The 144179-nt window shown below is 38.0% G+C and overlaps 1 long non-coding RNA gene across 1 annotated transcript; it reads right to left on the reverse strand.

Annotated features, from left to right (window-relative positions):
- Positions 1-23166: 23166 nt before the first annotated feature.
- On the reverse strand, positions 23167-99292 carry LOC104006356 (uncharacterized). Its single transcript, XR_680043.3, has 3 exons — positions 99146-99292; positions 75827-75945; positions 23167-23972 (listed from the first exon to the last, which is right to left on the reverse strand). It is a non-coding gene; the product is annotated as an uncharacterized LOC104006356 (long non-coding RNA).
- Positions 99293-144179: the final 44887 nt, after the last annotated feature.

Consider the following 144179-nt stretch of genomic DNA (forward strand, 5'->3'; position numbering starts at 1 on the left):
GTTCTGCATGTCCTAATTGGAACATGAAAATCACCACTCCAGTTCCCACTTTGGCAAATGCCCTCAGGCCAAAAGGACTAAAGCACATGGCTTCCTATTACAGCTTTCAGCTTTGCTTAGATTTTGGCCGCAGACAGTCTTATTATCTTGCAGCTCATCAATGCTTTTAAGAAGATGTGTTTTTTTGTTTGTTTTCACCAGAACTTTTAGTCATTTTTCATGGGAAAATCAAGCCTAATACCTCCCCACCGTATTACTAGAAATGCTTCTCTCCCTGTGTGGCATAGTCAGGCCTTCTAAGTGCTTCTCGGGTCCTTTGGGCCTTGTTCCATGTGGATTTTACAAACGTGAATTTAAGCCAATGGCCAGATATGGAATATAGACTAAAGATTCCCGAAGCCCATTAGAGAGCACAGATGAGACTTGCTTCCGTCACTGCCCCACAATGGAAAGAAAGAATTTTGGAAATAGAGGGAGTTCCTAGCAGAGTAACCAACATTATGTTGCCTTCTTTTACACCCATGGCATATTTAATCAGAAAACGGAATTTAAATGCCACATGCATGGCCTTCAATAGTCTTTGGCTTTTGATTAGGGATTGAAAAGAGCCCCCAGCTGTGGCTATTTGTTTATTTGCTAGCATAGAGTTTCTAAATGATATTTAGGGCAACTGTTCACTTGTGGTGGGAAGGTCCATTAAAAATACAGATGGCTGTTAGATGGGCTTTATTAAGTTTAAGCCTAGAAGCAGTTTTCAGTAGATAAGAAAATGAGATGATAATGTAAAATAGCATAAAGAAAATGAGATTTGCTTTAAAATATCACTGTTCAGAGTATTTGAAGAAATATCCAGGCACAATTTTACCTTAATTTCCCCCTCCATTTTTCTCCAAATCTTGCATCTCACTCTGGAGTAAGTATTCCTGATTTTGAGAAACGCTTATGTATGTTTTGCAGTCTTAAGAAATACACAGCAGTTCCCAAGGGTATAATTTCACAAGAAAAAATACTACCCACAAAATTAGGATTTACTAATAGATAAAAGGAATCCTATAATGACATTTGAGAAGAACTGTCAATTACCATGAACATAATTGTAGATGCTTAGGGCTAGGGACAGAAAGGACTAACACCAGCTCTCACTGCATAGTTTATTCTTTTCCAAGTGCCTGCCACATCCATTTTCCCCTTCTTAGCAAAATAATCATAATAATAATAATAAAATAAAAAATAGGCTTTTTGCATCTAGATTTCTAAGAGATGGATCATAAAACCCTGTAGATTTAGCTACTACTGATGGGTCTGGGGATGATGTGTGGACACAAGGAAGCTGAATGACTTAGGATGTTATCCTGCATAAGGAGCTCTGTATAATAGGGGCGGTCTGTTCTTGTTGGTGCTAACTTTAACAAACCAATTAGATCTTCTTTTTTGGGACGTTTAAATGTAATATAAGAAAGACCAAAATAGATAGTAGAATAAAACAGGGAGAGGAGGCTATCAGCAGAAAGCAATGATGCAGTAGAAGCTATGAGTTGGCAGAACCCATGAGGTAGGGCAGCAAGCAGACAGAGGCAATTTTGAGTGGCTACAGAAAATGGGAAGGAGGAAGCTGAGAAGAAAGCTGTTGGATGACAGTGTTATCACTGGGATGCTAATCTTGCTATAGCTTCAGGAACAGCATCCAGCTCTCCAGGAAGACTATTTGATTACTACATCTGTTTTTTATCTTAAAGTACTCATGTATCATTCCAATAAACTCTCATTACTTTAAGAAATGTGCTTCTCCCTTTCTTCCTTCCTTCCTTCCTTCCTTTCTCTTTCTTTCTTTCTCTTTCTTTCTTTCTTTTTCTTCTTTCTCTTCTTTCTTTCTCTTTTTCTTTCTTCTTTCGCTTCTTTCTCTCTCTTCTTTCTTTCTTTCTCTCTCCTTCCTTCCTTCCTCCCTCCCTCCCTCCCTTCTCTCTCTCTCTCTCTGTCTATCTGTCTCTCTCTCTCTGTCTGTCTGTCTCTCTCTCTCTCTCTTTCCTTTTGACATGGTCTGGTTATATTGCCCAGGCTGGTCTCTAACTCCTAGGCTTAAGTGATCTTTCCACATAAGACTCCCAAGTGGCTAGGACTATAGGCATGTGCCACTGCATCTGGCTTCTGTTTCTTAATAACTGGAAGATATTAATCAAACCAACCTGATGGAAAATAGACAATGACAAAATGGGCATTTTAATAAATTTTTCATGAGCTAATTGGTCCAAGTGGTGCAGTGGGTATATATTTTGAGGCCCTTTCCTCTTCTTCAAACCAAAGCAATGATAAATTTTAAAAAATTATATATATATGCATATATATATATATGCATATATATATAATTTATAAAGAGAAAAAAGTTAAAGTCATGACCATAATGAAAATCAAGTTGTATTTGGGAGGCAGAAGTGGGCAGATCACTTGAAGTCAGGAGTTCGAGACTAGCCTGGCCAACATGGAAAAACCCCTTTCTATTACAAATACAAAAATTAGCCAGGCATGGTGGCACACACCTGTGGTCCCAGCTACTCAGGAGGCTGAAGCATGAGAGTCGCTTGAACCTGGGAGGCAGAGGTTGCAATGAGCTGACATCGCGCCACTCGACTGCAGCCTGGGTGGCAGAGTAAGACCTTGTCTCAGAAAGAAAAAAGAAAAAAAAAAGGAAATCAAATTGGAGATGTCTTGAACTGAAGCTGAGCTAAGTGTAACTGACACAGGAGCATCGAACCAACAAGGCAGAGGTCCAGATGAAGAAATGGGCAAGGAGACTGTGTGTTCCATTCCTGTATGTTCACAGAAAAACAAAGGTGCTCTGTGTGAGCTGGATGGCTATGACCAGCCTTGTGGCTTTACAGCATATGAAAGGGAGGTGAAGAAAGCTGTGCCCATTTTCTGCCTGAGGCCCACATCTTAGGGAATGAGGAAGAGGCAGACTCTGCCTCATCAGCAGGATGTGGCCAACCTTCACTGGCTCAGGGTCAGGAGCAATAATGGCCTAATGTCACCTTGGGACACAGCCTTTGGTAACTGGATGGAGGCAAATGGAAAACTGCTGGATAGAGAGGGGTGAGCTCAGAGCCAGAGAGAAAAAAAGACAAAGGAGCAAACAAGCACCAACTCAAACTGAACAGAAGATGCAATTTGGAATCAAGACTGCAACATCAATTCTTACCTGAGCTTCCAGACTCCTGACCTGACTTATAGATTTCAGACTTGCTAGCTCCATAATCCTGTCAGCCAGTCTTTTAAAGTATACCAATATACGCCCCCCACCCTATATACTATTGGTTTTGTTTCTCTGCAGAATCCTGATTAATACAACAACTATTGAGGGTCCAACTGGAGTTTCAATACACACACACACACACACACGAACAAGAGAGAAAGACAGGAAAAAGGAGAGAGAGAAGAAACTTTTAGTTTGTTATGATGGCAAAGAACTCTAGTAACTTGGTATATTTAGCACTTTCTTTTCTGAAAAATCATACTTCCCATGGAAAAGCATTCTCAGGGTCAGCTCACTTACTGGGGCTTCTCTAACTCAGATTTCAGTTTGCCTTCAAAGCAGCAACTCTAGTGCTCCTGTCTGTGGTGAGCAGCAGAATATTTCAGAAGACTCTGGTCTTGGGAAGAAAAGACCTTGTGGCATCTTTAAGGCCAAAAGGATCATCGGTCGGAGTCAGCATTAAATGCAAGTTCGGGAGGTCTTAAAAGTCATTGCTCTTCATGTTGTTTACTCTGACCTTTGTTTTCATTTTTCTTTTTCTCCAATCTTCACTTTTGCCATTTCGTCCTCTCCAAGTGGAGAAGGATTGTGAAAGCCTTTGGTGTGCACCATTGAGCCTTTTTATTCATTTCAAAGAGTGCTCTACTATGGTTACCTGGATGTCAGGTCCAGTCAAGGGAGTTTAGGAGGTGCATAAGTTTAGGAGGTGCATAAAAAGCACACTTGTAGGAAAGACACAGTGATACTGGGTTAGGCATGAGGGATGTAAACATGTGGACTCATCCATTCCTTGAAAGTTGAAGAGCTTTAGGAAAGACAGACCAAAGAACAGAACATTTCAATACACAACATGATGAGCATGGTGGGTAGGTAACCCTTATGGGAGACCCAAACTCATCCCTGGGAGGGAATGAGCTGAGGTCAATAAGGCTTCTAGAAGAGGAGTCACACTTGAGTTGATGGAAGTGTAAGAGTTCACAGGCTAAGTTATGCTGGTTCATTTTAGGTCACAGGTCAATTTAAAGCCACTGAAAACTTGTTCTGACCACAATTTAGCCTGATTTATTCTATCCTTATATTTAACAACTGTATCATAATAGTAAATTGTGTGGTTGGAACATTGAACAATTTGCTTCCAACCCATTATGTTAGTCACGAAACTTCCCAAATAGATCTAATATATTAGGTAGATTTATTTAACATCTTTATTTTAGGGAAGCCTAAGCTGTATAGACAGTTTCATTTATCCTGATATCAAATATCATTGAAAGGTTAAACTTGGTGTTCAGTGACATTGTGCAGCCAAAACTTCCAAAGCTAAAGTGGAAAATAATGGCTGTGGCATCCTTTCCAAGAAATCTCTATGACCCTAATCTCAAAACTTTAGAGGACTCAGCTGTTTTAAACTGGAGCTCTGAATATTTCAACTGGACAAACTGTCTTGGGACTTGTATTCCTCTAGCAGGCAAGAACTGGAAGGAAGGAAAGAGCAAGAAAGGGAAATAGAAAAAGAGGAAGGAAGAGAAGGAGGGAGGAAGGGAGAAAGGAGGCAGGAAAAGAGAGAGAGAGTAAAAGTGTAAGAAAGAGAGAGAGAGAGAAAGTGGTTGATCATTAAAAGAGGTCGCATCTCCACTACTGATGAAAAGTGATTAAAGGAGATACCCTTAGAGGAGAGAAGTGGAGCAAATGGTGGGATAGAAGGCCCTACCAATCATCCACTCTATGGGAACACGAAATTCAACAACTATCTACACAAAAAAAGCATCTTCATAAGAACCAAAAATCAGGCGAACACTCACAGTAGCTGGTTTTACTTCATATCACTGAAAGAAGCACTGAAGGGACTAGGAAAGATAGTCTTGAATCACTGATGCCACTCTTCCTCGTTCCCATACAGCAGGAGAAAGATAATATGTGCTTTCGAGAGAGGGAGAGAATAGTGATTGTGAGGCTTTGCATTGAACTCAGTGCTGCCCTGTTACAGCAGAAAGCAAAACTGGGCTGAACTCAGTGGATGCCTACTCATGGAGGGAGCATTCTGACCAACCTAGCCAGAGGGGAATCACGCATCCCAGTGGTTCTGGCAAGCCTCACCACTGCAGGATAAAGTGCTCTGGGGCTCTAAATAAACTCGAAAGGCACTCTAGGCCACAAGGGCTACCAGTCCTAGTGCTGAGCTGGGTTCAGAGCTAGCGGATTTGGGGAGAATGAGATTTACTGACACACCAGCCGAAACAGCTAAGGAAGTGCTGGTACCACCCTTCCCCCAACCCAAGGCAACAAAGCTCACAGCTCCAAAAAAGACCCCTTCCTTCCATTTGAGGAGGGGAGAGGAAAGAGTAAAGAGTTGTTAGGCCCCTATTCCAGGTCCTAGTTCCTGGACCAACATTTCTAGACACACCCTGGGCCAGAAGGGAACCCATGGCCTTGAAGGGAAGACCCAGTCTTGGCAGGATCCATCACCTGCTGACTGAAGAGCCCTTGGGCCCTGAATAACCAATGGTAATTACCAGGTAGTACATGGTTGTTCTTGAGTGGGGCTCAGAGATGTGCTGTTTTCAGGTTCCAGCTTGACCACAGAGGGGTAGAACACTAGGCAGGCTTTTAGGGTCCCCAATCCCAGGCCTTGGATATTGAATGGCATTTCTGGACCTTCCCTGGGGCCAAAGGAGAGCCCACTGTACTGAAGGGTATGTCTCAGGCCTGGCAGCATTCACCACGAGCTGACTGAAGAGCCCTTGTGCCTTAAATGAATATCAGTGGTAGCCTGGCAGTACTCCTGGTAGGCCTGTGGTGGAGGTGGTCATAGAGTGAGGCTCCTCTTCCTGTGGAAATGGGAGGGAAGAGTGGGAAGAACTGTATCTCATGGTTTGAGGGCCAGCTCAGCCACAGTAGACTAGAATGCCAGGTACACTTCTAAGGTTTTGACTCCATTCTGTAGCTCCAAGACATCTCTGGACTTACCTAGGGCTTGGGGGAACTCACCACTCTGTAGGGAAGGACATAAGCCTGGCTGGCTTTGCCACCTGCTGATGTAGAGTGCCAGGACCTTCAGCGAACATAGGCAGTAATCAGCTAGTGGGGTAGTGGTTACAGCAGGCCTTGGGTGAGACCCAGTGCTATTCTGGCTTCAGTTCTGATGCAGCACAGTCTCAGTGGTGGCCACAAGGTTATTGTGTCACCCCATCCCAAGCTTAAAGAGGCTCAACACAGACCGACCCCATTTCTTTGGGAGAAAGCTAGGGAAAGGAACTTTCTTTGTTCTTTTCCCAGTCTCTGAAAAGAATCAGCCTCTGCCTGGAAATACAGATGGTTATTCTAGATCTTATGCCAGACCACCAAGGTGGTACCTCTATAAGTCTGCAAGAACCACAGCATTACTTGGTGTGGGATACCCCCTAATGCAGAGACAACTTATATCACAATAGCCAGTTCCTGTCAAATATCTAAAAAGCCTTCCCAAGAAAGAAGAGTACAAACAAGTCCAGACTGTGAAGACTACAATACATACCCAACTCTTCAATGCCCAGACACTGATAAACATCAAACATCACTGCCATCCAGAAAAAACATGATCTCACAAAACAAACTAAATAAGGCACCAGGGACCAGTCCTGGAGAAACAGAGATATGTGAACTTTCAGACAGAGAATTCAAAATAACTGTGTTAAGGAAACACAGAGAAATTCAAGATAACACAGGGAAGGAATTCAGAATTCTACCTGATAAATTTAACAGATTGAAATAATTAAAAAGAATCAACCAGAAATTCTGGAGTTGAAAAATGCAACTGAAATATTGAAGAATGCATCAGAATCTCCTACTTGCAGAACTGATCAAGCAGAAGAATTAGTGAACTTGAAGATGAGCTACTCAAACATACACAGTCAGAGGAGACAAAGGAAAAAAAATCAATGAAGCATGCCTACAGGATTTAGCAAATAGCTTCTAAAGGGCAAATCTAAGAGGCATTGGCCTTAAAGAGAAGGCAGAGAAAGAAATAGGGATAGAAAGTTTATTCAAAGGGATAATAATAGACAACTTCCCAAACTTAGAAAAGGTATTAATTTCCAAGTATGAGAAGGTATAGAACACCAAGCAGATTTAACACAAAGAAGACAACCTCCAAGGCATTTAATAATCAAACTCCCAAAGGTCAAGGATAAAGAAAGGATCCTAAAAGCAGCGAAAGAGAAGAAACAATGTATAATGAAGCTCCAACATTTCTGGCAGCAGACTTTTCAGTGGAAACCTTATAGGCCAAGAGAGACCGACATGACATATTTAAAGAGCTGAAGGAAAAAAACTTTTACCCTAGAATAATATAGCCAGTGAAAATATCCTTTGAACATGAAGAAGAAATAAAGACTTTCCCAGACAAACAAAAGCCGAGGGATATCACCAACACCAGACCTGTCCTACAAGAAATGCAAAGTGAGTACTTCAATCAGAAAAAAAGAACATGAATAGGCAATAAGACATAATCTGTAGGTAAAAAACTCACTGGCAATAGTAAGTACACAGAAAAACACAGAATATTATAACACTATAACTGTGATGCATAAAATACTTTTATTTTAAGTAGAAAAACTAAATAATGAACCAATCAAAAATAGTAACTACAACAACTTTTCAAGACATAGACAGTCCAAGAAGACATAAATAGAAACAACAAAAAGTTAAAAAGCAGGGGTATAAAGTGTAGAATTTTTATTAGTTTTATTTTTTCTTGTTAGTTTGCTTATGCAAGCAGTGTTGTTATCAGCTTAAAATAATGGGTTATAAGATAGTATTTGAAAGCCTCATGGTAACCTCAAATCAAAAAACATACAACAGGTACACAAAATTTAAAAAGCAAGAAATTAAATCATGCCAGCAGAGAAAATCACCTTCCCTAAAAGGAAAATAGGAAGAAATAAAGGAAGAGAAGACCACAAAACAACCAGAAAACAGATAACAAAATGGCAGAAGTAAATACTTATCAAGAATAACATTGAATGTAAATGGACTAAACTCTCCAATCGAAAGACATAGATTGGCTGAATGGATGAAAAAGAAACAAGACCCAATGACCTGTCACTTACAAGAAACACACTTCATCTAAAAGACACACATAGATGGAAAATTAAAGGGAAGGAAAAGGATATTTCATGCCAATGGAAAGCAAAAAACAGCTGGAGCAGCTATACTTACATCAGACAGAATAGATTTCAAGACAAAAACTATAAGAAGGGACAAAGAGTGTCACTATAGAAAAATAAGAGCACCCTAATATGAAGCAAATATTATTAGAGCTAAAGAGAGTGATAGACTCCAAACAATAATAGCTGGAGATTCCACCACCCTACTTTCAGCATTGGACAGATTTTCCAGTTAGAAAATCAACAAAGAAATATTGAACTTAATGTGCACTATAGACCAAATGGACCCAATAGATATTTATAGAACATTTCATTCAATGGATGTAGAATATACATTCTTCTCCTCAGCATGTGGATCATTCTCAAGGATAAACCATATGTTATGTCAAAAAACCAATCTTAAAACATTCAAAAAATTTGAAGTAATATCAAGCATCTTCTCTGACCACAATGGAATAAAACTAGAAATCAATAACAAGAGAAATTGTGAAAACTATACAAACATTTGTCAATTAAGAACTAAGAAAGTGAGTGCAAACCAAACCCAAAATTAGTAGAAGAAAATAAATAATAAAGATTAGAGCAGAGATAAGTGAAATTGAAATGAAGAAAACAATGCAAAGATCAATGAAACAAAAAGTTGGTTTTTTGAAAAGATAAAGAAAATCGGCAAACCTTTTGTCAGACTAAGGAAAAAAGAGAGACCTAAATAAATGAAATCAGAGATGAAAAAAAAGACATGACAACTGATACTGCAGAAATTCAAAGCATCATTAGTTGCTACTATGAGCAACTATATGTCAATAAATTGGAAACTCTAGAAGAAATGGATATCCTAGACACAACCTACCAATATTTAACCATGAAAAAATTCAAAACCTAAACAGATCAATAACAAGTCGCAAAATTGAAGCTATAATAAAAAGTCTTTTAGCAAGGAAAAGCCCAAGGAAAAGTCCAGTATTTGATGGCTTCACTGCTGAATCCTACCAACAATTTAAAGAAAAACTAATGTCAATTCTACTCAAACTATTCCAAAAAAAATAGAGGAAGCAGGAATACTTTCAAACTCATTCTCCAAAGACAATATTACCCTGATACCAAAACCAGACAAAGACACATCAAAAAAGAAAACTACAGACTAATATCACTGATGAATATTGATGCAAAAATCCTCAACAAAATACTAACAACCCAAATCTGACAATACATTAAAAAGGTCATTCATCATCACCAAGTGGGATTTATCCCTGGTATGTAAGGATGGTTCAACATATGCAAATCAACCAATGTAATACATCATGCCAACAGAATGAAGGACAAAATTTATATGCATATTTCAATTGATGCTGAAAAAGAATGATAAAATTTAACCTCCCTTCATGATAAAAACCCTAAAAAAATGAATATAAAAGGAACATACCTCAACATAATCAAAGCTATATATGGCAGATCCATAGCTAGTATCATACTAAATTGGAAAATGCTGAAAGCCTTTTCTCTAATATTTGATACATGCAAGGATGCCTACTTTCACCACTGTTATTCAACATAGTACTGGGAGTCCTAGTTAGAGCAATCAGATAAGAGAAGAAATAAAGTGCATCCAAATTGGAAAAGAAGAAGTCAAATTATCCTTGTTTGCAATGATACAATCTTATATTTGCAAAAACTTTAAGATTCCACCAAAAACTGTTAGAACTGATAAATTTAGTGAAGTTTCAGCGTACAAAATCAACATACAAAAATCAGTAGCATTTCTATATGACAACAGTAAACAATCTGAAAAAGAAATCAAAATAGTAACCACATTTACAATAGCTGAAAACAAAATAAAATACTTAGAAATTAACTTGACCAAAGAAGTGAAAGATCTTTATAATGAAAACTAGAAAACACTGATGCAAGAAATCAAAGAAAACACAAAAACATGGAAAGATATTCCACGTCTATGGATTGGAAGAATCAATATTGTTAAAATGTCCATACTACCCAAAGCAATCTACATACAATCCCTATCAAAATACCAATGGGAGGCCGAGGCAGGTGTATCATCTGAGGTCAGGAATTCAAGACCAGCCTGGCCAATATGGTGAAACCCTGTCTCTACTAAAAATACAAAAAATTAGCCGGGCGTGGTGGTGGGTACCTGTAATCCCAGCTACTGGGGAGGCTGAAGCAGGAGAATCACTTGAACCTGGGAGGTGGAGGTTGCAGTGAGTCGAGATTGCACCATTGCACTCCAGCCTGGGCAACAAGAGCAAATCTCTGTCTCAAAAAAATAAACAGAAAAACATAAAAACAAAAAAGACTAACAAGGCACATTCCTTGCCAATCATGACCCATGGTCATAAGATGTTTACAGTTGAGGAAACAGCCTAAGATACCTACAAAAACACACCCCTACAAAAGCAAAAAGTCCAGATGTCCCAATACCCGTAACAATATATGCTTTCAAGATAATTGTAGTTATGCTTTGATGTATTCAAAGAGTAGAATGCCAAGGATCATTTTCTTTAAATCAATAGAATAATAAATTTTGACATGCTGTCAACCCACATGCATGTAAGGACAGCTTGGTTTAGTCTTTATAAGAAAAACTTAAAATGGTGCACTCCTTTTGCTTTCTGAGGGCACCCTACTCTGTAATGGAGTAGCTTTCAGTAAACTATCTCTTTTCATGGCACTTTGTAACTTGCCTTAAATTCCTTCCTGCATGAGATCCAAGAAACCTCTCTTGAGGCCTGGATTGAGACTTCTCTTTTTTTGTTTTTTTGGTTTTTTTTTTTTCAGTAACAAAACCAGCATTAGAAATGAAGTTGGTGAGAAGTGGTCAGATTTCATATATATTTTGAAGGTAGAACCAAAAAGATTTGCTAATGGATTTGAGGTGTGAGAAGACAGGAGTCAAGGATGATTCAAAGGTTTTTGGCCTGAGCAACTGGAGTTAATATTTACTAAAAATAAGGAATGTTCCAGGAAAGGCAAAGGGTTTGATTTGGAAATTTGTTTTTAAGTCTGACATGTCCAGTAGATATCAAAATGGAGATGTCGACCACAGAATCAGCTATACGTATTTGGAAGACAGGGAGAAGAATAGCTGGGAAATAAAGCTTCAAGTTAGTGTATAGATGACATTTAAAAGCACGATACTCAGAAAGATCTCTCAGTTGCTAAATACATAAAGAAAATAAAAGTGAGCCAAGATTGAACTCTGTGAGGTAGATAGGACAGGTATTGCATATTACAAACAAGAAAACAGATTTAGAAAATTTAAAGAACTTGCTCAAAGGAGAGCAATTAGGAAGATGCCAGGATTTCAAATTAGTTCTTTAGCTTCTAATTTCTTTTTTGTTTTTAATAATGCAGTGTCTTTTCCATAAACCTTTCTATAATAGGGAAAGTTTGATCAGTACAAATGGATTCTAACCTGTTCTCTTTCTTACTGTTCCTGATTAAAAGATGTAATAACTAAAAATAAATTGAAATTTTAGTTATTTTATGGACACATGATTTTTTTCTCTGACCTAGTATAATAGCCTAAATTGTCACATTTATCCATAAGTTTAACATCAGAAATGAGTTTGCACTTGAGACAATTTAAGTAAGCTTCATCACTTCCAAACCTAATTCTGGATTTCATTAAAATGAAGTTATGCTTTGAAAATCTTATCTGATGGTATCTTATTGATGTTCTTCTCATTCCCATTTTGGGAATGGATAACATGGTTGGTTTATTGTATATTGTCTTATGCAGCTGTGATTCTAAAACTGTTTTGGGTATGTTCTCTATGAAGTTTTGTTGAATCAAATACATTTCACATTCCTGCTTAGTACAGTAATTGTGTAATTTAAAAGTTGTACACCACCACAGCATTGATTAAGTTAACAGCAACAACAAAAACACCTTTCTTCCAAAAAGGAAGAAATAAACTCCAAAAGCATAACTCCTAGAACATTAGAATGGAAAGAGACTTTATAAATCACTGATTTTAACTGCTTCAGTTTAGAGCTAAGTAGAGCTTTACACTGGAGGAAACTGAGGCCTAGAGGAGTTGGTATAGGCCAGCTGGGACTGGAATTCCAGCCTGCTGATGTCCAGTGCTGGGGCTCCATCCCCATATGAGAGAATGAAGAAAAGAGGAAGGTAAATCAATGCACTTGGCTGGTACCCTCAAACATTTCATTTTAGTATAGATTTAGAGGAAAACAGAAAATCAGGAAATAAATGAAAAAGGCAAATTTTCTGCAGTGTTTGGGACTAAAAGTGTTTCAAGGAGCACCATAGCCAAAGCATAGGAAGCAAACCCTATCTTCATCATTCACTTACTAGGACATCTCCATTCCTTATGCCTCCATTTCCTCTTCTGTAAGATGGACATAAAGATACCTGGGCTGTTTTGAAGACTGAATGTAATGAGACCCACAAAACTTTTAAATGATGCTTGGCACACAGTAGGAGCTTAGTTAATGCTAGTTATTATTAGTAGTATTTTCAAATAACAGAGAACCTAGGCTGATGCCCTAGCTCTTCCACTAGTCCTGTTATTTTCAGATGCATAACTGAATGTTTCTGAGCTTCTGTTTCCTGCTGTACAATGGCATCATAGTACTTTGCCTGCTGATCTTATGGTGATGTTAAGCACAAGGACAAAAATGACAATGGTAAGGACAAGGGTCCTGAAAGAGAGAATATCATTTTAATAATTCTTATTTCCATGCCCTGTCTGTAGTATTCTGTTTGTAAATACCTTGTCTGAATACATTTTTAGTTATAGTGTTGACATGATTATTACTATATTAGTCGGAAGAAGAGAGCAACTTGTTTTGATATTGAAGGAAAAGATACAGGATGCTATTAAAGACCAAATATTAGAAGTTTAAAGAATGTAATCTAATAAATTATTTTATATCAAATGAGACCTTCCTAAAGTAATTAGCAAAAAGTACTCATTAATCTAGTTTTCCCGGCACAGTGACAAGTCTAATCGGCTTGCTTTTTAAAGCAGTTGGATGGGATTTATAAAATGCTAAAATTACTGAAAGAGTATGGTAATTGTGAAACTTTTCCATATGAATACATTTTGGAATATGAAAATGGGACAGGAAATAATTTTTATTAACCAGTGGATAATTAAGAATCAGAAACCGTGATGCTTGTTTATGAATTCCATTTGATTTTTCTCTAGGCACTTTCTTCATTTATGCTTCATTTATTTCTTCTTTTAAGGTACTGTTGATTTTTAGCTCTTCTGCTCATGACACTGAATTATGAGGTTTGCATTAGAATAGCTCCCCTGAGTTAGTAATAGAATAGTAACTATTTTGGGATTGTTACCCTTGTGAAAATACTATTTTAATTGAACAAAGGAAACATGATTAAAATTACAAAACACAGAGTGGTGGAGTATGGCATACTTTTATATATTTATAGTCTTACTTTTTAGTGACATATTCATTACATTTTTATGTGTAATTTTCTTCACAGTTTTAAAAATTAATCACTTTATAAATCAGGTTACTGGTGGCTAATGAAAAATTTCACATAAAAGTTTGAGTTAAGAGGAGTAAATACTAGTTTTTTCTATCATGTCAAAAATCAGACATATCAGATTTCCATATTGATTTCCAATGAAATATCTCCTCCTAAAATGAGGCCTGTAATGAATGAGAGATAAAGCAGGCTTGGTAGGTTGTTCCCAAGGCAAACTGTGATATAAGTAGGTCTTGGCATCTGCCTGTTTCTATTTCTGGGCTTGTTTCCCATTTTCTTGGTCTCTGCCTCAATTCTCCTTTGGCAGGTAGGAACTTCTTTCCTCTCAGCCTGTCCTCCCTCTCAGTTTTATCAAAACATGGACTAAAGAAGGGCTTTGATTTCAGTCCATTTTACTCTGTGTGAATTGAAGCCATGAATTATTTCTCCCATGGTTACTTACATTTGAAGTCTTAGCAACAAATATTGAAGAAAATACTTTCTTCTTTGTAATCTACCTTTACATCCTTAATAGGTAAAGAAAGCATATTCTTAAGCAGAAAATCAAGTCTCCCTTAGTGCCTCCATGATCATGCATTTAACGCTTAAAATGGGTAACGATGACCAGGATCATAGCGAACACTCCTATTCAAAATGCTGGTGGGATAAAAAGAGGAGATACGTGAAGAATTTTGCCTTTGAGAAACAGAGGTATATTTGAGAAATCTTTGGGATTTTTTGAGAAATCAGCATATTTAGTTCTGAGTGAAACTCTCAAGCTTACTTTCAGATCTTGTTCTCTTGAATTTTATCTTTTTTTTAAAGATGATAAGCAAAAATTTTTATTTTATTTATTACTTTCTAAACTTTTATTTTCGGTTCAGGGGTACATGTGCAGGTTTGTTATATAGGTAAACTTGTGTCTTGAGGGTTTGTTGTACAGATGATTTTGTAACCCAGGTACTGAAATAGAAGAGAACCAAGATCTGTATACTCTTTAGTTACTTATTTTATTGAATATGTCATTAAGTTTTACTTATATGCTCACTCTTCTCAGAGACAAAGAATGGTGAGTTAGAGTTATATAATATTCAAATAAGAAACATTTAAGAAGAATGACCATGTAAATATGGACCATTTGTTTCTGACGTACAGCTGTCATCTCATGAACTAGACTGCCTCTGATAGGCAAATACATTTCATTGGAAAGGTAAAACACTCTACCTAGAAAATGATTGTTGGAAAATCAAATATGAAATCTGAATTATTTGCAAACCAGAAAGCTCAAGATCTGGCTCTCACCACTAGTTTAACTCTGCCCCCTTGTGTGTACAGGATGCATTGAGATGGGGCCAGTAAGCTTCCTAGAAAACAAGGCAAGTCCAGTGTCTCTCCTTAAAGGATTTGATTAAAATCTCCTGGAAAAATCATTTACAATTTCTATATCTTATAGAATAATTTTATAAGGTATTCATTAAATAATTTGATAACATTCTATGGAAAAATAATAAACTACATTAAAATTATATTTAGGAATAGAACATCTCTCAAAATTTGTATGAACTTTATACTCTACACTGAAAGTGATATCCTCAGGAACAACTTGTGCAACAGACCAATGAGTGAAAAGATAAGGCATATGAATCTATACCCAGGTGATTTTTGGTATAATTCCCTGTCTTACCGCTATAACATTCTCAAGTATGACTGTACTTGCTAAAAGATAAAACATTTTGACTTAAAATTCTAACTTAACAAAAGAATATTTGTTTTATTCTAATACGTTTACTACAGTACTTTAAATATCAAACAACTTTTAAGTACTCATTAAAGTGAACTCTAAAGTACTCAGTTAACTTTTAAAGCGAATTGACTTTTTATAGCAAAAACCTTAACAGTGTACTGAAGGGTTTGTGATATATGTAGAAAGAAAACAACAATAGTAGCCAAAGATGGAAGAGACTGCAAATGGAATTAGACTGTTGTAAGACTCTTATGTTATAGGGAAGTGATATAACGTTAATTTAAGACTTACTGTGATAAGTTAAAGATGTATAATGTGATCCCTTAATATATATATAGCCAATAAAAAACCAACAGAGGAGATAGAATAGAATACTAAAATAGTATTTGATTAATCCAAAAGAAAGTAGTGGTGAGGACTAAAAGAATTAAAGAAAAACCCAGAAGGAATAACAAGAAAACATAGCAAGCTGATAGAATTAAACAAGATTCCATTAATAATTGTGTTCAATTTAAATAGGCTAGAAACTCTATGTAGAAGGCAGATCGTCAGACTAGGTAAGAAAAGCAACACATAATTATATGCTGTTTATAAGAGAGTCCCAATAGATATAAAACAAAGCCAATGGAAAAGTATAAAATACAATACACCATGCAAATTCACACATTATTGCACAAACTAGACTTCAAGGAAATGTGCTTTACTAGAGGTAATGAGGGTCATTTCAGAGTGATAAAAGGATCAATTCATCAGGAACATAAAAACATGAAATGTACACACATAACAGAGATACTATGATATAAAAATGGCAGAACTTAAAGAGAAACAGAAAAGTTCACAGTAATAGTTGGAGATTTTAGCACTCCACTGTCAATAATAATTAGAAGATATATACAAAAATAAAAGCATTCAGATTGATGAACACCTATACTGACCAACAAGAAAACCATCTAGAACATTGTACTCAATAACTATAGAATACACATTCTTTTCTAATACATGTGGAACATTCATCAAGATAGAACGCATGACAGATCATAATACGTTTTGATAAATATGTAAGAATTGAAATACACAATATACTATTCTGAACATAAGAAAATTAAGTTAGCAATTAATAATAAAATAAATCTAGAAAATAACAAAATATTGGGAAATAAGCAACCACTCTTAAGCAGCTAATAGGTTTAAGAAGGAATCACAGATGAATTAGAAAATATTATGAATTAAATAATATGAAGACACAATATATCAAAATTTATAAGATGCAGCCAAAGCACTACTTAAAGGCAAAATTATGGTTATAAATATGTAGAGTAAGAAGCTATAAAAATAAGCCATAAAAAAGAAAAAAATTCAAAATAAAAAATTAAACCCAGAGTTACAAAAGTAAGAATATGAGTAGAGATAAAAAAAGAGTAAACCATGAATCAAGTCAACAAATTTGATATAAAAATAATAAAAGTAAGAACACCCTATCTAAATTTATTCTCCCCTGCAAGGAAAAAAAAAAAAAGAAAACAAAACACAGAGAAAAAACACAAACTACTAATATAAGGAATGAAAGATAATACTTCACTACCAATCCTGCAAGCAATATAGATAATAGAGGAGTATCAAGAATAATTTTGTGCAAATAAATTCAACAATTTAGATGTGATGGAAAAATTTCCAAAACAAGTACAAAAAGAAATTAAAAATCTATATACCTGTGTCTATTTATAAATTTGAATTTTTAGTTAAAAATTATCCTTCAAAAAATTGCTCAGCCCATATGGCTTCACAGATTAATTCCTTCAAACAAAACACTCCTCAATTCCTTTCATCAGGACATATATCCTTGATAACAAAACCTAGAAAGGGAATTACAGGGAAAGGAACTTTCAGGCCATTATCTCTCTTGAACTTAGATTCAACAATTCTCAAAAATTTACAATTTAAATCCAAGAATACAAATAAATGAATAATTCATCATGACCAACTGGGGTTTATCCCAGGAATGCAAGGTTGGCTTAATATGTCAAAAATCATTCAATGGAATTTACCACACTAACAATAAAAGGAAAGGAAAACATAACCATGTTTATATGTGCAACGAAAGTATGACAAAACTCAGCACACATTCATGATTGAAAAGAATTCTTTTGACTTTTCTGTATATTTTAAATATTTTTATTTTTACTTTTATTTTTTACTTTTTGAGATGGATTTATTTATTTTTTCACTCTGTCACCCAGGTTGGAGTGCAGTGATGGAATCTCAGCTCACTGAAATCTCTGCCTCCCAGGCTCAAGCAATACTCCCACCTCAGCCTCCCAAGTACCTGGGACCACAGTCGTGTAACACCACAACCAGCTAATTTTTTGTATCTTTTTGGTAGAAATGGGGTTTTACCATGTTGCCCGGGCTAGTCTTGAATTCCTGAGCTCAGGCAATCCATCTGCCTTGGCCTGCCAAAGTGCTGGGAAAACAGGCATGAGCCATTGTGCCTGGCCTATTTTAAATATTTTTAAATATACTGTTGGGAAAAAAACTGTAGGGACATGATTATGTACAATATTATAAAAATATAGTTATCCTTAACTGACCTATAGATGCAATGTAATTCTATTAAAAATCCCAGCAGGGTGTCTGTCTTTTTAAAGAAACTGTTTCTAAAGTTTATTTAGAAACACATCTACACACACAAAAGAACAAGAAGAATGAAAACAAAGGACAAATTTGGAGGACTTACCCTACCTGATTTAACACTTACTATGAGGATATAATAATCAAGACAGTGTGATATTGGTCTAAAGATAGGCATGTAGATTAATGAAACATAATAGAGACTTCAGAAATAGATTGATCCATATATAAATTTCTTTTTTGATAAAGACACCAAATTAATTCAATGTGGAAAAGGAACCTTTCAACAAAAAGCTCTGGAGCAGTGGGTATCTGTAAGGAAAAATAATAAGCTTCATTTCCTGCCTCATGTAACATATAAAATTAATTAAAATTAATTACAAAGTAAAACAAAAATTGTCTAGAAGAAAACACAGCAGAATATCATTTTGACTTTAGAGTAGGCAAAGTATTCCTAAACAGGGTAAAAAGAGACAGACATGTCTTTTTTCCTATCTTTGTAACAAACTGTAAGTGCTTTTATCCATTTTAATGGCTTGCCTGTTCCCAGCATTATGTGGATCTTTAGCACAACTTCTCACTGATATAACAAAATGCAATTTTACTGCTACCAGACTTATTACACTGGAGATGTAATGGTAACACTCAAATAGATATTCAAGGTAATTTTTAAGGAAAAGCAGAGTGAGTTAGAGTGCTTTTGTCAAACTTCCAAGGAAGTGAGACTTGAACCTCCTATTGCTGCTGTAACAAATTACCAAAAACTTAGTGGTTTAAAACACAGATTTATTCTTAAAGTTCTGGGGTCAGAAGTCCAAAATCAGCTAACATCAAGGTGTCAGCAGGGCTGCATTTCTTCTGAGGCTGTAGGGGGGAATCTGGTTTCTTCTGGAGGCTGCAGTATTCCTGGCTCATCTTCCCAACCTCAAAGTCAGCAATCACATAGCTTTGTCCTCTGCTTCCATCTGTAAATGTCCTTCTCTGACTGCTTCTCCTGCTTCCTTCTTTCACTAATAGGGATCACTGTGATTACATGGGGCCCACCCAGTTAATCCAGGATAACCTCCCCATCTCAAGATTGTTAACAACCATATCTGAAAAGGCCCTTTTGTTGTGTCAGGTGACATAGTCACAGGCTCCAGAAATTGGGGTCTTTATTCTGCTGATCATATCTGGGTAGAATTAGGATAGCTAGAGAGGAAGCACCTTTTAGATCATAAAAGAATGAGTATGGTTTCATTGCAATGCAGAAGCTTTCTGCTGGTTTAGAGTCTCACACTGGGAGATAATGAGAGAATGAATCAGCTGAGGGGTGGTTCGGTGGGCAGCCAGGTAATCAGGAATATTGCTTTCCAGGCACAGCAGTTTTTTTGACTTTTCTGGTCAATGGGAGTATTTTGAAATTTTTAAAGTGTGGAAGCAAAGGTCCTGGATCTTTATAGCATCTTAGGGGAAGTCCTGACCCCATCCTGTGCCTTCAGGAATATGAAGTATGATGAAGAAGTTCATTTTGAAGATAAGACCACAAAAGTCTAGCTGTTGCCTTATCTGAGGCATAAATATGGAGTATTAGCTAGCCTTGTTACTGCATGAAGAGTGATTCAGGTTTGGAATTGGTGATACAAATCCTCTACACATTACTTTCCAGGGTCATTCATTTGTTAACTTTTCCTTTGGCCAAATAAAGAAGAGATGAAATGTGTCTGGGCTTTTCTGCCAATCAAAACTTCTTGGAGTCACAGATGCCAATTTTAATGACAGTCAATTAGTGTGTAATATTTTTATATTCCATGGGAAATAACACTGAACCTTTGAAATCCATCTGAATTCAAGGGGAATTTTTTAGACAACCTGAAAAGAATGCTTGCTTGGTTGTCAAACTCTGAAAAGAATTTAATGCTTGTGAATATTTCCAGCCTTCAACTTTATCTAACAAATTTCTTCTTAATATTGTTACTCTTTGGAGTTCTGTCCCTTTCTTATACCTATTTAAATGCCACCTCATATTTTTAGAATTCTCTATACTAGTATGGCTAACTATGAAGTCTTGAATATTCATGGCTATATATAAGATTTCATTTGATTAAAAATGGAATTGGAAATACAGGGTTAAAGGAACTTACCACTTAAAAGAATTTAGGAATTAATGTCTTTAAGAAAACAGTAAGAAGATTTCATGTTTTTACATAGTTATCCCTTTTGATGCCTTTTTTGGTATGATGTTATTTCAGAGTTGGTTCTGAAATATACACTTTATGATTTTTACATCTTTTTTTTCTAAATACACATTCATATTTTGTTTACCATCTTATGAGAGGTATCTGCAATTTTTAATAGGTATAAGTTTAATATCACTTATCCACATTGCTCTTATATCCAACAAGTTTTTTATTCTCAGTATTAGCACAGTACCTTAAGTAACGTATGTCTCTTGGTTTAACAGCAGGTACCATACCTATCAAAACTTTTTTTGTACAGCTACATTTTCCTTTTTCCTGAACACCTTGCAAATGTCACTTTTTAAGTACAACCCAAGACACAATTAGTTTCTAAGATACCAGTATCATTGTTGGCAAAACATAACAATCTAGGGAGTTGCTTATTGAAGGATGGATACCTCTATGTGTTTCCCACGGTGGTGTGGGAAAATAATAGTGCATTAGGTAAGGTTATTGCAATATTGCAGAACTACCAGGGAGATTTTTACCCCTTGATGCTTAATTTTTATTCATTTCAATTCAGGTGAAATAGTATCCCTTCAGCATTGGTTGGCACATGAAAGAAGATTAGCATGTAGAAACCTATATATCACTCTGTATCATGAGATAAGGAATGAAGGACTATGTCATTCTTAGGTTCTTCAGCTCTAATGGACAAAATGTGGCAGCAGAAAAAATATGGGCCCCTAATTTTCAGCAGGAATCATTTTTAATAAGTCCATGGCAGTGGATCTTCTTCACCCTGCAGTTGAGACTTTGGACCACTACAGAGAGATGAGGAGGAATGGAGGATTGTTTTTCTTCTGCTGGGGCATTTGCTCACAGCTCCACACCTTGTGAACAATCAACTTTCTTTAATGGATGAAAGACAACTAGCAAGGGCCCTGTGACAAAGGATAGCAATGGGCGATGTGGCAGGCCAGGAGTAGTGATGGATTATCCATTAAGAAAAGTGATCAGATCAGCTCCTTTAGAGAATAGATTATTGGTACATTCATTCTGTTTCCAAATTTGTTGTTTCTTGAATTTCTTTAAAGGTGGCTAAAACTGAAAATCACTTTTTTTTTCTTTGAGTCGGAGTTTTTGCTCTGTTGCCCAGGCTGGAGTGCAATGGCACAATCTTGGCTCACTGCAACCTCCACCTCCTGGTGGAGAATCAAGAGATTCTCGTGCCTCAGCCTCTCGAGTAGCTGGAATTACAGGCGCCCCCAACCACACCTGGCTAATTTTTGCATTTTTAGTAGAGATGAGGTTTCATCATGTTGGCCAGGCTGGTCTCAAACTTTTGACATCATGTGATCCACCCGCCTTGGCCTCCGAAAATGCTGAGATTCCAGGCGTGAGTCACTATGCCTGGCCAACTGAAAATTACTTTAAGAGAACAATGATCAGCCCAAGACAAATTCAAATCTAGATGCGAACAAAACAAAGATATACAGTTTTCTCACTAACATAAGCCAGGTGGAGGACTGATCCTTTGGAAATTATTTTCTGTATCACCTGAGTGGCAAAAGTCCCCTTAGAATAGTCTAGGATGTTGATGGATAGCTCTTGAACTTGGGCTTAGAGTTGACGGTCTACAAACTCTAGGTGAAGTTCAAGGTATTTCAGCTAGGTTTGTGTAGTTTGGGGTCTGTAAGGAGTTTCTGAAAACTGGCACAACAGTGGATTATTATCTATTGGATCTGAAAGCTAAGATCTTGTTAAATGGCCATGGATGATGTCATTCCACAGTAGGGAGCCTGGACTCAGAGTGGACGGCCTTGACAATTGAGGGCAGTTGTGCTATAGATTGGTGGATTTTGGTAAGGTCTCTGGCAGTGGGGTTCAAGTGACATCTTTCTCTGACAAACTCCATAAATGATTATCTCACAGACATCCACATGACTGTCTTAACTCCTTCAAGTTTTTGCTTGCCACCTTGTAATCGTTCTTTATTTAAAATTGTAGCATATCTCCACCCCTTTCACACTCCAGAGGCCTCCAATGCTGCATTCCTTTTTCTCTTTTCCATAGTTCTTATTACCATCTAATGTATTATATCATTTAATTATATATTTTGAGTTTTTTAAATTGTGTCTTGATTTTAAGCTCCAAAAGGGCAAGGATCATTGTTTTTTTTTACAGTGCTGAAACTCAAGGAACTTTTATGTAGTTGGTGTGCAACAAATATCTTTTAAATGAATGAATTAATGGAAGGAGTGAACGTGATCCTTGATACACTTCAATAATGCTTAAAATAATCGTAAACCAACATTAGGCAACACACAAGTGTCCTGCCACTGGAGGGCCCTAGGTAATAACAAAAGTCTCAACAATCTAGCCATTAATATTTTATGTGGGGAGAAACCCAAACATTTATTTGCTGAAGATTTCCAGCTCATCAAAACTACAGTTAGTATATTTGGCAACTTCATGCCTTTGCAATATTTACTTTTTAAATAAGTATTTTATCCTTCAATTGACTTCTTTAATTTTTCCATTTGGAAGGCACAGTTTCCAAGTAGAAAATCATTTTTGCATTGGGTAATTTGATTACTAATGTAATGAATATATTTATACCAATTTATAAGTTTAAATAACAACCTTCTTTGGAGCAAATTCCTTATCTGTAAGATCCATTAAGATCACCACAGTTTTGCTATGAGAGGAGATAGGGTTAATGAAAATTTAACTTTTCCAGAAATTCTGAGAGTTTATATTGGCATCTTTTAGGTTGTTAAAGATTTTCTTTATTTAGTTATAACATGTCAATAATTTCCACCTGTATCTTATAAATTCATACATATTTTAATATATGACATATGAACATATATATACCTATACATATATGATACATGAATACATACTACATGTCTATGGGCAATATATACATATATATGAGTATTTAGTATTAGGGATTTTATTGAGATTTATATTTCCAATGACTTTAGATTCAATATGAACCTCAGAATTTGCATGGTCAATGTAGTAAGATCATATTTTCCCTTTCTAAGAGTCCCCTAAAAGAAGAAATTAAATTCAAAGATTTAGAAGTGCCACCAATACTTTGCTCAAAAGTTTGACAAATCCACTATTTTTTAATGAAAGTTTTTAGAGCTCCCAACTCAGGAAGTCTTACTTAGGAAGTAAATCAAAAGTTACACATTTCAAACAGAAAAAAATGAGAAATTTTATGGCAGCCTGTTGTGAACCAACCTAGTTTGCATCAGTGGAGACTGGAATTGGGACGGTCTAAGTCTCAGGTAAGCGAGGCAAAAATTCACCTAGTGCAAGAGAAACACCACCAACAGAAAATACTTGGTTCCCAGGACACTAAAGCGAAAGAAATTCTTTACCTGCAAATGTACCTGCTGGGGTGGCAGGGGCACATCTGAGGACAGGGCACAGGGCCAGATGGCTGGTTTCACCACTTGCCGACGCCAGGGCACCATTTTGGGTCCCCCATCTTGCTCTCATTGTCTAGGTGTTTTATGGCACCTCTTTCCACTATGGGGAGCTTTTTATCCATGTCACACATCTGCAAGGGAAGATACAAAATCTTTTTTTTTTTTTTCCTTTTTTTTTTTTTTTATTATACTTTAAGTTTTAGGGTACATGTGCACATCGTGCAGGTTAGTTACATATGTATACATGTGCCATGCTGGTGCGCTGCACCCACTAACTCGTCATCTAGCATTAGGTATATCTCCCAATGCTATCCCTCCCCCCTCCCCCCACCCCACCACAGTCCCCAGAGTGTGATATTCCCCTTCCTGTGTCCACGTGATCTCATTGTTCAATTCCCACCTATGAGTGAGAATATGCGGTGTTTGGTTTTTTGTTCTTGCGATAGTTTACTGAGAATGATGGTTTCCAGTTTCATCCATGTCCCTACAAATGACATGAACTCATCATTTTTTATGGCTGCATAGTATTCCATGGTGTATATGTGCCACATTTTCTTAATCCAGTCTATCATCGTTGGACATTTGGGTTGGTTCCAAGTCTTTGCTATTGTGAATAATGCCGCAATAAACATACGTGTGCATGTGTCTTTATAGCAGCATGATTTATAGTCATTTGGGTATATACCCAGTAATGGGATGGCTGGGTCAAATGGTATTTCTAGCTCTAGATCCCTGAGGAATTGCCACACTGACTTCCACAATGGTTGAACTAGTTTACAGTCCCACCAACAGCGTCAAAGTGTTCCTATTTCTCCGCATCCTCTCCAGCACCTGTTGTTTCCTGACTTTTTAATGATTGCCATTCTAACTGGTGTGAGATGATATCTCATAGTGGTTTTGATTTGCATTTCTCTGATGGCCAGTGATGATGAGCATTTTTTCATGTGTTTTTTGGCTGCATAAATGTCTTCTTTTGAGAAGTGTCTGTTCATGTCCCTCGCCCACTTTTTGATGGGGTTGTTTGTTTTTTTCTTGTAGAAATTTTCTTGCGAAAATTTTCTCCCATGTTGTAGGTTGCCTGTTCACTCTGATGGTAGTTTCTTTTGCTGTGCAGAAGCTCTTTAGTTTAATTAGATCCCATTTGTCAATTTTGGCTTTTGTTGCCATTGCTTTTGGTGTTTTGGACATGAAGTCCTTGCCCACGCCTATGTCCTGAATGGTAATGCCTAGGTTTTCTTCTAGGGTTTTTATGGTTTTAGGTCTAACGTTTAAATCTTTAATCCATCTTGAATTGATTTTTGTATAAGGTGTAAGGAAGGAATCCAGTTTCAGCTTTCTACATATGGCTATCCAGTTTTCCCAGCACCATTTATTAAATAGGGAATCCTTTCCCCATTGCTTGTTTTTCTCAGGTTTGTCAAAGATCAGAGAGTTGTAGGTAAGTGGCGTTATTTCTGAGGGCTCTGTTCTGTTCCATTGATCTATATCTCTGTTTTGGTACCAGTACCATGCTGTTTTGGTTACTGTAGCCTTGTAGTATAGTTTGAAGTCAGGTAGTGTGATGCCTCCAGCTTTGTTCTTTTGGCTTAGGATTGACTTGGCGATGCGGGCTCTTTTTTGGTTCCATATGAACTTTAAAGTAGTTTTTTCCAATTCTGTGAAGAAAGTCATTGGTAGCTTGATGGGGATGGCATTGAATCTGTAAATTACCTTGGGCAGTATGGCCATTTTCACGATATTGATTCTTCCTACCCATGAGCATGGAATGTTCTTCCATTTGTTTGTATCCTCTTTTATTTCCTTGAGCAGTGGTTTGTAGTTCTCCTTGAAGAGGTCCTTCACATCCCTTGTAAGTTGGATTCCTAGGTATTTTATTCTCTTTGAAGCAATTGTGAATGGGAGTTCACTCATGATTTGGCTCTCTGTTTGTCTGTTGTTGGTGTATAGGAATGCTTGTGATTTTTGTACATTGATTTTGTATCCTGAGACTTTGCTGAAGTTGCTTATCAGCTTAAGGAGATTTTGGGCTGAGACAATGGGGTTTTCTAGATAAACAATCATGTCGTCTGCAAACAGGGACAATTTGACTTCCTCTTTTCCTAATTGAATACCCTTTATTTCCTTCTCCTGCCTGATTGCCCTGGCCAGAACTTCCAACACTATGTTGAATAAGAGCGGTGAGAGAGGGCATCCCTGTCTTGTGCCAGTTTTCAAAGGGAATGCTTCCAGTTTTTGCCCATTCAGTATGATATTGGCTGTGGGTTTGTCATAGATAGCTCTTATTATTTTGAAATACGTCCCATCAATACCTAATTTATTGAGAGTTTTTAGCATGAAGGGTTGTTGAATTTTGTCAAAGGCTTTTTCTGCATCTATTGAGATAATCATGTGGTTTTTGTCTTTGTCTGTGTTTATATGCTGGATTACATTTATTGATTTGTGTATATTGAACCAGCCTTGCATCCCAGGGATGAAGCCCACTTGATCATGGTGGATAAGCTTTTTGATGTGCTGCTGGATTCGATTTGCCAGTATTTTATTGAGGATTTTTGCGTCAATGTTCATCAAGGATATTGGTCTAAAATTCTCTTTTTTGGTTGTGTCTCTGCCCGGCTTTGGTATCAGAATGATGCTGGCCTCATAAAATGAGTTAGGGAGGATTCCTTCTTTTTCTATTGATTGGAATAGTTTCAGAAGGAATGGTACCAGTTCCTCCTTGTACCTCTGGTAGAATTCGGCTGTGAATCCATCTGGTCCTGGACTCTTTTTGGTTGGTAAACTATTGATTATTGCCACAATTTCAGCTCCTGTTATTGGTCTATTCAGAGATGCAACTTATTCCTGGTTTAGTCTTGCAAGAGTGTATGTGTCGAGGAATTTATCCATTTCTTCTAGATTTTCCAGTTTATTTGCGTAGAGGTGTTTGTAGTATTCTCTGATGGTAGAATGTATTTCTGTGGGATCGGTGGTGATATCCCCTTTATCATTTTTTATTGTGTCTATTTGATTCTTCTCTCTTTTTTTCTTTATTAGTCTTGCTAGCGGTCTATCAATTTTGTTGATCCTTTCAAAAAACCAGCTCCTGGATTCATTGATTTTTTGAAGGGTTTTTTATGTCTCTATTTCCTTCAGTTCTGCTCTGATTTTAGTTATTTGTTGCCTTCTGCTAGCTTTTGAATGTGTTTGCTCTTGCTTTTCTAGTTCTTTTAATTGTGATGTTAGGGTGTCAATTTTGGATCTTTCCTGCTTTCTCTTGTGGGCATTTGGTGCTATAAATTTCCCTCTACACACTGCTTTGAATGCGTCCCAGAGATTCTGGTATGTTGTGTCTTTGTTCTCGTTGGTTTCAAAGAACATCTTTATTTCTGCCTTCATTTCGTTATGTACCCAGTAGTCATTCAGGAGCAGGTTGTTCAGTTTCCATGTAGTTGAGCGGCTTTGAGTGAGATTCTTAATCCTGAGTTCTAGTTTGATTGCACTGTGGTCTGAGAGATAGGTTGTTATAATTTCTGTTCTTTTACATTTGCTGAGGAGAGCTTTACTTCCAAGTATGTGGTCAATTTTGGAATAGGTGTGGTGTGGTGCTGAAAAAAATGTATATTCTGTTGATTTGGGGTGGAGAGTTCTGTAGATGTCTATTAGGTCCGCTTGGTGCAGAGCTGAGTTCAATTCCAGGGTATCCTTGTTGACTTTCTGTCTCGTTGATCTGTCTAATGTTGACAGTGGGGTGTTAAAGTCTCCCATTATTAATGTGTGGGAGTCTAAGTCTCTTTGTAGGTCACTCAGGACTTGCTTTATGAATCTGGGTGCTCCTGTATTGGGTGCATATATATTTAGGATAGTTAGCTCCTCTTGTTGAATTGATCCCTTTACCATTATGTAATGGCCTTCTTTGTCTCTTTTGATCTTTGTTGGTTTAAAGTCTGTTTTATCAGAGACTAGGATTGCAACCCCTGCCTTTTTTTGTTTTCCATTTGCTTGGTAGATCTTCCTCCATCCTTTTATTTTGAGCCTATGTGTGTCTCTGCACGTGAGATGGGTTTCCTGAATACAGCACACTGATGGGTCTTGACTCTTTATCCAACTTGCCAGTCTGTGTCTTTTAATTGGAGAATTTAGTCCATTTACATTTAAAGTTAATATTGTTATGTGTGAATTTGATCCTGTCATTATGATGTTAGCTGGTGATTTTGCTCGTTAGTTGATGCAGTTTCTTCCTAGTCTCGATGGTCTTTACATTTTGGCATGATTTTGCAGCAGCTGGTACCGGTTGTTCCTTTCCATGTTTAGTGCTTCCTTCAGGAGCTCTTTTAGGGCAGGCCTGGTGGTGACAAAATCTCTCAGCATTTGCTTTTCTGTAAAGTATTTTATTTCTCCTTCACTTATGAAGCTTAGTTTGGCTGGATATGAAATTCTGGGTTGAAAATTCTTTTCTTTAAGAATGTTGAATATTGGCCCCCACTCTCTTCTGGCTTGTAGGGTTTCTGCCGAGAGATCCGCTGTTAGTCTGATGGGCTTCCCTTGGAGAGTAACCCGGCCTTTCTCTCTGGCTGCCCTTAACATTTTTTCCTTCATTTCAACTTTGGTGAATCTGACAATTATGTGTCTTGGAGTTGCTCTTCTCGAGGAGTATCTTTGTGGCGTTCTCTGTATTTCCTGAATCTGAACGTTGGCCTGCCTTGCTAGATTGGGGAAGTTCTCCTGGATAATATCCTGCAGAGTGTTTTCCAACTTGGTTCCATTCTCCCCATCACTTTCAGGTACACCAATCAGACGTAGATTTGGTCTTTTCACATAGTCCCATATTTCTTGGAGGCTTTGCTCATTTGTTTTTATTCTTTTTTCTCTAAACTTCCCTTCTCACTTCATTTCATTCATTTCATCTTCCATTGCTGATACCCTTTCTTCCAGTTGATCACATCAGCTCCTGAGGCTTCTGCATTCTTCACATAGTTCTCGAGCCTTGGTTTTCAGCTCCATCAGCTCCTTTAAGCACTTCTCTGTATTGGTTATTCTAGTTATACATTCTTCTAAATTTTTTTCAAAGTTTTCAACTTCTTTGCCTTTGGTTTGAATGTCCTCCCGTAGCTCAGAGTAATTTGATCATCTGAAGCCTTCTTCTCTCAGCTCGTCAAAGTCATTCTCCATCCAGCTTTGTTCCGTTGCTGGTGAGGAACTGCGTTCCTTTGGAGGAGGAGAGGCGCTCTGTGTTTTAGAGTTTCCAGTTTTTCTGTTCCGTTTTTTCCCCATCTTTGTGGTTTTATCTACTTTTGGTCTTTGATGATGGTGATGTACAGATGGGTTTTCGGTGTGGATGTCCTTTCTGTTTGTTAGTTTTCCTTCTAAGAGACAGGACCCTCAGCTGCAGGTCTGTTGGAATACCCTGCCTTGTGAGGTGTCAGTGTGCCCCTGCTGCGGGGTGCCTCCCAGTTAGGCTGCTCGGTGGTCAGGGGTCAGGGACCCACTTGAAGAGGCAGTCTGCTGGTTCTCAGATCTCCAGCTGCGTGCTGGGAGAACCACTGCTCTCTTCAAAGCTGTCAGACAGGGACATTTAAGTCTGCAGAGGTTACTGCTCTCTTTTTGTTTGTCTGTGCCCTGCCCCCAGAGGTGGAGCCTACAGTGGCAGGCAGGCCTCCTTGAACTGTGGTGGGCTCCAGCCAGTTGGAGCTTCCCGGCTGCTTTGTTTACCTAAGCAAGCCTGGGCAATGGCGGGCACCCCTCCCCCAGCCTCGCTGCCGACTTGCAGTTTGATCTCAGCCTCCTGTGCTAGCAATCAGCGAGATTCCGTGGGCATAGGACCCTCCGAGCCAGGTGTGGGATATAGTCTCGTGGTGTGCCGTTTTTTAAGCCGGTCTGAAAAGCGCAATATTCGGGTGGGAGTGACCCAATTTTCCAGGTGCGTCCGTCACCCCTTTCTTTGACTCGGAAAGGGAACTCCCTGACCCCTTGCACTTCCCAGGTGAGGCAATGCCTCGCCCTGCTTCGGCTCGCGCATGGTGCGTGCACCCACTGGCCTGCGCCCACTGTCTGGCACTCCCTAGTGAGATGAACCTGGTACCTGAGATGGAAATGCAGAAATCACCCGTCTTCTGCGTCGCTCACGCTGGGAGCTGTAGACCGGAGCTGTTCCTATTTGGCCATCTTGGCTCCTCCCCGAAAACAGATTCTTATTGCACCTATGCAAATAACTATATTGCCATAAGTTAAGGATACTCACAATTAGTTTCCAAATTCCAGAGAAATCAGGTAGAGAGAAACAAATATGCTCTAAATTTTGTTCACAGGAGTATACTTTACTCAATTTCTGAAAGCTGTAAATAGCTCAAAAAAGAAAAAAAGTTTCCTTGACTCTGAGAAACAAAATAAAGGATCAGCAACGTTTTAAGCAAAGTTAAAAAGATTACTGCAGTTTTCTATTGGTTCAGTTAATTCAGTTAACTCATGTTCTATTTGATATTCATGAACATTCCAGCTCTTCAAGAGAGTTCTGAAAGTTGCTTCCTCTATTCTAGTGTTACAATTTTCAATTAGAAACCTGCATTTAAGAATACCTGCTAGAGTTCTATAGTTGATTATAAACCACCTTCTAAAGAGGATTAAAACAAGACAACAATTGTCTGCGGATGACAAAATGTTTTAGGACAGTCACTATTAAAGCCACACTTGATAAGGAAATGTAACTTCTGTGGCACAGAAAATTTTATATAATTATAATTATTAATAACATACACTAATTCATATTAGAATTATAGGAGTTTCCCATAACTTTGGAACATATACCAATAACACATTTATGCAAATATAGTTCCAAGAAAGCAAAATACCATTTCACATTTGTTAATGCTTCCTGTGTGATTTTTATACCAAATAAGCCAAATTTAACTTTTACATTAATGTCCTATTAATGTTAAAGTCAATGTTTAATAAAACCTTATAGACATATTTACCCAATTTTAATGTGTAACCATAAGGTAAGAGTCTTATAAACCTTTATAGCCCTTTACATTTTTTTTTTTTTTTTGGAAAGAGCAGATCAGAAAAACCTGTTGTGCTTTGATTCCAATGTTTAATTTATGGAAAAACTGAATAATACCCCCTTTAACTTTAGCCAATATGTTCACACACAAAATCTCTTACAATTAATTTTTATGAACCTTCCACAACTTGTTTAAATCTTTAGATTATTTTCTTACTTAAAACAATCCTTTAACACCTTAATCTAGGCAGAAAAAAGGTCCACATTCCCATCACTTCTTATAATCTTTCACCAAAACACATTTTACTTTCTTTACACAACTTGCATGCAAAATTGTTTCTTTAGTAGTTTTAATTACATGTTATAATGTTAACTCTTAGAAACTTTTATTTTTGGTGGAAACCTTAGTAAGTTTGAGATTTTAATTATGTACTAGGTGTGGAGCCTAGCCTAGGACACACCAAGCAGAAGTGCAGATAAGAGCTGACTCTCCAGCATAGCTAGGGGGTGTGGCTAACCCCACATGTCCCCAGGCCTCATCTAGAATCTAATGGCTTTAAGGTAGGTAAATTGAACAATTTTCAAAAGTCAAAGAAACAGTTCGACCTTAAAGCATTTAACAAATCTGATATCTGACCTTAATTTAGACCAAATGTCTACATTTTCAAGACATTTTATTTTACCGATAATCATTAAAACTGTCTTTATTTCCAAAAGATTACTAAAGTGATGTGAACAAAAAGCATTAAGGTTTCTATTGTTCTGACAAAATATTTGGTTTAAGTGCTTATTTTTCTAAGCTAATTAATGAGAGCTCTTTTATATATAAACATACAACACACATACATACATAGTCAGAAGAGTCAGCACTTGTAAGATTTTTCATTTGCCAGTTTCTTAATTAGATTATGGGCTTCAGGGTGGAGCCCTTGGAAAAACAGGGCCAGGAAAGCATGTGTTTCTAGGGCTAAATTAGCAGCAAATAAGCAGCTGAAGGCAAAGACAGATCCCCAAAATAAGGATGTCATTTTATACTGGCTCCTGAATTTCCAAAAGGAGGGAAATAATGCAGGAGAAGACAGTGCAGTGCTTCTACTCTGCATTTCATTGCAAGGCAACCCAAAGCCAATCAGCCCATTTTGTATCAGCCCATCCCTCATGAGAGTCTTGTCTCCCAGCGTGGGGTGGGAATGTTTCCTTATCTTCCAGGTGGCCAAGAGCATGCTTCTCTGATCCAAGTGTGCAAAGAGTCAAGTATCCCTTCATAACTACTATTAGCCATGCCTTAAAGTATATTTCCTACCCAGTCATTCCACACCAAAGCTCCCTCATAATGTGAAGTAATTTCTGATACCCCCACCCAAACTCAAAACCATCAGATAACACAATGCGAAACAAAACAGAGCCTTTAATTTGGAGAGGGATCTAACTTGGACCACCACTGTGAAAGTGCAAAACCTTAGCTAGTGGGTTATAGCAACGGGCAGTCTCCATTTCTTTTTCCAGAATGAGTCAGAGTAGCTAATTTCGAGCTTGCAAAAGCTTCTATTTAATATAATTTTTAGAGCTAACTATGACATGAACCCTAAAATTCTTGTTCCCCGAAGGCGGAGACCAAAAGAAATTACTGCCACATGGTTAAAAGGTCAAGCTCCCAAGGGCATAAAACTACGTGGAGACTTCATGTGGTTTTTCTGTTTGTTTCAGGGACCTGCAGCCAAGTTTGTTACTGACCAGTTTGCTGGGTTGTCTTGAAAAGTGGGCTTACAGGTGTTCTAAGCCTGTGTTTTATCCTGAAGTACCCCTCGACATGGAAAAACGAATTCATAGCACAAAATACACCAGTTTAAGGCTAGCCTTAGAATTCTTTTTCACATTAATTAAAACTTTACAGAGGAGATACATACTGATCTTTTTTTTTTTTTTTCCATTCATTCAACTGTTTGCATGGACAGAGAGAAGCCAGAAATCTGACTGGTAAGAAATTCTTACCCTTTGCCAGCATGCCAGGCTTCTGGGTTCCCTTTCCCTGAGCAGCCCTAGTGATCCGGCTTGCAGGCTTGTGGCACCACCTCCCTGGGGGCCAAGCTGCACTATAAGGAATATTATTATTTTTTCATTCTGGCCAGAGCAAAATACATGTGATAAAACATAGACAGTAGCTACTCTGCTTAGCACCCAATATTAAACTGGCAAGGCTTAAATTTGCCCCCAGATGGGCCTCTTCATCTTTAATCCAACCTCCGACTTGGAGTTTCAACACGTGGTCTCTAGGCAAGGTGGTTGCCCTGAGTAAGGGAAAAGAAAGGGAAAAGAGAGAGAGAAAAGCATTGTCTGTGGCAGGGTGGGGAAGATGAAATGCCTAGGGAGGCCAGAGAAAGACCCACCCACTGCAGTGACACTGAAAATTTCAGGCAGCTGTGGCTACTGTTGTGAAGGGATTTTTTCCTAGCAGTCCCATCAGCTCTCATGTTTCCCCTTTTAGGGAGGAAAAAGCTCCCCATGTCCCATGATCCTGTACATGCCTAACCCTGTCACCCACAGCCATCAGCAAAGAGTACAAGACAGATTATTCCAAAAAGAATAGCAGTTAACATCCCATAATGCCAAACTTGTTCTTAGCCCAGAGGGACTTTAGCGAGAGCGGCCTCTAACCCCCTAAATCTTAGAAGGGACTCTAACCCGCCTAAGTTGGGCCTCTAACCCAAGATCGGTCAAGCGTCCTTGCCTTTTATTAAGAGGGGCCTCTAACCCACTCTGTTGTAGGAGAGACTTTAACTCCCCTAAGTTGGGTCTCTAACCCAATCTCATTCTTTACTTGGGTACTCTACCACTTACCCAAAGTCATCCAATCAGTGCTGCAGTCTATTTCCTTTGGATCAGAGGGGTCTTCTTAGTATTGTCCCTTTGTGGTTTGTGAGAAAGATGTTACCGGACCCCACCACTCACCCAAAGTTAGCCTTTGGGTTGGGGGTTTTCACAGTATAGTTGCTTCCGTGGTCACCAGAAAAATGTTACTTATAATAAAATAATAAGCTTCAATTCCTGCCTCATGTAATATATAAAATTAATTAAAATTAGTCACAAAGTAAAACAAAAATTGTCTAGGAGAAAACATAGCAGAATATAATTTTGACTTTAGAGTAGGCGAAGTATTCCTAAACAGGGTAAAAAGAGACAGACATGTATTTTTTCCTATTTATATTACAAACTGTAAGTGCTTTTATCCATTTTAATGGCTTGCCTGTTACCAGCATTATGTGGATCTTCAGCACAAGCTTCTCACCTTTTCATGTTTGCTACATGGTTATCGTGCATGTGACTAAAAGACAGCGTGCACCATGGGACTCATCACACGCATTTCCACACTATCTAACTGGTCACTGCCTGTTCACTGGGTAAGCCCACTGATCACATGCTTGGATGTTCTGGCAATGGAAAATTGCTATAAGAATTTCTAAACACTTACTCTTGATTTCTGTGCTTATCTCATTGCAGTGACAAATGGCTCACAGACCAACAAATAGTTCACAGACCAGCAGTATGCTCTGCACCAGGGGAGTTTATAATCTTGTTGGGAAGATAATAATTAAGGAAGGGAAATAATTATCTTTAAGGCAGCATGTAAGAAAGTGGGAGGTGATGTTGTTTCCGTTCTGTCCCCAACGAGCAGACCTATAAACAAGAATTTGGGTGGAGAAGGTGTGTGGGAAGATGATAGGAAGTATCTACCAGAAAGTACCTTTAGGGATGTGGGAATGCGAGGGAGGGAAAGGAAGGATGCCAATTCGAGTGCGTTATTAGCAGGTTATTTATTGCTGTAGGAGATGAATCATGCCGGACCGTTTAGACTATGTAGGGACTGAGTTGTCCCATACAACATACTGACAAAGCTGAAGTGTCTGTCCTTCAACTTTCAGATGTCATTGCTTGAGGGTTGCTTTGTTTCTGGGGAATTCTGGAGCAGGAGCACTTCCTCCTGCTCTACACATGAGCTGGGCATGTTCCATTGACCACAGAAATCCTTCAGGCAGAGTCACAGCTTCCTGTAGAAATGGTGAGGAGTGAAGGGACATGAGTGGGCATGGTCAGCATCTGCTGATGCCATGTGTTCTATAAATAAACCCTAGGGACAATGGAGAATATCAAGGGTTATTCGAGAAAGTTTTCTTGGGGGAAGTTTACTTTGAATGTGGCTATAAAGAATGGATACAAACAGAATGTCAGAGAGAGAACGGCCTAGCACTGGGAATGCAGATAGTGAAACCAACAAGGACAAAGATGGTAGTAAGTAAATAGCCATGGGAGCTACAAAGGAACAGCCTACCTGGAATAGATGTACCATATTGCCTGGAGTAGAGGTGCCACACTGGGGAACATGTGCGGCTCACATGGTATTGGTTAAAGATGTGTCATGAATGAAACATAAATAATAAAAAATGATAATAATTGCTGACATGGAGTGGGCATTTGTATGTCTCTGCTAGTATCATGCCCATGGAGTGGGCATTTATATATGCCTGCTACTACTGAATGCCTTATTTTCATTGTGTTTTATGTAGTATGCATGAAACTTTATTCCATGACTTCAGGTGAAAGCAATTTTATGGTAAACAATTTTTTAATATAATTTAAATCTACTCCCCAATCCTACTCGCTCAGATGATGGAAAATTCTCTCTTGGTTCTGTTTTATGGGAACTCTTCTCCTTTCTCAGACCACGCCTGAGTACCAGAACAGAACATTTAGAGATGAGTCTGCTGGCCTTGAGTTCACTTTGCTGTGCTCAACTTCCAAGCTTACGGGGCTCCTTGAAGACAAGTAACTCTGATGTTCTGTGTCAAGCACCAGCATAAGAATCATTGTCAAGGAAAAAGTACTTTGTGGCTTTTCCCATTTAGGGTTCTGAAGGTTTCCTTGTGGAAACCAGGTACTACTCCCACTATTCATGGACCTAAAATGTCCCATTTACTATCTGATATGGTTTGGCTCTGTGTCCCCACCCAAATCTCATCTCAAATTGTAATCCCCATGTGTCAAGGGAGGGACTTAGTGGGAGGTGATTGGATCATGGGAGTGATTTCCCCCATGCTGTTCTCATGACAGTGAGTGGGTTCTCACGAGATCTGATGGTTTTATAAGCAGCAGTTTCTGCTGCACTTTCTCTCTCTCTCCTGTCCCCACTTAAGACATGCCTTGCCTCCTCTTAGCCTTCCACCAGGATTGTAAGTTTCCAGGGCCTCCCCAACCATGTAGAACTATGAGTCAATTAAACCTCTTTTGTTTATAAATTAACCAGTCTCAGGTAGTATCTTTATAGAAGTGTGAGAATAGGCTAATACACTACCCTTTAACCCTAAGGAAGGAGTCTCAAAATCTCTTACTTCTGTGCTCATCTATTTCTGCCCACTGAGACGCTGAGACATCCTGGGTGTTAGGGGTGCTTGAAAATTTCTGTTTTCACTTCAAAGATCTAAAGTGCCAAGGAAAGAGATGCAGAACTCATAGCACAATGTCCATCCAGCTTCTCGGGATAAGAGAGAAGGGCTATCTTTCATTCCACTCAGTGCTCTGCATCTATAAATACAAAAACTTTGATATTCAATAGATTGTTTTATAATTGGCACACCAACTCTATGAGACAATATTATAAAGCTCATTAAGGACATTGAGGCTTAGTGAGGTTTTAAAAATACACCTAAGATTTCGTTGTTTGTTAGTGTGAAGTATGTCTAACTTCATGATGTAACACCTAAAAACTATGTATGTGGTCATTTAAATTTCATTGAAAGTCAACTGCAGGCCTTTGCAAATTTTGAAGCACTTGTGCAATATTAGGAAAACAGTCTTTTGAAGGTTTTGAAGCATGGAGAGAATGGAGATGTGGAATATTTTAAAGGAATTGGTTCAGCAATGCTCAGATGAGGTTAGGAGCATCAAAACTAGAAGATGTCACCCAAGATGATTCATTGATTACTGAAAGGAACAGAAGAGGAAAGTTGAGAAGAGATAAAGATAGTGTAAGATTTCAACATCTGTTCTCCTTATACCCCCATCTGTTTCATTAAAATATTTAAGTTTTTCCTTACATAATTATCACATAAATGGCTGCATGGAGCAGTTAAAATCTAATAATCTTGTCATCTTGCTCTCAAACTAATTCCTTATAATTACCATTGAATCTGAGATTAAATCTTTCTGATGAACTTTAAGATTAATTTGCCAGTGGAACAAACCCTTTGGAACTTTGACTGCAATGGTACTACATTTATAGAATGCATTTTAGATGAGGTGGCAGATTTATATTATTGAGATTATCTATATTGGAACATGGTATAATTTCCTACCTTTTCAATTCTTCTTTGATGACTTTCTATAATGTTTAAACTGTTTTCTTTATATCAAGCTTGCACATTTCTCATAAAGTAAATTTCTGTACATTTTATAATAATTGATGCTATTATAAATGGGTTTAATTTCATTATACTATCTGATTATTGCTAATATAAAACAAAGCTATGAATTTGTTAAATTAATGTTGTATTTAATGCCATAATACTGAATAGATTTTACGGGTTCCAAAAGTTTTCCCTGTTTTTTTCTGGGTTTTTCTAGATAGGGAAATTATATTATTTTAAAATAATAATTATTTTCTAAGAGTAATACTTATCTTGCCTTGCTTTAGCACATTGGCTAAAAACACAGACAATGTTAAGTAATAATGATAGTTAAAAGAAAAACTTCTGTAGCAAGTGGCATAAGTCTGATGAAATCTAAACTATTAGTGATGCAACACTTCAATTTATTATTTTTGATTAGGTTTGTTGAATACAGGGCTGTCATTTGTTTCCAAAACCATAATTCCAAGGCCAATCACTTCTTTAAGAGGAAACTCATTATGAATGCGAGATGGTTTAATTCCAAAGGATGCTAATGTCTTCAAGAGACAAGATCTCGGTACCTTATATAGATAGAAATATCTATTATTACATGACATATTGTTGAATGATTCATTTCCAGATAACTTTTGACTAAGTCAAATGTATCTCTACTACTATTAAAAATGTCTCCCTTGGGGGAATGGCATACTAGGAAGTTTATACTATCAAAAACAGCAATAAATACAACATATAATTAGTTGTTAAAGGGATTTAGGAGTTAATTCACATTGGGTCCTTATTTCAAGTAGGGTTACATGATTCATATAGTTCACTTTTATTCTTTGTTATGTACCAAAATCAAATGACATCATTAAAGATAATCTGAATATAATTATAATTGTGTCACTACTTGAATTCCTTTAGAGAACAAATAGACATATTGGCAGGGAAAGTAATCAGAGGTAGTCTTGGGGAAATGCTAAACGTTGAAAGAGGCAGAGATCTTTAAATACCACCCAAAGTGGAGTCATGTGCTCAGGGGGAGGATGCTGGAGAAGTGAGCCCATTGTGGATTACTGACACTGGCCAGGAAATGAAACAGGTATCCAAAATGAAACTTCAAAAAAGGAAAGTTGGCCGTTTGGCTGGGACAGAAATTATATCCCATGATACAGAAGAAGAAGGTCATCATAACCACCATGACCAAACCTCCAAAGCTAATGTAAAATGGATAATTGGAACAATTTTGCCTGATTGGTCTTTTCCTTATTTTTCTAAGGACGTAGTTTAGCGGTGATCCAACAAGATTATAAACCTTAGACAAAGTATGCAGGGGTTCTTATCAAATTGATTCTAGATACTTGAGTCTTTCCTTTGGTGTTAGACATGAGCTCCTGAATAGGAGAGTGGCTACTGAGAGCTGAGCTCTGGCTGAGTCTACACGGACACAATCACTTGTTGAAGAAACAGAGGCATTCCTCTGAGAAAAACTGGCATGAACAAGTCAACATAAAGAGAATGGATGATTCAATAAAACGAAAAAGAAATGACTTCAGAACACATAGTAGATATTCAAGAAATGGCTGATGGATGGCATTGAATTAACTTTGGTAAATGAAATACAATTCCACATTGCCTTATGCTAAACAGGTGTTCTCAAGTACTTCAATGGTGCCTGTGAAATCTACCTTTGCTGTAGGATCAAATGTGCAGTTCACTTAGCATTGGCCAACAAAGTCTGTTGAGCAGATCGTGTACCCTATGCTCTTTGCTAATGTTTTTACCATTTTTGGTCCTTGACAAGACACTTACTTGTTGTCGTGAAGTAATATCTCATGAATTGTCAGTGTAATACTCATGACAAAAAAATAGTGTTAATTGTATTTAAATAAAATCATAGAAAACATTCTCTTATGGCATGAACCCGGGAGGCAGAGCTTGCAGTGAGCCAAGATTGAGCCACTCTAACCCAGCCTGAGTGACAGAGCAAGACTCTGTCTCAAAAAAAAAAAAAAGAAAAAAAAACATTCTCTTATGTAGACTATTAAAATTAGTATATCCTGATAAGCCAATATTTTGGTTATTTAAAGATTATGTATCGACAATGCATACATTGGGCAAAATTAGCATGATTTTAGTTAGTTTCTGATAGTCCACAAGGATCTTGTGATTTCTTAAGTTTTTTTTTTTTTTTTTTTGAGACAGAGTCTCGCTCTGTTGCCCAGGCTGGAGTGCAGTGGTGCGATCTCAGCTAACTGCAACCTCTGCCTCCCGGGTTCAATAGATTCTCCTGCTTCAGCCTCCTGAGGAGCTGGGATTACAGGTGCCCGCTGCCACGCCCAGCTAATTTTTGTATTTTTAGTAGAGATGGGGTTTCACTATGTTGGCCAGGCTGGTCTTGAACTCCTGAGCTCAAGTGATCCACCCATCTCAGCCTCCCAAAGTGCTGGGATTGCAGGCGTGAGCCACCGCACCCGGCCAAGATCCTTATTTTGCAGTAGTAATCATTGTATGAGACTACATACAAAATCTAGTCATTTGTAATTTGATTTAACTGTTATTTAAATATAAGGTAAATAGAAAGTTTAATGTATAATTCTGAATTACTTTCCAGAGGGACAAAAAATATCCTAAGGAGGTTGAAATTTTCTTGAAAGAGAAGAATTTCTCAAAAGGCTTCACTATAAAGGAGATATATTTTTAGGAAGATGTGTGCCTCAGGGAACATTATAGAAGAGGGATCTTATTTATGATCAAAACAATAAAGCTTTTTTTTTTTTTTAACTTTGGAAAGCAAAAGGAGACCCCTGCAGTGGGGACTGGGCTCTCTGTCCCTGTGGCCTTCACCTTTCTAGCCTCATGGTACCTTAGAATGAAATCTGCATGAGTCTGGTGCAAGAGCAAAAGAGACCAGATACAATTCTCATGACATTAAGAGCATATTATAGCAAAAATTGGTGGTTCAAACTCTGCAAGGTTTGAAACACTGTCCACATACCAATAAACACCAGAGCTAAAATATTTAATTAATGCCATAGCAGACACAAACAGCTGCCAAGCTCTTTGCCACCCATAGTTCCAATGCTGCTGTGCTATTATTATATGCTATGCTCTATGCAAATATTTTGTTTTCAATGAAAAGATCCATCTGTAGCAAAAAATGCTTAGCTCACTTTTGAAAGTCCTCTGGCATGCCTCTAAGGATAAGCAGCAATGGGGAAACCTAAGTCCCAATGCACTTACAAGGAATTTTGTGGAAGCAGATTATGTTATCTCCTCTGTAAATGAGACTGAAGAAGTGCCATATGACTAAGGTACCTCTCCTGGCTTTTTCCTTTTGAATTATGCACTTGTTGTTGGATTGTCTAACACCCCTTTCTTTTTGAGGATGACTCAGCTCTTTTCAAGGAACTGCTTATTCCTTGGCCAGTGATAATACTCTGCCAATTTACCTATCTTCTGCCAGAGACCTGACAGAGATAACAAAACACAAACCAGGCTGATCAGTCTTTCCTTTAGAATTTTCCACTTGTAACTTGGAAAAGAGTGGTCTTTACTGTCAGGTGGCAAACCAAGAAGATATGTGTCTAGGAGCTGCTCCCAGTCTTATGGAGAAAACTCACGTGCCTCAGGAAATAATGAAGCTGACAGCTGGTATGAAGCAGAAACCAGCTCTGGGGCACCCTGTAACCTCAAGCCCCTGATTTCAGCTTTCTGCAGCCCTATCTGATCTTCTCCAGTGATGTGAGTCAACCAATTACCCTTTTTGCCTAAGTTGATTTTTAACAAAAAACAAAGCAAGACAAAATTTATTTTTAAATTTATTTTGATCTTTTCATACAAAATTTTATTAATCTTCCTTCCAGTCTCAGCTCAAGTGTCATCTCCTCCATGAAGATCCATATATCATTTCATGTATATCTCCCAGAAATTCTATATTATATATACTTCTAGGTATAACTCTTTGGGCAAACATGTTTGGCACTTAAATATTTTTTTGCTCTGCCATATTGCCTCACAAAAGCTTAGGCCAATTTGCTATATAAAGCTAGTTGTTTACAGCACTGCCAACATTAGCTATTATCGAACTTAAAAATAAATGCAAGTTATCAGCAAAAATGATCTTATTGTTTTAATTTCCATTTTCCTGATTTTAGTTTGAAAATATTCTTGCAAATGTTTTAATAAGTTTATTTAAAGTATAAAAATTAGTCTGGGCAAAAATATCATCAAGAAACTTTTTTTGTTAAAAGAATAATTGTCTATTGTTGAAAATGTGTAAGAACAAATAAAATAATTTTTAAGGTGTCTGGATATAAGATCAATATGCAAAATCAATGATCAGTGGTTTCAAATTTAGTGGAATGGTATTAGCAAAGCAGTAATAAAACTATTTGTCTTTTATTCTACTCATATAATTAATAATTAGTAAACATAGACATACAAAAATGAAATATAGGCACTATACTGCACACAGTAAAATTTACATCTGATGAATTTAACTCTGGAAGTATTTGCTTGGGATAGACAGTGGCCACAAAGATAAACTCACAATGGCAACAGCTCAGATCAGTAAAATCTTAAACTATCTGCTTCAGAAAACAAACCCACCCCAAATTCCAAAGAGAATCTGATAAAACTATGAACACCATCTGAGGAAACACACACACACAGACACACATATACGCATCTAAACACATGCATGTACACAACTTTATATACTTTATCACATATAGTATCAGAGATTTCACTGAATAAAAACCCTAAGTTGGCAGAAAATATGTGCACTAGATTGTTAATTATTCTCATTATTCCATTTGGTATTCCTGAGAAGTGAGAAAAACACATTCCCAGGTGATGGCATTATTTCTTCCCAGGCTTACAGCATTCCTGTACATGTTTGAAACTTGTGCATTCATTTATGACCAAGTAAGCCTATTTTAAATGTATGTAATATATATTGCTTAGTTTGTGAGTCCCTAACATGTAGATGACATTTTTTAATCATTAAAGGGGGAAAGTAGATTGCAAGAAAAGAGTTCTCAGAACCAGGTCCTTGGTCACTCCGGAATCTCCAGATCTTTCAAAGTATGAGAACTCATGAAAGAAGACTTAAAAAGAGGAAAGTTTCTTTGGTGAAAGGAAAACCAGGATATTACGGGAGTGTGATGTCATGAAGCTAAAAGAAGAAAGCATTTAAGACCAATGAAGTGGTCAACTGTGATGAATGTTGCTGAGATGCTAATCAAATCACTTAAATCACTTATTTATTTTAGTATGAAGGTTAAAAGACAAACATATTTACAGTAATAATACCACAATAATGCAATGGGTAAACAATACAAAAAGACATAAATTGTGACACTAAAACCATAAAATGTGTGTGAGGGGATGGCGTAAAGTTGTTAAATATTTTTACGCAATCAAAGTTAAGGTGTTATCAGCTAAAATAACTTGTTATAACTAGAAGATGTTTTATGTAAGCTTCATGGTAACCACAAAGCAAAAGCCTGTAGTAGATACCCGAAAGATAAGAAGTAAGGAATCAAAGCATAACGCTAGAGAAAACTATCTAATCACAAAGAAATACAGAATCAGAAAAAAAAAGGAACAAAAGATCTCCAAAACAACCTGAAAACAATGAACAAAATAGCAGTAGTAAGTCCTTATTTACTAATAATTACCTTTAATATAAATGAACCAAATTCTCATAACAAGAAACAGAGTGGCTGAATGGATTAAATAAAAAAGGACAAACAAAACCCAACTATATGCTGCTTACAAAAGACTCATTTACCTTTAAGGATGCATATACATTGAAAGTGAAAGGATAAAAAAATTCATGCAAATAAAAACCAAAAGATGTTAAGGGTAGCTACACTTAGATAAAACAGACTTTAATAAAAAATGGTAAAATGAGACAAAGAAGATAATTATACAATGATAAAGAGGTCAATTCATCAAGAGGATATAACAATTACAGATATATATGTACCTAACACCAGAGCATCTAAATATATAAAGCAAATATTAATAGACCTGGAAGAAGACATAGACTGCAATACAATAACTCTAGGAGACTTCACTTAATTTTGACAATGGACAGATCATTGAGACAAAAAATCAATAAGAAAATAATGGACTTAAACTACACTTTAGACCAAATGGACCTAATAGACACATACAGAAAATTCCATCTAGCAGCAGTAGAATACACATTATTTTCAAATGCACACAGAACATTCTTCAGGATGGGTCATATATTAGGCCACAAAACAAGTTTTAGCAAATTTAAGATTAAAATTATAACATATATCTTTTCTGATCACAATGGTATGAAACTAGAGGTCATTAACAGGAAGAATCTCAGAAAATTTACACATGCATGGAAATTAATATGCTCCTGAGCAACCAATGGGCCAAAGAATAAATTAAATGAGAAATTTAAAAATATCTTGAGACAAATGAAAATAAGCACTACATAACAAAACTTACAGGATGTAGCAAAAGCAGTTCTAGGAAATTTCATAGCAATAAACATCTACATTAAAAAAGAAAAAAGATCCCAAATAAATAACCTAATGCTACACCTCAAGGAATTAGAAAAAGAAAAAATTAAGCTCAAAGCTAGAAGAAGGAATGAAATAATAAAGATAATACCAAAATAAATGAGAAAATGTAGTGAATATATACCACATTGGAGTATACCACGTGGAATACTACTCAGCCATAAAAAGAAATGAAATAATGGCATTTGCAGCAACCTGGATGGAATTGGAGACAATTGTTCTAAGTGAAGTAACTCAGGAATGGAGAATCAAACAGTATATTCTCACTTGTAAGTGGAGCTAAGCTATGAGGATGCAAATGCTTAAGAATGATACAGTGAACTTTGGGAACTTGGGGGGAAGTCTGGAAGGGAGGTAAGGAATAAAAGAATACACAATGGGTACAGTGTACATTGCTTGCATGATAGGAGCATCAAAATCTCAGAAATCATCACTAAAGCACTTATCCATGTAACCAAACACCACCTGTACCCCCAAAGCTATTTAGATTTAAAAAACCATAATCAGTTAAAAAAAAGTAAAATAGGAACACAGAAGCAACTCTTGGATTTGCAACATTGAAGTTATTGCTGACATTGGTAAGAACAATGTCACTGAAGTAGTGAAGATGGTAGGCTATTGTGCTGCATTCAGGGGTTAATGCAAGACAAAGAATTAGAAACAGTGACAATGTACAGATCCTTCCATGAAATTTTGTTTGAGAGTGAAGAGATAAATGGGGAGGTAGGTGGAAAGAGGTGAAAGGACAGATAAGAGATTTGTTTTTAAAATTAGATATACCAGGGCTTATTTGTAGACTGGTGTGACTTACTCAAAAACAAAGGAGAAATTGATGGGGTAGAAGACTAAATTGCCATAGGATTAAAGTCCTTGAGAAGGTGAGAGATGATGGTATCCACAGCGTTGGTGGAGGAACTGGCCTTAGAGTGGAGACATTCTTTTATATGTAATAAGAGAGAAGACAACATGTCAGGTACACACCATGGAAGATTAGTTAATTCAGAAGTAGAAATAAGAAAATTCACGTTTTTAATAGTTTATGCAATATGAATTATGTTCATCAGCTGAGAGGTATGTGTAGGGAGAAGTGGCAAAGAGTGTTTTGAAAGAAGAAGAAAATAAGAAATAGCCATTTGGAAAGTGAGAAAGGAAACATATTAGGCAAGTCCAGTAGGAATGATGAGTCGTGGTAAATTGTTTTCTGAAATATGTGATCATAAATTTAAAGTGAGACCATACAGCATAGTTTTATAGTTTTATCCAGTAACAGCCACTCCACTTCAGGGAAGGAATTGGGGGAGTTCTTTTTTTACCTTTTGATTATGAATGGAAGGAGTGGAGTCAAGAAGTTAAGAGTGTTTGTGAAAAGATTATAATGACGGACCATGTAATTTGAATTGGGTAAAAAAAAGACATAAAGCTATGCAGATAAACATGGATACAGAAAGGTCATATGCTCAATGGATTTTATATTTTTTTTGGAAAGAATTAGCAGTGAAAAGGAATACAGTGTTACCGGAGTCATTATCAAAGAATAAGAGATGTGGTTGGGATGTTGACAGATGATGACGGAAGGTTTGCTGAGTGGCAAAGTCAAATGACATAAACTCCCCAGGTAGAGCAAAGTTTGAAATAAGGAGAAATAAGATGACTTGGAAACAGCAGTGAATAGCATGAAGGAACTTATCCCAACTCCATGAAAGACATGAATAGCCATGTACAAAAGTCAATGTTGAAAGACATGAACAGCCACTGAACAGCATCCACTAAAGAGGACAGCAAAGGAATTAGTATTGTCAGAGGATAGGCCAGAAGATGAAGGAAATTTTCAGAAAGGTTGAGGACATATAGGAATTTTCAGATAACAGAGCACCAGGCATGGTTCAAGGGTCAAAAGCAAAGAGGATTGAAAAGATGGGTCAGGTTCAGGGGAGTACAGAGGCCAAGGATGACCTGGGAGGCTTAGGCTTCTCTGACTGATGACATCAGGCTTGGTTCAGTCCAGAGACCTTGAAGGTAGACAGACAATCAATTCAACCTGGGAGGTCTGAGTCCAAGGCTTTAATGGCTGCAAGCTTCTGTTGTGTGCAGGGACAGCCTGGGAGATGGCTGAAAGGCTCCCTTCACAGAGGGCTGATCTTTTAGGCAGCAAAGAGTATAAGACAGTTGGGGGTCTCTTGTCTCCTGCAGAAAAGTAGTACAGCAGACCATGGATTGCCTGTTTTGCCTGAAGTAAATGACTTTGAAATGACCTTTACTCTCCTTCTCTCCCTCTGCATGATTCCAGAACACCAAGTGATAAAGGTTATTGACAAATCTTGGGAAATAATGAACCTCAGCAGTTTCACTCTCTTCAGGTCTCCATACAGTGTTGCATGCCCAGGTCCCTCCTGCAGGTTGTACTGACATAATCTCCCTCCAATATCCCCTGTGAAATATCACTCCCATAGAGATCCTCTCTGTGAAGAAACTCTTTAGCTCATTTTACTTAGATCTTAATGTCTTTCAGACAGAGACTGTATCTGTGTTACATGCTGTAGAAGTGGCAGTGATAAATCATTCTTTGCTCAAGACCAACAAGAATCAGTGAGAGAATGCATTAAAAAAGCAGAGACCAAGTCAGCCAGGAAGATATCTTTGGGTGGAGAATTCCTTCCTCTGTCTGGGAGATTTAAAGAAATGGTGATGGAGAGGAAATTACAAAAGCCCTGGAGCTGATTTTGAAAACTTAAGTTCCATTGCTGGGATTGCTTAGACACAGTCCAAGCGCACTGCTAATCACACAGTCCTGGGGCACATGGCCAAGTGGCAGAACTGGGTGAACTGTTTGCCTTCTGTAGGTTCACAGGATAGAAAAGTCTTCTATTATTTTGCATGTTGAAAAGACCACGTCCTTCAACTCAGTGTATTCTTGACACTCTCTGTCCTTGAGTTCCTGGTGTTATTACTCAAATGACCCATCAGATTTGTTCAATTTCTCAAACAGCTGCAATTTGTAAGAACCCTGCCTGTCACTTTAAGTATTTTCTAAATTCTTCCCTCGTTATAGAAGCTTGAAAATAATAACCTCTTTTTAATGGGTGTAAATGGGCAGAATTAGTTTAGAGTCAAGTTATTCGTCATTCTGGTCTCGGTCCTGCTACAAATTAGGTGAATGACTTAGAAGAAAGATACTTTCCTTTGCTGGCTTTGTCTTCTCATCTGTAAAATAAAGGATTTGAACCCTTTCCAGTTCTAACACCCTGTGAACCATAAAATAGAATTCCAAGAGGAAAGAGCAGTTTGTCTCCTGACTCCCTTAACAAGGAAAATTGTGCCCCACTGGCAATCAAGAAAATAAAAATTTACAATCAATGTCATTTCAACTTTTGTCCATCAAGATAATAAAGTAAAATAAATAATTGTCTGGGCTGTATTGAGTGCAGGAAAAAAGACCCCCAAGTAGCGCTGGTGAGAGTGTAAAGTGGAACATCAATTGGAAAGCGATTTAGCAATAGTATCAAGAAACTTAAAAGCATTCAAGTCCGACAATTCAACCTTTGAAATATTTACTTCTATTTTCTATAATAAATATGTACTGATTTATTATAAGCAAAAAAGAACATAGAGGAAGTAAGTAGAGAAGGGAAGGAAGGAAGGAAGGAAGAGAGGAAGGAAGGAAGGAAGAAAGGAAAGAAGGAAGGAAGGAAGGAAGAAAGGAAAGAAGGAAGGAAGGAAGGAAGGAAGGAAATCAGTCTTGGGCCATAGACATCCCATGTATCATGCTGCCTTCTGAATACCTAATTATCCTTACATGGCCACACCTTTTGGATTATGAATGAATGAAATGCTGTCTTCGATAAAGTGGAGGTATATGTTAGGGCCACTAGCATATGTATTTTGAGTTTAAATATTTTAATAATTTTGTGGAAGCTTCTTTATATTTACTAATTCAACAGAAAATATAGAGCATCCACTAAGTGATGAGAATGGTCTTCTGTATGCCTGGTAGGGCAGTAAAAAATACAGATATTCTCTGCCCCATTTGATATGATATATAAGATAAATGTTGATGAGAAGAACTTGGAGGTTACAGAGTGCTGAGGCAGGGAGCTGCCTTTTTTTTTTTTTTTTTTTTTTTTTTTTTTTTTTAAGGATGGTCGTGGACAAGCTCTCTGCAACGGTGATATTTGAGAGTCTATCTGCATATGGTGATGAGTAATCCATGCACCTATCTAGGGGAAATTATGTGAGGCACAGGGAACAGCACATGCAAAGGCTGTGAGCAGGGCATCACTTGGAATGTTTGGGGAATCACCAAGGGGTTAGTATAGCTGGAATGAAGTGAACAGCAGGGCTGCCACCCCGTGGTGTTATACAACCCATGTGAAGGCCACCATATGGTGGCTTTCATAGAGACAGTAGCAAAAAATGAGATCAGAGATATGTAGGAGGTGCAGAAAAAAGATCAGAGAGGTGCAGAAAAAAGATCAGAGAGTTGCAGGGGGTGCAGATTATGTATGATCATGCAGCTGAGATAAAAAATTTGGATTTTACTCTCAGATGGAAAATCACTGGGGAGTTTTGAGTATAGTAGTGGTGTAATCCAACATAAGTTTCAAAAGAAACTTTATTATGGCTCTATGTTAAGGGTAGACTGTAAGAGAGCAGGTTAAGATAAGAAGACCTGATAGGCAGCTGTGACAAACAACCAAGATGTCACATCATGGCAGCTTGACTAAGGCTGGTTATGGTGAAACTGAAGAGAAAATATCAGATTTGGGATCTGAGTTTCTCGTATGTTCTACGTAGGCCTGTTGAGTGGATTGGCTTGGTTGTGGTCTGTGAGATAGAGGAGTTGAAGTAGACGCCAACCCATTTTTTAGTCTAAACAACTGGTAAAATAGAATTTTTGTTTTTTCATCTACTGAGATGAGAAAGAATGTGAGAATGCAGGATTATTTTTGTTTTCTGTTTTTAATTTTCTTTTTATTTCTTTTGTTCTTGGCTGGGTTGAATCAGGAGTACAGTTTTTGACATATTAAGTTTGAAATGGATATTAGACATACAAATGGAGTTATTTAATAGGTTTGTGTATATAAATGAATTGGATATGCTCCATTCTTTTATTCAAGCCTTTCTTTTGCCTAATGGCATAGTTATAACTTGGTTGTGTTTGGAGTTTGGTTTTGGGTTATATGAGCGAATTTAAATATAATTGTATATACTTAGGCCCTATGGGATTCAACCTTTAATTGATAAATGCATTTTGTGGTCATGTCAGCATCCTTGATGTATTTAAGAGTGACACATACTGCTACGAAGAAAATTCTATTTTCATTTTTGTTTGAAAAAAAGTGTATACTTCTATAGGCTTTCTTTCAGATGGAGCAATCCCGTACCCAAGGAGCATTCATTATAATGTTTCAAGTTAAAAAATATATGTAAAGTTGTCTACCAAGATTTACCTCATTCAAGAAATGTGTTCATTCTACCATGGGAAGCAGGAGAAAAAGAACCTAATTGCCATCCTGAAGCACTTTACTGAAAATGTGTCCCAACTTTGTTTCAAGTCAATCCAAAGTGAAATCTTTCTTAAAATGAGGGAAGAAAAGGGGATTATGATTTTACTATGAAGTACATCTGGCTGGTTAAGTCAATACTAAGAGAGAAATGATGATGGTTTTACTTTGCAGGCTTAGCTCATCTTTGATGTTTCCTTTCAGAAAATGGAGTGTCTGCAACCTTTCACATACCTCACAGAGGAAGCAGCTGCAATAGAGGTGGTGCTGGAGGCAGATGAACCCTCACTTGTGATTAGAGGAGTTTAAGGGAAATTGGACATCTCGCCTTTGGAATGTGGCATCTTTTTCTGAATAGGATAGCCATATCCTGTGGGTTTATGCAAAAGCTTAGTAGCTTATGCAGGATTAAGATAAACTAAGTTTACAATATTTTTTAAGGTTTTTTTTTACTTAAAGGCTGGTAATTGCTACAAATATTAAATAACATATTGGCGTTTATCTAGAGAATATCAAATCATATTCAAACACTCACACTGTAGGACAAGACGAAGGCATCTGCTTTAGTCAGGATTTTTTTAGTTGTGAGAGAAAGAAACTCAGTGTCTGAGGCATGGAGGGAGTTTGTTGGCTCACACAACATCAAGTCTAGGGTAGGTAACAGGAGGTAAGGATGGAGCCAGGTGCTTCCACAGCAATGTTTGGAACCTTTATCTCCCCATCTTCTGGCTCTGTGTGTTCTGTCTTGGGTTTATTCTCAGACAGCCCCTTCCTTCATGGTGGAAAAGATGAATCCCAGCATCTGCAGGCTTATAGTCCATTGACTAAGCAATCTCAGAGGAAAATGGAGTGCCCCCTTTCCCAGTGTCCTAGGGCAAAACTCAGGACTGTTCTGATTGGTCTGGCTTGGGTTGAATACTCAACCCTGAACCACTCTCTGAGGCCCAGGATGGAATTTTTTGATGGAGTGAGCAATGATCACATGCCCACAATTGGAACTGCAGCATTAAAATGAGGATCATTAGCACCTGCACCGTAGGAGGAGACTGGGTATTATATTACAGTTTGCTAGGACTGCTAAAACCAGATATCATAGATTGAGAGGCTTGAAAAATGGAAATGTATTTTGTCAAGTCCTGGAGGCTAGAAGTCCAAGATCAAGGTGTTTGCAGGTTTGGCTTCTTCTGAGGCCTCCTTGCTTACAGATGGCCACCTTCTTGCTGTGTCCTCACATGGCTATTTCTCCGGTGTGTCTTTCTCCTCTTGTAAGGACAACAGTCCTATTGAATCAGGTCTCCTTTATGGCTTCATTTCACTTTAATCACCCCTCTCAAGAACCCATTTCCACATACAGTCACATTGGACCTTAGGGCTCCAACATGTCAAATGTGAACTTGGTGGTAGAAGGGAGAGACACAATTCAGTCTATAACAGGTGCTGATTTTTCAAAAGGAAGTCTAGTCAGGCAGAATCCTGTCTCCACTGCAGGCTTAATAAACCTTGGGGAATAAAAACCATGAGAAGAGGCAGCAGAAGGGTGCTCCAGGTACCAAGTGATAAGACATGGGGAATTCTTGCTCAGATCATTCAGGTGTTTCTTCCAGAGGACACTGAATAGTGTGGTCAGAGTAAGGAAGGACATCCCAACCCACACATGGGCAGAGCTCTGATTCTTTGAATGGAAACCCTACACAGTTCTAATGAAAAGATAAGATTGGGAAATAGTTTGGCTTCTGACTTCTTATCTCAGTGTTCATCCACCTCCTCAGGCCAGGGTTTGTATTTCCCAGGGCTTGCTTTGTTGATTCTCTTACATGGAGTAAGGAATAGCCACCACTGAAGCCAGCATTCTTTGTTGGCATTCTAGTATGAAAACTGGAAGAAGGAGAAGATGAATGTCAATGGAGGCCCTAAGAATAACTGCAGCGGAGGAAACAATAGTTATTTTTCACTAACCTCCTAAATTTCTTCTCAGGGAGAGGGGCCCACCAGAATACTTGAGTAGCTGCTTCCCAAATGTATATGGAGCACTGGATCCAACCTGCACAAGGGCTGGACTGTGGCAGGCATGGAAATGTGCTCCTCACATCCCCCTTCAAAGAAAAATTTGCTTCCAGCTGCAGGGAGTGGGGTCTCCAGGTGGCCTCCAGCAGTCAGCTCCTGCAGGCTCTGCTGCTGTTGAAAGAGCTGGCTTGGCTACATTTATGTCCTTCCTGGAGATGCCTGAATCCCACGGATTTAAAACTCCTAGAGAATTTTAAAACAAACAAACAAAAAACCCCTAGCTAATTTAGCAAGGTCACAAAATGCAAGGTCAAAAATCAAATCTATTCTATTAATACATATTCATCAACAACAATTTAAAAAAAGAAATTAAGAAGCAATGCTTTCCTATCCACTTCCTAGAAACCTAATGGAGGGGCACCAAGTTCTCAAGGTTTGCCCACATCTGGGGGTTTCATCTTATTGAAACTGTTTGGCTAGCCACCCATAGACCCTGCCCAAAAAGCAAGGAGGAGTAAATACAAGGAGATGGGGGTGAGACCAGCAACAACGTGGTGAAAGATATATTCAAACAGATTTTTGTGCAGTTTTTTTAGGTAAAGTACAAAATAACTCACCTCTTGTTTATTCCTAAGAATTCCTCAATAAAATTCACATTTATGCTAATTGCCCTTAAGATAGCTAGTCACTGTTCCCTTCTTAGGTTGAGGCTACTGTAGTTTTCAACTTACAATCATTTCTCCATTGCCCAGTTACCTAAAAATGGCTATGGGTCCCTTGGGGAAGGACCGGAGAATCAATTACCATGTATACTTCCATGAATTTTTCAGGGTCCTTCATTCTGGACACCTAAGCACCTATTTAGCCAGTGGATTCTGAGACTGAAAATGCTGACAGGCTGGAGCACTGGGCAAGGGCTCATAGTATTTTATTGGGGTCACTACCCTATCATTAGTCTCCTAATCATTCTTCCTTTGTTCTTTTTCTGCTGCTGCAAGTTGAGTAATGCCCTGGACAGATGTCCATTGATTTTTGTCCCTCAGGATGCCATGTTCTATTAATGTCTCCACAAGTATCTATGGCTGCCACTCCGGCTTTGCCTGCTATTGCAACAAATGCAACGTCATGACTTCCGGGTGATTAAATGTCACCACTTGGCCTCTATTACTACCAGGTCCTGTTTTTCCCTTTACCATCAGTGAGTAGAGTTCTTCCATAACTGTGCCTCTTACCGTGAACCCTGGTTTACAATGGAGAGTGACTGCTGAACTTTTTTTTTAATCCATACTGGTGACTTTCCCTCACCAGTGCATTCCTTATGGTCCTGGTGGATAGTGTATCCTCTGATCTTTTCCATGGAGCTTAATCATCTGGTGGATTTTCCCATTATATATATGTATCCATCCCAGCACACTTACTTTCCTAAACCTTTTAATCCCTTTCTACCATCTTCCATGACAATTATGGCATTTAAACTTTCATAGAGGGCCATGGCTTCTTTCAGGATTCTTAGAGTCAACTTTCCTACAAGTTTGCACTATCTCCCTTGGTCTTTGCCTGGTTGTAAGGCGTAGCATCTCAGGAGAGCACTACCAGGTCAGTACACTCTCTCCTACCCAGTTTCATATTCTGAATATCTTAATCTAACATTCTCAGAGTCTAGTTCCACACACATGCCTCCTAGATCTTGCCAGTACATGCTGGCTAAATCTTTCAGCTCCCTTAAAGTATAGCCCATTTCCTCCTTCAGCAGGATCAGCTCATCCACAGCTAAGCTATGCTGTGATTTACCCTTATAGACTTACTGGCCGAAATTTGAGATGGAGGAAGATTTTGAGTGGAGTACCTGTTGCGAGAGGGAGGACTCTGCATTGTCTTCCAGCATGGGATGGAGTGCTAACTCTTACTAGAGAAGAGTGGATAATTTATGCATACTCAGACAATTCAAATGAGTCTAGAGAGTCAAAATCTTTGGAGCATCAAACAGATGTGTCCATCTCATGTGTCAGGATCCAAGATTTTCACAAACAGAGTTTCAGATCTAGGCTTATCAGATGTACCTTAGTTGAGGATTTAAAATTCTTTGAAGTTCAGCCATTTGGGTTCTTAATTCCTGGGCTTAATAATCTTCTGCCCTGCTGCTGCAGGAGATGAAAGCTTCTTCATAATAGGTTTTCATTGCCCATTATGATAAGTCAGTTGTTAGTTGTATTCCAGTAGAGCATCAGTGCCACTTAGCAATAGCCCTCCTTTCTTGTTATGTTTATATCTACTGTTTTATCCATGAGTCTGAAAATCCTGATCCATTGCACCCTCTTATCCATTCCCTTCCAACAGCAGACCATTCTAATTTATTACTGGTGAAGGCTCAACATTTGACCCACTTCCACATGCCTGGGCTGTCTGTCTTCCACCAAAACCAGCTTAGGATTCTCGTTGTCATCTAAGCAATGAATGATTCATCTCCAAAACTTCATCTTATCACCTGATTTTTCAGAACACTGCCAGTATTAACTCTTTGAGGTTGAGCTCTCTGAAAGCAGATGTTGAGACAGAGTTTGTGATACAAAATATTTAATAGGAATTAATCCATGGGAAAATAAGGGGAAAGAAGTTCAACTGGGCAGAGGAAGAAGTTGAACTGAGATGCAGGCAGACAAAACATTGGCCCAAACAGCAGGGAGTTCTGGAGTTAACATTGCCCAGCTGGGCTGAAATAACCAGGACTTTGTACCTCTGCCTTATTCAGTCACCAGATGCAAGCTGCTTAAAACAGAATTAGGCAAAGCAACTCTCTATAGTTAAGGCAGGTCCTGAAGGAACTGATAGCTGGAGGCTGTGTGCCAATCCTATTTCCTGCAGCAAGATTTGAAGTCCTTCCTTGAAAGGGGAACTGGGCAGTGCATCTTTGTGTCTGTTACAGATATTGTCTCATAGGTCCCAAGATACTGTTCCTTTTCTTTCTTTTTTTTTTTTGAGATGAAGTCTCTCACTTTGTCACTCAGGCTGGAGTGCAGTGGCACAATCTCGGCTCACTGCAGCCTCCACCTCCCATGTTCAAGCGATTCTCCTGCCTTAGCCTCCCAAGTAACTGGAACTACAGGCTGTTCCTTTTCTTTAATCTTGCATTATTTCTATGTATTGGTTCTTGAGTTCATTGGCTCTTGTGCTATCTATAATCTGCTGTTGAGCCCATGTAGTAAATTTAAAATTTTTATTCCTTTTACTTTCTGTGTTTTAGAATTGCCATTTTAAAAAAAATCCTGTTTTTTGTTGAGATCCTTTGTTTGCTCACTTATTAAGACCACATTTTCTTCAAATTTTCAAGCATATTTTCCTTTAATTCTTTAAGTATGCTTAAAATAGGTGCTTCCAAGTTTTTACTGCAAAGTTCAATATCTGGTCCATGTTTTAGGTTTGTTTTTAATGACTGATTTTTTCTTCACTAGAGTTAACACTTAATCCTCTCTTTTTGCATATCAAGTTTTTTTATTGTATGGTAGACTGTGGATGCTACTTTGTAGGACCTCAGAGTCCATTTGTCCTTTCTGAAGAACACTGATGTTAGTTCTGTTGCATGGATCAGTTAGTGATTGACTAAATTTTAACTTGGGTAGGCTTAGAATTACGTGTTATTAGAGAAGATCTATAACAAGACGGAAGTATTTTCCAAGGCCCTCTAAGTTGGTTGGATTCAACCTTCAAACTCTTTCTTTGCAAATTGTGTTAGGGTTTGATTTTAGGCTTCATCAGAGTGGGTTTAAAGTTGACGTCCTTCTGGGACATGGTCCTCCTTCCTGAGGACAGTCCTTTTCTTGTCTCCGCTGGATAATTTTTAAAATATTTTTATTTATTCCTGTAATTGACACATAATTATACATATTTGTGGGGTACATAGTGATGTTTCAACACATTATGTATAGCAATCATATCAGGATGATTAGCATATCCATCATCTCAAACATTCATTATTTCTTTATGTTGGGGATATTCAATATTCTCCTTTTAGCTATTTGAACCTATATATTGTTGTTAACTATAGTTATCCGACACTGATGTAGAACACCAGAACTTATTTCTCTTATCTAGCCATAATTTTGCACATATTACTTTTTGGTTTCTAATTTGAAATGCACATGCAATCATACAAAAGACTCTTCAGAAATGAAACGTAAGCCTCCCTGACATCCTTGTTCCTCAGTTCCTCATTTCCAAGGCTGCCAAGTAAGATTGTTCAAGTCATTTGCTGCACAATGGCACCTGGCTGAGGCAGTGAGTGGTGGTTTTAATCTAGCCAGAGCACTGCTGCATAAGCCATAACTCATGGCTCCGAGAAAAAGAGTCCTTTTTATCGCTACCACACAAAAGCATTATGCAACAAATTGGCCGCCCTGCCCTTTTCCCCAAAGGCATAACTGTGCCTAGTTTCTTGTGTATCTATCCTGACATAGTCTTTGTTGTCCAAACACATACTACATACTATACGTATGAGAAAGTTATTTTAAAAGAATAAAGAAATGGCGATACAATGGTGACAAAAGGCAATACAGTAGAATCAGAGTTGAAGTATTCCTAGAGAATTCATTCAATGAAGCATGGTAAAATTGAATTTAAATGAAGAAAAGAAAATTGGAACAAATAAATCTTAAGGAAAGAAGCTTAAGTGCAATCATTGTTGGATTGTTTTCCACTTGAGTAATCCTCAATTCAGATAAATTGTTGAAGCAGCTACTGAAATTGGTTGTATCCATTGCCAAGGGGGTTAACATTTGGTACTTCGTTCACAACGTTCCCCACAGCTTAGAAGAGTGTGGAGGCTTGTTTCTGGTCTAGCTACCACTGCAGAAACCTTTAGGATTTTAGGCTGCTGGGAAACCTGAGAATGGGTGTCCCCATGTGAAGACTGACACTTCCATCTCATTCACTCTAATGTCCTTCAAAACGAAGAATTGCTCCAATGGGCAACCCTAGGGTACTCTATCAATTTTGTACCCTAACATCTCTATATTCATTCCACCTGGGGTGAAATTTCAACTGGTTCAGAGAAAACAATGATTAAATCAGCAGATAAGTGAAATTATGAAATTTGATTATAAGGATTGCTCTGCCACTCTGCATAACTTCTGTCTTTGTTTCTGTTTCATGTTTTGTCTCATTACAGAAGACCCATATTGGTCTTCTTTTGGGTTGCAATGCTTTTGCCTTAGGCTCTTTGTATTTGTTGTTCTTTAAGTTCTGAAGACTCTTCTCTACCCTGAGATTTAATCCGGTGAACTCCCGTTTATCTTTCAAGCCTTGGCTTTAATGTTGATCTGGCAAGGCAGGTAAGTGCCCCATCACAGCAGCTTGAACTTCCCCTCTTATTACATCCACCACATTTAAAACTACCTGCTTAAGGCTTGATTTTGACACCAGACCATAAGCTCCATGGGCACAGGGACCATGCCTGTCTTGTGACCATGATATTGTCATTACTGAGCACAGTGCCTGGCTCATATTATGCATTCAATAAACCTGTTGAATAGACTCCATCCATTGAGTAGATGGAATTATAAAAGTTATTCATGGCCCTATAAAAGGAGAGTTTTTCCCTGTTAAAAAAAAATAGAATTGGGGCCAGGCGCAGTGGTTCATGGCTGTAATCTCAGAACTTTGGGAAGCCGAAGTAGGAAGATTGCTTGAGGTTAGGAGTTTGAGAAAAGCCTGGTTAACATAGTGAGACCCCGTCTCTACAAGAAAACAAAAACAAACAAACAAGCAAAAAATTAGCAGGATGTGGTGGCTTTAGTCCAAGCTACTTGGGAAGCTGGGTTGGGAGGATCTCTTGAGCCCAGGCGTTGGAGGCGGCAGTGATCTATGATTGTACAACTGCACTCCATCAGCCAGATGATTTTTAAATTAATTATGGGGTAAACAGATCTTTCCACTCTGGCTGGGCTGAAAATTCGAATGTCTTCCAGTAGTGGTCATCTTCAGTATCTTTCTCTTTTGACCTTGTAGCAGCCAATCTCCAGTAATTCTCACAGATTTGACCTGCACGAATGCTGCCCAACCCTCAGCTAGAACTAGTGGGGACATTTTGGTGGACTTTTTTGGGGGGTATATTTAATCGTGGTAAAATATATTAACATAAATTTACCATTTTAATAATTTTTAAGCATGTAATTTAAGTGGCTTTAATTAGATTCACAATGTTGTGAAGCCATCACTACTATTTATTTCCAAAACTTTTATTACCCCAAACAGAAACCCTTTAACCATTAAGCAATGATTCCCATTCTCCTTTCCCCTGGCCCCTGGTAATATCTGTTTATTTTCTGTCTCTATGAATTTACATATTCTAAATACTCCTATAAGTGGAATCATGACAGTATTTGCTCTTTTGTGTCTGGATTATTTTACTCGGCATGATGTTCTCAGAGTTCATCCATGTAGTAGCATATATCAGAACTTCATTTGTTATACCTGAATAATATTCCGTTGTATGTATATATCACATTTTGTTTAACCATCAATCCATTGATGAACACCTGGTTTGCTTCTACCTTTCGGCTATTGTGATTAATGCTGCTACAAACATGTGTACAGGTATTTCTTTGAGACCCTACTTTAAATTCTTTTGGGTATATACCCATAAGTGGAATTGTTATATCATATGGTAATTCTATTTTAAGTTTTTGAGGAACCACTCAACTGTTTTCCATAGTGGCTATGCCATTGCACATTTTCACCAACAGTGCATGAGGGTTCCAAGTTCTCCATGTCTTAGCTAACACTATTTTCTGGTTTTATTTTTAGTAATAGCCACCTTAATAGGTGTGAAGTGGTATTTCACTGTGGTTTTGATTTATATTTCTCTTATAAATAGCAATGTTGAGCGTATTTTCATTGGCTGTTTGCATATCTTCTTTGGAGAAATGTCTATTCAAGACTTTGGTCCATTTTCAAAATGGGTTGTATGTTTTTTGTTGTCGAGTTGTATAAGTTTTCCATATATCCTGGATATTAACTCTTTATGAGATATATAATTTGCAAATATTTCCTTCTGTTTTGTGGTTTATCTTTTTACTCTGTTCATAGTGTGCTTTGGTGCACAAAAATTTTAATTTTGAGCAGTCCGGTTTATCTCTTTTTTGTTTTGTTGCCTGTGCTTTTGGATATCAGATTCAAGAAATCATTGCCCTGTTTTCTTTTGTGAGTTTTATAGTTTCAGGTCTTACATTAAAGTATTTAACCCATTTTGAGTTAATTTTTATATATGGTGTTATGTAAAAGTTATACTTCATTATTTTGTTTATGGATATCCAATTTTCCCACAGCCATTAGTTGAAAAGACTGTTGAATGGGGAAGCACCCTTGCTGAAAATCATTTGGCCACATACATGAGGGTTTATGTGTAGGCTCTCTATTGTATTCCATTGGTTTATATGTATTTATGACAGTACCACACAGTTTTGATTACTGTAGCTATGTTGTAAGTTGTGAAATCAGGAAGTGTAAGATCTCCAATTTTGCTCCTTTTTGTCAAGATTATTTTGGTCATTTGAGGTACCTTGAGTTTTCATATAAATTTGAGAATAGGTTTTCCTATTTCTGCAAAAATATCATTGGGGTTTTGATAGGTATTGCATTAAATGTGTAGAATTATTTGAGTAGTATTGTCACCTTAACAATATTAAGTCTTCTAATTCATAAACACGAATGTCTTCCCATTTATTTGTGTGTTCTTTAAAATTTTCAGCGGTATTTTATAGCTTTCAGTGTACAAATCTTTTGTCTCCTTAAATAATTTTAGTCCGAAATATTTCATCATCTTTTGATGCTATTGTAATAAAATTGCTTTTTAAATTTGTTTGAATTGTTTGTTGTTAGTGTATAAAAATGCAACTGATTTTTGTGTGTTTTATACCCTGGAACTTTCCTGATTTTATTTATTAACTCTAACAGTTGTGTTGTGAAGTCTTTAGGGTTTTTCACTTAGAAGATGATATTATCTGTGAACAGGGATTATTTTATTTATTCCTTTTCAATTTGGATGCCTTTTATTTCTTTTTCTTACTCTGGCTAGAATTTCCAATAGTATGTTGAACAGAAGTGGTAGAAGCGGGCATCTTGCCTTGTTTCTGATCTTAGGGAAGTTTCAGACTTTCACCAATGTTTATGATGGTAGCTGTAGGATTTTCATATGTAACCTTTATTACGTTGAGGAAGTTTTCTTATATTCTGTTTGTTGAGTATTTTTTTTAATCATGAAAGGGTATAGAACTTCATCAAATGCTTTTTCCTGTATTAATTGAGATGATCACATGTTTTTTCCCTTTATTCTGTTAATGTGGTGTGCTACTTGATTGATTTTCATATGGTAAACAGCCTCCTTGTATTCCAAGGATAAAACCCAGTTGGTCATGGTATAATCTTTTTATTGTACTAAAGTACTTGGTTTACTAGTATTTTGTTGAGAAATTTTGTATCAATATTTATTAAGAACACTGGTCTGTAGTTTTCTTTCTGCTTTTTGGTATCAGGATAACTCTGCCCTCATATAATGAGTCAGGAAATGTTCCCTCTTCTAATATTTTTGCAAGAGTTTAAGAAGAATTGGTGTTAATTCTGCCTTAAATATTTGGTAGAATTCACTAGAAAAGCCATTTGGTCATGGGCATTTCTTTGTTTGAAGGTTAATTAATTAATTTAATCTTCTTACTAATTATGTCTATTCAGATTTTTATTTCTTTATGATTCAGTCTTGGTAGATTGTGTGTTTCTAGGAATTTGTCCATTTCATCCAAGTCATGCAATATCTTAGTCTCATAATACTCTCTTATGTTTCAACGTTTATTTTGAATTTTAGTAATCTGAGACTGCTCTTTTTTTCATGGCCAATTAGCTAAAGATTTGTCAATTTTGTCGATCTTTTCAAAGAACTAATTTGTTGTTTCATTGATTTTCTTTAGTTTTCTGTTTGTCTATTGTGTTTGGTAACATTTTTTTCTTTTTCTTTTTCTTTTTTTATTTTTATTTATTTATTTATTTTTTGAGACAGAGTCTTATCTGTCACCCAGGCTGGAGTTCAGTGGCACAATCACAGCTCACTGCAACCTTGACCTCCCAGGCTCAGGGGATTCTCCCACCTTAGCAGCCTGAGTAGCTGGGACTACAGGTACATGCCACCATGCCCTGCTAATTTTTGTATTTTTTGTAAAGATGGGGTTTTACCATGTTGCCCAGGCTGCTCTTGAACTCCTGGGCTCAAGTGATCTGCCCACCTCAGCCTCCCAAAGTGTTGCGATTACAGGCACGAGCCACCATGTCTGACTGATTACAATTTTTTACTTAAAGTCTATTTCATCTGGTATTAGTATAGCCACTCCTGTTGTCTTTGGTTTGTATTTGCACAAAATATCTTTTTATGTCCTTTCACTTTCAACATATGCTTGTCTTTATCTCGAGTGTCTTCCAGACAGAATATAGTTGAATTTTAAAAAAATCCATTCTGTCAATCTATGTCTCTTGATTGGGGAGCTTAATTTATTTACATTTAAAGTAATTATTATAAGGAAGAACTGACTATAGCCATTTTATTATTTGTTTCCTGCATGTCTTCTAGCTTTTTTGTCCTTCATTTCTTCTTGTACTTCCTTCCTTTGTGTTTAGTTGATTTTTATAATGACACTTTTGATTTCCTTCTCATTTTCTTTTGCATATATTTTATAGATATTTTCTTTGTGGTAACCATGGGTATTACAAGTAACATCAGAAGGTTATACAAATCTATTTTAAACTAATACCAACTTAACTTCAATCACATACAAAAACTACTCCTTCATAGCTTTATGCTTCCCTTTATGTTATTTGTCACTGATTACATCTTTGTATATATACTGTACTTATTAACATAGATTTATAAAGATTTTTATGCCTTTGCTTTTTGAATCTTGCAGAAGCATAAAAAGTAGAGTTATGAACCAAGATTACATTAATAATGGTTTAACATTTGTCCATGTATTAATCTTTACAAGAACTTTATAGGTTCATATGGCTTTGAATTGCTCTCTAATGTCCCCTAATTTCAACTTGAAGGACTCCCTTTGGTATTTCTTGTAAGGCAGTTCTAATTGTAATGAACTCCCTCAATGTTTGTTTATCTGGGATATCTTTGGCTCACATTTTTGAACAACAGTTTTGCCAGATATAGAATTCTCACTTGACAGTTTTTTTTCTTTCAGTATTTTATATCATTTTACTGCCTTCTTGTCTGCAAGATTTCTGCTGAAATATCAACTGCTGAGGTCATTGAAGATCCTTTGTTTTGTTACTTTTCTCTTCCTGCTTTCACAATTCTATCTTTTCTTTGGCATTCAGTAGTTTGATTATAATGTGCCTTTGGATAGGGTTTGTCTTCTTTGGGGTTTGCTGAGCTTCGTGTATTTGAATATCCTTGTATTTCTTCATATTTGTAAGTTTTTCATCATTATTGCTTCAAATACATTATCCATTTCTCTTTTTCTCTCTCTCTTTTGACCCCTATAAGATGTACTAAGTCCACTTGACGGTGTCCCATAAGTCCTTTAGGCTCCCATCACTTTTTAAAATTTGTTTTCCTTTTATTTCTCAGACTAAATAATTTCAAATAAACTCTCTTCAAGAGCATTTATTTTTTCTTCTGCCTGTTAGAGTCTTATGTTGAACACCTCTAGTGACTTTTAAAAATCAGTTATTATGTTTTTCAGCTGTAGAATTTCTATTTGGTTCTTTATAATTTTTCTTTGTTAATATACTCTTTTTTTAAATAAATCATTTCATAGTTTCCTTTAATTCTTTGTCTATGTTTTCCTTTAGCTCTTTGAGCATATTTAAGATAAGTATTTAAATGTGTTTGTCAAGTAAGTCCAATGCCTATGTTTCTTCAGGGATGGCTTCTGTGGATTTACTTTGTTTCACAAAACGGGTCTTTTTTGTTTTTCTGCATGCCTTTGAGCTTTTGTTGAAAAGTAGGCATTTGTTAAAAATGGCCACCTATTCCAATCTTTGCAGGCTAGCTCTGGGCAGGGGAAACCCTTCACAAGTCATTCCAACAAAAAAACTTAAGGTCTTCTTAGGCCTTTTTAGACTTATGTCCCTGAGCTTGTGTTGGTGCTTTTTCCAATTCCTCTCTATGCATGGCTGCTTTTAAATGCCTTAATTTCCCCAAGAGTCTCACTCGTGCTGTCACCTCAGCCTTAGCTGTCCTGTTTAATCTTTCAGTCAGTAATCTCTTACTTCAGGCATCTAAGGGTCTGTAGTTATTTTTTTTTCTTTGTTTGCAGTTTTAATAAGCTATGCCTTCTGCTTAACATGACTTTCCATGGCTTGACATCCCAGCCACTTTTGGGTTTCTGAACTCCAAGTGAGGTGACATAGACACAAATCTCCCAGGTAGCTTATAGACAGGTTAGAACATTGCAAATTTGCTCCATTCTGCTCTTGCTGGTGGAAGGTAACTGGGGATCAAGCCACCACTTCACCCAAACTGTGCTGTGCCATGCCAGCTAAGAGGTGGAACAAGGACAAGTAAAATACCACCAAATGTCTTACCATTTTGGAGTGGTTTTTTCTTGATTGAGCATTTGCTTGGTTGCCGTAGATCTTTGATTAAATTTCCAGAGCTCCTATAAAATTATTTTAATCAACTTCTAGTTATTTGCTTAATGTTTTCATGAAGGAACAATGGCCGGGAACTTCCTCGTTTGCCATCTTGCTGATATCACCCTCCCACTTTTTTTTTTTTTTTAATACAATGGAAACTTGGACCAAAACATGTGGTATCTGAGAAATGATGTTCTTGTCAAAATGAACTCTCAGCTGGTCTAAGAACTAAAATGGATGCTCAGCATATCAGTGGGACACTGAAATTCCTATTTTTAATTGTTACTATGTATTTCCATAGGAGCCTCTGAGAACTGGAAGGGCAAGGGCAAATAGTCTGAAGAAGACTTTCTTTGTCAGGCATTATATTTTCCCAATTAACATTTCCTGCAGACTTCCTGTTAAAAATCGGAAGATTAGACAAAGTTGGCTGACATTGTAATTGTCCCCCTGACCTTTCTCTAAACACAGGAAGTAGGACCATCAGTTCAGATTTACATCAATTTATAAACCAGAGTGGATTACTGCTTACTAGGTGTATTGCAGAGGAATTAACTTTTAATTGAGGTGACCCAAAAAGGGAAGCTGTTTCATCAGAGACCTCTGCTCCAAGATATTGGCTTTTAATGACCAATTTCCTTTCATGCCAACTCACTAGAAGTTGTTAGGTTCCAGAATCTTTTACTCACCTCTTATGCTGGAGAGTAAACTCAAGAGAGAGGATAAACACTAATTAAATTTGCTTTTGTGACAGGGAACTGAGAATGTCATAAGTCTGCTGAAGAATGTCAGAAAGGGAAGAAAACATTGTGTGTTGTTAAATAATGGAACATTGAAGCAATTAAGCTCTTGACCTTGAAATTCCCTTATTACAGAATAGCTTCTATCGCTAGAGCTCATAAAATGACTGAGGACACAAGTTTATTAGAAATGATAACCACTGATTATAATTGTTATATGCCTTACATTTCTCCTGTTTTTGGACAGTTGGTCTCTCCCACTTGCATTTGTGGATTTTGCTAAAACTGACACCCATAGAGTGGCCCATTTAAAAATTGAGAAGTAAATTTTAAAAATTGTTTCTATATTTATCAATCCATCTTCTATTTTTCTAGGGTACTTAATAAGCATGTGTCATTTTGATGAAGTCAAGGAACTATTTTCTTGTAGATTTAAGGAAATCTTTCCCACTATTTTATAGTTGCCACCCATGTAGTAGGACCATCAAATAATGACTGCTCATGCTTAAGGAAGAAGAGGAAGGCTTATTACAGTTGAAACAGTCTAAACAAATAATGATAAGATTATTTAAATTCTTATAAAACATTTGTATAAAGTTGTGGGGTACAAACATGCATACATTGTGTAGTGGTGAAGTCAGGGCTTTTAGGTTATCCATCACAGGCAGAACATACCTTGTACCCATTAAGTAATTTCTCATCATCCACTCCTCCCACCCTCCCTCCCACACATATCTCCTCTGAGTCTCCACTGTTTCTTTCTCATTCCACACTCTATGTCCATGTCTACACATTATTTTGCTCCCACTTATGAGAACATGTAGTATTTATCTTTCCGTATCTCAGTTGTTTCACTTAAGATAATGGATTACTTAAATTCTAATTATGTTCTTATACTAACCCTTATGTAATTAAATAAAGTAAAGAATCACACAAATTGGCATGAGAACTGCCTACTAAGTGAAACATTGATAAATATACTCATTAAACAAACAAGGAGGTACTATGTATAAATATAAATGGGTATGATCTTGCTTTGACACCCTTTTAATTAAATATGATATTTTTCTTCTCATGAATGCTTATTTTCTCAGATAAGAAAGAAGTAGATAGAATAAAGAATGAAGGAAATATACCAAATAATTTCTTTATTTTTTAATGAGCTTGTAAAATTGAAATTTCAAAGTGCTATATATTTGTCACAGTGAGGTACATTCTGAATCACAAACAGAATTTTCATTGGAAATCTTTTTTTAAAAAACTACCACATGGATAAAAATAAATGTCCTTTTGCGTCAGTCATGGCAATAACAATTCAGGATTATAATCAGAAATCTCTTTGTTTGAAAGGAGCCCTGAACACATGCCGATGTTGGCAGATAGAAAGCGTCGGGAGTGTCAGTTTCAGGACGAGCTGTATTAACCCCACCCACCTCTTGAAAAATTATTTTGATATTACGAAGAGCAAGCCGTTTTCACTGGTGAACACAGTCATCACTGCAATAGCTAAACATACATGGAACACATCAGAGTGGAAAAATAAACATCGATTTCCTTGCTAAAGTCAGTAAGTCTCTCTATTCCATTTTGTAAAGGGAAGTCAGTGACCTTTAGTAGGGAGTGTCTCATGCACAATTATAACACTTCTTTCTTTAAATCTTATATCCTAAACTCTTAGGTTTGAAAAAGGTAACATTTGTAAAAATGAAACTGCTTTGAAAGTCTACTAGTGTCTTGAAACCCAGGGACATCAGAAGACTCAGAAGTGAATTTTCGATAGTAGCAAGAGCAAACATGTTTGAGTATTGGTAGGTAGACTCAATCTCTCCCACCTCCCCTCTCCAGGCAGATTCCTGGGGTTGGGAATGAGGAAGACTTGTAATCCAAACACACATTTGCTTCCCCAAAAAGTTTTTGTAACAAGATTCCCAAGCTCTGTTGATTGTAGTTTCTGTTAAAGAAAATATATCTTTAATTAATAAATCTTTGTAGTTTTCTACTAATACTCAGATCCAAGCACCCTGAGAATTTTTCTTATTTCTTTCTTTGAAGCTTGGTGTTTTGCTCCTCGTATTCAGGGAAGCAATGTAGGAAAGGCAGTGCTGTTTTACAGGTCCCAGGTGAGTTATTTTAAACCAAGAAGGTTATGTGCAGGAAACCCCCTAGTGGGAACTTTTACTTGGATATTGCATGGGCTTTGATCTCTTTCCTCACTGCTCAGCACAGGGAGAGGCTGCTCCCAGCTCCTGCTGACCCAGCTATGTTCTCAGCCATAGTACTATTTTGATACCTGTGGTTTTCTTGTTCTCGTGAGATAATGTGCTTGCTGGTGGGAAGGGTGAAGGAGCAGGAGGCCGACCTAAGAGTTTTGCTTGAGGTATGAGATTGGAATGTGAAGTCTAGAAGTGAAGTCAGAAGTGAAGTCTAAAAGTCAATAAATATCAGAAACAAGCTTTCAATACTTCTATCCAGGAGTCTGTCTTCTGCAGAAAATTCAGACCATAGTAAGCAAAGCCCCACAGCTCAATATAATAGAATGGTAGAGTTAGTAACATTAGATGTATTTGAATAATTAAATTTGTTTAAATTAAACTACTCAATCAAGCCTTTGAAAAGATTTTAGAATACCTATATGTCTATTTGTACATCTATCTATCCATTTGTAAGGTTCAAACCTGTCTTAAGAATATATTACTGAAATGTAATAAATAGAGCTAGATGAACTCACATAAAATCATGACAGGAAATCTTTTTTTATAGTTAAGTAATATCTTCAGCTCTTGTTTATACATGGTTGACTTGGAGTGAGTTTTCTCACTGTTGCAACCTAGGGCAGTTAATAAGGGCCAAATGGGGACAGAAATCCTGCTCAAGAGGAAAGGGGAGATTTCTTAATTACTTCCAGTGCCCAGGAAGAGTTATGAAAACTGGAGAATGGAAGATAAGATGGTCACCTCATGTGAAGATGAATGGCTTCTTGGAGGCAGAGAGAAGATGGTTTCTCTTTGGTTTCATTTGTGTAAGTTGGTAATACATTATTTTCAGAATAATTTTCAAAATAATGTCATATACCACTGCAGTGATTTCTAGAAACCACAGCTTCAGTTAGCTATCTTTTGAACACATTCATGGCTCTGCTGACTTTGCAACTCTGGAAATTCATTTGCACAAGAGAGTGTGTTTGAAGGGGATATTGGAAACCTCTGGTTACATAATGTAATATGGGAAGAAGAATGCAAAGCTGTTTGTTAAATACATATTTTTTGGCCTCAGGAAAGTTTGTTAGAAGTAGGATTTTATGTACCAAGTTGATTGAAGTTTTTTTTTCACTGGCAATAAGCAATGTTTAAGTGTTTAGCTTGTCTTAGAATTTCTAACATTAATTTTGAATTGAGTTATCTTCAGTTGTTCATTCGTTCATTCTTTCTTTTTCATGTATTCCTCAAGCATGCCTATCACACTGTTCCCTTGGATAGAACAAAGAAGACCATCCTAGACCATTGGGCTTTTGAGGAACCCAATGTGCAGTCTGTTTGCCAATAAATGATTTATCATAATATATATATGAATAATAATAAAAGGGTTTGACATACACATTTAATACCAGAAAAATTAGCACAGCAAATCAAGAGGGAAATGAAAATACAAATTATTCCTAAAGCATGTACTAGCTTGGAGATTTTCGAAGGCCAAAAATATTTTTATTTTGAATTCCCCAGTGCAACTGGAGTATGTTTGGTGGGTATTCAACTGATGCTTGTTGAATTAATTCAACACAATAAAACGTTAAAAGGCAACAGGCCATAAACTGCTGTCTCGTATGCTTGTTGTTGGGACATATTGAATTCAGAATGTTTTGACAGAAGGTTAAGCTCTGTATCATTCTTCTGTTTCCATCCTCCATCTATTTTCAGCTATTTTCATTACATTACCCACATCTCTCAAGAGTTCAATTCTTTCTGCTTTTCTTTCATTATTCTAGACAGGTTTTTGTGCTTTAGAAATGCTCAGCAGAGTACTTTTTAATTCACTGTTTTTCAAGTAAGATTAATTTTCACATTTCCCACAGGTTTAGTCTTTAATCTGCTATATTATAGGACTAGAAAAACATAGCAACAATGAGTAGATGAGGTTTTGAATTTCAAGACGTGGAGCCAAGTTGATGGTACAACAGAAGGGAAAAATATATCTTTCTCACACACAGAAACATCAGTAATGTGTTTTGTGGAAACTTTTAGGTAGCTAGATCCCAAATTTAAACCAAAAACAAAAAAGTAAGCAAGCTAGGGAATCTATGAATAAGTAAGCAGAGGAAATCAGGCTCTTCCATTCTCAGTGGGTTTGTCTGATCTATATATTTCCTCCAATTTTAGGCCCAAATTTCCCCAGAAAGGCATTTTTAAAAAATTGTATAAGCCACAGTGACTTAATTCTTCAACACCGTTATGTTTGTAACTTGGCAAATGATCATCTCCAGCTCTTTGGAGAAGGTTGTTAAAATTCATCTTTTAAAGAAACCACTTAATTGACTCATTCTAGGAAAAGCAACAACGCTTTTTAGTGTAATGAGTTACCTTAGGGACTTTATTATATTTCTACTGCATAGAACTCAATCTGAAAGGTTTAAATATAGTTCTTTACACCAAAGAAAATGCCTTAAACACAGCATTTTCTTTTATTAATGCTAAGTGATTGAGAATAGGTGATTGGTCTTTTTGTTAATGGATGAATTACAAGATTAAAGAAAAGTGTCTAAGTAGAATAGCAAATACAGTCAAGTTAAATAGGAACGGGGCCAGAGTTGTGAACACCGTCTTATGGAGGGACATTCTGAACTCTGGACTTTTGTTTCTGAGAAAGCTCTTTTTTGTCATGACCATTTATATCATTCAGCCACTTTTTCTCCTTGTCTAAAGGAGCATGAACCTCAGTGTCGTCTGCCATGCTCTACGGCTACTGGCTTATATCATTGCTTCTTCCTTTCACTCAAAAAATTCCTCAGAACTCTCTACTACATCATCCTCTATTCACTCTCAATCCATTATAGTCTGACTTTTGCTTTCACTTTCACCCACACATTCATTTCTAGAAAAATAGTAGTAAAGAGTTTTTTTAAAGAATTGTGTTTTTTCCCTTTAAGATGGGTGAATTCATCTTAGGAAGTAACTAGTTTTAAATAGTTTGGAGTTTTGAACAATTGCCTATCCACTGATGTCAATTTAAGGAGAAAATGGCTCTTTAATTTTTAAAGAAAGAAGAAAGAAGCTTCTGCAGAATGAAGAAAATGTCAGGCCTTGGACTTTGACTTAGAAAACCAGCCATGGTATTGCAGAGAAACGACATAAGTTTATTGAGAATCTTAGATCTCTTTGGAAAAGCTTGGAAGAGACAGAATGAAAAGCAATCATCTGACAGCTTATTCCCAGAGCTCACCTTACCTAGCATTTCTGCAATTTTCCACACTCTTGTCCCTAACTATTTCTGGTAGCCTTCTCCCACTCATTCTCACCCTCACTGACTTTCTTACAGTGTAATTTTATGGTTTTCCACCTGCTCCTTCTCAGTCACCTTCTTGGCTCAATAACTGTTGAGATGTTATTATTCCCCAGTCACTCTTTCCAGACCTGGGCCCTCCTCTGAGCTCAAGACCTGTGTTTCCATTTTCTCCATGCAAATCTCAACTTGCCTGTCTTTTAGGGACTTTATATTAACAGATTCTAACTAATATTTTACTCCTTTCACCTTTCCTGCCCAAACCTGTGTCTCCTGCTGCGTAAATTGCCCCACATAATGTAATTGTGTTGCCTCAACACTCATTCTCCATACCCAGTCACCCCCAAATCCACTGTCAGATCTTCTTCAGAAATAGCTGTCCAGTCTCTTTCCTCTTATCCACTCACCACCTGTTACCACTCACCAGCTGTCACCGGCATGTTCAAATAGTCTCTTGCCTAAGCCCTCTATTCCTAGTCTCTTTTTATTCCAACCCTCCTCTAGAGTGGCTTTCAGGTACTCCAAATCTTAAAATAAAGTGGAAACTTTTAGCTTGTCATATAAGAACTTTCAAGATCTGGCTCTAGTCTAGTTGGCCAGCTTCATCTTCTACAGGATCTTACTCAGCACCAGTCAAGCATCTTTTGTGATTTCTTGTCAGATCTACTTTGAAAGACCTCATTAAATACTACTTATTCAAAAAATGCAGATGGAATGTATATCCTGTTGATGCCCTCCCTCAATCTTCATTCATTCCAAAGGGGTTGGTCCATACCTCTGTTACAAGAGTATAGAAGGTGCTCAGTACATTCCCTCTGCAGCTCAAGGAGCCCTAGATTTGTTACCATATATAGAAAAATTATAGTTGTATATATTTATAGGGTCCCTGGATTTAAAATCCATTGATTTGGCATAGATTCCTGGCTTACCTGTTTGTTATGTGACCATGGATAGGACATGTAAATAGATATAATAATAAACCACCTGATGAATTTGTGAGAGTTAAATAAAAAAAAGTATATGAAATGACTCTGTAGATCATAGTATTTTGTAAAAATACATTTTTGTTCACTGTCCACAAAAGTTGATCTGGAATAAATCTGATGCTTCACATCCATTTAAGAATAAGAAAACAGAACAAGTTAACTTTATGATGGTTAGAGATGTATGTCTTTCCCTCACTCCTGATTTCTATGAAGAGAGATTTTCTTGGTTTCTTTCAATGTCTTTACTCTCTCTAACTGAGGATATGGAATAAATTACCTGATGGATGAATGTCAGAATAATAGCTGGTGTGCATTCTAAGCTTAGCTTCACCATTCTTTGTTTTGAGAGCTGTCTTCACAGAGAGGAAGAGTTTTCTTCTGCTTCCCCTCTGTAGAGGATGAAATATGTGGAGGAAAACGTGTCCACTTGGTCAGCAGACCTAAAGCTTTGTCCACCAACCTGGATTTTATCTGTTATGCTGGTAATATAGTTTGGATTTGTGTCCCAACCCAAATTTCAGGTCAAATTGGAATAAGGACCTGGTTGGAGGCGATTGGGTTATGAGGGTGGATTTCCTCCTTGCTGTACTCACAATAGTGAGTGAGTTCTTACAAAATCTGATCATTTAAAAGTATGTAGTGCTTCCCCCTGCTCTCTCTCCTGCTGCCACGTGAAGAAGGTCTTTGCTTCCCCTTCACCTTCTGCCATAATTGTCAGTTTTGTGAAGCCTTCCAGTCATGCTTCCTGTTAAGCATGCAGAACTGTGAGTCAATTAAATCTCTTTTCTTAAATTACCCAGTCTCAGGTAGTGTTTTATAGCAGTGTGAGAATGGACTAATGCAGAGAATTGGTACCAAGAGTGGGGTACTGCTATAAAGATAACTGAAAATGTGGAAGTGCCTTTGGAACTGAGTAAGGGGCAGAGGTTGGAACAGTTTGGAGGGCTCAGAAGAAGACAGGAAGGTGTGGGAAACTTTGGAACTTCCTAGAAACTTGTTAAATGGTTTTGCCCAAAATGCTGATAGTGATATGGATGATGAAGTCCAAGGTGAGGTGGTCTCAGATGAAGATGAGAAACTTATTGGATACTAAAGATCACTGTTGCTATGCTTTAGCAAAGAGATTGGCAGCATTTTGTCCCTGCCCTAGAGATCTTTGAACTTGAGAAAGATGATTTAGGGTATCTGGCCGAAGAAATTTCTAACCAACAAACCATTCAAGATGTGACCTGGCTGTTTTTATTTCTTTTATTTTTTATTTTTTATTTTTTTAATTATACTTTAAGTTTTAGGGTACATGTGCACATTGTGCAGGTTAGTTACATATGTATACATGTGCCATGCTGGTGTGCTGTACCCACTAACTCGTCATCTAGCATTAGGTATATCTCCCAAAGCTATCCCCCCTCCCCCCACCCCACCACAGTCCCCAGAGTGTGATATTCCCCTTCCTGTGTCCATGTGATCTCATTGTTCAATTCCCACCTATGAGTGAGAATATGCGGTGTTTGGTTTTTTGTTCTTGCGATAGTTTACTGAGAATGATGATTTCCAATGTCATCCATGTCCCTACGAAGGACATGAACTCATCATTTTTTATGGCTGCATAGTATTCCATGGTGTATATGTGCCACATTTTCTTAATCCAGTCTATCATTGTTGGACATTTGGGTTGGTTCCAAGTCTTTGCTATTGTGAATAATGCCGCAATAAACATACATGTGCATGTGTCTTTATAGCAGCATGATTTATAGTCCTTTGGGTATATACCCAGTAATGGGATGGCTGGGTCAAATGGTATTTCTAGTTCTAGATCCCTGAGGAATTGCCACACTGACTTCCACAATGGTTGAACTAGTTTACAGTCCCACCAACAGCGTAAAAGTGTTCCTATTTCTCCACATCCTCTCCAGCACCTGTTGTTTCCTGACTTTTTAATGATTGCCATTCTAACTGGTGTGAGATGGTATCTCATTGTGGTTTTGATTTGCATTTCTCTGATGGCCAGTGATCATGAGCATTTTTTCATGTGTTTTTTGGCTGCATAAATGTCTTCTTTTGAGAAGTGTCTGTTCATGTCCTTCGCCCACTGTTTTTAAAAGTGTACACTCATGTGTGCACAAGGGGATTGTCTGAAACTGGAACTTATATTTAAAAGGGAAGAAGAGCACAAAAGTTTGGAAAAGTTGCAGCCCAGCCATGTGGTAGAAAAGAAAAACCCCTTTTCTGGGGAGAAATTCAAGCCTCCTGCAAGAAATTGCCTAAGTAAAGTAGTACCAGACGTTAGTAGCCAAGACAATGGGGGAAATTTTCTCTAGGGCATTTCAGAGACCTTCACAGCAACCCCTCTCATCACAGGCCCAGAGGGCTCAGAGGAAAAAATGGTTTCCTGGGCCAGGCCCAGGTCCCACCTGCTCTGTGCAGCCTCAGAATATGGCACTCTGAGTCCCAGCCACTCCAGCTCCAGCAGTGGCTAAAAAGGACCAAGGTACAGCTTGGACCATTGCTTCAGAAGGTGCAAGCCCCAAGCATTGGCAGCTTCCATGTGGTGTTGGGCCTGCAGGTGTGCAGAAGGCAAGAGTTGAGGTTTGGAAACCTTCATCTAGATTTCAGAGGATGTATGGAAACACTTGGATGTCTAGGCAGAAGTCTGGGGCAAGGATGGAGCCCTTATGGGGCAAGGATGGAACCTCTACTAGGGCAGTGTGGAGGGGAAATGTGGGGTTGAAGCCCCCACACAGAGTCTCCACTGGGGGGCTGCCTAGTGGATCTGTGAGAAGAGGGCCATCATCCTCCAGACCCCAGAAGGGTAGATCTTTGAACAGCTTGCACCATGCACCTGGAAAAGCTGCAGGCACTCAATGCCAGCCCATGAAAGCAGCCATGGGGGCTGTGCCCCTCAGAGCCACAGGGGCAGAGCTGCCTAAAGTCTTAGGAGCCCACTTCTTGCATCAGCATTCCCTGGGTATGAGACATAGAGTCAAAGGAGATTATTGTTGTTTTAGGATTTAATGATTGGTGTGCTGGGTTTGAGACTTGCATGGGGCCTGTAGCCCCTTCGTTTTGGCCAATTTCTCCCATTTGGACTGAGGGCATTTATCCAATGCCTGTATTCCCATTGTATCTGGGAAGTAACTCTTTAAAAACTCTTTCTTGTTTACCGCTTATTATAACTATTTCCTTCCTACTATTAGTAAACAATTTTTATGTGAACAATTCTCTTTCTAGGCATGAACAGCTACTTAATTTCATGAAGTTGCATATGTTTATATCATTTATCATACTTTGTTTTTGTTCTTGTTGTTTGTATACAGTAGTTTCTCCTTATCTATGGGTGATACATTCCAATACCTCCAGTGGATGCCTGAAACTGCAGATATCATCAAACCCTATATATACTGTTTTTTTTTTATCTGATAATTGAGAGGGTTCCTAGGTGACTAATGAGCAGGTAGTATATACCGTATGAAAATACTGGACAAAGGGATGATTCACATCCCAAGTGGGATGAAGCAGAACAACATGAAATTTCATCATGTTACTCAGAACAATGGCAATTTAAAATTTATGAAATGTTTATTTCTGGAATTTTACATTTAACATTTTTGGACCAGAGTTGACCATGAGTAACAAACTGCAGAAAGTGAAACCACAGCTAAGGGGGGCTATTGTACTTGACTCTTCCTGCCTATGGGATTATATACTTCTGAGCAGGAGACATTGCTATACTCATCATTGCAATCCCCCACAGTGCCTTGAATATGCCAGAGGTTTACTTAATATTTGGTGAACTGAGTATGTAGCTCCATGTTAGATTATTAGGCTTAGTGAATATTAGAACTACTGCATTCTTGTATACTGTAAGCCAGTTATTCCTCAATGAGAGATGATTTTACCCCTAAGGGGACATTTGGTAATATCTGGAGACGTTTTTCATTTTCACAATTGTGTATGTTTAGGGTCCCATGGTATTTAGAGAGCAGAGTTCAGGGATGCTGCTCAACATTCTACAAGGCACAGGATAGTTCCCTGAAACAAAAAATTATCTGACCCAAATGTTGATGGTGATGAGGTTGAGAAATCCTGCTTTAAACACAAAAAAATATATATCCACAAAAATACGTTTATGGGCCAATATAGTCTTGTACTAATAATAATAACCAGTATTTTATAATAAATATCACTTAAATAGGATTCAGCTTTTGAGAAATGCAATTCTGTTATTTGAGGGATTTCTGAAATTAGAAATTTATTTGAGAGTTTTTATAGAGCTTTATTTTCATCATGGTGTAAATGTTATTAACCTCATAGCTCATCTCAACTTATGATATAAGTTCAATAGAGGAATATTTCTCTTGCTTTAAAAATTTGGTTTAATATTTTATAAAAACGATAAACAGATGCCAACCTTGCATATATTTTTAAAAAGTAGTTTCAATGTTTTCAAATATGTTTGAGTTTTATAAATATGATCATAGAATAAAATCTTATGGGTATATTTAGTTTTTTATTATGTATTATTTTGCAATTGAAGAATTAAATGTAAAGGACATGAAAGAGCATGCTCCAGATAAAGACATAGAAAACAGAGACATAGAGAACATAGACAATAATACTCTTTACCTTTGCTTAAGACGTAAGATACCCATTTTCTGCTTGATTGAACTTAGGCAAGCTATGGTATTAGGGAAGTTGTGGCAGGATGGTCATGTTGGGAATTGGAGAAAAAGCTGTGTCAAGACTTGTTTAAAGTAGAAAAAGAACTCACTCCTGTGTTCCCCTTCTCTAGTATCTTCCTTCTCTGTTGCTAAGAATGTGGCACAGCCTGTAATGTAGCCTGATTCTTTACCTGGACTGCATGATTCTGTAGTCCACTAATATTTCAGGGAATGCTAGAGTTGTGATATTTCTGCCATCTGCCTGTTGAGACATTGTCATACGATATCTTTTGATGCTTGGATCCATAAGAGAGAGAAATAGGAATTAGTTTTCTACATCACGAGGTTAAGTTTTCACCTTATCTCTTTTAGTTCAACAGAAGGCAGGGCACATGCGTTTTCTACTCTTCTCTTTATTTAAAAAAATGATGATGATGATGATGATAATAATACCTATCCTACGTAAGTGGAACTACTGGTTTCATAAGTGGGTCTTGAAAGCTAACACACTCTACAAATTACGTGAATTATTATTTAACAAGTACATACTTGAGTTTTGAGGAGAGAAAAAAACTCTTTAAAACTTTTAGAAGCCTCCTCTTTTTCTGACAATATGGCAGTAAGTGAAAATTTTCCTTCTGGAGGATCCTAGAAACTGCTGTGTTGGGTCACAGCTTTTGAAGATAGAGTAAGTTTTTCTGTGAGGAAAAGTTGATAGAATATGTGCTTCCCCCAACCCTTTTTAAACTTCAAAAATAAGACTCTAATTACAGATATCTTTTCCAGATTGAACCACCACTAATTTAACCAAAAACATGTGTGTGTAACAAAAGAACTTGTAAAAGGAACATTTGAGGTTTCACATGGATTTTTGCAAAAGACAAACACAGTAAAATCACAGAATTGGCTGACGGACACTCTGCTATACTAAGGCTATAAAGGTTTTATTGAATCCTTGGGACTTATAATATCCATTCATCCTTCAAGAGAAATGAAAGGTCTTAATCCACAGAGGATCTTTCCACAGCTTACCAGAGAAGCAAATCCTCCCACCTTGAATGACATAGTCTAGGGCTTTCCGGAGCCCAGTGTGATTTGCACATCTGATCTTCATCGATCCCAGTATCAGATGTGCTGAGGAGAGGTCTCAGCCCTGTCATTTAACATATGACCTGAAATGATATGAGAACTGGAGTTACTGCTGTATGTTTCTGATTATGAAATTGCCCATTTTGCAACTCTCATTTCAGAAAGATGCCTAATAATGCCAAGAGTACTAAATAGATATTCACCAATCACTAAAAAATGTAAGTTTAACTGACTCATATTCAAGATGAATGTGCTCAGAACTAGACACCTAGAGACCACCTATTAAAACCAGGAAGGCTGACAAATGGAGATGCACTCTACACCCCATGGAAAAGCCCTCAAAGTTTTGTAGTGATATTGAGAAATTTTTTTTAATAAGTTGAATTCAATAAACAGTTCCTTTTCCCTTGTGCAGCCTAGTTACACACTCTTATTTTCTTTGTCCTTGCTCATAAGCTGTTAAGAGAAATTGTTGAGAAGCTGAGCAGACCAATACACTAGACCATGAGCCTTAGAGGCCATCAGCTAGCTTAGATAGATAGGCAATATCTGCTGTATTATTACACTACTTGGAAATGAGGAGGGTCATTGTAATGAGAAATATCCTTTGGACTGTTTTGAAACACTGCGATTGAGGGGGAGGAGAAAGGGGAGCTGTTGCTTAGCAGTTATCTATTTTGTCAATTATAGGGGCCCAGTGTATCCACATTCCCAGTCCTGAGCACAGCAGATTCTTCTCAAAGAAGAAGAAAAGAGAAATACCTGTGGGCAAACACTATTCTTTTTCTTTTTTAGCAGCTTTATTGAGGTATAATTGACAAAAATGTATATATTTAGGGTGTACAACATGATGATTTTATATACATACACATGGTGAAATATTTACCACAGTCAAGTTAATGAACACATCAATCATGTCACATAATAACCTTTTTTATTTTGTAGTGAGAACAGAAGATCTAGTCTCTTACAAATGTCAAATATACACTATCATTATTAAGTATAGTCACCATACTGTACGTCAGAGTCCCAGAAGGTATTCATCTTATGAATGCAAGGTATTTGGGGGTAATGCTTTATTACTTATCTCTCAAATTCTTCTATACTGGTAATAAAAGTAATTGTGAAGCCACCATCTCTAATAATCACTGGTTATCTGGTGATACATACAGCAGTTATTATATAGAATAATATTATAATTTCTTGTCTAAATACTTTTAGTAAAAAATAATTAATAAATATCTGGGTAAAGGCAGCAAGTAATTCAGGGTCACACACATTTTTCCAATATTAAACAAAATAAAATGTAAAAAGTTAACCAAAAAAAAGCAGCCAAAAATTTACTAGTAGCAATCAAACCAGGAAAAATACCAAATCTTATGACAAATATTTCTAAAGGTGAAGCCAAGGAAAAAACTCGAAATGTTTCTACGTAGGTTTAAGCCACAGTCAGACCAACAGCCAGAAGCAATACCAATGAAAGAATGATAATTAAAATCTTATGAATATGTATCACTATTCTTTAATGTGGAGAGATGTGAGTCAATGAAATGAGTAGGAAATATTGGGAAATCAGAAAAATATTTAAGTATGAAACACCTACATGTCACTATAAGACCAGAGCAAAGGCAGAGAGGACAGTGAGGGTTTGCAGTTTTCTGGTCCCTTGCTGAACAGGGAGAATGGAAGGAGTCTACATCCATGGTGGGTGGAATGAGCCACTGTGCAGGATTTTTAATGGAATTTTGGAAGGGAAAGCAGAGTTCATGTCCCTTTTAATGAGTCAACAAACTAGGCCCTTACACTCACCAGTTTGTACACTGAAACTTCAACAAAGTAAATAGACAGCGGTTCCTAGACCTCAAAGTATAGCTTGAGTGGGAAAAGACAAATCAATCCCATATAAGATGAGAAGGAAATGGAAGATAATTCACTTATACCATATTAGAGCTCATAAGTTCTGCATATGTTGCATAAGCAAGGTGAAAAAAAGTCATGACAAATATGCAAATGTATTAAAGCAAAATGTTTTAAATGGGAAAAAGGGGAGAAAGGAAGGAAGGATGAAGGGAAGGAAAAAAAGATGCAGCAGGCATAACAAAATGGACTCAGTTTGGAAGAAAACACAGACCAAGAAAAAGAAGCAGATTTCCCACAAGTGTCAAAGAAAAACTAAATAAGATTCATTCAATAAAACAGGCCTTAAAGATGAATTTTTTAAAAAAAGATAGAATAATGTAAACATGGAAAGTGAAATAAAGAGACAAAATTGAGAAGTAGGCAAAACATTACAGAGTTACCAAGTTAACCATAAAGGGAAAGGAATGTAGTAATGGCAAAGAGAAAATCCTTGAGATAATTACTCTGAATTCAGAAAAAAAAAAAAGGAGACAAGGAATAATCACAGAGTTGATGAAAAAGATGGAAGGCAGAGATGATACAACATTGGAATAATTGGTTTCCTTTAATTAGGGAACCATACTAATGGAACAGAAATAAGTTTACAGAAAACTTTTCCCCAAAGGAAGGAAGAAATAAACTGTATATTGAAATGACATGTGGTATATAAGAAAAAAACTGATAAAGAAGAATTTACATGGAAACCTCACTTCAAATAAAATCTGAAGAACTTCAATTGCGTCAAAGCCCAAGGTGACACATATGTCCATTGCCTCTGTGACTTCATCTCATATTTATTCTTGGCAGAACTCACTCTTCACTGGCCATGCTTATCTTCCTTGCTGTCACTCAATATGTCAGTGACAATAATGCCCATGGTCTTTGCATCTGCTCCACTTTATGCCTAGAAGGCTCCTCATCAGATACCCACATACCTGGATTCTTTATTACCTTCCCAGTAAGACTTTCCTTGCTCGTTAAAATCAAAACACAGTATTCAGTCATTCTTATCCAACTTTCTCACTTGATTTTCTCCATAGCAATTATCTCCTTCTGATATATTATGTAATTTACTTTTTATTTTAGTTTCTGTTTCTCTCTACAATACAAGGTATGTACCCCCAAGGACAAGATTTTGCTTTTGTTTTTGTTTTGTTTTTACTGCTCTTAGTTCTAAAAAATGACTGACATATTATAGATAACTGATAAGTATTTATTAAATAAATGATGCCTGTGGGTTATTACCTGCTAAAGAAGCAAGTCAGCCATCTCCAGTAAACAAGCAAGAATGAATCAATAAATACAGTAAAGGCACCAGGACTAAGTCTGGCAGGCAGTGCTGTGCTGGAGCCAGTGTCCCCTGGCTCCTAGAGCCAACTCTGTGCATCTCTTCTCAACTCTGTGTTCAGTGACATCATATAGTAACCTGAAATCAGCCACAAGAGCATTCATACCACAGAAATCAGCAAATGCTACAAGTGAGGGCACTTTTCCTAGAGAGCTGGCTATTCAACCTTTACTAGTATATGGCTGTGTAAATGAAGCAACTAAACATGGAATCAGAGGACTGAAATTTGAATCCCAGCTCTACTACATACTAGTTCTCTAATTTGGGAAGATCATTTCCCATGGCTGAGTGTCGGTTTTCTCGACTTTAAAGTGAGAGGGAGGAAACCCGTCATGAAGGTGGTCTGAGATATAACACATAGAAGGGACTTTGGAATCTCTAATCTCTACTCACTTGGCCTCTCCACTCCACATAGCCCAGGCACCGTTGAAAACCCTCACTGCCTACTCCCTGGATTATCTGGCCTATCAGGTAACGAGATTTATTTGTATTACATAGTTGGATACAGCTTCCAGTATTTTGTTAATGGTTTTGAATTTTAGTCTGTAATTTTGTAGTTTAGCTACAAAATTCTGTAGATAAGACTTTTCTATATTGTTTTGGAATCAAAGTAATACAGATTTCATTAAATAAATTGAGAAGCATTCTCTAATTTTCTGTTCTCTGGGAGAGTTTTTATAAGACTGACTGAAATAATTTCCTTTTGGAATATTTGATAGAACTTGCTTGCTTCTGGACCTGGTGGTATTTTGAAAGCTATATTTCTATTGATTTGATTCATTTAAAGGTTACAAAGATACTAAAGGTTTTGTTTTTGTTGATTCGGCTTTGATAAGTTATATTTTCCCAAGAATGTATATATTTTATCAAATATTCAAGGCCAATAAACATTCAAAATGTTTTCTCTTTTCTTGACTATATATTTTTTTAAATAGTACAATCTACAGGAAATACCCATGATGTCTAAGGCAGGTAACCTGACTCTAACATTAACAAAATACTGCCTAGCATCAGGAAAATAACTCATGCCAAGTATCAAGAAGTCAGAATATTAGAAAACAAGAAGACAAGGTAGATAAAGTACAGTCAAAAACAAAAGGAATGTAACATAACAAAATCAAAATTGCTAAACAGGAAGAGAATATAAAATCTGTAGTTTCCATATTAAAAACAGAAATTATAAAAGTAAACATGCATTACATTTTAAAATAAGGCATATATTTAATTTATTAGTAAAAATGAAGACTGAAGGGTGGGAAACATTATGGCTAAATGTATATTTTTAAATTGATTATGAAATTGGGCTTTTACATGGAATTATCAATTTGGTAGATGCTAAATAACTGTGTGCCTCACTGCCGCTCTTTTATTTGAACTCTTTGTTTGTAACCTCTTTTTCCACTGTGTTGGTGTTATTTTTTGTTTGTGAATCTTTTTCTTTGTGAGTCTCAATTTTTGATGTACATATGGGGAGCTTATGCCATTAAGTGACCATAATAGCATCTCTGTGTATGTGTGTGTATATATATATGTATATATATACACACACATACGTATATATATACACATATATGTGTATGCATACATGCATATATGCATACATATATACATATATGTATACATGTATATATGCATGCATATATACATATATGTATACATGTATATATGCATGCATATATACATGTATACATGTATATATGCATGCATATATACATGTATGCATGTATATATGCATGCATATATACATGTATGCATGTATATATGCATGCATATATACATGTATGCATGTATATATGCATACATATATACATGTATGCATACACATATATGTGTATATATATATGTATGCATATATGCATGTATGCATGTATACATGTATGCATGCATACATGTATGCATGTATACATATATACATGCATACATGTATGCATGTATACATATATACATGCATGCATGTATACATATATGCATGCACGCATACATATATGTATGCATGTACCCATATATGCATGCATGTATACATATATGTATGCATGTATGCATGCATGCATGTATACATATATGTATGCATGTATGCATGTATGCATGTATAGATACATGTATGCATGTATACATGTATGCATGCATGTATGCATGCATGTATGCATGTATGCATGTATACATATATGTACGCATGTATGCATGTATACATATATGTACGCATGTATGCATGTATACATATATGTATGCATGTATACATATATGTATGCATGTATGCGTGTATGCATGTATACATACACATACACACAGATATATATATATACACACATGTACACACAATATATATATCTATCTTCATGGTAAATCTTTATCACTAAGAATGCTTTAGGGCATAAAGCCTATTTTGTCTGTTACTAAATAGCCATACTAGGTTTATTTTGATTGGTTTTGCCTGGTATATCTGTTCCCCATGCCTTGACTCCAACGTGCCTGTGTTTTAATGCACTGTCTGTTATAACACATAAACCTGGAATTTGTTTTTCCCTTCTGCCATTTCAATTGATTAATATTTTTAAATTCAAAATTTCTCTTTATTTTCCTGGAGTTTACACGTTGTATTTCTACCATGTTAGTGGTTACCCTTAAATTGTTCACATTAGTAATTGATTTAACACAGTCTAAAGTTAATCATTATCTTTATTATCTTTTCACATAATGCAAGGACCTTAGAATAACTTAAAACTAACCAGTTCCTCTTAAGTGTTATTGCTAGCTAGTGCACCATTTCAATCTTTTTAGAGTTCTAAGAACAAGTATTATTATTATTGTTTGAAATAGTATTTGTTTAGATATAACCATGTGTTTACCATTTTCTTTGCTCCTTCTCCTTAGTGGATCTCCACCCTCCCTGCTGGAATCATTTTATTTGCTTATAGTGCACTTTTTAAAAAGTGCATTGTGTGTCATGGCATATTCTCTTGTTTTTGTTTCTCGTTTGAAAAGATCTATTTTTTGGTCTTCATTCTTGAATGATAGTTAAGTTAATGGCTATTTTCCCACTGCATTTTAGAGATATTAATTCACCACGGTCAATCTTCCATTGTTACTGTTAAGCAATCTACAGCCTGTTAAATTCCTTTGTGATTAATCTCCTTTCCTCTCTGACCTTTTTTGCGGTTTTCTCATAGTCAATACATGTAATTGCTCACTGTCATAAATGCCTTCCTGTATAACTAGCCTAAAATAATGTATGTGTTAGGAAGATGATTTTTTTTCTTAGTCTTATGAAAACTATATTCTATATGGTTATTTGCCATTCCTTTATTAATTGTTTCATTTAGTTAACATTTATGGAATATCCTCTACATTTATGGAGTTGTTCTAGGTACCAGCAATAGAGGCAAAAACAAAGCAAAGAAGGCCTGTGCTCTAATAGAGCTTATCTTCCGCTTTTAATTAAGCCTCACCTCATTTTTCCATAGGCTTTAAAAATATTGGGTTAATTAGCAATTTTCCTTATGTGCTCGATTTTCCACCCCTAATAATTATTATCTTTCTTGTAAGCCTTCTTAACACCTACTTTGTAACCTTGAGTCTGCGGAAGTATATTAATGATAAGCAAGGCTCTAATGAAGACTTTGATGGTCTCAGAGTCAAAAGTTCTCTTTAATTTCAGAGTTACAAAAAAGCACACCGAGGTGCAATTTAGGATACTAGGACTCTTGTTCAAACTTCAGTGGTTGAGCGGTCTTGAAAAATTTCCTAAACGATTCTGAGTTCTAATTTCCTAAATTCTAAAATGAAGAAGTAGTCTCAATAATTCTTCAAGTTCATCTAGTTCTACTGCTTTTCTTTCCAAAGGAGTAGCAAGTAGACACCTTGGATAAGTCCTGAAATTTATCCTCTCCTATTCAGTTGTAAAGAGAAAGAGTGCTCTTTGCATAAGAGCATTTGTATCAGGAATGACTTCATTTGCGAGTACAGAAAATCTAGTTTCATGGATAAACAAATAGGAGGTTAGATTTATTATTTCATGTGATAATAAGTCTTAAATAGGCGAGTTCAGGATTAATATAGTTGCTTACATATGTCACAAGGGGCCCAGGCTCCTTCTACTTTTCTACTTTGTCATCATGAGCAAGAAGCATTTGTTCTCACTGTGGCAGGATGGCAGCCGTGCCTCCAAGCCTTTCCTTTCCCTTTCAGGCAGCAGAAGAGACAAGGAGAAAAAGCTAAAGAGGCAAAGTGGGCCACAGCAACTGAGTCTATTCCTTTCTTAAAAAGCTTTCTTGGAAATTCTCCCACTGACTTCCATGAACAAATAATTATCCAGAATTGTGTCACATGGTATTACTATCTATAAGTAGCCGTGAAAATTTTACTATTTTAGTTTTCAGCCTTTCTAACAAAGAAAGCGAACACATACTTAAATTGACAAAGTCATTACCTGTCTTGCCTTTGTTAAAAAAAAAACATAAAGACTTAGATACAAGGAAGTGTGCTAGGAGAAAACATCAAAACATCTAATCATTATGAAAACAAACAAGACAAAATTCAGTGATGGAAAGTAAGAATTAACTGAAAATGTGTGATTTTGAATGAAATTCGTGTTTCCTTCACCCTGCATTTTGATCATGTCACATGTTCTCTTGATACAAAAGCAAGATACTTTCCATTACCTTTGTTCTATATACATACAGATGACCTTAAAGTGCAGAGACAGAGAGACAAAGGAAGAAGAGAGGTATTCAGTACAGAGTTGAATGTAGTTACTTTCTATGTTCTCAAGCCACGTTGACTTGAAGATGATCACATAGCTTTTAATTATATACAATGGAATTCATGTTGTCAATCAATTGGGTTTATTCTGTGGACTGCTCTTTGCATAGAGGAGAGTGGCTTTAAACAAATTATCTTCTACCATTGTTTTATTTTCCCTCTGATATGAATCCTTTCTAGTGCACTTGGCTCTCAATGCTTAATGCTTAAGGTATACTATGAGTCTGACTGCTTAATGTTGCTTAATGCTTCAAATGTGGTAGGATATAATGGAAATGATGTGAGGTTAAAGATCACAAGACTTGGATTCAAGTGCTTCCTTCTATGAAGCTCACCAATCATATCATCTGTCAAAACATTAAAGGAAACATTACTACCCACACCATGTGATTGTTGTAACAGTCAATGAGAAAAAAATAACCATTAAGTCCCACCTATTTGCATTTGTTTTTGTTGCATTTGCTTTTGGGTTCTTGGTCATGAAGTCTTTGCCAAAGCTAATGTCTAGAAGAGTTTTTCTGATGCTATCTTCTAAAATTTTTATGGTTTCAGATCCTAGATTTAAGTCTTTGATCCATCTTGCATTGATTTTTGTATAAGGTGAGAGATGAGGATCCAGTTTCATTCTCTTACCTGTGGCTTGCCAATTAATCCCAGAACCATTTGTTGAATAGGGTGACCTTTCCCCACTTTATTTTTCTGTTTGTTTTGTCAAAGATCAGTTTGCTATAAGTATTTTGGGTTTATTTCTAGGTTCTCTATTCTGTTTCATTAATTTAACTAAAGAGCTTCTGCACAGGAAAAGGAACAGTTGGCAGAGTAAACAGGCAGCCCACACAGTGGGAGAAAATATTCACAATCTATATATCTGACAAAGGACTAATATTGAGAATCTGCAAAGAACTCAAACAAATCAGGAAGAAAAAAACAAACAATCCCATCAAAAAGTGGGCTAAGGACATAAACAGACAATTCTCAAAAGAAGATATACAAGTGGACAAAAAACATATGAAAAAATGCTCAACACCACTAATGATCAGGGAAATGCAAATCAAAACCACAGTGCAATACCACCTTTCTTCTGCAAGAATGGCCATAATCAAAATAAAAAAATAATAGATGTCGGTATGGATATGGTAAAAAGGGAACACTTCTATGCTGCTGGTGGGAATGTAAACTAGTACTACCCCTATGGAAAACAGTGTGAAGATTCCTTAAAGAACTAAGAGTAGAACTTCCATTTGATCCAGCAATCCCACCACTGGATAGCTACCCAGAGGAACAGAAATCATTATACAAAAAGATAGTTGCACATGCATGTTTACAGCAGCACAATTCACAATTGCAAAAATATGGACCCAGCCCAAATGCTCATCAATCAATGAGTGGATAAAGAAATTGTGGTGTATATATGCGATGGAATACTACTCAGCCATAAAATGGAATGATTTAATGGCATTTGCAGCAACCTGGATAAGATTGGAGACTATTATCCTAAGTGAAGTAACTCAAGAATGAAAAATCAAACATCCTAGATTATGACTCATAAGTGGGAGCTAAGCTATGAGGATGCGAAGGCATAAGAATGATACAATGGACTTTAGAGACTCAGGGGAAAGGGCAGGAGGGAAATGAGGGATAAAAGACTACAAATGGGGTTCAGTGTATACTCCTTGGGTGATGGGTGCTCCAAAATACCACAAATCACTACCAAAGAACGTACTCATCAATCTTTTCTATAATTATGGAACGTTAACATTCAGCATTCTACAAACCTCATGGAGAAATAGACAAGTCATTATGTACTTTGTAATATAATCATCACTAAAATAGAAATAATACACAAGTGAAGCAGTAGTTATAATGATTATTTAAATCTGTGTAGAGGAGATAGGAAGGGCTGCTTAGAGAATATAGTCCTTGCACCGAGACTCTTAAGAACATATAAGATCTTCTAGGGAAGTAAGATGTGGGAGGGAATTCATGAAGAAGGGGAGGAGCCAAGAACTATTGAATGTGATGTATTAGGAGAAGTGTGACGGATAGAAGGCTGGACAAGTAAGCAAAGGCCACATCATAAAGAGCCTTAGTATATGCCTGATTAAGGAGGTACATTCTGTTGTGTAGGCTATAGGGAAGTTTGAAGAATTTTGAGCAAGTCAAAGAACAAAGAGAGAGAGAGAGAAAGAAAGAGAAATAAAGAAAGCACCCCAATAACATTGTCCAGAATGGATTGGAAGGGGCGGGAAGCCTGTGAGTAGACTATTGCAATTGTCCTACATGGAATGATAGATGATACCATGAATACCTGGGAGTGGGCAGGTGGGTTGTGGATTATTTGGGAAGTAAATTAACTGAATGTTTTGATCAATTTGATATGGAAGGGAGTGAAGAAGCTTATTGAGACTCAGATTTTTGGCTGGATATTATTATTCTCTGAGATAAGGAATTTAGAGGACAGAGTCAGAGTAGCTTAAATGATTGAGAGTAAAGTTCAAAGCAACCTGAGTTTGAGATATAGACAAAGTAGGAGATGGGGCTTTGGAGGATCTAAGTAGCGATGCACAGACAGCCATTAGATATCCTGTAATTCACTCATTCAATATTCATTAAATATCTATGGGCCAGGCACTAGGCTGGGCAGAGAGGATGTAAGATGATAGAATATAGTTTCCTCAAGGATTTTGTTGTTCTACTGGAAAATAGTCATATACCACTGTAAGTTAAATGAAACCATGTAAATGTTAAGATAAAGGTAAATAAAGAACATGAGGGATAATACATAAATTTGGTTCTTAAAAGGAATGCCTAGAATGGAAATTCATTGGTTTAAGAACAGCAACATGGAGGCAATTGATGAACCCATGGGCATTGCTGGGTTTGCACAGGGAAACATGTAAGATGAGAAGAGAAAATTACTGAGGTCTACCTAGAAGTCACCAACAAGCTTGAGAAAGGAGAGGCAGGACAGAGTGGTACTTAACAGCAGGGGTGTTGTTTCAGAAAAGACCAAGATTTGAGTCCCAGCTCTGCCTCTTCTGAATGATTACCTTGTAAGACTTATTCAACCTCTTTAAGGATATTTTTTCATTTAAAAAATGAACGTGTTGTTACTAGGTCTGACTCAAAGGGGTGTGGAAAGAATTAGAGAAATGATGTTTAAGTCTAGAAGACACGTAGTATTTTAAGTTAAAGTGTTTAAAAATATTCAGTAAAATTGGAAAACAAGAGTTTAAAGATGAGAATAAGAACAGGGAGACAGTCCTGCCTTGGAAGCTAGGAAATAAAATAATTTCAAAATAGAAGTCAGTAGTCATCTGTGCCAGATATTGCAGCAAGGCTAATATAGTGAGGAATAAAAATTGTCTGTTGGGTTGAGGGATAGAAGACCATTTTTTGCCTTTAGTGAAAGTGGTTTCTAATGTCTTCTGGAGCCAGTGGTTTGAAGGTGGATGGAGGGTAAAGAATTGCAAAGAGCAAGACACAATTATTCTTTCAGGAATGTTGGTGCTGAAAGAGGAGGTAGATAGCTTGAGGGAGATGAAGTGTCAAAGGGAGAGCATTGTTTTTCCTCTAAGATGGTAAAAACTGTTTTCTATGTGGATAAGAGAGAATCCGTGAAGAAGAAAATGGTGAAGAAACAGGAAAGAAAAAATACTTGGATTGAGGCCCAGGAGACTGTTGAGGACATGAGGACTGGAGCATTTACCGCTGGGTGAGCTTTGAAGAGGACCTAAGTTAGCAGGGATGGAGAAATTATCTTGATTAGGTCATCTCTGTGTGTTGAGTTTCAGTTTTCATGGAGATGGGTGGTTATTGCCTAATGGGGTCAAGCAGATGTCTTCTATGAATAGAGCTGGCCTGCCTGAGTGCATCTGCAGACATTATGTGAGTGGTAGGGCTTAGATGGAATTAGAGCACTGAGGCTCCTGTGTTTCAGCTGGTTGTACCTTGTAAGAATATTGAGGCCAAAGTTGTGAGACATTCCAGTTTTTCAAAAGAAGCCAAAAGCTTGGATTTTATATGAAATATCCTGGTTTTATTTGGGTTCTCATTTAAAGGAAACAAAAAGCCAAGCCCAACAAAACCCACCTGTGTGCTAGACTTGGCCCATGGACCACTAGCTTGTAATTTCTACCACGAGAAGAGAGAATGCAGTGTTGGAGAAGATAGAGACTCTGAACTAGTCTCTGAACTAGTAAGGCAAATACACAGACAGGGGCACATGGTCAGAGATCAGGAGACTATGAACTATCTGACTCATTTGTTGCTCTAAAGGTAGGCTTAATGGTTGCTGTGAATGAAGACATCAATAGAAATAATAAGAAAGCCAGTAACAGCCTTCATATTTTAAAGGTGCTTCCCTTCTAGTCCCCACCTTGCACTGACACGTGTATGCTCAGCCATTCTTGCTTGTGCTCCTCCCCTGACTACTCCAAACACATCCAAGCATCTTCCTCCATTACCACCGGGATTCTTCACTTCTCCTCTGGTACCAAAGCCCCAAGGGGAGGATGGGCAAAGGAGAGTGGTTTAAATTGGAAAGAAAAAGAGCTTTCGATCCAATTTCATCCCCTTTCCCACCTTATCCTGACCTTAGACCTGTTGGAAGGGATGGCATTTTCCTATATTACAAAAGTAAGTTGCAGTCCACTAATATTATAGTCTCCTTGGCTCCATCTCTAACCTGGCAAGCATGGAAAAAAATGGAAGTTTACATTTTGAAAAAAAAAACTTCTAGATTAGCTCATGTTTTGTTTGGACAACGTATGACTCTGCCTGGAGATAGTATAGTAATGCAGTTCCTTTATGGTGTGGGGGGTTATTGTGACATTTCCTAAGCATAGTAGCCTCGTGGTTTCTTGGATGGTAAATGTCTAAAAGAAACTTGCAAAAAGTTGTTTTGTAAACTTAACAGAAACTTAAGATAAAAAATGTCATTTTTGGCTCTAACTGCAATAATTGCTTAGAGAGTACCACATGCGTATTTTTAAAAGGTTTCAGAAGAAAATATTTAATCATTACATGCTGAATTATATGTATAATTCCATAGTAAAAAGTGTTGTTTTCTCTTATTGTAGAATGTGGAATAAGAGAAGTGTTAATTTCTCTTCCTGAAGGTAAGTATAATTGTGGTAAACCTAAAGTAAGACTGATGGTATATATTGCCAGGAGCAAAGATATACACAATGGCTGAATGGCACTACCAGGGACCTTCAAAAGCTTTGTGCAAGAGGGGACTGCAGGTGTGCACTCACTGCTGTGCCCTTGGTGACTAGCTCAAAGTCTGGACTATGCGGAGGGCTCCCTAATCATTTTTAAAAGGAAGAAATGGGAGTTATGTGTGAGATACGTATTTTAGTTTGCATATAACTATTTTGTTACTTTACTTTTTAAAGTTTGAATTTTGCCTCAATTAGATTATTTTCTTTATTAGGTTTTTATTTTAAATATATAGTTACTATACTTCATTGTAGTAACTCAATAAATTTTTGGTGTGTCTACACAGCTTTTCCACATTGAACTAATTTGTTCTGATTTTTTCCACTTAGCTGCTAAAGTCCTTCAACGCTGTGCAGATACAGTAAGGATGTATTCTCTAGGAAACTGAAGAGACATTTTTAGTCCCCACTGCAACTTTTTCAGTCTCTCTTCTGTAGAACACTAGTATGAGTCAAGATGTTAAAGAGGTCGGCCAAAAAAGTTTATGGTGGCCAAGTAAGTTTAGGAAAGACAGCATTTTGGGACTAGACCTTTGGGAAAGTCTTTTTTTTTCCCTCCTCTAATGCAATTCAGCATTGAGAGCCTTGATATATATTAGTTTATTAAGGGCTCTGAAAAATCCTTCAATAAAATAAATCTATTTAGTTTTATTTATCCAAGCACATCCAATTTTTTTGACCATGGGATCTATTTCTAGTGGTATTAAGTGTTCCATACAAAAAGCTTAGAAAATGTTGCCCTGCCCTGTACTTATATAGTTGTGCTAATTCTTAATATATTATAAATCAAATTGAATGTACCATGAAAAAGAAATAAAACTAAAACAAATTTGGACATCACTTTCTGATACTTGTAAGGTTTTTCTTTATTTTTAGAAAATACACAATGAACTTTAAAGTGTATGAAATGTGTGCAGAGTAGTTAAATGACCTAACAGGGTTCTTTGGTTTCTAATGTATAATTTTCCAAGCCAAAAAGGACACTATGCACCTTGGAAAGTGGATAAATAGATACAGATATCCATGTTATTGACCCTTTTCATTTTGTCTGTAATACATTCAAAATTCCCAGGGCTACACCGCATTGTCTTCAGATATAATAAATTCTACTTTGAACGTGAAATGTACAACTCTCTCATATTGGCAGAAAATTGTCTCTTGACATGCTTATATGCCATAGAATCTGAAATGTTTTTGAGTTGAGAGAAAATTTGATATTGTCCATGTCAACATGGTATGGACTGTGCTTTATAAGAAACTGAAATCCAGTTTCTATTAGGTTTACATACATCGTTCCACCCTTGGGGAAAGAAATATGTATAGTAAACATATGATCAGAGCTGTTGAGAACTGACAGGTCTTATTTAATTTGTTTTAAAATCTGAAGGCATACTATATTTCTAAAGAGCCTGAGGCATCCACATTGTAAAAGTTGAGCAGCTAACCTGCAAAACAGATTAATATGTATGACTGGAATTTAGCATTCCATATTTTATTCATACTTCACTCTTCGATGTATTCTGGAAGGCTGGTAATATTATTTTAGGTCTCACTTTTTTTTCATGGAAGTGGGGATAACAGAGGGCAGGATATGGATGTGTAAGGCTGATGGTGTCCTCCACAAGAAGAAATTTAGAAAACAAAACCTTTTGACTGCATATGCTCTGGAACTGACCTACACAGCTTGGTTTCCTAAGCCTTGAAAAAAATTGAATTCAGGAAGATCAGGATCCTAATGTCTACGAAATGATGACTACATAGATAAGAAATGGCATCTACATGGACGAAGGGATAAGTATAATCAGGCACTATCACATTGATATCTTTTCTTGGTCAGTTCTGAGAAAAGCTGTTAAAAATGAATAACTGCTTGTGACATACGAACAGGAGTACATCCACCGTCAGTGTTTTACACAAAAAGAATAAATAGTGCTATAAGGGAGAGAGTTCTTTGGCTCATTCAATGCCTTTGGACATTGTTGAACATGAGTAGACCTTTGTGAAAATCCAAAATTCCATGGACAATTAAGATTCCAAGATGGTTATTCAAACTATCCAGAAAAAGCTTCCCCTGGTCAGTTCAGCAATAATTAAGTATGTATATAAAGATCTTTGGCAGAAAATCTTTATTGGATTATATTAAAATGACAGGTCTGGATAGCTAAGCCTACCCAGACTCATTGTTGCCTAGGCTGGAGTGCAATGATGTGATCTTGGCTCACTGCAACCTCTGCCTCCCAGGTTCAAGCAATTCTCCTGTCTCAGCCTCCCAAGTAGCTGGGATTACAGGCATGCTCCGCCACACCCGGCTAATTTCGTATTTTTAGTAGAGACGGGGTTTGTCCATGTTAGTCAGGCTGGTCTCGAACTCCCGACCTCAAGTGATCCGCCCGCCTCAGACTCCCAAAATACTGGGATTACAGGCGTGAGCCACCACGCCTGGCCTTGCCTCTTCCCAGTCTTTATGAGCATGAGTCTAAAGCTTTGAGAGTAACTCTTTAACAGAGAAGCCCCTCTAAGGTTTGTGACCCTTCCTGCTGAAAAGGTTACAAAGTTCCTCTCCTTAGGCTATGATATCTGTCCAGAACAGAGTATTTGGTACTTCTGGAATGACGGGGTTACAGAGAAAGCCCTGTTGCATAGAATGCTCTGTGTTTCCTGTACTGCTTCCTTTTCCTGGGAATACAGGAAGACCACATTCTCCTAAACCTCTTGCTGTGTAGTTGGGGCAATGAAACTGGCCACTGTCACATGCATGTAACGGATGTTTGCTACTTCCATATGTGGTGCTTTAAAACATCATCCCAGGGGAGCAGTGTGAATCCCTCAATTACCCACCCAGAGCTGCCCAAACTTCATTACATTTTGTGAGAGTAAGAACTAGACTTTTTTTTTGGTATTATGTCACTGGTTTGTAGGTTTATCTGTTGCAATAACTAGTATTAATTACCCTGAGTAATAAACTCAGAAAACAATCAAATAAGCTGGCAGTCAAGTACTTTCATTAAATTTTGTCCCATTAAATATTTTCATATTGGTTGATCTCATTAATAATGGGGCAAAACTGTCCACAGGCCCCTCATACACTTACCAATAGTCTAGGAATGTTGTATCACATGGAAACAAGCATTAATAGTCTGAATAAACATGTCAAAGGGTGATGGGCTGTTATTTTGTTGACCTTAATGAAAATCTTATTCACAGACATTTATTTCAGTGTGGCTTAGATTCTTTTAGTCCACTGGCCTCAGGACTTTTAAAAATGTACATTATAGGCTGAGTTCTGGGACTTCTGTCCCAGAGAAACGAGACTCTTGTGCAATTCAGGCAAGAATACTTAATTTTAAGTATTTACGGCTACTTAGTGTTTACTACCAGTGCTTTCTCAGATCTGTCTCGTGCCTCCCTATCAATCCACGTCAGCCCCACATAGAACCAAGCTACGTTACATTTCTGTTGAGTGATAGAAAAATGTAATTTGAGTCACAGAGGTATTCAAATATATGGATAATTTTCCTGCAGGATAAATAGACACTCTTGGGGACACTGGTTCCATTGCTTCCTACATTCAAAGGACACCGTTTGAATGTAGGAACCGATGGATACGTCTGTCCCGCTGATGAGGTGAGGGAGGGAGTGGGCCATGTGGAATCAGCAATGGCCTTGGGACTGGAAAGTCTGCTGCCAAGTTCTTACCTGGCAACTACTGTTATGTGACCTTAATATTTACCAGGAATAACTTAGTGTTTGAGAAAGTCAGTGTTCTGATTTGTAAAATGGGGATAATAATATCTGGCCAGCTTCCTTCACGTGATTGCTTTAAATTGTAAATAAGTTAATATATGTGAGTGTGTTTGGCAAAATGTTATACCAGCCTATTCTTATGGTTAATTTAGGATTATTAGTTAGCAGTCTTGAGCCAAAGCTGGAAAAGCACAAATGTGCATGCCATTCACTTTTTGAATAGAGACATCGTGAAGGAGCCATAAGAAGGGAGCAACTCTCACCCCATTCATCCACATTTGCTCAGTGTTTAGAGTTAAGAGGTTGAAGATCCCCCGCCTGCAGAACTTCGGCAATGGACTCCTATGGATATGCTAACGTCAGAGAATAAAACAATATTTTCGCATCTAGATTAGTTAGCGCTTTATGATTAAGAAAATAGGCAGACTTCACTGGAGGGGCTTTTAAATAGGGGGAGAAAAAGCATCTCAGATACAGACAGAAATCATATGACACAGATCATAAAATTTCTCCTGAGCTGGATTTAATTAGAAATTGCTGGAACTATTTGGCATGCAAACAGCTGCTGTCAGATCTGCACAGCATTTCCCAGCCTTGGAACAGCTGTATATAGTTTTTCTTTCTCTTTCCAACTAGACCTATGTAGAAAACCTGTTATGTTCTGGCAGGAGTTTGGAGTTATTCTCATGAGCTAATCAGATCAGCTTAGACAATACATGAAAAAGATTTGAGTGTTTTATATTTAAACAATCCTTTATCCTTATTTTGTTGAAACTTTCTCAGAATGTTTTCAGTGTGAGCTCGTGAATTTTTTTGAAGGGAAAATATTTCAAAGCACCCTGGAAGCTCTAGCAGTATTGCAGAGGGTCTGTTACACTTTGAGCTGGTACAATTTTAGTGCCGTTAAACTCATGTGAGCTGGAGGCACTCTTTAGCTCAGGCTTTTGGAATGTGCTACTAATTATAATGAGGTGAAGGGGTGAGGGATCTTTGAATTTTGTACTAAAAGGATAGACAATGCTTCTCATCTTGAACAGTCACCATGCAAATTAATTGTGGTGGTCACAAGGACGAGAAGAGGGTGAATATTTCTGTGTGGTCATCCCCACTACCAGGGGAAACATTAATTTCAAACACATGCTTCACTGGTGATTAATAGTATTATATAGCCACGCCCAAGGGAGTACAGGGTGTATGTGTGTGCGAATGTGCACACGTGTGTGCATGCGTGCATGCACACACATAAAAGCTGTTCTGAAGAGTTCATGGGACTTTAAGATCTGCTATGGGAGTGGTTCCTACTAGGAAAATTCAAATCCTTTCCCCCAAAAGCAACTCTAACAGTGGACAAAATGGTCAAAAACAACCATTTCACAGCACTCTAGAATCTGATCAAAAGCATGCAACTTACTGAGAAGGGCTTATTCATGAGAACTACTGGATCTTGGTTAAGAACAGAATGAACCTGTGGCTCTATTCCCAGGTGCTATTTCTAGCCTCCCAACTCTGTCACTGTAGTAGCTCAACCAGGGCAGGCAGAACATTCATAAAACCATCCAGCTTAACTGTTCCTGCAGAAATGGTGTCTTCATCCTTTCAGGCTGCTGTAATAGGCTAGGAGGTTTATAAACAATTTATTTATTGAGAACTTTATTTCTCATAGTTCTGGAGGCTGAGAAGATCAAGGACAAGGCACTGACAGATTCAGTGTCTTGTGAGGGCACACTTCCTGGTTCAGGGCCCTGAGGGTCCACTTATTGGCAAAGAGGTTCATTTAATTTGGAGCATTGCCAGTTAAAGGGGCAACTTGGTGGTAAGTGAACAGGAAGGGCCAGCAGCTCTGTTTGCCTGAGATTGTGAACCCATTTGGGGCAAACAGTATTCAGAAGAACAGGCAGAGAGTTGGCAGAGATTTCTAGGATGTAAGAGAGCTTTAAAGGCTTGCTAAGCTCTGCTCTATGCTGGATTCTGCAGGCCATGTACATGCACAGCAGAGATCAAAGCAGCTCATGCCACCATGACACACATCCTTGGCAGATGCATCCTGAATACAGGGGTGCAGGGTAGATGGGAGGGAGCCAATCATTGGCCCCTTCATTGAAGATTCTTCTATGCACCACTAAAAACTTTGGACTCAGCCCAACAGCAGTGAACTGTCACTTGGATTTTGAAAGAATAATTCTAGTAGCCATGTGAAATGGGGAGAAGATGAGAAACTAAAATTGTATTCCTCAAACTGTGATGCCTTGTCCTTGAATAATAAAACTGTATCAGGATCATCTAGAGAGCCTACCAAAATGCAAATTCCTGCATTCCAGTTCAGACTTACTGAATTAGAAGCATAATTCAGCAGTTCAGGGGTAGGCCCCAGAAATGGACAATTTTTACAAACATGGCAGGTGATTGTGAGGCATCCTAGGCCGGAAGGTTAAAAACCAGGGAATTGAGAGGCAGAATGTTGGTCCAGGTGATGGAGGAGTTTGAAATTAGGAAGAAAAAAAGAATTGAAGTTTTTGAGCACAGAGGAAATATCGTAGCAGTTAAGTCGTTCTAATTGTAATGTGCAAAATATTTACACCTTTTGGCAGCTGCAGCTTCCATTTTGAGTGATAAAATATCATAGCTTATTTCGATGCAATTATGAATTATATATGTACCACACTAATTCCAATTTACAGTATATGGTCACTAAATTTAAAAATAAGAAGAAATTGTAATTACTAATCGCTAACAATGTGACTATAATTTATCATACAAACAAAGGTACTTTCAGAGTTAAAAGGCAATGCTCAAGTAATTTTAATAATATGACTTTTTGAAGGATTTATGTACTGGGCTACACATTAATTTCATTATACTAGTGGACCTATACATTCACAACAATATTTTAACAAACAGAAATATACAAAGAACAAAGTAACATATAGTCATGTGAATTATATATGTTAAAGAAAACCTTCTTTAAACTACTTACCCAAAGATTTAAAATAGTCTTTGGTTATTCCTGGAATATACCATAACTCAATCAGTTTTAAAGCATTCTGTAATACCGTGTTACTGGTATTTTTCTGAATTTTTAAATTTCAATATAGTCTTATTTTTCTGTAAAATGACATGTCATCTTATTTGAGGCTATATTTTATATGACATTATACAACATTTATATGATAAATATATAAATGTTGACACAATCAATTAACATTTCTTTGTATGGCATAATATTGTTAGTTTAGAAAACTCTCTCTCTTCAGGTGTTAGGGTATTTGGTAATTCAGACAAAATTGCTAAAAGTGAGACATCAATTAAAACTTTTTTCATAGTGAAGTATGTAAATATTTAAGCCCCAATATTTTCATAAGTACTGTTTTCTTCCATGAAAACATTTTTTTTCTTAAAAGGTATTTTTACAAGACAAAACATGTCAGATAAATTTTCTGTATTATTATTTTGAATGTTTCACTATATACAGATGCTTCAAAATCATAGACCTTCTGAATTTTACTCCATTTTGATGGAGAATATATATTTATTCAACCAGAAATAGGAGCTGCATCAAAACATGAAAATTTTAAAATCAAATTATGCTGACATGCAACTACAGAGGATCAAAATTAAACCACTGCAGGTGGTGACGTCAGCAAGAAGTAGAACAGGAGGTCCAAGCCCTTGTCTCCTCATAGAAACACTGATAAAAACAATGATATTTTGGCCACAATACATGTATTTGAGCCAAAATGCCCGTATGTGAATTTCAGAATCCAATTAAGAAGTTGCATACCTCAGGTGGGCATAAAACTAAGAAAAAACACCTTAAAACGGTTAATAAGAACAGTTTCACTTCAACTGTGTCAGAGCCCTCCCCCAAGCTGGCACAGCTCATTATTGTGGAAGATTCATTCAGCCTGCAATTTCTTCCTTGAGAGAGTGAGTGAGTGAAGTGTGCTTTTGATATCCCTAGCATTTTGAGGTGTTCCCCGAGAGATTTACCCCTGTCTCCCTCACTCAGAGTGTTGAGGCAACCTTCATAGTTAGAACAGCTGGGGCACCTAACCACAGAGCAAAGGGGCAGGAGCTGTCAGCAGCCTGCATGGCATTGCAGAATTTGAAGAAGGTGCACAATCCTGAGACTTCTCCTTCAGAAGGAATGGAGAGAAGTGAAGCTTGCACTTTACCTCCCAGCACTCCAGCAGTCTGACCTAAGGCCAAGGGGCAGGCAGCTCTTAGCAGTGTGCCATACATTGCAGGATTAAGAGAGGGTACACAATGTAGAGACTTCTTCTTTAAGAGAAAGAGAGAGAGGGAAATGAAGTTTGTACCTAATGTCCATGCATTTCAGTGTACTCCCCTAGTGGTTCTCAGAAGCTGCCTAGGCTCTGTGGGAGGGAGAAAAAGCATTATGTAATGCTGAACCTTCTCTCTCAGGAAGGATGAAGAGGAGTGGAGCATGTACTTCCATGAAAAAATTTGAGAGGCTCCCAGAATCTTTAGCTAGGCTGATTGGTGCAAGTCTTTCCTTGATTAAACCAGTCTGTAAAGACTTGAAGAGGCGGCTGCTTCTTCAAATGCACAACACCAAGACAAAACTAGAAGGAACACAAAGCATCAGGGAAATATGACACTACCAAAGGAACAAAATAAATCTCATGTAACTGACCTTAAAGAAATGTAAATCTACAAATTTCCTGACAAAGGACTCAAAATATCCTAAAGAAACTCAGTGAGTTACAAGAGAACTCAGATGGATAATTAAAATCTGAAAAACGATACCTGAACAAAATTACAATATCAACAAGGAGAAATTATTAAAAAGTACCAAACAAAAATTCTGAAGCAGAAAAATACAATAACTAAATTTTAAAAATTCACTTGAGAACATCAACAGCAAATTTTATCAGAAGAAAGAATCACTGGGCTCAAAATCAGGTCATTTTAAATGACCCAGTTAGAGGAGCAAAAAGACAAAAGAATAAAACAGAGTTAAGAAAGCCTATGGAGCTTATGGAGCATAATAAAGTGAACTAATATGTGCATCATGGTGATTCCAGAAGGAGACGAGTGACAGAAAGGACCATATGAGTTATTCAAAGAAATAACAGTGAAAACTTCCTAAATCTAGGGGAGGGAAATGGAAATCCAGACTCCATGTAACCTATAGTATTCCAAACGGGATGAATTTAAAGAAGTCTACAATGATACAATGTAATCACTATATACCTATTATCCTGACAGCCATACACATTAGCATTTGCCCTAAGTTTTTATATTTTAATTAACTTAATATTTTTAATTTTATATTTTAATTAAAATGTATTTATATATATACATATGTGTATGTATATATACACACATATATATACATATATACCCACATATATATACACACATATACATATATATATATATATACACACACACATATATAGGGCAAGTGCTAATGTGTATGGGTGTCAGGATAATAGGTATATAGTGAATGCAGGGAAAGAAAGATCTATGATCACATTGTATGTAAGCTGGGTACTATTCTTAATAGCTAAGAAGAATATCCATTTTACAACTGAAAATTAAGCCATGGGCAGTGTTGAGAGCAAAGGGTAAGAAACTCAACCAAGTTTCTGCATCCAGTAAGAAGAACCTATAAGTTTTATCCTAGAGCTAATGTTGTAAATCACGGTAGAATTTTACCTCTTATTTAAAGGATAACTTTTAATATGTAACAGAATGCATTTTGATAAATGGCCACAATACTATTTCCCATCCATTTGCTCTTTTTATGTGTTTTGGAAACTCCTCCCATTGAGAGATGGTATCTCTGTTCCCTCCACTTGTATATGGGCAGACTTGCGATTGACAGCAAAAGTGACAGTATGTGACTTCCAGGTCATAAAAAATACATCTTCAGCCTGATTCTCTTGAGATTCTCTCGCTTGGAATTCTCTCTTTTGAAGCCCAGGCACGGTATTGTGAGGAGGTGCAAGGGTGCCCCATGGAGAGGCCCGTATGGAAAGGAACTCACAGCACCAACTTGCCAGCCAGGTGAGTGAGCTATTTAGGTGAAGTCATTCAGCGCCAGGTGAGCCACCTGGATAACATTGCATAGGACACTGTTGTCTCCATATTTGTCATGAAAATAAGTAAGTGATATTTTCAGCTTTTAAATTACAGGGTTGCTTCTTATGTAACAATAACGAACAGGAATAGGATGACTCTCTGTTTCTAAAGTCAAGTAATTGGCTCTATTCCTTCTTTTCCCTCTAGAAATGACATTTTCTGGCAGTTTGGTATGGTAGTTGGAAGAAAAGCAAGGGCTGTCACCTGATGGAGTATGTTTGGAATGTGTGATCCTCTTCCACTGAAGAGTGCATTGTAGGGTCTGACAGCAGAGTTCCTCTCACTCAATCATGTGAGGCCTGAGTCCAGGGATTTGGTGTCTTCCCCTTGTCCAGGGACTTGGTGTTTTCCCCTTAAGGCCTCTCCCAAAAGGTTAATACTGAAATGAAGGCCATAATCAGGTTATTAATTTAAGGCATTAAAACAGTATTTTTCAACTCTGTCACACATTTGACTCACCTGGGGAGATTTAAAAAGTGCTGATGACTGGATGCTGCTCCCATACCCAAATGATTCTTATTTAATTGGTTTTGGGTGGGGTCTGGGGGTTATGATGCTTTAAAACTTCCCCAGGTGATTATAATGTGCACCCATGTGTAAGGAGCACTTGTTTAGCACTTAAAAAGAGGATTCTACAATGAGCAAAAGAGGAAATAAGGATTAATTGATGGAGATGAAAGAAAAGTGCCTGGAGACTTTGCAGAGTAGTAGAATCCTCCATAGGCATGGAGCAGACACATCTGACAGCAATAACTTAACTGAAGCATACCCTGAGAGTGGCCCTGTGGTCTAAGAAGAATGTGTGTTCAGAGTTCCCAGCTAAGGAATCTGGGAGTGGCCAACCCAGAGTTTCATTCCTTATCTATGAGGAGCATCTGAATCCCTAGCTCATCTTGTGAAATGCAGGCTGTACAGGGGATCTAGGCCTGTTGTTTGGGTTAAATGAAAGTGGCCAGGCGGAGGTTGCTAGTGGGAGGGTGCTAAGTGAAAATGCTATATAAATTACATGCTTTTTACAAGTGGTTGTGGTTCTCCTGTCCAGCCTGCTGCCACTGAACTGCCCTGTATGTAAGTCTCCTTAATGAACCCTATGTCTTCTTTGTTGGCTCCAGGTCTCTTCTTCATCCTCTAGAAGGTGGTACCATCTCTAACGAAGTTAATAGGGGTCTAGCATGACAACAAGCAAGGCAGCAGGGCCTGGTGTCTATTTATGTGGTTCAAGTTGGTTTTCTGCAATGTCTCTGTGGTAATCATTGGGACAACTCCCCTAAATCCAGTTATCCTCTCCTTCTGAGCTTATAAAGATTGAATTTGGGGCCCTGTTATGCTTTAGTGGGGCCATGATACTACTACTGGCCAATGTGGTGAGAACTGGAGCATTTATTTGCAGGTTTTGCATCCTCCAGAATGTTTTTTTTCCTTTCTGGCATGAACATAAGCAACATTTGAAATGTGGCTGTTCCATCAGCATGGATCACAAGCCATTATGCAGAATCAAAAATGACTACCAACCTCTGTCATTTATACAGTGTGAAGGAGAAATAAATCTTTGCTTCAGGCTACTAAGATTTTGGAATTGTTTGTTACTGAAGCATAACCCATAATATACTGACTAATACAGAATGCGAGCAAAATGAGCATGCATTTTTCTACAGAGAATGAAGAAGCAGAATTCTTATCCTTCTGCAGTCAAGTTATGCCCAGGATTCCTTTAAGGGAAACAAGAGAACAGAAAAAAGACAGAATTTTCAGTTCATGCTTCATGAATTAAAGCAACATGCTTTAGCTTGAAGTCAGAGAACTGATTATTTTATTTAGAAACCAGTATTTGGATCCTGGCAGTTTTCCCCTAAGGGTAAATTGGATACTATGCCAAGTTCACACTCATGGAATTAATTGACTGCTCTACTTTCAACATAAGGTATCAAAGTTTTCCACATTAGTGACCCATGTAAAACAAACCTTACCACATGGTCTGTGGTTTTCAAGAAGTCTTCTATTAAATGAACTACTCAATATAAGTTTACTGCAGGGGGTGGGAGGAAATGGAAAAATACATGCGCACTTAGAATGGGCCTTTGTGTGTTTTCTTTCGTCTAATTTTATATCCAAGGGCATTTTTTCAAATCTTTTTGGTATTCAAAAGTCAACATTATTGGCAGAATTTATTTTAGTCACAGGCTTATTCCTAGAGCTGGAACACAGAAGAAACTAGTTCTTTTAAAAATAAAGCCTACATGTAGAATCCCCATTGTTTGTGCATTTTTGATCAGTTTACTGAACTTTTGATGGCTCTCTTTGCCATGTAAATGCTTAAGGTTGCCTTCAGGCCCAGCCTGCTTTGTAAAGATTCATTCTGTGTCTATTTCCTGTTCAGTTATTTTCTGGGGTCCTCTCTTTCAGGACTGCCTTTGGAGAAGCTTCACATTCATTCCTGAAGGCAGATGCACAGCTATGGCAGAATATCTTGTGGTGTTTACATCTGCATTTTCTACCCAATATTTCCTTTTTTTTCCCCTTTTACATTAAAGAAGGCTCATGGACAGGACTAAGAGCAGGAAAAACCTATGATCTCTGACATTTAGTGGTTAAGTAAACAAGAGGGGTATGGTGTTCAGACAAAATGTTTCACGAGAAGCAGGAGGGAAAATGAAGCTTCCCTGTAAACCTACAAAACTACAAAAGATGTCCCTGGTTGGAGGAAAGAAGAAAAGGGGAGATTTTTAAAATATAGTGAATTAATAGAAAATTTGAGGTCTAGTAATGGCAACAGATCAGGAGATGATTTTTGTTGAAAAGACAGTTCGTTATTCATAGTTTTTCCCAAAGGGAAGTAGGGGGCCCAAACAGGGCAGGGTTGATCAGGGGGCAGAGAGATGGGGGGGAATGGGGCAAGAGGTTTTATTATGGTTTCTAATGAAGAAACAGGCTAAGCAGGGTAAGCTTGTTTAGGATGGCTAGTTTGAATAATTTTAGCAGGCTCTGGGGCATAAGGGTTGTCTCTGGTGGTCCAGCACTTGGCTCTGGGGTGACTAGGACCAGTGGATAGTGGTCCAGAGTATAAGAGGCCAGCCCAGTAAAAAATGTGGTTGAGGTATGGGCTCCTTATTGGTTGATTTGTATTTCACAAAGCCCACCTATGGGCAAGTTACTTACTGTCTGTAGTTATTGGCTAACCCTGGGAGGAGCAGGGCTAGCAGGACCCCAGATATGACAGCATCAGATACAAAAAATAAAAGCCATTGTTATTACAAGAAGGGTTTTTCTCTCTAATTTTTTATATCAATAAGACCTAACACAGATATGCAAAGCCCCAGAGCAGAAAGAGCTGCATTAGTTACATATTGCTGTGTCAAAAATTACCCCACGACTTAGCAACTCAAACCAACAAAGATTTATGATATCACAGTTTTAGTGGGTCAGGATCTAAATTTGCTTTAACTGGATCCTTTGCTCAGGACCTCTTACAAAGCCTCTATCAAGATGTTGGTCATGGCTGCAGTCATCTCGCACCTTGGCTGGGGAATGATCTGCCCCCAAGCTCATTCACGTGATCACTAGAAGGGTTCAGCTCCCTTGGGCTGCTGGATTGAGGGTTCCTTTCTTGCCATGTGGGTGTCTCCCTAAGTCAGCTCACAACATAGCTGCTGGTTTCCATCAGTGAGCAAGCAAAAGAGCAAGAGAGGGAGAGCAAGATGGAAGTCAGCATTTTCTGTAACCGAATGTCAGAAGTGACAGCCCATCACTTTTGCTGTATCATGTCTGTTAGAAGTATCAGTAGATCCTTCCCACAGGCAAGGAGAGCATGGATACCAGGCTGCCTCCCACATGGACTAGGGTTTAATTTCTTGGCATTGTATCAGGGAAGCATAGATCCCATGCAGCCTCTCTGCATCAGGACATAAACAAACTTGGAAAGATGCCACTACCCAAGCGTAGGACACAAAGTCCCAGTCCCCAGGCCTGATTGCCCACACAAGCCAAAATTTTGGATATTTCAGAGAACATCTGAGTGACTTAATAATTAGACCCCTCTTCCTTCCTCCCAAAATATGTCAACCTCTTGAAACTTTGAGATGACATGAGGACTGAGGAGGTGATTCACTAAGGTGACCAAATGTGGACACCAGGACACATTTGAGAGTACTTATAATGATATGGTTTGGCTGTATTCCCACCCAAATCACATCTTGAATTGTAGCTCCCATAATCCCCATGTGTCATGGGAGGGACCTGGTGGGAGTTAATCGAATAATGGGGGTGGGGTTTTCCTGTGCTGTTCTCATGATAGTGAATAAGTCTCAGGAGATCTGATGGTTTTATAAAGGGTAGTTCCCTGCACAAGCTCTCTTGCCTGCCACCATGTAAGATGTGGAGCCTTTGCTCCTCCTTCACCTTCCGCCATGACTGTGAAGCCTGCCCAGTCATGTGGAACTGTGAGTCCATTAAACTTCTTTTTCTTTATAAATTACCCAGTCTTGGGTATTTCTTAATAGCAGTATGAAAATGGACCAATACATATAATGATGCTAGGGTAAGCTAGGACTGTCCCAGGCAAACCAGGACTTAGGATCATCCCAGGACTAACCTGAAGGAAGATGAATTTTTTTCTGGCATCCTGCTAAGGGAGGTCCAAAATGGAAATTAAGTTGAGATGTAGAAAATAAAGTTCTGAACTGCAAGCATACCTGCCATGCAAGTCCTTCCCTTTGTAAGGGTTTCATTACTAATCCTTACTGGGAAATATTTGTTGGGAGAAGATGTTGAGGAAGTTGCAAATGTGCCAGTATCACATTTGATCACATTAATCACAATAATCACACTTGATCATCCCAGCCATGGTCTGTAGTCCTACTCCCTTGCCAGATAATATCTTTATATCCACCATGCCTGAGTGTGTAGTCATCCCACTCCTTTCTCACTCTAGCTCTGCAGTCCCTAGGTTATACAAATGCTTCTTAAGGTAGAGTCAGGTCAGATCAGGACCACTGAGGAGTCTGCATACCCTCCCAGCCATATAGGCAGTGTAGTTGTATCAGGCAGAAAGCTTTGGTTCTCCTTGCTGGTTAGCACTGCTAGCACCAGAATCATGCTACAAATCCTTCTAAATTCTTTTCCTTAAGGAGAGGTATTTCGTCACCAGGTGCAAACAATGAGTTTATCACCATGCAGACAATAACATAACATCTTTCATAAATTTAGGAAGATGGCCGAATAGGAAGAGCTCCGGTCTACAGCTCCCAGTGTGAGGGATGCAGAAGACGGGTGATTTCTGCATTTCCATCTGAGGTACCGGGTTCATCTCACTAGGGAGTGCCAGACAGTGGGCGCAGGTCAGTGGGTACGCGCACCGTGCGCGAGCCGAAGCAGGGCGAGGCATTGCCTCACTTGGGAAGCTCAAGGGGTCAGGGAGTTCCCTTTCCTAGTCAAAGAAAGGGGTGACAGATGGCACCTGGAAAATCGGGCCACTCCCACCCGAATACTGCGCTTTTCTGACTGGCTTAAAAAGCAGCACACCAGAAGATTATATCTCGCACCTGGCTCGCAGGGTCCTACACCCACGGAGTCTCTCTGATTGCTAGCACAGCAGTCTGAGATCAAACTGTAAGGTGGCAGCGACGCTGGGGTAGGGGTGCCCGCCATTGCCCAGGCTTGCTTAGGTAAACAAAGCAGCCTGGAAGCTCCAACTGGGTGGAGCCCACCACAGCTCAAGGAGGCCTGCCTGCCTCTGTAGGCTCCACCTCTTGGGGGCAGGGCACAGACAAACAAAAAGACAGCAGTAACCTCTGCAGACTTAAATGTCCCTGTCTGACAGCTTTGAAGAGAGCAGTGGTTCTCCCAGCATGCAGCCGGAGATCTGAGAACGGGCAGACTGCCTGCTCAAGTGGGTCCCTGACCCCTGACCCCCGAGCAGCCTAACTGGGAGGCAGCCCCCAGTAGGGGCAGACTGACACCTCACATGGCCAGGTACTCCAACAGACCCGCAGCTGAGGGTCCTGTCTGTTGGAAAACTAACAAACAGAAAGAACATCCACACCAAAAACCCATCTGTACATCACCATCATCAAACACCAAAAGTAGATAAAACCACAAAGATGGGGGAAAAACAGAGCAGAAAAACTGGAAACTCTAAAAAGCAGAGCGCCTCTCCTCCTCCAAAGGAACGCAGTTCCTCACCAGCAATGGAACAAAGCTGGACGGAGAATGACTTTGACGAGTTGAGAGAAGAAGGCTTCAGATGATCAAATTACTCCGAGCTACAGGAGGACATTCAAACCAAAGGCAAAGAAGCTAAAAACTTTGAAAAAAATTTAGAGGAATGTATAACTAGAATAACTAATAGAGAGAAGTGCTTAAAGGAGCTGATGGAGCTGAAAACCAAGGCTCAAGAACTACGTGAAGAATGCAGAAGCCTCGGGAGCCGATGCGATCAACTGGAAGAAAGGGTATCAGCGATGGAAGATGAAATGAATGAAATGAAGTGAGAAGGGAAGTTTAGAGAATAAAGAATAAAAAGAAATGAACGAAGCCTCCAAGAAATACGGGACTATGTGAAAAGACAAAATCTATGTCTGATTGGTGTACCTGAAAGTGACGGGGAGAATGGAACCAAGTTGGAAAACACTCTGCAGGATATTATCCAGGAGAACTTCCCCAATCTAGCAAGGCAGGCCAACATTCAGATTCAGGAAATACAGAGAACGCCACAAAGATACTCCTTGAGAAGAGCAACTCCAAGACACATAATTGTCAGATTCACCAAAGTTGAAATGAAGGAAAAAATGTTAAGGGCAGCCAGAGAGAAAGGTCGGGTTACCCACAAAGGGAAGCCCATCAGACTAACAGCGGATCTCTCGGCAGAATCTCTACAAGCCAGAAGAGAGTGGGGGCCAATATTCAACATTCTTAAAGAAAAGAATTTTCAACCCAGAATTTCATATCCAGCCAAACTAAGCTTCATAAGTGAAGCAGAAATAAAATACTTTACAGACAAGCAAATGCTGAGAGATTCTGTCACCACTAGGCCTGCCCTAAAAGAGCTCCTGAAGGAAGCACTAAACATGGAAAGGAACAACCAGTACCAGCCGCTGCAAAATCATACCAAAATGTAAAGACCATAGAGACTAGGAAGAAACTGCATCAACTAATGAGCAAAATAACCAGCTAACATCATAATGACAGGATCAAATTCACACATAACAATATTAACTTTAAATGTAAAGAGACTAAATGCTCCAATTAAAAGACACAGACGGGCAAATTGGATAAAGAGTCAAGAACCATCAGTGTGCTGTGTTCAGGAAACCCATCTCACATGCAGAGACACACATAGGCTCAAAATAAAAGGATGGAGGAAGATCTACCAAGCAAATGGAAAACAAAAAAAGGCAGGGGTTGCAATCCTAATCTCTGATAAAACAGACTTTAAACCAACAAAGATCAAAAGAGACAAAGAAGGCCATTACATAATGGTAAAGGGATCAATTCAACAAGAAGAGCTAACTATCGTAAATATATATGCACCCAATACAGGAGCACCCACATTCATAAAGCAAGTCCTGAGTGACCTACAGAGAGACTTAGACTCCCACACATTAATAATGGGAGACTTTAACACCCCACTGTCAACATTAGACAGATCAACGAGACAGAAAGTCAACAAGGACAGCCAGGAATTGAACTCAGCTCTGTACCAAGCAGACCTAATAGACATCTACAGAACTCTCCACCCCAAATCAACAGAATATACATTTTTTTCAGCACCACACCACACCTATTCCAAAATTGACCACATACTTGGAAGTAAAGCTCTCCTCAGCAAATGTAAAAGAACAGAAATTATAACAAACTATCTCTCAGACCACAGTGCAATCAAACTAGAACTCAGGATTAAGAATCTCACTCAAAACCGCTCAACTACATGGAAACTGAACAACCTGCTCCTGAATGACTACTGGGTACATAACAAAATGAAGGCAGAAATAAAGATGTTCTTTGAAACCAACGAGAACACAGACACAACATACCAGAATCTCTGGGACGCATTCAAAGCAGTGTGTAGAGGGAAATTTATAGCACTAAATGCCCACAAGAGAAAGCAGGAAAGATCCAAAATTGACACCCTAACATCACAATTAAAAGAACTAGAAAAGCAAGAGCAAACACATTCAAAAGCTAGCAGAAGGCAAGAAATAACTAAAATCAGAGCAGAACTGAAGGAAATAGAGACACAAAAAACTCTTCAAAAAATTAATGAATCCAGGAGCTGGTGTTTTGAAGGATCAACAAAACTGATAGACCGCTAGCAACACTAATAAAGAAAAAAAGAGAGAAGAATCAAATAGACGCAATAAAAAATGATAAAGGGGATATCACCACCGATCCCACAGAAATACAAAGTACCATCAGAGAATACTACAAACACCTCTACACAACTAAACTAGAAAATCTAGAAGAAATGGATAAATTCCTCGACACATACACTCTCCCAAGACTAAACCAGGAAGAAGTTCAATCTCTGAATAGACCAATAACAGGATCTGAAATTGTGGCAATAATCAATAGCTTACCAACCAAAAAGAGTCCAGGACCAGATGGATTCACAGCCGAATTCTACCAGAGGTACAAGGAGGAAGTGGTACCATTCCTTCTGAAACTATTCCAATCAATAGAAAAAGAGGGAATCCTCCCTAACTCATTTTATGAGGCCAGCATCATCCTGATACCAAAGTCGGGCAGAGACACAACCAAAAAAGAGAGTTTTAGACCAATATCCTTGATGAACATTGATGCAAAAATCCTCAATAAAATACTGGCAAACCGAATCCAGCAGCATATCAAAAAGCTTATCCACCATGATCAAGTGGGCTTCATCCCTGGGATGCAAGGCTGGTTCAATATACGCAAATCAGTAAATGTAATCCAGCATATAAACAGAACCAAAGACAAAAACCACATGATTATCTCAATAGATGCAGAAAAGGCCTTTGACAAAATTCAACAACCTTCATGCTAAAAACTCTCAATAAATTAGGTATTGATGGGACGTATCTCAAAATAATAAGAGCTATCTATGACAAACCCACAGCCAATATCATACTGAATGGGCAAAAACTGGAAGCATTCCCTTTGAAAACTGGCACAAGACAGGGATGCCCTCTCTCACCACTCCTGTTCAACATAGTGTTGGAAGTTCTGGCCAGGGCGATCAGGCAGGAGAAGGAAATAAAGGGTATTTAATTAGGAAAAGAGGAAGTCAAATTGTCCCTGTTTGCAGATGACATGATTGTATATCTAGAAAACCCCACTGTCTCAGCCCAAAATCTCCTTAAGCTGATAAGCAACTTCAGCAAAGTCTCAGGATACAAAATCAATGTACAAAAATCACAAGCATTCTTATACACCAACAACACACAAACAGAGAGCCAAATCATGAGTGAACTCCCATTCACAATTGCTTCAAAGAGAATAAAATACCTAGGAATCGAACTTGCAAGGGATTTGAAGGACCTCTTCAAGGAGAACTACAAACCACTGCTCACGGAAATAAAAGAGGATACAAACAAATGGAAGAACATTCCATGCTCATGGGTAGGAAGAATCAATATCGTGAAAATGGCCATACTGCCCAAGGTAATTTGCAGATTCAATGCCATCCCCATCAAGCTACCAATGACTTTCTTCACAGAATTGGAAAAAACTACTTTAAAGTTCATATGGAACCAAAGAAGAGCCCGCATCACCAAGTCAATCCTAAGCCAAAAGAACAAAGCTGGAGGCATCACTCTACCTGACTTCGAACTATACTACAAGGCTACAGTAACCAAAACAGCATGGTACTGGTACCAAAACAGAGATATAGATCAATGGAACAGAACAGAGCCCTCAGAAATAACGCCGCATATCTGCAACTATCTGATCTTTGACAAACCTGAGAAAAACAAGCAATGGGGAAAGGATTCCCTATTTAATAAATGGTGCTGGGAAAACTGGATAGCCATATGTAGAAAGCTGAAACCGGATCCCTTCCTTACACCTTATACAAAAATCAATTCAAGATGGATTAAAGACTTAAACGTTAGACCTAAAACCATAAAAACCCTAGAAGAAAACCTAGGCATTACCATTCAGGACATAGGCACGGGCAAGGACTTCATGTCTAAAACACCAAAAGCAATGGCGACAAAAGCCAAAATTGACAAATGGGATCTAATTAAACTAAAGAGCTTCTGCACAGCAAAAGAAACTACCATCAGAGTGAACAGGCAACCTACACAATGGGAGAAAATTTTCGCAACCTACTCATCTGACAAAGGGCTAATATCCAGAATCTACAATGAACTCAAACAAATTTACAAGAAAAAAACAAACAACCCCATCAAAAAGTGGGCAAAGGACATGAACAGACACTTCTCAAAAGAAGACATTTATGCAGCCAAAAAACACATGAAAAAATGCTCACCATCACTGGCCATCAGAGAAATGCAAATCAAAACCACAATGAGATGCCATCTCACACCAGTTAGAATGGCAATCATTAAAAAGTCAGGAAACCACAGGTGCTGGAGAGGATGTGGAGAAATAGGAACACTTTTATACTGTTGGTGGGACTGTCAACTAGTTCAACCATTGTGGAAGTCAGTGTGGCCATTCCTCAGGCATCTAGAACTAGAAATACCATTTGACCCAGCCATCCCATTATTGGGTATATACCCAAAGGACTATAAATCATGCTGCTATAAAGACACATGCACACGGATGTTTATTGCAGCATTGTTCACAATAGCAAAGACTTGGAACCAACCCAAATGTCCAACAATGATAGACTGGATTAAGAAAATGTGGCACATATTCACCATGGAATACTATGCAGCCATAAAAAATGATGAGTTCTTGTCCTTTGTAGGGACATGGATGAAATTGGAAATCATCATTCTCAGTAAACTATTGCAAGAACAAAAAACCAAACACCACATTTTCTCACTCATAGGTGGGAATTGAACAATGAGAACACTTGGACACAGGAAGGGGAATATCACACTCTGGGGACGGTTGTGGGGTGGGGGGGGGGAGGGGAGAGGGATAGCATTGGGAGATATACCTAATGCTAGATGATGAGTTAGTGGTGCAGTGCACCAACATGGCACATGTATACATATGTAACTAACCTGCACATTGTGCACATGTACCCTAAAACTTAAAGTATAATAATAATAAAAAAAAGAGTAAAAAAAAAATTAAAAAATAATCTTTCATTTGCGTGTATGTATGTTTAAGACTTTTAAACTGTCCAGTCTATAAGAATGAGCAGATGGCAGGTTAAAGGTGAACACAGGTGTGTGCTTAATACAATTTGATGATTTCATTAGCAAATCATCTCAGCCATCACTCCCAGTACACTTCTTTGGGTAAGAAACAAATACTCGTGATTAATAGTGGTTTGACATGAAAATCCTTTTCAGGGACGTTCATGCTTACGGTTTGTAGATGTGAGACACTTGTATTTTGCACCAATATATATTTTTAAATCCAAGATGTGATATAAAATAAACTAACTTGTTGAAAATCCAAAGAATTTTTTAAATCTAGAGTTTATTCTTTTTTTTTCTAATGCCAGGAGGAATTAAAATCTCCATTAGTATTTTTGCATATCTCAATTTTTTTTTTTTTTTCTGAGATGGAGTCTCACCCTGTTGCCCAGGCTGGAGTGCAGTGGCACAATCTCGGCTCACTGCAAGCTCCGCCTCCTGGGTTCACACCATTCTTCTGTCTCAGCCTCCCGAGTAACTGGGACTACAGGTGCCCATGACCACACCCAGCTATTTTTTTGTATTTTTAGTAGAGATGGGGTTTCACTGTGTTAGCCAGGATGGTCTTGATCTCCTGACTTCGTGAGCTGCCCTCCTCGGCCTCCCAAAGTACTGGGATTACAGACATGAGCCACCGCGCCCAGCCTGCATACCTCTTTTCTAATCTTCATTCTCACCAGGAAAGTCCCTGCATCTTCTATTGTTCCTTTTCATAAAGATAACATAGTGATAATATTTGCTGGGAGATTTGTGACTGTCCACTATGACTGACATTAATAGACTAGTTTTCTCAATTATTACTTTACTTTTATATTAAATCCCATTTCAGAGTTTCCTGCAGACATGCTTTTTACACAGCACTAAATCTGCAGAGTTTGTATAAGCCTGTGTCTTTAAACTCTTGACAATTCTGGAGATATTCAATATTTGCTATAAAGATCCTGAGAGGGGAATGATGCCAAGCATTTTTATGTATTTTTGAGTAGCAGAATTCATAGAGTTTGAGTGCATTTCTTTAAAAGAAATTAATTATCTCCTTTAGCTAGGATGTATAAAATATGGATATTCTGTTCGGTCTTTCATAAAATATTATAAATAGATAACATGTAAAGCATTATTTTCTGTGTCTGACTGAAGTTGGTGCCAGGAGTAGCTTCAGAAAACAGTCCTCAAAATGTGTTTCTGAGATTGAGTTGCTCATAATATTGGGTGAGGACTAGAATAACCTTGTTGTTGGGGGAAATAGGACACCGGTAATCCATGGCACGCAGTTCTACGGTAATAATTCAAATTATTACCAGTGGTAGCACGGGGTGAAATATACATGTGGGGTAGGACACTGGGAGATCAAGTGGCTGTGGCATTTAGGCACTATGGCAGCCATAGTAATCACAAAGGTTGCAGTCACACCTGGTATGACAGAATGGCATTGTTCCATATCCCTTCACTAACCTGCCCCTCCCTCTGGGATGAAGTATATTTCCCATGCCCACTGACTTTGGACTTGGCCACATGTCTTGCTTTGGCCAATGGAAACTGAGCAAATGAGAGTTAAACAGAGATATTTCTATAGTTTGAATGTGTCCTCAAATTTTATGTGTTGAAAACTTAATCTCTAAAATCATATGTTGACCGGAGGTAGGGCCTGTAGGAGGTCATTACAATTAGATAATTAGGTAATTAGAATTAGTCACAAGGATGGGATCTCCATGATGGGACTGGCTTTATAAGAAGAAGGGAGACCTGAGCTGATATACATGCTTGTTCCCTCTCACCATGTGATGCCTTCTGCCACATTATGAAGCAGTAGGAAGGCCCTCACCGGAAGCCAAGCAGATGCAGATGTCATGCTCTTGGACTTCCCAGCCTCCAGGACTATGAACCAAAATAAATTACCTTTCCTTTAAAAATTACCCAGTCTGTTGTATTTTGTTATAGCAACAGGAAATAGACTAAGATAGGTATTAAACAAATTGTGCAGTATAGCTCACATCTGCACCACCAAGATTACTATTAGAAGAGCTTATCCCTGCTAGCTACTGATTCTTCAGCCTGGTTCTCAGCATAAGACAATTGGGACAGATATGAGCCTAAGCTAAGGCCAAACACAACTGAACTTCAGCCCAAACCAAAGTCACTTCAGCCAATCCTCAGACCTGTAGTTGACAAAAGTAAATGCTCTGTTATAAGCCATTGAGTTTGGGGGTGTGGATTGTTACAGGGCATTAGTTGACAACTGACTATCACACCTAACTTCTTCTTATTGCACTGCATATACAAAAAATATTTGCTTAAGAACATACATGGAGAACCAGAAGCCCCCAGTGATAGTTTTTAAGTAGTCTTTTATCTCCTGCAGACTCAGGGCAGATACAGTGAGCATCAAGCTATGGTTTGAATGCTTGTGTTCCCCCAACATTCATATGTTGGAATCTAAACCTCCAGGATGATGGCATTAGGAGGTGGCATTTTCAGAAGGTGATTAGATCATGATGGCAAAGCCCTCATGAATGGGATTAATGACTTAATTCCACTTAAATAAGTGACCCCAGAGACCTCCCTTGCTCTTTCCACCATGTGAAGACACAGGGAGAAGCTGGCAGCTTGCAACCTGCAAGAGACCCCTTGCCAGAACCTAACCATGGTGGCATCTAGATTTTAAAGCATCTAGAACTATGAGAAATAAATTTCTGCTTTTTTGTAAGCTATTCAGTCTATGATACTTTCTTATAACAGTTCAATGGACTAGCAGTCTGACTGTAAGGGTTTCAGAGATGTAGGGCCAATTAAATGCTAAAAACTGTCTCTTACTCTAAAGTAGAAATTGATGTGGAGAAGGATTCAGAGAGGTAAAAATGACAGTGCATGCTGCCTGCCTTTGCCTGCATACTGAGATCTCCACTGATTGCCTGCTCTATTCTGTCATTCATCCATATTCCGGAAACCCAGCCTTGCCTGCCCTCTGCTTTCCAAACCTCATTCATTATACTTTCTCTCAGAACATGTTTCTTTTCATCATATCCAACCTCTCTCTCTTCTTGTCCAGGATTTTGGTTATACGAGACTGACAGGAGATATTGAGCTACGATTTCTGGCAGCAAGTGAATTTCTCATTGAAAAATCCAAAGCTTGTAAAGGTCCCATGAGCTCCTTAAGTGTCGGGGCTATGTCTGAACTCATCTTTGAGTTCTTAAGTCTTATACCAGTCTCTGCAACTCACAGAAGCTTAATCAATCAGCTCCTGTAAATTTTTCCCCCATGGGGAGAGGAGTTAAACATCTGCTATATTTTTCAAATATATCTGTAAAAAAAGCAAAAAAAAAAAGTTTGCATGAAAATAAAGTTTGAGATAAGTCTCCAAAGGGTTAAATATGTGTCATTAAAAACTCCAGATTTGCAAAACCACAATGAGATACCATCTCAAATCAATCAGAATGGTTATTACTAAAAAGTAAAAACATAACAGATGCTGGTGAGGCTGTGGAGAAAAAGGAACACCTATACACTGTTGGTGGGAGTGTAAATTAGCTCAGCCATGTGGAAGACAATGTGATGATTCCTCAAAGACCTAAAAGCAGAGATATCATTTGACCCAGCAATCCCATTACTGGGTATATACCCAAAGGAATATAAATCATTTTCTTATAAAGACACATGCATGCGTATATTCGTTGTAGTACTATTCACAATAGCAAAGACATGAAATCAACCCAAATGCCCATCAATGATAGACTAGATAAAGAAAATGTATACTTATATGCCATGGAATACTATGCAGCCATAAAAAAGGATAATGTCCTTTGCAGGAACATGGATGGAGCTGGATGCCATTATCCTTAACAAACTTATGCAGGAGCAGAAAATCAAATACAGCATATTCTCACTTATAAGGGGGAGCTAAATAATGAGAGTACATGGACACAAAGAGGGTAACAACAGACTGTGGGGCCTATTGGTGAGTGGGGGGTGGGAGGAGGGAGAGGATTAGGAAAAATAACTAATGGGTACTAGGCTTAATACCTGGGTGATGAAATAATCTGCACAACAAACCCCCATGAAACAAGTTTACCTATATAACTAACCTGCACATGTACCCCTGAACTTAAAATAAAAGTTGAATTAAAAAAATAATAAAATAAAGATAGAATTATATTTTCAATAATGGTAGGTTGAGTTACTTAGAGTAACCCCTTCTCTGAAAACAATTAAAATGCTGAGAAAAAAAAAAAAAAACCCTCCAGAGTTGGTTGAGGTCCTGGCCCTACTGGACTGCCCTCTCCTCTTCCCCACAACTCTCCCTAAGCATTTATGTAGATGTTGCTCATTCTCCTGCACTGCAGGTGCCTTGGGAAAATGCTGTTTCTTCTCACTTCTCATTGCCACTTCCAAACTATTATGTCTCTACTCTTTACTGACAAATTTTTGATGATTCAATTTGTCCACAGGAGTAGGAGACAGACTGGAAATGTAGGCTGAGTTAGCGCATAAATGACCCTGTGGGTCGTGCTATGGATTTAGGATTTTATTCTGTAGGGAGCTATTGAAAATGTTGATCAGTGCATGGCACGATCAGATTTGCCTTTTGGAAAGATAATTCTGGTGGTGTGTGAAAGCTGAGTTTGAGGGGGTTCACACAAGAGCAGGGAGCAGCTAATACGCTATTCAAACAATTAAGTTCAGCCTTTAATGTGGCATTGAAACTGAAGAAGAGAGGATAGACTCAAAAACTATTTAAGAGGTTCAAAAGCTAGCACTTGTTGTTTTGTAAAGGCTCTTTCAATTCTCACTGATACCTTCTCCCCCCATTCATAGAACCTGTGAGCGTGTGGCTTGGGAGAAGCATCTGCATGCCGAAACAGGATCCTCATGTTCTCTAACTCTTGTCCATCTCTGAACCCATTGCTACACAGTCTCTATTGAACATCTTCTTCCCTCAGAATGAATTCTCTAAGACTTACATTACATGAGTTAAAGTCATATTCATTTAATGTTCTGAGAGTTAATCCTCTTCTCTATGAAATATCAGTTGATACTTAGGAAGAGGAAAGCGTGTTTTGTGTTAAAGTAAAAAAATGGCAAACACAATTTCTCCTTAACTAATGAATAGTAAGATGTGTTAAGAGAATATCTCAAAAATGGTCCCTCTCAAATTAAACATTAAATGTAGTAGACCAAGAAAATAATGGAAAAGTAATAATTCACTTTGGTTATGTTGTTTATATTACACATGATCAACAGTGTGGAAGTTGCTGTGGTTCATAAATAGTCTCCATATGGTGTCAGATTATTCACTCTGTCTAGCAATCTGCAAACAATTTTCTCACACGATGCCAATTTTTAAACATACTAAATAGGAGAGGTTTACCCAAACACATGAATCTGTACACTTTTTTCTGAGATAATATAACTTGTCTAATGTCATGGAAATTCACCTCCAGATTTATTTGAAATAGTATTTCTGTATTTATATACGACTTCATCCTGAAACTGTATCTCTTTTTTTGAAATAACACAGCTTGTCTAATATTGTGGGAATTTACATTCAGATTCGATATTTAAGGTTAAAAAATGCAGGTTATCAACAGAACTGATTGTGATCCTTATTCACATTTTATAGCACCTTGCTGCCATTGTGGTAGAAATCAGGGAGAACATACCTCAAAGCCAAGGCAAGCAGCACATCATCCTGATAGGTCCCACTGAGGGGCAAAGATCTTCTCAATGCTGCCGAGTGCCTTGTGGGAAATTGGGAGAAAACCAAGCCTCTATTTGCATGAATAAAATCTCCATATGGCTTCAAGAAGCTGTGCATGTGTGTGTTTTTAAAGTAGTTTGCTCTTTCCCACGATCATAGGAAGAAGATCATGCTTTAAGAATTTCAGTTTATAACAGCCATGCAGCTGTGGTTTAAAAAAATCAATAGTTGTGTGTGTGTGTGTGTGTGTGTGTGTGTGTGTGTGTGTGTGTGTGTGTATATATATATATAAAGAAGGCAGATATTGAAAGAAAACAAGTCAAGGGACAAATAAAATTATGTCAAACAAAATCCAAAACGTATGTTATTGTAATGACAGAGCTTTGGTACTTTTGCACAACTTACTTTCAAGACCTTCAAGGAAAACTTCAATGTAGAAAACCATCATCCTTCCCTCCTTGCTGTACTCTCTCTGTATGGGTGGAAAGGGCTACAGAAAGTCCCTATTGTTATTGTGTGTGTCGTTCACTGTTTTCTATTGTCCCATCCACTCATTCCACACTACCTACAAGGACCAGCTGTGGCTCTGTAGTCATGAGACAGAATCCACAAGGGACACACATCCCTGGGGCAGGGCTAAGACTAGGGTGAGGAGAGTGAGGTTGCTGGTCTTTGTGCTGTAGTGGGTTGAATAGTGGTCCCCAAGAAGACTGTCCAAGTCCTAACCCCCTAGAACCTGAGAATGTAACCTTATTTGGTCAAAATCTTTGCAAATGGAATTAAGCATCTCCAGATAAGATCATCCTGGATTAAGAGTGGGCCCTAAATCCAATGTCAGGTGTCCTACCAGAGGAAGGCAGAGGGCAAGCTGACACACAGAGATGCAGGGAGGATGGCCATTTGATTAAAATGAAGTCAGAGATTGGCCTGATGCCACCACAAGCCAATGAACACCAAGAGCCACCAAAAACTGCAGGAAGCAAGGAAAATCCTTTCCTGGTGGCTTCAGAGGGAGTGCGGCCCTGCCAACACCACAATTTCAAATGTCTGGCCCCCAGAACCATGAAAGAATAAATTTCTAGTATTTTAACCCACCCAGTTGTTAGTGGTAATTTGTCACGGCAGCCCTTAGAAACTAATATAGGTACAAAATATAAGAGAGTGCCAAAAAACCCTGTAATCAACAGAAACAACGTTTTGATGCCATCTTTTTTAAAAATTAAAATTAATGTTTAAAAAGCCAAACTCATTATAAACAAAATGTAGAAACTGCAAACAAAGATAACATCCATGAGGTCATAGCAGGGATGGCCATGACCATCCTGGGTGCCCTGGGTGGGCTGACCACAGTAGGTTAATAACTTGGGAACTTTTAACAGAACTTAAGCAAAGAAAAAATGGTTCACTTTTAGTAGAGGCCAAACCCCCCATGGGAGAAGAGCATAATCATAGCTGCACCCAATATCTTTTCTATGCTTCGGGTCCAGATATGCCTGGTTCACACACCACAAGGCAAAAGCTCTGAAGTGAGCCAAAGCTACAGGAGAGGACTAGTAAAATTTTTGTTTAACATCAAGTGCTCTGAGACAGGCTTGGTAGGAGTTATTTCCTCCATGTGGCTACAATTCCCTTTAGGTTTATGGTTCTAGCACCTGCCTTCCTGGCTTCTTCTGCCTCTGACTTCACTGACATCCTTCCAGCCCATCTTAGAGTCTGGCTGAAGCTGGGAGCTTCAGAAATGAACTGATTCTAAATGGAGGAACTACCTTCAGTGGAAACCAGCTGTTTGTGCTCTTCCATTATCTTCTATTTGGAGCATGAATCTATCTTCCTGGCCGTCCTAAATCATCACAGGATCTCACTAAAGAATGAGGGTCAGAGCCTGGTGAGCTACCTGACAGGTGGAGGGCCTGCTGTTCAAGAGCAGGCAATGTTCTTACCATCAGAGAGATGCATCACGTCAACTGGTTAAAGGTTGCATCACTCATGTCTAGGGAGACATAGGCTCTACCAAGAGCTCTCTCTCCAATTCAATTGTATTTCTAAGCACCTACTGAACTCTTCCCATATACCAGGCATTGTAGCAACTTGGAGCAATGGGGAGAGAGAGGAATGGGATAAAGTCACCAAAAAAACTGAAAATATCTAGTGATAACTCCCAAACCCCCATGGACAGTGGGCGTACAGGAAAGGAGAAGGAAAGGTCTACATGAGTGACTACATGAGGCTTAGGTAGCCTTATTCCTCCCTAGGACTCTTTCCACAGCTACAAGCTGTTTCCTTGGATTATGCAAAATATGCCAAAGATCTCCCATGGCTGTTTTCTACCTGTGGAGACAAGCAACAAATTCTGAAATGTCTCTATAACTTGTCATGACTTAAAGTCAAGCCACAGAAAGGAATCAAGACCCGCATGACCTTTGCATTCCAATAATCAGTGACTATAACTTAACAGCTTTTTCTATAGTACAGCGGCAGGGAATGATTTTCACTTGCGATTTTAGGGCAGGTTTTTTTTTTTTAAATGTATAGTGCATGCATTTCAATTACTGATGATATCCTGTATTAAAATCTTTGCAGATAATGGTGAGAAATGCAGTAACTAATCTGAACTTTTAAGGCTATGAAGCTGAGTATCCAAGTATCTGGACCTAGTCTTTAATTGAGTGGATGTGACATCGGTTTAGAGGAGGATGTAGCTCACACGGTCCAGGTCAAGAAGGGCTGAGGCAGTTAGGTTCTGAGTCACCGTGGGGATTGGGGGTGACTGAAGTGCTGTGCGGGAAGTGTCATGGTGTCCATGTTTCTGCACAATGTGGGATTCACTTTTATCTTTCTCTCCAAGCAGGAAATGACTTTTTCTGCCAAAAGAGTTTAAAAATCCATCCTATCACCACAGCCTGCAGCAGACTGATGATCCTACAGAGAGAACACAGCTGTCAGAGCAAGCGAGCACCACTTCTCACAAAGAGACTGAATGAAGCTGCTGGCAGACACAGAGCCCTGAGATCAGAGAGAAATGCAATGAGGAAACACAGCCAGTGCCAGGAGTTTGCATAGAATTTTGGATGAAAGCAAAGCCTTCCATTGAAATAAATTGGTAAAGGTTCAGTCCATAAATGACGGACTTTGAGTGCATATATTGGGGTATGTTTACTAAGATTTCATCACACAGGCTCAAAGCTGGAGATGGCCATCTCATACCATCTCATGTTTGATGGGAACAGCCCTGGACACTTTGAACAGGGTCCAGACTCAACCAACACCACATCTTTAGCCCCAGTAAAAGCTATTGTATGCTCCTTCATGAGGAGGGACTGTGGACTGATATCATGTGATTTAAAATGTATTCTTAAGTAGGTGGATAGGAATCTCAGACCGCAAATGCAAGTGCTCTATGACTTCTATTTTTTTAAATGAATGTAATTCTGTTTGGAGCCTCTGTGCCATCAGGTAGTAGAAATTTAATCTCAGACAACTCAAGTTTATGTCTCCATCTCTACCTCTTTTTCCCCAAATCTGTGTCTACATGCTCAGGAGGTTGTGTTGTGCTCTTCACTAGGCTAAGGGGAAGAAACTGGTTTTCCACCCATCTGGCTGCCCTGTTTTGTCATCCTTTCTGGTCACTAGAGGGCCATCCAAGGTTACTGCTGGCCTCACTCACCAGGCTTAACACAAGGTTCCCCATCTCTGTTCTTCTATGATTCCAGGGCCATTCCTGAGCATGCTACCCCATCAAACTGCCTCTGCAGCTACCTCCAGGGCCCCTTGGGAATTTTTCTGTTGCTCATGCTCAACCCAGGACCACGGCCACACTGACTTTGCCTAGGGCCCCATCTACTTATATGTGCTTGTAGCCATTATTACTGCAGAGTCTTGCTACCTCCTCAGAGTTCTCTGGAAAAGACCATGTGACCTTCTCTGCTGTGGATGAGTAGGACAAGAGGGGAAACGGCAGAGTCTATGTTCCTCCCTAGAGATCCTCCAGCATCTCATGGCCATCTTTCTGATTCTCTCCTGTCCCCAAGGACTAGGAAGATTTTTTTTTTCCTAGTTGTAGCAAGGGAGGAGCTTAGAGCAGATATGCTTTTCCTTAATAGACATTCTCTCAAGTCTACTGTTTGTGCCTTTTCTCTGAGCTTTCAGCTTGTAAAATCAGGGCCAGCTTTTCTTGAGTCCCCTGCTTGGTGCTGCAGCTCCCCTTCTGTGGGCGGTGGTGCAGATGCCTACCTGCCTGAGTGAGAGAATGAAGTTCTTCAATGAACTTCAAATGAAGTTCTAGGTTTAGGCAGCCTATCTGGCATCATTCATCTTCTGTGGAAACTACAACCAGTTTATTAAAAATACAGTTTCAAGGCATGCTGATACTTTAAAATGTTAATGAAGCATTGTTGATTGCTGGTATTTCCTTGAAGTCTGCTTCTTTCACTCAGACAGGTAGGCATCTGCACTGCTGCTTGCAGAAGGGGAGCTGCTGCACCAAGCAGGGGACTCAAGAAAAGCTGGCCCTGGTTTTACAAGCTCAAAGCTAGGTTTAGGCAACCTATCTGGCATCATTAATATAAATATTCCTGGTCTATGCAGATTCTATCTCTTAGAATTAAGAATCTTATGTTTATAATGGGAAAAAAATATGAACATTATCTTTTCAGACTTACCTCCTTGAAAGCTATATTTGATATGTAGGTTCATCAACACAGTCTGAAACATAATCAGAATTTGGTAAGTATCTAATGTCTAAGTTCATTCAAATACATTTTTGTTTTGTTTTGTTTTTGGCTGGGGTTGGTGGGGTGGGGATTCAAGTCTAAAGTGAATGAATTACTGGGAATAACAAGTTAAGCCTGAATCTTAAACATAAAAGGTTTCCACCATCTATATGTAGATAAATACATCTTTCTCTTTTAACTAAAAAACCTAATACTGAGTCTATGCAGTATTGAGAAGTCTGTTGTTTAGGAAATTGGCAACTTGTTATTCACTTTGTGGTAAACATAATTTTAACATAGTGACCAAAATTTTATCACTTCCAGAAAACTCTAAAATTTGAGCAAAATAACCTTTTATTTCAAACATTTATGAGATTCTCTATATCTAGTTTAAATCAGTCTTGCAGCGTTTTATCATTCTTCTTACAAATTCACTTAACAGAAAGTGGTTTCTAGAGTTGGAAATAATGTTAGAAGTGAAAGCCAATAGAAACTTCAAATGAAATGAAAAAGCAACAAATGTCAAATAAAGTTTAGACTTATAGAAATTGCTCACTAAGTTTCAAAAGAGTTGACAGGCACAGAATTTATCTTGATATAGTTAATGTCCAGCTCTTACCTCCTTGAGGAAAACCTGCCAAATAACCCAATAAACCCTGGACTGCTTACCAGAGGCAGCTTAAAGATTTGTAACTGCAAAGTTAGATAAACATCTTAGATAAAAAGCAAGAGCTTTAATCCTTTCTGCAGGTTTAGGCCCCCCAATTAGGACACTGGCTTAATAACATCTGACCTAAATGTGTGACTATTTTGCAAGGGGAATGCACTAAAATTTAGAATAAAAGTTGGTTTTATTCTAAAACTGGTTGTTCAGTTTTACAGCTGCCAGTCACCTTTATTCTGCAGAGGAAAAAAGTACAGTTTGCTTTGTGGCACAATGAGTGTCAAAATGTGGATTGTAAGTGGAATAATACAGGTCACATCATTCTCTTAATAATCTAGGCCTTTTTATGCCTTCTACTTCCTGAGAATTCTTGAATACATTTTCTCATTTGGTTCTCAGAGGACATGAGTGGTTATGGAAACAGAATTTCAGAAATTACATCATTTGCTCAGGGTCACTGGGGATAATTTATACATGACACCCCACATTGCCCCTCCTCCCCCAACCCATTTCCTTTACTTGATCAGTGTCTTAGCTCAGGCTGCTGTAACAAAACACTGTACACTGAGTGGCTTAAACAATAGACATTTATTCCTCATGGTTCTGGAGGCTAGAAGTCCAAGATTGAGGAGCTAGCAGATTTAGTTAGTGGTGAGGGTTCTCTTCCCAGCTTGCAGATGGCCACCTTCTTGCTGTGTCCTCACAGGGTAGAGAAAGATCAGATGTCTCTTCCTCTTCTTACAAGGACACTAATCCCACCCATCATGGGGCTCCACCCTTATGACCTCCTCCGAACCTAATCACCTCCTGAAGGCCCCACCTCCTAATTACCATTCATTGAGGGTTAGGGTATATGAAGTTGGAGGTGGGGGGACATGAACATTAGTTCATAACAATCAGCAACAAATTCCTCCGGAGTGTGACCTTCAGGAAGCCTTCCCTGACTTCTCATTTTGATTTGGTTTAGTGGTCCCTGGAGGCAACCCCAGAGAATCTAGATCTTCCTCTATCATAGACTGCACATAACAGTGGGCCTGAATACTTGAGTTTCTAATAGTGCTTATCCAGGTGGACCTGCGTAGTTCCTTCTCACCCAAAAACGTGTGTCATTGATGTGCAGCATTGCAAATCTAGCCCATGATCCTTCCACACAATCCTTCTCTTTTTCTCTATTCTCAGTGACTTTGAAGGCCATGTGTTGAGAGTAGCATGAGTGATGGAACATTTTGAGTTTTGCTTTCCATCAAAAGAAAATACAGTCACACATGAGTTAACACTAGGCATGTGTTCTGAGAAATGTGTTGTTAGGTGATTTTGTCATTTGGTGGACATCAAGGAGTGTACTTACACAAATGTAGATGGCATAGCCTAACACCCACCTAGACTACAAAGTATAGCCTATTGCTCCTAGGCTACACACCTGTAGAGCATGTTACCGTATTGAATATTGTAGGCAACTGTAACACAATGGTAAGTATTTGTGTATCTAAACATATTTAAATATAAAAGTACAGCCAAAATAAGATACAAAAGATAAAAAATGGTACACATGTATAGGGCAGCTCTATTAAAATCTTATGGTACCATTGTTGTATACATTATCTGTAGCTGACAAAAACATTGTTATATGGTGCATGATGATATGTAATAGAAAATCCACTTCTTTTCCTAAAAAATAATTTAAATTTTACTGTATCTTTACCAAATGAATTATTGAAACTGACTACTGATGAAGAATTGAAGTTGAATTTTGAGAATATGTTACTTATTTCATTTTAAATAAAAGTTAAAAGTGAATATCTTGAGCTTGCTGAAAATACTTTATGATTTCTTCTCCTGCTTACATAAAGATACCTCTGCGACTGCAATGTCCCTATGATTGAGAATCATTAGAACAAAACTTAAGAACAGTTTAGATACACGTTAGCCCTTGAGAAGGGCTGTCATCAATCCAATCTAGATTATGTAAATGAACAAACCAGAGACAAGTTTATTTTTCAAGTGAAAAACATGCACAATGTTTATTCAATGCACAATGTTTATTCAAGCATAAAGGTGTTTTATTCAGGAACCGCTGTTTTACTCATAACGAGTGTCATAGTAATTCTCTATATTAATCTTCCCAAAATACATTCTCAATGAGCAATGAGTAATTTTGTAAGTTTTTTGGTTTGTTTGTGCTAGGTTTATTATCATTATATGTATGGAAATGTAATTTTGTGACTATTGAATTTAATAACCAAAGATCAGACCTGTATTTTGTATATTGCTTTTTTATTTTATTTTTTCCAGTTATCCATTTTTGTTAATTATTAAAAAACATTAGTCCATGATCGATTAGGGAAAAAAAAAAAAAAAAACCCTAACAGCCAAGTAAAGCAACTCCTTCCTCACAGCTTAAGAAACACCAAGGTTCCTGCCTTGGGGCTTATGGTGAGGGGAAGCAGATGATTTGTCTCTTTAGTCCTCAGGAACCAGATTAGTGCCACATCCGGGTAGGACTGATGAGTAGGACACAGTCCTACCCATAGATCCTGAACCATAGCTGCACACGGTGACAGAGTGGGATATTGTGTTTTCTCTAGAGGGCGATGGTGAGCGTGCTTTATGTGTGGGAAGAAGAGCGAAATCATTTGCTGACCAAAAATGGATACTGTTTCAGAGTGCTGAGATAAGAATTGTGTTAATGTCAGCAAGGAAATGAATATCCAGAGGTACACAAGCTGATAACATAATAGTAGTTAACTTTCTTTGAGCTTAATCTATGACAGATTCTAAGCAGGATTTCCCAACCTTGGCACCATTGACATTAGTGGGTGAGGGGAGGCTTTCCTGTGCATCGTAGGATGTCTAGTAGCATCCTTGGCCTCCACTCCCTCAATTCCAGTAGCATCCCTGTCCCCGTTGTGATGACCAAAAATGTATCCAGACATTGCCAAATGACCCCGGGGGGATAATCAGTCCCGGTTGTGAATCACTGGTCTAAGTGCATTGCAATGGCGGATCTCTGAGTAGGCGCTGTTACTATTACCTGCATTGTCCACATGAAGACAATGAGGTGCAGATTAGCTAATGAAGCAGCCCAAGTTCAAGAAGATAAGTGACAGAGCTGGGGCTTGAACAAGCACGTGTCACAGGACCCAGACAGCTGTGTCTGGGCTGCCTGAGCTCTCCCCAGCTTCCATAGCTGAAAGGTGTTAGTGGCTTCAGCCTTTGAATAGCAGGCTTGCTTTGAAGGAAAACATCATAGCTGTGTCTCCTCCGTGACCTACTTTGAAGAATTGAAAGAAATGTTTGTGGTTCTGCAATGGAATTTAACACTTTCCTTACAAACTTGCTCTTCTGGGGGAGGAGCCAAGATGGCCGAATAGGAACAGCTCCGGTCTACAGCTCCCAGCATGAGCGATGCAGAAGACGGGTGATTTCTGCATTTCCATCTGAGGTACCGGGTTCATCTCACTAGGGAGTGCCAGACAGTGGGCGCAGGTCAGTGGGTGCAGCGTACCGTGTGCCAGCCGAAGCAGGGCGAGGCATTGCCTCACTCTGGAAGTACAAGGGGTCAGGGAGTTCCCTTTCCTAGTCAAAGAAAGGGGTGACAGCCAGCACCTGGAAAATCGGGTCACTCCCACCCGAATACTGCGCTTTTCCGACTGGCTTAAGAAACGGTGCACTAGGAGATTATATCCTGCACCTGGCTGGGAGGGATCTACGCCCATGGAGTCTCACTGATTGCTAGCACAGCAGTCTGAGATCAAACTGCAAGGTGGCAGCAAGGCTGGGGGAGGGGCGCCTGCCATTGCCCAGGCTTGCTTAGGTAAACAAAGCAGCCAGGAAGCACCAACTGGGTGGAGCCCACCACAGCTCAAGGAGGCCTGCCTGCCTCTGTAGGCTCCACCTCTGGGGGCAGGGCACAGACAAACAAAAAGACAGCAGTAACCTCTGCAGACTTAAATATCCCTGTCTGACAGCTTTGAAGAGAACAGTGGTTCTCCCAGCACGCAGCTGGGGATCTGAGAACGGGCGGACTGCCTCCTCAAGTGGGTCCCTGACCCCTGAGCAGCCTAACTGGGAGGCACCCCCCAGTAGGGGCAGACTGACACCTCACACAGCCGGGTACTCCTCTGAGACAAAACTTCCAGAGGAACGATCAGACAGCAGCATTCGCGGTTCACAAAAAACCACTGTTCTACAGACACTACTGCTGATACCCAGGCAAATAGGGTCTGGAGTGGACCTCTAGCAAACTTCAACAGACCTGCAACTGAGGGTCCTGTCTGTTAGAAGGAAAACTAACAAACAGAAAGGACATCCACACAAAAAAACCCATCTGTACATCACCATCATCAAAGATCAAAAGTAGATAAAACCACAAAGATGGGAGAAAAACAGAGCAGAAAAACTGGAAACTCTAAAAAGCAGAGCTCCTCTCCTCCTCCAAAGGATCACAGTTCCTCACGATCAATGGAACAAAGCTGGACAGAGAATGACTTTGACGAGTTGAGAGAAGAAGGCTTCAGACGATAAAACTACTCTGAGCTACAGGAGGAAATTCAAACCAAAGGCAAAGAAGTTAAAAACTTTGAAAAAAATTTAGGCAAATGTATAACTAGAATAACCAATACAGAGAAGTGCTTAAAGGAGCTGATGGAGCTGAAAGCCAAGGCTCGAGAACTACGTGAAGAATGCAGAAGCCTCAGGAACTGATGCGATCAACTGGAAGAAAGGGTATCAGTGATGGAAGATAAAATGAATGAAATGAAGCGAGAAGGAAAGTTTAGAGAACAAAGAATAAAAGGAAACGAATGACGCCTCCAAGAAATATGGGACTATATGAAAAGACCAAATCTACGTCTGATTGGTGTACCTGAAAATGACGGGGAGAATGGAACCAAGTTGGAAAACACTCTGCAGGACATTATCCAGGAGAACTTCCCCAATCTAGCAAGGCAGGCCAACATTCAGATTCAGGAAATACAGAGAATGCCACAAAGATACTCCTTGAGAAGAGCAACTCCAAGACACATAATTGTCAGATTCACCAAAGTTGAAATGAAGGAAAAAATGTTAAGGGCAGCCAGAGAGAAAGGTCGGGTTACCCTCAAAGGGAAGCCCATCAGACTAACAGCGGATCTCTACACAGAAACTCCACAAGCCAGAAGAGAGTGGGGGCCAATATTCAACATTCTTAAAGAAAAGAATTTTCAACCCAGAATTTCATATCCAGCCAAACTAAGCTTCATCAGTGAAGGAGAAATAAAATACTTTACAGACAAGCAAATGCTGAGAGATTTTGTCACCACCAGGCCTGCCCTAAAAGAGCTCCTGAAGGAAGCACTAAACATGGAAAGGAACAACCAGTACCAGCCGCTGCAAAATCATGCCAAAATGTAAAGACCATCGAGACTAGGGAGAAACTGCATCAACTAACAAGCAAAATAACCAGCTAACATCACAATGACAGGTTCAAATTCACACATAACAATATTAACTTTAAATGTAAATGGACTAAATGCACCAATTAAAAGACACAGACTGGCAAATTGGAAAAAAAGTCAAGAACCATCAGTGTGTTGTATTCAGGAAACCCATCTCACATGCAGAGACACACACAGGCTCAAAATAAAAGGATAGAGGAAGATCTACCAAGCAAATGGAAAACAAAAAAAGGCAGGGGTTGCAATCCTAGTTTCTGATAAAACAGACTTTAAACCAACAAAGATCAAAAGAGACAAAGAAGGCCATTACATCCTTTACATAACGGTAAAGGGATCAACTCAACAAGAAGAGCTAACTATCCTAAATATATATGCACCCAATACAGGAGCACCCACATTCATAAAGCAAGTCCTGAGTGACCTACAAAGAGACTTAGACTCCCACACATTAATAATGGGAGACTTTAACACCCCACTGTCAACATTAGACAGATCAACGAGACAGAAATTCAACAAGGATACCCAGGAATTGAACTCAGCTCTGCACCAAGCGGACCTAATAGACATCTACGGAACTCTCCACCCCAAATCAACAGAATATACATTTTTTTCAGCACCACACCACACTTATTCCAAAATTGACCACATACTTGGAAGTAAAGCTCTCCTCAGCAAATGTAAAAGAACAGAAATTATAACAAACTATCTCTCAGACCACAGTGCAATCAAACTAGAACTCAGGATTAAGAATCTCACTCAAAACCACTCAACTACATGGAAACTGAACAACCTGCTCCTGAATGACTACTGGGTACATAACGAAATGAAGGCAGAAATAAAGATGTTCTTTGAAACCAACGAGAACAAAGACACAACATACCAGAATCTCTGGGACGCATTCAAAGCAGTGTGTAGAGGGAAAGTTATAGCACTAAATGCCCACAGGAGAAAGCAGGAAAGATCCAAAATTGACACCCTAACATCACAATTAAAAGAACTAGAAAAGCAAGAGCAAACACATTCAAAAGCTAGCAGAAGGCAAGAAATAACTAAAATCAGAGCAGAACTGAAGGAAATAGAGACACAAAAAACTCTTCAAAAAATTAATGAATCCAGGAGCTGGTTTTTTGAAAGGATCAACAAAATTGATAGACCGCTAGCAAGACTAATAAAGAAAAAAAGAGAGAAGAATCAAATAGACGCAATAAAAAATGATAAAGGAGATATCACCACCGATCCCACAGAAATACAAACTGCCATCAGAGAATATTACAAACACCTCTACGCAAATCAACTAGAAAATCTAGAAGAAATGGATAAATTCCTCGACACATACACTCTCCCAAGACTAAACCAGGAAGAAGTTCAATCTCTGAATAGACCAATAACAGGATCTGAAATTGTGGCAATAATCAATAGCTTACCAACTAAAAAGAGTCCAGGACCAGATGGATTCAAAGCCAAATTCTACCAGAGATCCAAGGAGGAACTGGTACCATTCCTTCTGAAACTATTCCAATCAATAGAAAAAGAGGGAATCCTCTCTAACTCATTTTATGAGGCCAGCATCATCCTGATACCAAAGCCGGGCAGAGACACAACCAAAAAAGAGAGTTTTAGACCAATATCCTTGATGAACATTGATGCAAAAAACCTCAATAAAATATTGGCAAACCGAATCCAGCAGCACATCAAAAAGCTTATCCACCGTGATCAAGTGGGCTTCATCCCTGGGATGCAAGGCTGGTTCAATATACGCAAATCAATAAATGTAATCCAGCATATAAACGGAACCAAAGACAAAAACCACATGATTATCTCAATAGATGCAGAAAAGGTCTTTGACAAAATTCAACAACCCTTCATGCTAAAAACTCTCAATAAATTAGGTATTGATGGGACGTATCTCAAAATAATAAGAGCTATCTATGACAAACCCACAGCCAATATCATACTGAATGGGCAAAAACTGGAAGCATTCCCTTTGAAAACTGGCACAAGACAGGGATGCCCTCTCTCACCACTCCTATTCCACATAGTGTTGGAAGTTCTGGCCAGGGCAATTAGGCAGGAGAAGGAAATAAAGGGTATTCAATTAGGAAAAGAGGAAGTCAAATTGTCCCTGTTTGCAGACGACATGTTTTTATATCTAGAAAACCCCATCATCTCAGCCTAAAATCTCCTTAAGCTGATAAGCAACTTCAGCAAAGTCTCAGGATACAAAATCAATGTACAAAAATCACATGCATTCTTATACACCAATGACAGACAAACAGAGAGCCAAATCATGAGTGAACTCCCATTCACAATTGCTTCAAAGAGAATAAAATACCTAGGAATCCACCTTAAAAGGGACGTGAAGGACATTTTCAAGGAGAACTACAAACCACTGCTCAAGGAAATAAAAGAGGATACAAACAAATGGAAGAACATTCCATGCTCATGGGTAGGAAGAATCAATATCGTGAAAATGGCCATACTGCCCAAGGTAATTTATAAATTCAATGCCATCCCCATCAAGCTACCAATGACTTTCTTCACAGAATTGGAAAAAACTACTTTAAAGTTCATATGAAACCAAAAAAGAGCCCGCATCACCAAGTCAATCCTAAGCCAAAAGAACAAAGCTGGAGGCATCACGCTACCTGACTTCAAACTATACTACAAGGCTACAGTAACCAAAACAGCATGGTACTGGTACCAAAACAGAGATATAGATCAATGGAACAGAACAGAGCCCTCAGAAATAACGCCGCATATCTACAACTATCTGATCTTTGACAAACCTGAGAAAAACAAGCAGTGGGGAAAGGATTCCCTATTTAATAAATGGTGCTGGGAAAGCTGGCTAGCCATATGTAGAAAGCTGAAACTGGATCCCTTCCTTACACCTTATACAAAAATCAATTCAAGATGGATTAAAGACTTAAACATTAGACCTAAAACCATAAAAACCCTAGAAGAAAACCTAGGCATTACCATTCAGGACATAGGCACGGACAAGGACTTCATGTCTAAAACACCAAAAGCAATGGCGACAAAAGCCAAAATTGACAAATGGGATCTAATTAAACTAAAGAGCTTCTGCACAGCAAAAGAAACTACCATCAGAGTGAACAGGCAACCCATAAAATGGGAGAAAATTTTCACAACCTACTCATCTGACAAAGGGCTAATATCCAGAATCTACAATGAACTCAAACAAATTTACAAGAAAAAAACAAACAACCCCATCAAAAAGTGGGCAAAGGACATGAACAGACACTTCTCAAAAGAAGACATTTATGCAGCCAAAAAACACATGAAAAAATGCTCACCATCACTGGCCATCAGAGAAATGCAAATCAAAACCACAATGAGATACCATCTCACACCAGTTAGAATGGCAATCATTAAAAAGTCAGGAAACCACAGGTGCTGGAGAGGATGTGGAGAAATAGGAACACTTTTATACTGTTGGTGGGACTGTAAACTAGTTCAACCATTGTGGAAGTCAGTGTGGCGATTCCTCAGGGATCTAGAACTAGAAATACCATTTGACCCAGCCATCCCATTACTGGGTATATACCCAAAGGACTATAAATCATGCTGCTATAAAGACACATGCACACGGATGTTTATTGCGGCACTATTCACAATAGCAAAGACTTGGAACCAACCCAAATGTCCAACAATGATAGACTGGATTAAGAAAATGTGGCACATATACACCATGGAATACTATGCAGCCATAAAAAATGATGAGTTCATGTCCTTTGTAGGGACATGGATGAAATTGGAAATCATCATTCTCAGTAAACTATCGCAAGAACAAAAAACCAAACACCACATATTCTCACTCATAGGTGGGAATTGAACAATGAGAACACTTGGACACAGGAAGGGGAACATCACACTCTGGGGACTGTTGTGGGGTGGGGGGAGGGGGGAGGGATAGCATTGGGAGGTACACCTAATGCTAGATGACGAGTTAGTGGGTGCAGCGCACCAGCATGTCACATGTATACATATGTAACTAACCTGCACATTGTGCACATGTACCCTAAAACTTAAAGTATAATAATAAAAAAATAAAAAATAAAAAATAAATAAAATAAAAAATAAAAAAAAGAAACTTGCTCTTCTTCTCTTTCCTTTCTCAGCAAAACAGCACCTCCAATGAGCCCATGGCTCAATTCAGAAATTTTAGCTTTCTTCTTTTCCAAAAACCCCTAGCCTATTACAAAATTGTGGAGTATCATGCCTATAAATTCAATTATACAATAATCTGAAGCAATAACCTGTTTTTTCTCATAAAACTATGATGTGAATATTTTCATAGATTATTAAATATTCGTCTTCAGTATAACATTTAATGGCAGGATAATATCCCATCTTTGAGAAGTAGCCAATCTATGTAACTAATTCTCCATTTTGGTGCACTGCAAGTTTTTAATTTCACTGATGCTTCATGTATCATGATAATTTTGGAATGCACTGCACGCTTTGTGTGCATCATTTAATTTAATCCTCACAACATTTTTAGATGGGAATCATCACTGCCATGCCCAATTATAAAAAATGTTCAGGAAGTCGCCCCATAGCAGATACTCAGCAGGTTTGGGTTTCAATAGCTCCAGGAATCACGCTTCAGCTCACACAGCATTGCTGCACTAAATGAAATTTCTCTATATTCAACTATTAAGATTCAAACAGAAAAAACAATAGAAAACATTTTATCATATTTTTTCCAAGTGTCCAAATCAAGGTAGAATTTTAATAATAACAAGCTCTGGTATTCAGTCTCTCTATACCCTTAATAAAGACAATTGTTGCCATTACACGTTCAGAAAAAGAACTTCAATTCTGACACGATTATGTTACTAACCATTAATAATTTAAAATGACATCTGCCTTTGTACCACATTCAAAGAGTTTTCTAAGAATGTTTTTTCTGTATTCACAAAATTTTATACAGAATTATGACTGCATTTGAGAAACATTTTGAGCATTCTCCAATTAACTTAGAAGTACAAAAACATTCCTGTAATCCCAGCACCTTGGGAAGCTACGGTGGGCAGATCACCTGAGGTCAGGAGTTCGAGTCCAGCCTGGCCAACATGGTGAAACCCCGTCTCTATTTTAAAAATTACAAAAATTAGCCAGGTGTGGTGGCACATACCTGTAGTCCCAGCTACTCGGGAGGCTGAGACAGGAGAATCTCTTGAACCCAGGAGGTGGAGGATACATTCAGCCAAGATCATGCCACTGCACTCCAGACAGAGCAAGACTCTGTCTCAAAAAAAAAAAAAAAAAAAAAGAGAGAGAGAGAAAATGTCTGTTTTTTTGTATCATTCTTATCACTGAAGTAAGTCATCTAAACATCTTTACTAAATGGTCCTTTAGTTTCAGACTGTTTATTCTCCAAAATATTAAAATTTTTCTTCTCCAAAATGTAGTCTCTAATATTGTTTTTCCATTAATATGTATCTGCCTTACTGCCAATTAAAAAAGCAGTATACATTATATACTTTATATCTTTAAGGCATAAGGTATTTTAAATAAAATACAAAAATAATTGTTTCTATTGTCCCATGTTGTTCTCCTCCTATTTTTGTCTTTTGAGTCTCTTTAGCAGTTCAGAGGCAAATGCCATTTGTCCTATAGTTAGGCTTGAAAAGTTGTAGTCTTTTGAAGGACGAAGAGATTCAGAAGATTAAAATATTTTATCCTATATTACTGTAGTGATCCTATACTTCAACTTGCAGAACAGAAAACTTCACTAAAAATATGAGAAGATACAAATATTCTAAGCTTAATGAGGGCCATATGTCCAGCAGGAAACAGCTTATTACAATGCTTGCAATAAATACTCATAAGTATGACCAACCCAGATAGAGAAATAGAATAATACAGAAATGGGGCAATTCTGGGGTCATAGGGTGGGGGACAGGCACAAGGTGCAACCTGGAAAGGCAAACGAGCTTCAATTCAAGGGCTAACTTCCATCATTAGGCAGTGGCTGAACGGAACACATGAGAAAATAGATTCTAAGGCTGTGCCTGTGTGTTTGGGGAGGGTTTTTGTCATTGATTAGTGATGTCCTCTGAGTAAGAATGGTGGTAGGGATGTTATGAATTCACCCAGTAGTGGATGAGATATGAGAAAGATATTAAAAGGACTTAAATACTAGGAAGCAGCGAGGAGCAGGCAATGAAAATCCCAGGGTATACCTGGAGGTTGGAAGAGACACCAGACTAAGGAGAAGAGGAAGGTACATGGGCCCGGCGAGGATGCAGCACCAAGGGAGGCTTATTTGGGCAGCTCCCTCTTGGCCCACAGCCTGCATTTGGATTCCCCTAAAAACACAGATCCCGGCACTACTCCACCGCCAGCCAACTCCCAGAACAGGGCCCACATGTGGAGACATAAAGCTATCCTGCCTTCTAGGACCATTCAAGACATTTGAAATCCAGAGTATGTGTCAGCACTATATGTCTTAGAATGTTAGAGTAGGAATTTTAAACAGTTTTATTTCTTTTTTTAAAAATTTCTGTTCCAAGTAGCCCCTTAAAAGTAGTGCTTTTTGGATATATCTTTCCTGCTCTCCATTTTTCTATCTGCTCATTGCCACTTATTGTTAGGAAACATGAATGCAGCAGCACTTTCATCTTTCTAATTTTCTTTTTTATTTTTTATTTGTTATTTCAACAGGTTTTTGGGGAAATATTTTTATTTCAATATCCCCCAAATAACTTTGTAAAACAATTTACCCCTGACATACTGTTTACCATGAAAGCTAAAAAATTCAGTCAAATGATTAAATACTAGCAAAAGATATTATTTCCAAAGCATTATAAATATTGACATTTTAAATAAAACAAATATTTCGCTCTTTTAAATGTATCTAAAAGAATTTAAACTATCTATTGATTTGATACCCACATCATCCATTTTAACAAAATATGAACAAATTCTTCTTGGAAAACCTGAAAGTCTCTATTTTTTTTCTTTCTTCAACTTGCATTATCATTTTACTTCCTCACAGAATTTCCTTCTAGTATAGTATATTTTATGTTTGAAATTTGGTCACCCTGTCCTGCCACTCTGCAACAAAATTATAGATATAAATATAAAATCTAGAATGCTTTTATTTCTTGTGACTGTATCTAAAGTTAATATAATATCTTCCAGATTATCACTGAAACCATTAAGAGTTTCAATTTTATTTTCAATTTCAGTTTACAATTTACCAACATAACATAAATATATTACAAATTTTGAGAAACAATTGTAAAACTTGAGAAGTAAAATTTTGCTTGAAATCCATCTTTTGATGTGTTAGGTGAGAATGCTTTTTAAACATTAGTTAATGGATCCATGGATAAAAAAATGCATATCACTAAAACGAGACAAATGTAGCATCAGCTCTACTCTTTTTTATAAATCAGATAGATGCAAAGTATGAGAAACGGTTCTCATGAGTAAATAGAGTATTTTTGTTATTGCCTTGCCTGTCAATTCTTTGAATTCCTTCTAACTTGAAAACCCATCTACCACTCAAAGAACTCCTACACCACTGTTCTGAATGAATCCTTTGTTTAGGGCACCCCAGGTTTTCACGGTCTCAGAGCTCCTTATTATGGTGTGTACCTGCTTGAGTAAAGTGGGAGACAGTAAATCATGAAGTGGAAAGTAAAACAGGTGAAACTGCTGGGCACGGTGGCTCACGCCTGTAATCCCAGCAATTTGGGAGGCCGAGGCAGGCAGATCACCTGAGGTCAGGAGTTCGAGACCAGCCTGACCAACATGGAGAAACCCCGTCTCTGCTAAAAATACAAAATTAGCCGGGTGTGGTGGTGCATGCCTGTAATCTCAGCTACTCAGGAGGCTGAGGCAGGAGAATCGCTTGAACCCAGGAGGCGGAGGTTGCGGTGAGTCGAGATCGTGCCATTGCACTCCATCCTGGGCAACAAGAGTGAAACTCCATCTCAAAAAAAAAAAAAAAAAAAAAAAGTGAACCTGTACCCCCATGGGGGATGCATCCTTAGAGAGTTCCCAAGAATTTTAAGGTGAATCTGAAAAGTAATCCCCTTAACACCACCTTTGGCTGTGTAAAGTACCCCCCAGGGAGGGAGCTGATAGCCCATTATAGAGACCTTTGGTTTAGAGAAGGAAGACGTTATGGGGAGTTCACGAAAATTTCGTGGAGAAGCTGGTATTTAAGTGAGCTTCAAAGGGTGAGTGGGATATTAATACTAAAAATCTACTCGAATTAATTTTAGTCTTTCATTCATAGATGGTACTGCTTATCATCTAAAAATTCCACAGACACACAGAAACCCTATTTGTACATTAATTTACTGTTTGGGAAATATTATAATAATATATTATAGCATAATGATATAAACTATAACGTCTTTTATCACTGAGCATTGAGTCACCCGGGAAAATAAAAACTTTTCTTTAGGTTGTTACAATGGATTGAATGTTTGTGTCCCCCAGAATTCATATGTTGAAATCCAAACCTCCGATGTGATGGCATTTGGAGGTGGGGCCTTTGGGAGGTAATTAGGTCCTGAGGGTGGAGCCCTCATGAATGGAATCAGTGCTCTTATAAAGGGGACTCCAGAAAGCTTTCTCACCTTCTTTCCACCATGTGAGGACGCAGCAAGAAGATGGTATCTATGAACCATAAAAGAGGTCCTCACCAGACACAGAGTCCCCCAGCACCTTGACCTTGGACTTCCAGCCTCTAGAACTATGAGAAACAAATGTTTGTTGTTTTAAGCCTCTCAGTCTATTGTATTTTGTTATGGCAGCCACAGGACTGACTAACACATTGTCTAATGAGTTCAATTATAAAAATATAATGTGTCAATTAGAAAATTATAAAGAATCAGAATAATCATGACAAAATTGGACCTCATGACATCAATGAGATTGAGTCTTTTAAATCTAATTCTTAAAATTTTTGGCAGTTATTCCCTATGGCTTTAATACAATGGATATATTAGTAATTACTTTATTATCATTTAGTAAAGTATGAATAATCAAATTAGGATTAGGGAGAATTCTATAAAAATGAAAATATATTTCTCTATAGAACAAGCAATTAACAAATATGCATTGACTTCCAACCCTGTTCAAGTAAGGAAATATATGTGAGGTAATTTCTGTATACTTCTTCAGTTGAGTTATTAAAATATGTGATATTAAAAATCTTGTGAAGCAAAGTACATTATATTTTAGGGTCACTTCATTAAATTCTTGCAGAAAACCTAAAGTAACTCACAAGTATGTCCCATAAATAATTAATGAAACTTTGATAGTGCAAAATATAATTAATCTACAAACATTATTGGGCATCCCTTCTAGCACCATGTTAGGAGGTATGTGAGGGTGTGTGTGTGTGTGTGCGTGTGTGTGCGCTGAGGGTGTGTGTGTGTGTGCACACGTGTGTGTGTGTGTGTTTGGACATCCCCACTCAGAGAGATGGATAAATCAAGGGAACCTACTACTATAGTAAAGGACAGTAGATGTTACCACTTAGGGAAGTACAGATCCTATGGCAGCCAAAAGGTGGAGCATGAATGTCAACTTTGTGGGGAGATAATCATAAAACCCTTTTTGGAAGAGCTAAATCTTGGTTTAGAGAGCCAGAAGGTAAGCAAAAATGCTTGATTTCTTCCTGAAAGTAGAAGGCTTAGACTATGAGATAAGGAGGTCTGGAGCAAAGGCAAGTAGTAGATACATGGGAGTGAGTGGACACACCAAAAAAGAGTTTACCGCACCCATTATGGTCCATCAGAGAACATCCTCCATGAAAGAGTGTCTGACCAATGCAGGAAGACAAAATGACTAGGTTAGTTGCTGTTTGCCAGCCTTTGTCAGCAGCCACACCAGAACTTGTGTGACAGGAAAATTAATAGAGGTGCCATGAGGGCAGCGATGGAGGCTATACATGGGCCCAACAGCATGGATTCCCAATTACCACGGCTGATCTACCTCCTGCTACCACTGGCCCTCCAACCTACCAGCAGCAAAGAACAACGGTAAGACCTGATGTCCCTGTTTTTCAAGTGAACAACCAGCTTCTTGATAGCAAGTCAACCACACTGGGTACTTTCCATGTGGGAAAGGCCAGCAGTTCATCTTTGCAGGGATACTTATTCTGGCTTTGGGCTTTCATTTTCTGCCCACAAAGCTTCAACCAGCTCCCTTATCCAGGGTTTATGGCATTCCACAGGCTTGGAATCTCATCTGATAAAACGTTTCTCCAGGAGATGCATTGCACAGTTTCACCGGACATATTGGGATATTTTAATCAGAAGGCTAACATGATTGATTCTGATGGTAGAAAAATCATTCTGGAAACACAGTTGAGGCTGAATTGAACAGAAATGAAACTGGATTCAGGGAGAAGAGTTGGAAAGCAACTGAGATGTGATAAGGTTCAGAAATAAGGTAGTGGCAGTGGAAAGGGCTTAAGAGATATTAAGGAGTAGGATTTACAGGACTTGGGGACTGATTAGATAACAGGGTTAGGGAGAGGGAGAAGTTTAAGACAACTCCTGGATCTACACTTCCTTATCATCCTGCTTTTAAAAATTAACCATGGAGGGATAAATTAGACTTCAGTTGATTGACAGCGCTAGAAGAAAAATAACTTGAGAACTATTCTGTCTCCTTGAAATCTAAACCATTTTAATCCCACTTGGGATCAATTCTGTTATTCATTATAATATGAAACACTATACTTTTTAAAAACTCTGAATAATGAAAGAGGAACTAATTCCCTTTTCACTGTTTTATTTTTTTCAAAAAAATATGATCCTTGCACATATATATTTGTCTGGATAGAATAAAAAGACCTTCCTTGATTCTTCCTTGTGTAATGTGTGGGCAAAAGGGAAAAGAATGAAAATAGAGGTTACTTTGAATTATTAATGATCTAATCATAACAGCTTAATTCAATCCAGTAAAATCCATTTATTGAGTTTCTATGCCATGTGATGCTCTGGCTGGGTGCTGGGCTGTACCATGCCTATGCCAATTAGAGGCTGCTGAAAATGCAGTGCCCAGTGGGAGCTCCTGAGCTAGACAGAACAGGTGACCAAATGATTTGTCTATGGAATTGCCAGGATAGAGTTACAAAATGAGTTTGAAAGCCTGGAAACAGAGCCTGAGTTACAGAAATTTTTGTGCTCTAGTTTTTTGCGCATGTAAATGGATTAAAACAGTGTGTGATATTTGATTTGGCACACTAGATTTGAAAGTGAAAGATCTGCTTTGTGAAAGACTGCTAAATTAGATTCCTGGAAACTTTCCCTATCACTCCAGCAAGGTGCTGGGTGATTTCTTACTCTTGTTAATGGATGGCTAAGCTCAAGATCTTTGCTTTACATCCTGATGTCTTTAGGTCTAAAATAAACAAACAAATTCAGAAGTAGTTTCTCCTTTAATATAAATCAAAAAAGAAGCAGAAAGAAACATCATATATCAATGATGATGTTTCCTAAAAATATATTTAGAATAATTATGCAATCTTTAAACTTGCACGTCATTTTTCTTCTTTTAAATAAATATTGATCAGGAATACTATGTAAAGCACAACTCAAAGAAATGCAAACAATGATGCAATATTAGCACATCTTCAACTACAACAAAATAATTTTATTTTTATTTTTTATAATTTCAGCTTTTATTTTTGATTCAAGGGGTACGTGTGCAGATTTGTTACATGGGTATATTGCTTGATGCTGAGGTTTGGGGTATGACTGATCCTGTCATCCAGGTACTGAGCTTAGTACCTGGTAGTTTTTCAGTCCTTGCCTCACTCCTGCATCCCTACTTTAGTAGTACCCTATTGATATCTATTGTTGCCATCTTCATGTCCATAAGTTCCCAATGTTTAGTTCCCACTTATAAGTGAGAATATGTGGTATTTGGCTTTCTGTTCCTGCATTAATGCACTTAAGATAATGATCTCCAGTTGCATTTGTGTTGCTGCAAAGGACATAATTTCATTATTACTATGTTCTTATTATTATTTTTGGACAGAGTCTCGCTCTGTCGCTAGGCTGGAGTGCAGTGGCTCAATCTCGGCTCACTGCAACCTCCGCCTCCTGGGTTCAAGCAATTCTGCCTCAGCCTCCTGAGTAGCTGGGACTAGGTGTGCACCACCATGCCCAGCTAATTTTTGTATTTTTAGTAGAGCTGGGATTTCACCGTGTTGGCCAGGATGGTCTCAATCTCTTGACCTCTTGATCCACCCACCTTGGCCTTCCAAAGTGCTGGGATTACAGGCATGAGCCACCTCGTCCAGCCAATTTTATTATTTTTTATGGCTGCATGATATTCCATGGTGTATATGGACCATGTTTTCTTTATCCAATCTGTCATTGAGGAGCACCTAGGTTTATTCCATGTCTTTGCTACTGTGAATAGTGCTGTGATGAACATGTGAGTGCATGTGTCTTTTTGGTAGAATGATATATATTCCTTTGGATATATACACAGTAATGGGATTGCTGGGTGAAATAGTAGTTGTGTTTTAAGTTTTTTGAGAAATCTCCAAACTGCTTTCCATGCTGGCTGAACTAATTTACATTCCCATCAGCAGTGTGTAAGTGTTCCCATTTCTCTGCCGCCCCACCAACATCTGTTGTTTTTTCACCTTTTAATAATAGTCATTCTGAATTGTATGAGACAGTATCTCATTGCGGTTTTGATTTGCATTTCTCTGATGATTAGTGATACTGAGCATTTTTTCATGTTTCTTAGCTGTTTGTATGTCTTCTTTTTAGAGGGGTCTGTTCATGCCTTTGGCCCACTTTTTAGTGGGGTTGTTTGTTTTTTGCTTGTTGAATTGTTCACATTCCTTATAGATTCCAGATATTAGACCTTTGTCAGATGCATAGTTTGCAAATATGTTCTCCCATTCTGTAGGTAGTCTGTTTACGCTGTTGATAGTTTCTTTTGCTGTGCAGAAGATCTTTAGTTTAATTAGGTCCCACTTTTCAATTTTTCTTTCTGTTGCAACTACTTTTGAGGATTCAGTTATAAATTCTTTCTCAAGGCCAATGTTCTGAATGGTGTATCCTAGGTTTTCTTCTAGTGGTCTTATAATTTGAGGTCTTACATTTAAATTTTTAATCCATCTTGAGTTAATTTTTGTATATGATGAAAAGTAGGCGTCAAGTTTTATTCTTCTGCATATGTCTAGTCAGCTTTTCCAGCACCATTTATTAAATAGGGGAATCCTTTCTCCATTGCTTATTTTTGTCGACTTTGTCGAAGTTCAGGTGGATGTAGATGTATGGCTTTATTTGTAGTTGTTCTATTTTGTTCCATTGTTCTATTATCTTTTTGTACCAGTGCCATGTTGTTTTGGTTACTGTCACCATATAGTATAGTTTGAAGTCACGTAATGTGATGCCTCCAGCTTTGTTCTTTTTGCTTAGGATTGCTTTGGCTATTCAGGCTCCTTTTTGGTTCCACAAAAATTGTAGTAAAGTTTTTTTCTAATTCTGTGAAAAATGATATTAGTCATTTCATTGAAATAGCATTGAATCTGTAGATTGCTTTGGGCAGTGTGGCCATGTTAACAACATTGATTCTTCCTATCTATAAGTATGGAATGGTTTTCCATTTGTCTGCATCATCTATGATCTCTTTCAGCAGTGTTTTGTAGTTCTTCTTATAGAGAGCTTTCACTTCCTTAGTTAGATGTGTTCCTAGGCATTTTATTTGTGTGTGTGTGTCAGTTGTAAATGGCATTGTGTTCTTGACTTGGTTTTCAATTTGAACGTTATTATAGAAAGGTTACTCATTTTTGTACATTGATTTTGTATCCTGAGACTTTACTGAAGTCATTTATCAGTTCCAGGAGACTTTAAGAGGAGTCTTTACAGTTTTCTAGATATAGAATCATATTGTCAGTGAAGAGAGATAGTTTGACTTCTTCTTTTCCTTTTTGATGCCTTTTATTTCTTTGTATTGCCTGACTGTTCTGGTTAGGACTTCCAGTACTATACTGAATAGGAGTGGTGAGAGTAAGCATCCTTGTTTTGTTATAGCTCTCAAGGGGAATACTTCTAGTTTTTACCTGAAGAAAATGGCTTTCATTAACACTTTTATTCAACAACAAACCTTTATCTTTTATTTATAAAACTGTTAAGAGTTTACCATATGTCAGTCACTTGTGTGAATAATAAGGGTGTATCAGTAAACAATACAGACAAGACCTCTACTTTCAATGTCAGAAACACTTGTTTTCTGTCACATTTAATGCTACTAGGTCTCCTTTTGAATGCAAAAGGAATGAAGATAGCCAACAGTTGGGAAATTATTTTTCTAATTACTTCTATGATTTTTACCTAGTTTTCATTACTTGCATGAAGCATTCTTTAATCATGAAGCATTTTTTAAGTTCTCTGGGATCATATGGAGATAAAGAAGATATGGTTCTTATCCTTAAGGATTTTGCCCTCTAGTGAAAGTAATTGACCAATCCCAAGATTATGGAGACAAACTAAGAACTCAGTGGTGTCCTTCATGTGAAGTCTTTATGAAACAAATGTCCCCAAATTACACTCCTTTGATTATACTCTCACCTGGCAATTAGCCTGCATACAGCTAAAAATGCTAAAATAAAGGACATGGATAACATTTTAAGCATTATCAAGAGTTTCTTTTATGGAAAACCTCCTGTTAATATTACAGAAATTAATGCTTTTAAGAAAATATAAAATAAAATACTGTTATGCTATAAATTTAGTAAGCGCTTAATTTTTACAGCCATTATAACAACTTCCTAGGAAACACTCACAAAACTTGAGATAAGTTTGCCATCATATCTTTAAGAAGTGGTTGATAGTAAGTGAACATGAGAAAAACTGAGTTCTCTAGAGCAACTGAGTTGACTTACGAGGCTGGGAAGACAACAGAGAGGTTGGCTTATAAGACTGAGAGAGAGGGAATGTCATACCTCTCACATCATAAAGGAGAAAGAGAAAGAGGAATGAATTTATTCTTGCCCAGTTTGGGATCTGAAAGCAAACAGCCATCAAAATGGTCCACAGCTATGGTGAGACATGTTCTTGCACCATTGCCAATAGAAAAAGTGGATAGTTTCCTGTAGCTCAGTTTCACACCCTGACCCAGAGATGCTTTGAAGAAATGGCAGCCTGTTAGTAGCTACAGAGAAAAGAAGCTAAATAAGTCGTGCCAGCAGCACTGGTGATCTAGTGGCATTATTGCTGCACTAAGAATATGATGGCACAAGGACATGTTGGGTGACAGCAGTGTCAAGTATGCAGATTAATTGAAAACTCTTCATAATTCCACATAGTAGTCAATTGAGGTTTGTGAGATACCATGGGAGTTCCACCCAGCTACCTCCCGTGAGTGGGAGGAAAGGGCTTAGTGGGTATGAAAGTTCCCAAGGGCGAATTCAAAGGTAAAATATCTTTATATTATCTTATAGCAGAGGAGGGGGGAGAAAGAGAGAGAGAGAAAGAAAGAAAGAGAGAGAGAGAAAGAAAGAAGAAAGAGAGAGAGAGAAAGAGAAAGAAAGAAAGAAAGAGAAAGAAAGATCACACTAGTTGTAATGATATTCATTCATAGACATGAGGAACTGGGAAATTGATTATTAACATCTGCTGTGTTTTTCTTGGAGATCACAGAATAGCTCAGTGCCCCTGAGTTTCTCAGTCTCCCTTTCAGTTAGATTTAGTTCTGGCCATTGGAATACAGGCAGAAGTAATGGAAGTCACATCTAAGCCTGGCTCATGAATACACCCTTCAAGATTATCCAGCTCTTTCCTGCCTTGCCACTGTGACTTAGAAGGATTGATATGGCATAGGGACAGGATGAAAGAGGGCGGCCTGTGGTGCTTCATTAGGCTTTATGTAGGCAGGAACTAAACCTCTCATGTGTCAAGTTCCTCAAACTTGTCTATTGTGGCAATTGAGGTGGATTGCCTGTACAAATACAAGTCCTAGATTTCTGTCATTACTAAGGTGATGGGATAGAATTGCCACTCCCGACTTTGAGATGCCTCTTCAGAAGGCCTTTTTATAATTATTCCCACCAATTCCCAACTTGGAGGATGCCTCTTTTATTAGTTTTAAACTCATAGGAACAAGGGCCTGGACATAAACACAATGTATTTTATCCCAGTAGTCTCTACTTTGGCTCAAGTATAAGTCTGATTTTAGGCTATACCAAGGGGTTAAAAAAAACAGTATCTAAAACTGCTAAGTGTATGGCCTAATTGGAGAAAAAAAAACACTGTTATCCTGGAATCTAAAAAAAATCATTGGCAATCCTACAGGACCCTTTCCTTATGTTAGGACACATCCATATGGTTAATTATGATATTTATTGTGTAAGGACAGAGATTCTGATCATTCAGGGATGACTTTTATCTTAAAGAGTTTTATGTGTCAGTTATTAGCATTGCACGTTTTTACAAGTTATTGATGACACACATTTTAGACATTATAGTAGATCCTGGGACAACCAATTATAAAGTTACATCTTTTTATTTGTACAATTTGATCTTGCATTTCAAACTTACATATATGTATATACACACACATAATTATATATATCTCAGCAAGAACACATGTGATGTAGAATAATAATGGCAATTTATACATGAATGAATAACATCTCCTCCACTCAAACCTGTCACCTTCAGGAAACTATAAATATCTTTTGTATTTTGTTGCCTGTGTAAAATATATCATTACGCTGAAAAGTGGTTACCCTAATCAACTTTTGGAGCATGTAATAGAGATAATAAGCTTGAAATAGGAAAATGGAATAATTGCATAGCCGACTCTAAAAGTTTATTATGCAATTAGTTACATGCATTTGTTCGCCCTTTTAAATTCTAGACTACTACTGTAATTTAAAAAAAACTTTGAACACAGAAAGAATAACAAAGCTATTAAACATGTAGATCTGCTTACGACTCAATGATAACTAACTTAGATGATCAGATAGATAATAAAATGGGAAGTTTCCCAATAAAACAAACCATTTAACATCAGATAAAGCCTTCTTACAAAGGTAAAAATTTTTAAATTTTACCTATCAATTTTGGATTTAATAACACAGCCTGAGGATACTTAGTGATTTGCCCATTAGAATGAATCTTTTAGTAGATTTGAATTGGAATAAATATTATAACTTGAATTAATATTATCAAAGTTAATGCCTATTTAATTTCTGGCTTTAAAAGTGACATAAATCATATTTTCGTGACCCGTATGGTATCATTTTTTCCAAGGTAAAGCATTCAAAATTAATGATTTCACTTTAGTCAGTGTAGATATAAACTAGGCACAAAATACAGTGCTGATATGATCATGAATCTTTACTTGTAAATAAAATAAGGTACTGTAAAGCAGACGGCTGAGTTTACCTACATTGT

The sequence above is a fragment of the Pan troglodytes genome, chromosome 4, assembly GCF_028858775.2.
Source record: "Pan troglodytes isolate AG18354 chromosome 4, NHGRI_mPanTro3-v2.0_pri, whole genome shotgun sequence".
NCBI classification, from domain to species: Eukaryota; Metazoa; Chordata; class Mammalia; order Primates; family Hominidae; genus Pan; species Pan troglodytes.